Consider the following 144,179-nt stretch of genomic DNA (forward strand, 5'->3'; position numbering starts at 1 on the left):
CCTCCTCCCCGCCCGCCCCCCTCCGGCGAGTCCCTTTTTTTCTTTTTTTGCTAATTAACATATTTAGGCCCTGCTTGATAGCAAAATACTAAAAAACTAAATTATTGAAAACTATAGTTATTTTACCAATAGGTACAAAATACCATGGTTTTAATATAACAATGTTACTTGGAGTATTCACAATGCAAAGGACATGTTTGGTTAGGACACAAAATGTTGTAAAATTTACTAGCTAGCATTTGGCCGTGCATGCATTAGCTAGTTAACTATTGCTTTTTGTGGTGCAAACTCTATTTTTTATTCGTTTATCCAGCTAGGTAGCTGGTTAGCCCTTGCCATCAGCATGCATAGAACAACAACATGCACGAACAACTCCAGATTGTACGTTATGAAAAAGGCCATTCACAACACGGCTCTTCGTTTTCTCCTCAAAATTGTAAAGGTTTTGGGTTCAGTAATTAGTAGTCCTTAAGAGAGGCTCGCTACCTTGGTTGATCTATAAAGGATAGCTATGGATTGCATCGGATCCTTTCTATGACCAGACGACATGAGTTTGTTGAGTATATTTAGCAACGAACTCATTTCTTTAGCTTGATCTGTTTCAAAAATAGAGGTTCGGGGTTCTTTTTATTATGCAGAGAAATTACCGCAGTTTTATAAATACTCTAATTTTAATAACACAGTTTTTAAGTTAGTCAAACAGGCCGCAGTATATAAAACGTGGTATCTAAAGAAACAACAGTATTCATAAAATACTTAGAAAATACTTTGCAATCAAACGGGGCCTTAGTGGCATATATAGTTTAGTTGGTAGGTTAGCTAATTAGTAGTTTTAGTGGTAGTTTAGTTAGTTGGTAGAATTGGATAGTTAATTAGTAGATTTAGTAGGTAGTTTAGTGGTAGATTTTGTTTTGTTAATTAGTGGTAGCTAGATTCTTTTTTTTGCTGTTTAGTGCTATCTAGGTTTAGCGATAGGTTTAGTTAGCTTGGTTAGTTAGGTTAGTTAGTGAGTTAGCTTAATAGAAAGAATAGGAAGAAGAAGAAGAGGAGGAGGAGTAGAAGAGGAGAAGAGGAGGAGGAGAAGAATAAGAATAAGAATAAGAAGAAGAAGATGAAGAAGAAGAAGAGGAGGAGGAGAAGGCAAAAATAAGAAGGAGAAGAAGAAAAGAAGAAGAAAAGAAGACTAGAAGAAGAAGAAGAAGAGAAGAAAAATACCTTCTCCTCCTCCTTCTTCTCGTCCTTCTTCTCCTCCTCCTCCTTCTCCTTATTCTTGATTTCTTCTTCTTCTCCTCCTCCTCCTCTTTCTTCTCCTCTATCTTATTCTCCTGACCTTATTTTCCCCAACAATGACATAATTAGCCCATTTAGCTACAAAATGGCATAAAAACCTTGGTTAGCTCATGAATATTATATTCTTAACTTGTTTTCCTCTAAAATGACATAAGTAGAATATTTGTATTGGTCGGGTGGATTTACATGTGATACTTGTCTCGTCGCTGTGAGGTCTGCTGTGCGAAGACCTGCCCGTGCGTTGTACGAGTTCCGCCCCTGCATTCGTGGGTCGGTACAAATTTCATCTCCTCCCCGTCCCTTCATTTACTGTGGCTCGGTTTCCGGATGAAATTTTCTAGATTTAGGTAATTAAATTAATTTATCAGTATGCGTGACCAGTATGCGTCTCCCGTTCGAAAGGGCGACATCTATAAATATGCATGTATTTGCATATTTATAACCGTCATCCTTTCGAATTGTCCAACATTATCCATGGACAACCCGAGTATGTGTAGATTGGGTTTGTTTTCCCGTGTGCTGTGCTCTGGATCTGATGTGGAATTTCGTCAGTGCTTCCCTGTTGTTCTCCGGATGCACATCCTCTCTGTTTATTGCAGAGACGTGTATCAGGAGCACAGCGGGGAGGTGCTGCCGAAATTTTGCGTTGGATCCGGAGTGGAGCATGGGAAAACGAACCCAATCTACACATACTCGGGTGGGATTAGGATCTATCTTTACCTATTAGCGTGTAGGTTGCGTGGACATAATAAAAATGGCGAACCTGATTAACCGATGAATATAAATGCTAAATTATATATAAATATATTTCTTCTGTCTTTAGTAGCTACGCAATATGAGTGATCGTGCATGGATGTATACCGGTCACCCTAGTCAGAAAGAGATGACGAAAGAATGGTTTGTAAAAACAAAGGAATTTGTGAAAGCCGCATTCGCAAATGGCCAGGAAAGAAACTATTGCCCCTGTCCTGGATGCGACAACTATAAAAAGATGACAGAGGCTGTAATGATTAAACACCTGCAGAGAAGGGGTTTTAAGCCTAATTATACGGTGTGGACATTTCATGGTGAGTCTATACAACGCACAAGAGCTGAGGTGGTCCGTCGTCGCACGGACGAGCATGGTATCGGGATGGAAGACATGGTGCAAGACTTTGATGATGCTCGGGATTCGGAAGATGAGATGGAGGAATCTGCAAAGGCCTTTTATGAAATTTTGGAGTCTTCAAAACGTCCTCTCCATGAGCACACTGAGCTCTGTCAGCTGGATGCAATTGCACAAGTAATGCCTCTAATGGCTCAGTTCAACTTGGGAAGAGAATGCTACGACGCGATGATGACACTATTTGGACGCTTCCTACCCAAAGGCCATGTCATGCGTGCAAACCTGTACCAGTCGGACAAAATACTTCGTGTACTTAAGATGCCCTATGAGAAGACAGATGCATGTGAGAAAGGATGTGTCTTATTTAGGAAGGAGTATGCACACTTGGACTATTGTCCCAATTGCGAGTCTTGCAGGTTTCTTGTGGTAGACAACGGTATGAGTGAGAAGAGGCAGACCAAAATCGCAGTTAGTGTTCTTCGGTATATGCCAATCGTACCAAGACTTCAACGTCTTTTCATGGTCGAAGAGACAGCCAGACAGATGACATGGCACAAATTGGGCAAAAGAACCGAACTAGATGCGGATGGGAATAAGATGATGGTACACACATCGGATGGGGAAGCGTGGAAACATTTCGATGGATTGCATCACGATAAAGCGGCAGATCCAAGGAATCCTCGAGTCCGCGCCGCCACGGATTGTTTTAATCACTTCGGCATGACGGCAACCCAATACAGTTGTTCGCCTGTATTTGTCATTCCACTCAATCTCCCCCCCCCCCCCGGGCAGATTATGCAAAGAAAGAACATATTTCTGACATTGATAATTCCAGGGCCCAATTATCCGGGGAAGAATATGAATGTGTACCTGCAACCACTTAAGGATGAATTGGAAGAAGCTTGGGATAATGGGGTCAAGACATACGATGCCGCTAGAAAAGAAAACTTCAAAATGCATGTGTGGTACATGTACTCTATGCATGACTTGCCGGCGTATGCGCTATTCTCTAGATGGTGTGTACATGGAAGGTTCCCGCGCCCCCAATGCAAGGCAGCTCTTCAGTTTCATTGGTTGCAGGAGGGTCGGAAGTATTCTTGCTTTGACTTGCATAGACAGTTCCTGGATCCTGACCATCAGTTCAGAAAAGACAAGAAGAACTTTACCAAAGGTAAAGTTGTCAAAAACTTGGCACCACCTGCGTTCACAGGCCAACAGATCCTGGATCAGTTAAATGCCCTCGAGCCTGATCCGGAGCGTCCAGGGTATTTCAAGGGGTATAATTCAAAACATGCGTGGACTCACAAGCCATGCTTCTGGGATCTTCCTTACTTCAAAGACCTCCTTCTTCCACACAATATCGACATGATGCACACTGAAAAGAATATCGGAGAGGCTATTTTTGGTACATTGTTCGACATAGATGGGAAGACAAAGGATAATACTAAGGCTAGAGTCGATCAAGAGACACTATGTCATAGACCGTTACAAAACATGCAAGAAGGCAAAGGAAAGCAGAAGTGGTCGAAGCCAAAGGCCTGGTTCAATCTTGGAAGGCCAGCTATGAGGGAAATTATCTTGTGGGTCAAAATGCACTTGATGTTCCCCGATGGGTATGCAACGAATCTAAAGAGGGGAGCGAGTCTTGAAAAATTAAAAATATTTGGTCTCAAGAGTCATGATTGGCACATATGGCTAGAGCGGGTAATGCCGGTGATGTTACGTAGCTTTATTCCTGAGGATGAATGGCTAGTACTGGCGGAGCTGAGCTATTTCTTCCGTGTTCTTTGTGCGAAAGAATTGTCACCTGGCGTGGTAGAAGACATGGAGGAGTTTGCACCAGAGTTGTTGTGCAAGTTAGAGAAGATCTTTCCACCGGGCTTCTTTAATCCAATGCAGCATTTGATTTTACATCTACCGACCGAGGCAAGATTGGGTGGGCCCGTGCAGGATCGTTGGTGCTATGCAACTGAGAGGATGCAGAAGACCCTTCGAGCTAAATGTAAAAATAAGCATAGAACTAAAACATCGATGGCTAAGGCATTCATTACTAAGGAGGTGGCAAACTTTGTGACAGCACACTACGAAGCCAAAAATCATCATTTGCATAATCGGAAGCCTCGGCACAATGATGCAGACCCTAAAAAAGGTGGGTCCAACCTCAGCCTATTCAAAGGGAAGATCGCACCAGCCGGTGCTTCGAAACCAATAACGTTGGATGTCTAAGAATGGCGGAACATTTCGTTGTATATCTTCAACAACCTAACAGAAGTGCGGCAGTACATCGAGTGAGTTCTCGGCACATTTTCCCGTAACTTCTAATAAATTTGAATTGCTCTTATTCCAGGATATTTCAAACAGCCGTTACGTCGCCAAATTCTCGGATGGAGCGGTGATCGAAAATGATTCCGTCGAAGAGTATGAGCTTCTGTCAAAGACAGGAGGCGGCTATCCCGGTTTCATCTCTTGGTTCAAATAAACGGTAATAATCAATAATGGACCATTTCATTTCTTGGTCTCACTTGCGGCTAATGCAACTATCGTTTGTATTAAACTTGTAGGCTAATTCAGAGTCTATGGATGCCGAATTGAGACAAGTCGCTAATGGTTTTGACTATAAGGTCCGTTCATTTGAGAAATACAACATCAACGGGTATCTCTTTCGTACCTTTGGCAAAGACCTATCTATGCCCGACCGGAAATCTACAAATTGTGGTGTCTCTTCTATCGGCGAAGGTGTTATCGAGTATTATGGAAGAGTTGAAGCAATTTATGAACTTCAATTCTATGGTGAAAACCCACTGAACGTCGTAGTCTTCAAATGTTATTGGTTCCAGCCGAAGAAGACTAGAAGGACTCATGAACATATAGGACTAGTCAAAATCAATCCAAACACCCATTTAGATATTCCCGATGTCTATATTACGGCTCAACAGGCGACCCAAGTTTTCTATCTACCGTGGGCATGCCAAACGGATAAGAATCTGGAAGGTTGGTATGTTGTTTATGAAGTGCCGCCACATGTCAGACCACCTCTCCCAAATGAATAGGATTATGAACCTCACATTAACCCAGACACATATTATGGAGAAATCTTCCAAGAAACACGTATTTCCAAGAAACATTTCAAGAACCGCCGTGCTTCACCCAAGAACATGGAAGTAGACAGCGACAATGAATCCGACTACAACCCTGAGCCGGAACCAGAAGACCTAGAACTCGTAGAGGTTACTGATGCGGATGACCTGTCAATGCTTCAACGATTAAAGGAAGGCCTTACACAACTTCACGCCGTTGAACCCGACGAGCACGTCATTCACGAAGACATGCGTGATAGTGATGATGATGATGCATTTATTGATGATGATTATTAGTTTGTAAGATTCACAACTTAAATTATATATATTCTAATCTTTATTATTCATGTACATATTATTATTCATGTCAGTTATTCAATTTTTTTATGTTGTACTAATTTATTTTAATCTTTATCATGGCAGGTCACCAGGTGTGGAAAGATGGTGGGCGTTGGTCCAGATCGCTCGACGGGTTCTTCCCAGGCGCCCCGCACGAGGGGTGGTACTTCCCTTCCACCCCTATCTCTCCGTAGAGCCTTGGCAAACAGTCTGTCGACACCACCCGTGGGTTCTTCTTCATCAGCGGCATTTCCCACTGGGAGAGGTGCTGGTCGGGTAGGGAAGAAGGGGAAGGGTACAGGGAGAGGTGGTGGCCGCGGAAGATCCAAGAGGACTGTTGAGCCGTCCTCGCCACCACCACCAGCTCATTCACCCGAGCATACGACTACTATGGTCAACCCGTTTGCGGAGGAGGCTACGGGGACTCCGTTCCAGGAGCCTGGTGTTGACGGGCATTCGTCCCATGAGACTCCGGTCCAGGAGCAGCCTCGGGTCGAGGTGCATTTGGCCCACGAGACTATGGTTCCGGAGGCTTCGCCCGACGTGGAGAGGCCCGGATGGGAGACCTGGCCGGATCGGACCGAGTTGCCGGATTGGACCGAGGGTGTGGGTGGCTCAGGGGGCGGGGATGGCGGGGATGAGCTTACGGATAGCGAGGGCGATGTGCAGGTGGACGGGGCCACCGTGTACAAGCGTGGTAGTACACGTCTCCCGGTCATGCCGGCTACCCGCGAGCAGAGGCCGGTGATTAAACCTGAAGGAGATAGGTAAGTACATTTACTCTTTTTTTAGCTTTTGCCTTCAAGCTTGTTCAAATATCTAATGCGTTGACCTTATCATACTGCAGGGGATGGGTACACCCTCTTAGAGTCCGCAGGCCGAACTCCGTCCTTGGTGTGCTTTGCCGGACAAATTTCCCGCGGTTTGTCACGTTGCCTGGTGAGGGTCAGGATCCTACACTAGGATTTTCCTGGGAGCACTACCAGGCTGCGCAGGCCCTGCCGGAGGAGATTATAGATGGTGTCTTGTGCCACACGAGGGCCGAGATGGTGATCAGGAGCTTTTGGGTAAATTATCCTTTTACAGAATATAAAATTAACAATATAGCTAATTATTGTTCTAATCGGTGTTTTCACGTTTGATTGCAGACCTTCTATAGGTGTGAGGATGGATATGAGGAGGAGGAGGCCAGGGTTCTCGAGGCCGAGTGTAGGCGGTTACTACAGAACTTATGCCATGAGGCTCGGCCGCAGGCTATTCGAGATTACTACGCCATGCGTAGTATTAAGAAGCAGAAGAAGGATTGCCGAGGAAAGTTTCTGAAGAAGGAGCAATACATGAAGGTAATTACCTGTTCTTAAGTCCTTCTACGTAGTTTTCTTGATTTCATTCATAGGCGTAGTGCTCAAAACTCTCTAATAACTTACAGGTGCCCCCGAGATGGTGTGCGGATAAGATGGATTGTTGGGAGGCATTGGTTGATGAGTGGTGCAGAGGCAGCTAGCGAGCCGTCCACGAGAATGTGAAGGATCGGTGTAGCCAAATGGTTGGTGTGCCACACCATCAAGGCAGCGCCAACTTACTTCAGTTTGGACGAAACTGGGTATGTGATTTGCTTCATGATTCATGCAATTCATTCTTCATGCTAATATTTTGTTCCTCTCTTTTAGGCGCATCACAATAAGACGGAGATGCCACACTTTTACGACCTTTATGGCATGGCCCATACTGCCTCGTACAAGAAGGCGAAGGCATTCTCTGAGTCTGACCTGGATGATCCCAATAACTTCACCAACATATCATCCCACCAGAAGCTCGTGGCATACAGGGACGCGGGGAAGGCTACGAAAGGGGATGATTTAACCCTAGCCAGGAACCTTTGGATCCAGAGCTGGTGATGATATCTGGTGGCGGGAGGCCCCATTGCTCGATAGCCATTGGAGATGGGATAATACATTGTCCACTCACTCTCCCGGAAATCAAGGCACGCCAGTCGAGCAGCTGTCCTGAGATAATGCGTCGTCCACGGCCTGTCGATCTTGCCATCGAGGTTAGTTGTACGGGCTAAGAACAATTTCATCCATTTCATTATGTGTGTCACCATAGATCATTACTGTGGTTACGAGGAATGGTGTTTCAGGCTGCTCTTCAGAAAGAGAGATTGGCAAACCAGGCTGCTCTTGAGGCTGCTCTTGAGAAAGAGAGATTGGCAAGTCAGGATGCTCATGATGAGAGGGACCAGACCACGACACGATTGATTGAGGAGGAGAGGTCCCAGAATGAGGCGGGTCAACGGGCCCTGTATGAGATTTTTGTGGTAAGTTTTTTTCCACATTAGCCAAATCATGTGTGTAATGTCTGTTTCATTACTAACTAATACGACCCACTCTTCAGGGTCTGTGCGAGAAGAGCGGTCAAGTCCCTCCGCCGATGCCCGTCTTCTCTTCGGTTGGCATGGTGAGTTTCATTATAAACTAGTATTAATAATTGAGTGTCATCATGCTAACTGAGACATTGCAAAATATCTATTCTGCAGAATAATTCCCGAGCGGCATCGCACGACCCTTCTCCAGGTGTTTCTCCTCCTTGATGACCACTACGGTAAGTTTCTCTTCTCCTCTTTCATATTCTCCTTGCCTTAATTTCCCCAACAATGACATAATTAGCCCATTTAGCTCCAAAAAGAAATAGTTAGCTAATTTAGCTCCAAGAAGAGGAGAAGAAATAGGAAAAATGAAAAGAAAGAAGAAGAAGAAGAAGAAGAGAAGTAGTAGTAGTAGTACTAGGAGAAGGAGAAGGCCAAGGACCTTCTAGTCCTTCTCCTCCTTCTTGTGTATTTCTTCTTCTTCTCCTCCTCCTCCTCTTTCTTCTCCTCTTTCATATTCTCCTTGCCTTAATTTCCCCAACAATGACATAATTAGCCCATTTAGCTCCAAAATGCCATAATAAGCTCAAAATGGAATAAGAACGTTGGTTAGCTCATTAATATTATATACTTAGCTTGTTTTCCTCTAAAATGAGATAATTAGCCCATTTAGCTCCAAAAAGACATAGTTAGCTAATTTAGCTCAAGAAGAGGAGAAGAGGAGAAGAAATAGGAAAAATGAAAAGAAAGACGAAGAAGAAGAAGAGAAGAAGGAGAAGGAGGAGGAGGAGGAGGAGGAGGAGAAGGAGGAGAAGGCCAAGGACCTTCTAGTCCTTCTCCTCCTCCTCCTCCTTCTCATCCTTCTTCTTTATTTCTTCTTCTTCTCCTCCTCCTCCTCTTTCTTCTCCTATTTCATATTCTCCTTGCTTTAATTTCCCCAACAATGACATAATTAGCACATTTAGCTCCAAAATGCCATAATAACCTCAAAATGGCATAAGAACCTTGGTTAGCTCATTAATATTATATACTTAGCTTGTTTTCCTCTGAAATGGGATAATTAGCCCATTTAGCTCCAAAAAGACATAGTTAGCTAATTTAGCTCCAAGAAGAGGAGAAGAGGAGAAATGAAAAGGAAGAAAAAAAGAAGAAGAGAAAGAGAAGAGAAGGAGAAGGAGAAGAAGGAGGAAAAGAAGGAGAAGGAGGAGGAGGAGGAGGAGAAGGAGGAGAAGGCCAAGGCCCTTCTAGTCCTTCTCCTCCTTCTTCTTTGTTTCTTCTTCTTCTCCTCCTCCTCCTCTTTCTTCTCCTCTTTCATATTCTCCTTGCCTTAATTTCCCCAACAATGACATAATTAGCCCATTTAGCTCCAAAATGCCATAATAAGCTCAAAATGGCATAAGAACCTTGGTTAGCTCATTAATATTATATACTTAGCTTGTTTTCCTCTTAAAATGAGATAATTGGCCCATTTAGCTCCAAAAAGACATAGTTAGCTAATTTAGATCCAAGAAGAGGAGAAGAGGAGAAGAAATAGGAAAAATGAAAAGCAAGAAGAAGAAGAAGAAGAGAAGGAGGAGGAGGAGGAGGAGGAGAAGGAGGAGAAGGCCAAGGACCTTCTAGTCCTTCTCCTCCTCCTTCTCATCCTTCTTCTTTATTTCTTATTCTTCTCCTCCTCCTCCTCCTCTTTCTTCTCCTATTTCATATTATCCTTGCCTTAATTTCCCCCACAATGACATAATTAGCCCATTTAGCTCCAAAATGCCATAATAACCTCAAAATGGTATAAGAACCTTGGTTAGCTCATTAATATTATATACTTAGCTTGTTTTCCTCTAAAATGGTATAATTAGCCCATTTAGCTCCAAAAGACATAGTTAGCTAATTTAGCTCCAAGAAGAGGAGAAGAGGAGAAATGAAAAGGAAAAATGAAAAGAAAGAAGAAGAAGAAGAGAAGAAGAAGGACGAGGAGGAGGAGGAGGAGAAGGAGGAGGAGAAGGACAAGGACCTTCCAGTACTTCTCCTCCTCCTCCTCCTCCTCCTCCTTCTTCTTTAGTTATTCTTCTTCTCCTCCTCCTCCTCTTTCTTCTCCTCTTTCATATTCTCCTTGCCTTAATTTCCCCAACAATGATATAATTAGCCAATTTAGCTCCTAAAAGACATTATAAGCTCAAAATGGCATAAGAACCTTGGTTAGCTCATTAATATTATATACTTAGCTTGTTTTCCTCTATAATGACATAATTAGCCCATTTAGCTCCAAAAAGACATAGTTAGCTAATTTAGCTCCAAGAAGAAGAGAAGAGGAGAAATGAAAAGAAGGAAGAAGAAGAGAAGAAGAGAAGGAGAAGGAGAAGGAGAAGAAGAAGGAGGAGGAGAAGAAGAGAAGAAGAAGGAGAAGGAGGAGAAGAAGGAGAAGGAGCCCTCCTTCTTCTCCTTCTTCTTCTCTCCTCCTTCTTCTCCTCCTTCTTCTCCTTCTCCTTCTCTTCTTTTTTCTTCTTCTCCTCCTCCCTCTGCTTCTCCTTCCCCTTCCCCTCCTCCTCCTCCTCCTCCTTCTTGTTTTTCTTCTTCTTGTTCTCTTCTTCCTTCTTCTCTTTCTTCTTAAATTTAGCTTATTTTTCATATATATGTTGTTGTTCTTCTTCTTCTGACTTTCTTATTCCCATTTTGCAGATTGGATGTACTACATGCATGGAAGCTGGCATTGGAGTGCTTTAGTTTCCGTTTTTATTTGACTTGATGAACAATGTGGAACTATATGTATATGTATATATGGATTTACAATATATGTGCAACTATATGTATGTACATATGGATGAAACTTTGTATGTGTTGGTTCTTTTGATATATGGGATGTACGTTGATGAACAAATGGCATTGATGAGCTTTATATGTATATCATATATGTGTTGTGGCCTATTTATCATATATGTGCTATGAATTATATGTATATGTGCTGTGAAATAGAAAAAAATAAACAAAAATGTGACAATATAGGCTCTTTGCCATCTACCAGCTGATGGCAAAGGCCTTTGCCGTCAGCTGGCCAACGGCAAAGGTGCCACGTGGCGCCCAGCTGTGCAAGCTGGGCAGTAGCAGTTGGCCATATAGTATCTTTGCCGTCTGCTTCCAGGGGGGAATACGACAAAGAAGAGGGCACAGAGGAGGGGGGAGGGGTAGGCAGACGACAAAGAGTGGAGGGAGGGAGGAGGAGGAGGCAGACGGCAAAGAAGAGGGGGGAGGCAGACGATAAAGAAGAGGGGGGAGGCTGACGGCAAAGAAGAGGGGGAGGCAGATGGCAAAGCCTCCGTTAGCCCCTAGCGGAGGCAATGCCTGTCGGCTGCCGTCTCGATCACTTTGCCGATTGCTCCTACGAAAAGTTGATGGCAAAGCTCTTTGCCGTCCGCTTTGGGGAGACATACGGCAAAGAAGCTACGGTGCCGTCGTAGGCTGACGCAGATATTTTGCCGGCCGTGAGATTCTTTGCCATCTGTGATATTCTCTTTCCCGTTCGGGATTTACTCTTTGCCGTCTGTGATGGCAGCAACAAAGAAGCTAATTCCTATAGTGGTGTTGTTTTTGTGTAGAAATAAAAGTTCTCGGAATGAGCTAAAAATTTACGGAGAATTTTTCTGGAATTAATGAAAAATACCTGCGCAAAGATCCACCAGAGGAGGTGAGCCAGTAGGCCACAAGCCCAGGGGTCGCGGCCACCCCCCCTGGCCGCGCCGTGAGGGCTTGTGGGGCCCACGAGGCTCCACCGCCTCCAAACTCAGCTCTATATATTCCGTTTCGCGTGGAAAAAAATCAAGAAGAAGTATTCATCGCGTTTTACGATACGTAGGCGCCGCCACCTCGTGTTCTTCATCTCGAGAGCAGATCTGGAGTCCGTTCTAGGCTCCTTAGAGGGGAAATTGTCGCCATCATCATCAACAACTTTCCTCCATCGCCAATTCCATGACGTTCTTCACCGTTCGTGAGTAATCTCATCGTAGGCTTGCTGGACGGTGATGAGTTGGATGAGATCTATCATGTAATCGAGTTAGTTTTGAAGGGGATTGATCCCTAGTATCCACTATGTTCTGAGATTGATGGTGCTACTAATTTGCCTTGCTTAATGCTTGTCACTAGAGCCCGAGTGCCATGATTTCAAATCTGAACCTATTATGTTGTCGCCAATATATGTGTGTTTTAGATCCTATCTTGCAAGTTGTAGTCACCTACTATGTGTTATGACCCGGCAACCCCGGAGTGACAATAGCCGAAACCACTCCCGGAGATGACCATGGTATGAGGAGTTCATGTATTCACCAAGTGTTAATGCATTTGTCCGGTTCTTTATTAAAAGGAGAACCTTAATACCCGTAGTTTCCATTAGGACCCCGCTGCCACGGGAGGGATGGACAATAGATGTCTTGCAAGTTCTTTTCCCTAAGCACGTATGACTACATACGGAATACATGCCTACATTAGATTGACGAACGGGAGCTAGTTACATATCTCTCCGTGTTATAGCTGGTACATGATGAATCACATCCAGCATACTCATCCATCACCGATCCACTGCCTACGAGTCTTTTACTACTAGTCCTTGCTACGTTACTTTGCTGCTACTGTTGTCACTTTTGTTACTTTGACGCTACTGTTGTTACTGCTCCTGTTACTCTGTTGCTACTGTTGTCACTACTGCTGTTACTTGCTACTTTGCTGTTACTTGCTGTAACACTTTACGGACGCCATTGATACAACAAGTCAGGAATAGTCTATCGTCAACAGATTTTTTCTGGCACCGTTGCTATCATACCACTTTGCTACTGATACTTTGCTTGCAGACACTAATCTTTCAGGTGTGGTTGAACTGACAACTCAGCTGCTAATACATGAGAATATTCTTTCACTTCCCCTTGTGGAGAATCTATAAATTTGGGTTGAATACTCTACCCTCGAAAACTGCTGCGATCCCATACGCTTGTGGGTCATCAAGGCTATTTTCTGGTGCCGTTGCCAGGGAGGCATAGCTATATTCTCTGAGTCACTTGGGATTGACCTCTGCTGGTCACTATGAGGAATCAGAAAGATCCAAGAACTGAAATCTTGCCTTCCACTACGAGGACAGGGAAGGAGCTTCCATCTAGCTCTGCACTTGATTCACCTTTGGTTATGAGTAAGTTTGCGACATCGCCTCCTGCTAGAAATTTGATATGGCGCGTGTGCTCGATGATGCTACTTCTGCTGCCCATGATGCTTATGATGATGCTATGCTTGATACTATGCCTGATGATGCTATGCTTGATACTATGCCTGATGATGCTATGTTTGATACTATGCCTGATGATGTTATGCCTGATACTGCTTTGCCACTAGGTGCATTCCTTGATGCACAAATTGCTAGAGTTGCTGCTAGATGTGATGATACTTCTGAAACTGCTGATACTATTGAAGTAGAACCTGCTACTATGCTTGAATTGCCTGTTGTGCCCGAACGTTATGTTATGGAGGGAGAGATAGCTGAGGATTTTCTTGCGTGTAAGAATAGCTATGATGTTGAGAAACTACTACTCAAGTGGAAAGAAAAATCTCTGAACGCTAGGATGAAATACAACCCGAAGTTTGCTACTTCGCCTATCTTTGTGACCAATAAGGATTATGAATTCTGTGTTGACCCTGGTCGAATGTGATCCTTTTCATGGTTATGAGTCTGAAACGGTTGTAGCCCATCTTACCAAACTGCACGATATGGCTACCCTATTCACTAGTGAGGAAAAGATCCGCCACTACTATATCCTCAAGCTGTTTCCTTTCTCGCTAAAGGATGATGCTAAGACGTGGTTCACTTCTCTTGCTCCTGGTTGTTTGCGTAGCCCCCACGATATGGTGTACTACTTCTCTGAAAAATATTTCCCTGCCCATAAGACGCAAGATGCCTTGCAGGAAATATACAACTTTGCTCAAGCTAAGGAAGAGAGTCTCCCACAAGCTTGGGGGAGGCTCATCCAGCTACAGAATGCTTTGCCTGATCACCCTCTTAAGAAGAATGAAATACTTGATGTCTTCTATAATGGACTTACCGATGCTTCCAAAGACCACTTAGATAGTTGTGTCGGTTATGTTTTTAGGGAACGAACCGTAGAACAAGCTGAGATCCTATTGAATAACATCTTGTGCAATGAGAATGCTTGGACTATTCCCGAACCACGTCCTAAGCCAACTCTGAAGAAAAGAGGTATTCTATTCCTCAGTCCTAAAGATATGCAAGAAGCCAAGAAATCTATGCGAGATAAAGGCATTAAATCTGAAGATGTCAAAAATCTACCACCTATCGAAGAGATCCATGGTCTCGATAACCCGATATAGGTAGTAGAAGTAAATTCTCTGTGTAGGTTTGATGAGAGTGATATTCCTTTTGATAAACCTGCTAGCTTATGCGTGGATGAATTTGATAACTTTGTTGCCAAACAATAAAGTTTCAATGATTATGTTAGCAGACAATTGGAACAGAATGCTCGTATGCTTAGTCATTTAAGTGCTTGTGTGGACAGAAATGTCAATGATCTTAAGCTTCTGAGTAAACATGCCTCTATGGTTACTACTCAAGTAGAACAAGTACTTAAAGCTCAGAATGACTTGCTTAACGAGTTGAATGACAATTCTGTCAGAGTCGTTACTAGAGGCGGTAGAATGACCCAGGAACCTCTGTATCCTAAGGGTCATCCTAAGAGAATTGAAAAAGATTCTCAAGGAGTTAGCACTGATGCACCTAGTCATCCTAGAAAGAAGAAGAAAGATGATAGGAACCTGCACGCTAGCAACCCAGATGCTGCTACACCTGAGAGTCCAATCGATGCCTCTATCTCTGATGCTGAAACACAATCTGGTGATGAACATGAGCCTAATGATAATATCAATGGTGATGTTCATGATGATGCTCAATCTAGCAATGATAAGGATGTGGAGATTGAACCTGTTGATCTTGATAACTCACGGCCTAAGAATAAGAGATACGATAAGAATGACTTCACTTCTAGGAAGCATGGTAAAGAAAGGGAGCCATGGGTTCATAAACCTATGCCCTTTCCTCCCAAACCATCCAAGAAAAAGGATGATGAGGATTTTGAGCGCTTTGTTGAAATGATCAGACCTTTGTTTCTTCAAATGAGTTTGACATATATGCTCAAAATGCCTCCGTATGCTAAGTACATGAAGGATATTGTGACTAATAAGAGGAGGATACCTGAGGTTGAGATTTCCACCATGCTTTCTAACTACACCTTCAAGGGTGGAACTCCTAAGAAACTAGGTAATCCCGGTGTGCCCACTATACCTTGCTCCATTAAAGGAAACTACGTGAGAACTTCTTTATGCGACCTTGGAGCCGGTGTTAGTGTTATGCCTCTCTCTCTTTATCGTAGACTTGAACTGGATAAGTTGACACCCACTGAAATCTCTCTGCAAATGGCCGACAAATCAACTGCTTTCCCTATTGGCATTTGCGAGGATGTGCCTGTTGTGGTTGCTAACGTCACCATCTTAACAGACTTCGTTATCTTGGATATTCCTGAGGACGATGCCATGGCGGTCATCCTCGAAAGACCCTTTTTAAACACTACAGGGGCTGTTATAGATTGCACCAAAGGCAATGTCACTTTCCATGTCAAGGGTAATGAGCATACGGTGCAATTTCCGAAGAAACAATATCGAGTACATTGCATCAATGTTATTGAAAAAACTTCATCGATTCTTATTGGGAGCTTTGAATGCCCTATTCCTCGTGTTAAGATGAAGTATGATTTTCTTGTTGGGGAAATACATATCCCCATTAGGGTGACCTAGTGACTATTCAAAAATTCTCCGTTCTCTTTTGCGATTCGAAAAGGTTTGTCAAAGAGACTTGATCAATCTCACAGACGGATTTCTTTCGATGACCATGAGATGGATGAATCGAGGAGTCACAAACCTCTGTTCCAAGCTTTCACCTTCCGTTGCTTAGAAGAAAAATGATAGATTTAGTTTAGTTTTCCCTGTTTTTTGTGTTAGCGTCCGGTAGAAAAGTACCCCGAAAAGAAAAGTTCTCCGAACGTCCTGAAAATCAAGTATGATTTTTTCTGGAATTTTTAAACAATTATGAGACGAAGAGCTTGTCTGGGGGTTGTACCTGTGGGCCACAAGACCTGACGGCGCACGCACCCCCCATGGCCGCGCCACCCAGGCTTGTGGGGCCCACAGGCACCCCCTCCACTCATTCTTGCTCTCATCTGGTTCTCCTACCTCCAGAAAAATTCGTTTCGCAGCTCAAACCCGTGTTCTTCCTCCTCTTGCTGGGATTTCCATCTCTTTGCTCAAAGCACCGTTCTCCGAACTGTTTTGGGGAAATTACTCCTTGGTAAGTGACTCCTCCTTTGGTCCAATTAGTTTTTGCTCTAGTGCCTTATACTCCGCATATTTTTGCTGCCTTGGTGACCATGTTGTTGAGGTTTGCATGCTGATTTTAGCTAGTCCCAAGTAGTTTTGATGTGTAATCTGGCCTCTAGGCACTTGTTGGAGTTGTTGCTACTAGTTTAGTTGAGCCTTGTTCACTTTTCCTTTGGGTAACTGAAAATTTCAGAAAGGAAGATGTTCAGGAGAAACTTTCATGGTGGTTCCTCAATCAAGAGAGGTCCCCCTCTTGCGATTCGGGGGCCTGATCCTTACCAACCAAGGGACGCGCAGGTACAACCATGTGCAATGGCCTTCTGATGAATTTATGATTGAGGCAGGTTTCAAAGATGAGTTTGATGCACTTGTTCGCAATGTCGGACTCGAAGAATTCATCTCCGATAAATGTGAACAGTATGTTGCTCTCACTACCTCTTTTGTTCGTAGATTCAAATTTTCAGTTGGCCGTGACACATCGGTACTGTTTGATCTCTATGACAAATCATATACCATGGATTTAGAGGATTTTAATAGAATTTTCAAAATACCTATTTGGGTTAGCCTCAATGATCCTCCTAAATCTTCGGTTAGATATTTTTGCTTTGGTATTACTGTTGGAGAAACTAGAGACATTACGCAAGCTACCATGGGGAGTATTCATTTTCCTGCCTTGCATTACTTTGCCTTCTTCATAGGCAGATGCATTAATGGCAAGATTGAGCATTGTCACCTCTGCACACCCAACCTTAGTATCCTTAAGAGCGTAGTGACGGGTGACAAAAGTTTCAACATGGGAGCTATAATAGCAAGGAGGCTGAATAAGAATGCTAATGAAGGGGATTTCTTTGGTGGGATCTATGCCACTCGCATAGCAAATTTTCTTGGAGTACCCATCCGCGAAGGAGATCCCCCAGTCCGTACAACTTTCCTTGACCGCGTTGCTTTGACACGCTACCAGTTTCTTGAGAGGGATGATGAATCCCTCCTATACCATTTGATATTTAACTGGCAGCGTGTTTTCCATGTTACCCTTCTTGCTCCTGCCTTCTTTGACTTTCAGGTAAAACAGAGATATTACATAACCAGAGGAGAGGCAGAGGAGTATGAGGGGGAGGCAAAGTATGCTCGTCTCCGTGAGGCAGCTATTCAGGCATTGGTTGCAGCACTCCCGTATAACCCCCATTATGATTCTGGGTTTCGCAAGGACCATCCATGGGAGTAGACCAACTTAGGACAAAAGCCTAAGCTTGGGGGAGTACGTGTTCTCACAGACTTTACATTCTTGTTTATGCTTTCACTTTGTTCGTCGGTGTTCACAGTTTGCCATTGTATCATCCATGCAAGTTTATTTTATTTTTCTCATTTTCTTTTCGTGTGTTTGTCTAGTTTGAAAAAAACCAAAAAGATTTTCTTTTTCTTCTCTTGCTTGTTGGGAGCTTTCCCGTGTAAATAGTTTTCTTTTTCTTTGGGTCAAGGTAGAAAATATTGGTTACAATGTTTAGTGGCTCTTGCATGCATACCTGTTTAGCTTTCAAAGAGCCATATTACTTTGTCTTCTCCTTCGTGTTTGCCTGCAGATTCCAGCTTTAGTCCAATGCACGAGCACGCTTATTATTGTTCACATCATTTGGTCGTGCAAGTGAAAGGCAATAATGACGATATATGATGAAGTGACTGAGCCTGGAAAAGCTGGTATGAACTCGATCTATTTTGTTTTTGTAAATATGACTAGCTCATCATGCCTGATTTAGCTTTGTTGTGAGAGAAACATGTTTGCAATGACAACTTAGAGATCATAGTTTCTGATGCCATGCTTACTTAGCTAGGAGCTTATAATGGTTTGTCTTGGATACCCACATGAATGTTGAGATGACTATGATGTAGTATGATAGGATGGTATCCTCCTTTGAATGTTTCAATTGGCTTGACTTGGCACGTGTTTACGCATGTAGTTGAAACAAAATCAACATAGCATCTATCATGTTCATGTTCATGGTGATTTATGTCCAACCCATGCTTGCACTCATTGTTAGTTAATCTCAATGCATTTTGATGACTGTTGTCGCTCTCTAGTTGGTCGCTTCCCAGTCTTTTGCTAGCCTTCACTTGTACTAAGCGGGAATACTGCTTGTGCATCCACTCCCATAAACCCAAAGTTGTTCCATATGAGTCCACCATACCTACCTATGTGCGGTATCTACCTACCGTTCCAAGTAAATTTGCATGTGCCACTCTCTAAACCTTCAAGAAATAATCTGTTTTGCATGCCCGAACCGCTCATATGGTGACAGGGGGCTATTGGTACCTTCCATGCTAGGCGTGTTATCCTCGATATGTGTTTATTCACTATCATTCATGAGAAAGGGACCGGTAATTGGAATTCCCAGTTCCATGCTCAGATCGAAAAGATAATTGCAAACAGAACTCCCCCAGGATTGATGTTGGTATGGACGGTACCCGAGGATTCGGCTAGTCGTGGAGTGTGATTGATTGGTGGTGGGGGAGTCAAAACTTTACTTTTCTGTTTGGGAACCGCCGATAGCATGTGTAGCGTGGAAGATGTTGAGAAATCTTAGTCATTGTGTTGACAATGAAAGCATGCCACCCAAAATTATTATCTCTGTTTTCAAAGCTTGAGCTCTGGCACCTCTGCAAATCAATGCTTCCCTCTGCGAAGGGCCTGTCTATTTATGTTCCTGTTGAGTCATCCTCCTCTTATAAAAGCACCAATTAGAGAGCACCTCTATCATTTTTATGCTTTTATTTTAACTGTGTTGAGTATGACTGTGACTGGATCTTCATTGCCTTTGTTTAGTCAGGCCTTGGTCTTTGAAGGTGGTCTGCATTTATGTTTTGCGGTCTCAGAAAGAGCTAGCGAGATACCACCTGTTCATACTGCTTCATGTTGTTTTGATTGAAGTGTTGACATTTGAGGCTTATTATTACTTGCCCGCTAGTTGATTATGCCATTGATATGAGTTTACCATGAGACATAGATGTCATTTGCTTATGTGGTTTGCTTGTGATCTTGCTAAAATTCTGGTTATGAGTTAGACATAGTTGCAATAACAAGATGAAACATAGTTCGTCAAAGTTTTTCTTTCGTCTCTTTCAGTTTGTCAACTAAATTGCTTGAGGACAAGCGAGGCTTTAAGCTTGGGGGAGTTGATACGTCTTCGTCATATCTACTTTTCCGAACTCTTTTGCCCTTGTTTTGGACTCTAATTTGCATGATTTGAATGTAACTAACACAGACTAATGTTGTTTTCAGCAGAATTGCCATGGTGTTGTTTTTGTGCAGAAATAAAAGTTCTCGGAATGATCTGAAAATTTACGGAGAATTTTTCTGGAATTAATGAAAAATACCTGCGCAAAGATCTACCGGAGGAGGTGAGCCAGTGGGCCACAAGCCCAGGGGCCGCGACCACCCCCTTGGCCGCATCATGAGGGCTTGTGGTGCCCACGAGGCTACCCCGCCTCCAAACTCAGCTCTATATATTCCATTTTGCCCAGAAAAAATCAGGAAGAATGATTCATTAGGTTTTACGATACGGAGGCGCCGCCACCTCATGTTCTTCATCTGGAGGGCAGATATGGAGTCCGTTCTGGGCTCCGGAGAGGAGAAATCGTCACCATTGTCATCATCAACCTTCCTCCATCGCCAATTCCATGATGCTCTTCACCGTTCGTGAGTAATCTCATCGTAGGCTTGCTGGGCGGTGATGAGTTGCATGAGACCTATCATGTAATCGAGTTAGTTTTGACGGGGATTGATCCCTAGTATCCACTATGTTCTGAGATTGATGTTGCTACTACTTTGCCTTGCTTAATGCTTGTCACTAGGGCCCGAGTGCCATGATTTCAGATCTGAACCAATTATGTTGTCGCCAATATATGTGTCTTTTAGATCCTATCTTGCAAGTTGTAGTCACCTACTATGTGTTATGACCAGGCAACCCTGGAGTGACAATAGCCGGAACCACTCCCGGAGATGACCATAGTATGAGGAGTTCATGTATTCACCAAGTGTTAATGGGTTGGTCCGGTTCTTTATTAAAAGGAGAACCATAATATCCCCTAGTTTCCATTAGGACCGCGCTGCCACAGGAGGGATGGACAATAGATGTCATGCAAGTTATTTTCCCTAAGCACGTATGACTACATACGGAATACATGCCTACATTAGATTGACGAACCGGAGCTAGTTACATATTTCTTCGTGTTATAGCTGTTAAATGATGAATCACACCCGGCATACTCATCCATCACTGATCCACTGCCTACGAGTCTTTTACTACTGGTCCTTGCTATGTTACTTTGCTGCTATTGTTCTCACTTCTGTTACTTTGCCGCTACTGCTATTACTCCTGCTATTACTCTGTTGCTACTGATGTTACTCTGCTGTCACTACTGTTGTTCCTTGCTACTGCTGTCACTACTGATGTTACTTGCTACTTTGCTGTTACTTGCTGCAACACTTTACTAGCGCCATTGATACAACAAGTCAGGACTAGTCTGCCGTCAACAGATTCTTTTCTGGCACCGTTGCTATCATACCACTTTCCTACTGATGCTTTGATTGCAGACACTAATCTTTTAGGTGTGGTTGAACTGACAACTTAGCTACTAATACTTGAGAATATTATTTCGCTTCCCCTTGTGGCGAATCAATAAATTTGGGTTGAATACTCTACCCTCGAAAACTGCTGCGATCCCATACGCTTGTGGGTCATCAAGGGGTCCCCGTATCGTGATTCGGGAACCCAATCCCTACCAACAGAGGAACGCACAGGTACAACCATGTGAATGGCCTTCTGATGAATTCATGATTGATGCAGGTTTCAAAGACGAGTTTGATACACTTGTTCACAACGTTGGACTTGAAGAATTCATCTCCGATAAATGTGAACAGTATACTACTCTCACTGCCTCTTTTGTTCGTAGATTCAAATTTTCAGCTGGCCGTGACAGATCCGTACTGTTTGATCTCTATGACAAATCGTATACCATGGATTTACAGGATTTCAACACAATTTGCAAGATACCTGATTGGGGTAGTCTCAATGATCCTCCTAAATCTTCGGTTAGAGATTTTTTCTCTAGTATAACTCTCGGAGAAACTAGAGATATTACGCAGGCTACCATGGGGAGCATTCAGTTTCCTGCCTTGCATTACTTTGCCCTCTTCATAGGTAGATGCATTAACGGCAAGATTGAGCATTGTCACCTCTGCGCACCTGACCTTAGTATTCTTAAGAGCACAGTAACGGGTGATAGAAGTTTCGACATGGGAGCTATAATAGTGAGGAGGCTAAATAATAATGCTAATGAAGGGGATTTTTTTGGTGGGATCTATGCCACTCGCATAGCAAATTTTCTTGGAGTACCCATCCACGAAGGAGATCCCCCGCTCCAGACAGCTTTCCTTGATCGCGCCGCTATGACACGCTATCAGTTCCTTGAGAGGGATAATGAATCCCTCCTATACCGGTTAATATTTAACCAACCTCGTGTTTTCCATATTACCCTTCCTGCTCCTGCCTTCTTTGACTTTCAGGTAATACGGAGATATTACATAACCAGAGGAGAGGCAGAGGAGTATGAGAGGGAGGCAAAGGCTGCTCGCCTCCGTGAGGCAGCTATTCAGGCGGTAGCTGCAGCGCTCCCGTACAACCCCCATTATGATTTTGGTTATCGCCCAGACCATCCTATCACATTTGGGACTACTTTCATAGCATAAAACAACTACCAAGTCAAGCACCGTCGTGCTCTAGAGATATAAGTGAAGCACATAGAGCTAAAGTATCTAGCTTAAAACATATAAGTGAAGCACTATGAGCATTCTAGCAAAATCATGATGAGTGCATGTCTCTCTCTCTCAAAAAGGTGTGCAGCAAGGATGATCATGACATAATAAAAAGAAAGGACTCCTACGATACAAGACACTCCAAGCAAAACACATATCATGTGGTTAATAAAAATATAGCTCCAAGTAATGTTACCGATGGATTGAAGACGAAAGAGGGGATGCCTTCCCGGGGCATCCCCAAGCTTTGGCTTTTTGGTGTCCTTGAATTTGGCTTGGTATGCCTTGGCCATCCCCAAGCTTGAGCTCTTTCCACTCCTTATCTCTTTGTCCATGAGAACATCACCCAAAACTTGAAAACTTCACAACACAAAACTTAAACAAAAACTCGTGGTAACATTAGCACAAGAAAACAAACTACCACCTCTTTTGGTACTGTAGAAAACTTGAATTCTATCTATATTGGTGTTGGGCTAATGTATTCTCACTTTTCCATGGCTAGTACCCCCCGATACTAACCATAGTTTCATCAAAACATGCAACCAACTCAACAAAAACAGAATCTGTCAAAAACAGACCATTCTGTATCAATCTGTATACTTCTGGTACCTCCAAAAATCTGAAAAATTACGACTGCCTCGGCAAAAGGCATATCAACCAGCAGAAAAAAGAATCAACTCAAGAGCTCTTTCTTAATAAAAATGAAAAATCATTTCGTGAGCGAAAAGTTTTTGTCTTTTTCCAGCAGGATCAAACAACCATCACCCAGACTAGTCATAAAGGTTTTGCTTGGCTCAAACACAACAATAAACTCAAAAAACACAATAACAATAGAATTATGATGGTGTCGATGCAACAAAACAGAAAGAAAAAGATAAATTCATTGGGTTGCCTCCCAACAAGCGCTATTGTTTAACGCCCTTAGCTAGGCATAAAAGCAATAGAATCACATATCGTCGTCTTTGGTGCTCAAACCATAAGTAGCGTGATCACTTATCATCTTAAGGTTTTCATCTTTCTTTCTAGATGATTCACCACTATTTTTGGGAACAAAAACAGACTTGGTGACCTTATTGTGGGTAAAGTTTGGACTATTCTGCACAGCGGCAAAAGCGGAACCCAAGTTGGTTATAACGTCCTCTAGTTTTCCAATCCTATCGGAATCATGACCTAGCTTTTCGTTAACTATGGGTTCCTTCTCCTTTAAATTTTTCAAAACCATTCCCACCTTGGATCCGTACTGAGTGATTTGATTGTGGATCTTTTTATCCAAATTCTCAATCAGTTCTATCGTAGCAACTTTATTTTCAATGACGTCCAGCCTACGCATCACATGTTCCAGAGTTAAGGTAGTTCCATTAACCATGAGTGGGGGTGAGCCTACCAAATTTATTGTAGCTCCGTAAGAATCAACGGTATGGCTACCCAAGAAATTTCCACCTACGATGGTGTCAATAATATACCTATTCCAAGGAGAAACACCCACAGAAAAACTACGAAGCAGGACAGTAGTGGATTGCTTATGAGTAGATCTACTCTCAACATTGCAAATCCTATACCAAGCGTCCTTTAAGTTTTCTTCCTCAATTTGTTTGAAATTGAGAACTTCGCTCTCAGGAGTATCGTTCAAAGTGGTGGATCTAGCCATGAGGACAGGTAGACTATCCCACACAGACGAACAGAAAGCAACCGAGAGAAATGGGCAAACGAAAAAGGCAAATTGGTGAAGTGGGGGAGAGGCAACTGGCAAACAAAGTAAATCCAAGAGATGAGTTTGCGACACCTACTTGCATGATTTCTTGACTTGATCTTCCTCCCCGGCAACGGCGCCAAAAATTCTTCTTGCTACTTCTCAAACAACAGCGCCAGAAATTGACACGTTGATGGAGACTTGCTTGCGTTGGTTTTTCCCTTGAAGAGGAAAGCGTGATGCAACAAAGGAGCAGTAAGTATTTCCCTCAGTTTGAGAACCAAGGTATCAATCCAGTAGGAGAGTCTCGTCAAGTCCAGAGTACCTGCGCAAACACAAACGATCTTGCACCCAACGCTACAAAGGGGTTGTCAATCCATTCAAGATTGTTTGCAAAGTGAGATCTGAAGGCGGAAATTGCAACGAAGTAAAAAGTGTAAGGCTGAAAATATGGTGTGGAGTAGACCCAGGGGCCATAGTGTTCACTAGAGGCTTCTCTCAAAATAGCAAATATCACGGTGGGTGAACAAATTACTGTCGAGCAATTGATAGAACCGCGCAAAGTCATGACGATATCTAAGGCAATGATCATACATATAGGCATCACGTCCGAGACAAGTAGACCGATACTTTCTGCATCTACTACTATTAATCCACACATCGACCACTATCCAGCATGCATCTAGTGTATTGAGTTCATGACGAACAGAGTAACGCCTTAAGCAAGATGACATGATGTAGAGGGATAAACTCAAACCAATGATGAAAATCCCATCTTTTTACCCTTGATGGCAACAACATGATACGTGCCTCGCTACCCCTTCTGTCACTGGGTGAGGTCACTGCATGGTATAAACCCAAAACAGAGCACTTCTCCCATTGCAAGAATCATAGATATAGATGGCCAAATAAAACCCACAACTCGAAGAGAATTACAAGGATATGAAATCATGCATAAGAGAGATCAGAAGAAACTCAAATAAGATGCATAGATAATCTGATCATAAATCCACAATTCATTGGATCTCGACAAACACACCGCAAAAGAAGGTTACATCGGATAGGTCTCCATGAAGATCATGGAGAACTTCGTATTGAAGATCTAAGAGAGAGAAGAAGCCATCAAGTTACTAGCTATGGACCTGTAGGTCTATGGTGAACGACTCACGCATCATCGAAGAGGTCATGGTGTTGATGAAGAAGCCCTCCATATCCGAATCCCCCTCCGGCAGGGCACCAGAACGTGCCCCAGATGGGATCTTGCGGAGACAGAAGCTCGCGACGATGGAAAAGTACTTTCGATGATCTCCTGATTTTTTGTGGAATTTTTGGGGATATATAGGCGCAAAACCTAGGGAGCCCACAAGCCTGGTGGCGTGGCCCCCCTGGCCGTGCCGTGAGGGCTTGTGGGGTCCCTGGTGGCCCCCTGCCCTGATTCTCTGGCTCTCCGATCTTTTTCTGTTTCGGAAAAAATCTTTTTGGCAGTTTCATTCCGTTTGGACTCCGTTCAAAATCCTCCTCTGAAAGGGGTCAAAAACGTGGAAAAAACAGGAACTGGCACTTGGCACTATGTTAATAAGTTAGTCCCAAAAAATATATAAAATGCATGCAAAACATCCTAAGTTTGACAAGATAATAGCATGAAACCATAAAAAATTATAGATACGTTGGAGACGTATCAATGGCCTCCTGTTGGCCGCACCCGTGGTGAGTATGTTGCTAGCATGCCACAGCGCGTGCTCTGCATGGCGCCAGCATCGGATGCGCTCGCCCGAGCCGTCCCTCACTGTTTCCCCTTGTCCTTGGTGCCGATAGCCTCCTTGGCAAATACGTGGCATCTCTCGAAACCTCCGGGTCGCCGGAGAAGGCCGCCGTCGCTTCTGGCCAAGCTTGGCCACTGGCAGAATAGTGGGTTTTGGCCACTGTGGTCGTCCGCGAGTCATTAATGGCGCCAGACCCGTCCCGTCACTCCCCTGCCCTCCTCCATCACCTCACCTCCACGCCACGACGGCCAGCTCGTCGTCCTTGCTTCAATGGCAGGCCCGAGCCTTGCCGCTTCGGGAGATATCGGCAGCGCTCGCTGCTTGCCTATTTAATGTCGTGCACAACCTCTCCCGGCACTACAACTATGCTCCTCCACCTCCAATCGCCCTCCCAAGGAGCGAGCCAAGGCCGAGAGGCCCTCTGGCCTCCAGTCTCCCCGGAGCTCCGCCGCTTGTAGCCACTTCGTCGCCAACATCCCTACTCCACCCCGAGCACAATCAAGCTCACCCTCGAGCTCAGGGCATTCCCCTGGTGCTCCTAGACCCAGTGCCCAAGCCAATCATCACCGGAATCGTCTTTTCCGACGACCACCCGAACGCTGCCGCCGTCGGAGAGGAAGGGGACAACGCCGTCCGGCCATCTCCCGTCACGATGAAGGTACGTGTGTGTTCGTCTTATAGGGCCCGATTCATCCCCCTTAACTCCGAGCACTGTCGCAGTCTCTATCGTCAACGACCGTCGCAGGAGCACCGTCCCGCCTCGGTCACTTCTCTCTCCCTCTGTTTTTAAAAGGGTCAACCCCACCTAACAATGGCTCAGCCGCGCGCTCAAAGTTGTAAGTGGAGACGCCCCTCCACTTTACGCCTTCGACGTGGCCTCCTGTGGTTTTTTCTCTATTTAGTTAAATCCAATTTCAAAACAGGTTTGACCAGTAACTTTGACCACTTCTAACTTTTTATTTATAGGTCCAATTCAGTTGATTCTTTTTGCATTGAGTTTGTATTGAACTCTTTTAATTTATGACCAAAGTTGGTATTTTTCCAATATTCATAGAATTTGTGGTTAACAAAAATGCATTATGTGATATTTCCTCTTTGCAATTCAAAAATATTTTCAGATTGGAACTTTGGTGATTTTGAGGACCAGGAGTGTTTGAACAACTCCACAGAGCAAGGCATCCCATGATACCCATGCTATGTAGTATTTCCATAGCATTGCATACTTTCATAAATTATACCTATTTATTTGCTATAGGATAATTCATAGTAAATTATTTAAATACTTAGTTGCTCATTGTTATGAACCACTATATTTGAAATAAACCTAAGTTGATCTTGAGTCACCTGTTCAGGCTTAACCATGCAACCACATTTGCCGGTATGGGACGGCCATGACTTGGTCTGACCGCGTGCTCTTTCACCGGTACCTCCAAAGACGGAGGGTTATGCACGCGCGCTACCCTGATTAGGTAGGCGGTGATAACCCTGTGAGACCAGTTGAGTTGTTTGGTCCCGTCCCCATTTGGGACAGTTTAGTTTGGCCACGACGGTGGCAGGTGTCATGAGGATACATGGGCCACCCAGGGCAAGACCCCGGGGGAGGATGAATGTCGGTGGTACGATGGAAGAGTCACGGGTCAAACAGGTTTCGTTGGAGCAACATTGGTCCACCCGAATGAGATCACGAGGTGAGATGTTCCATGGTCTGGGTAAAGTGTGCAACGTCTGCAGAGCGAAAAATCTATTCGAATAGCCGTGTCCACGATATTGGACAGCCCATCCAGACCTCAGTAGATGGCCAACCATATCGATGTTAGTAAAGATAGAAGAACTCTTCGCATGATCGGAGATGCTCGATGAGTATTCCGGGTGTTGTGGGACAACCCAGATGAGAGTAAGTTCGTAACTAATATAGTTAGTAAGTTGCTTTAGTAATTAACATATTGATTGCCATGCTATTGTTTACTGCATTACTTGGTTGTCGTGAGCTTGCGAGTACATTCAAAGTACTCACCTGGCATGTCATGACAGATGCAGGAGAAACCGAGGACGGAGGTCTTGATGGTTGATACGACACTAACTAGGATGCGTCCACAGAAGTGTCCCTATGCATGGAGTTACCGCTATGTTCCCCTACGCCGTAGAAGTACTTAGTAGATTCGAGGCCCCGCTATGTTTCATAAATAATGTAGATACTTAAACCGCGTTTCTCAATGCTTCCCGCTTAGCGATTTACAAGGGTATGTGGATCTAATCTCTCCTCTCGTAGATGCTCAGCACCACTGATAGATCTTGTATGTGCATAGGAAACTTTTTGTTTCCCATGCAACGTTCCCCAACAGTGTCATCATGAGCTAAGTCTAGGCGTAGATGACACAAAGGAGTTTGTGGGAGTTGATATTCAGATTGCTTCCCTCCTTAGTCTTTTCTTGATTCAGCGGTATTGTGGGATGAAGCTGCCCGAACCAACCTTACTCGTCCACGTACGAGAGACCGGTTCCATCGACTAACATGCAACTTGTTGCATAAAAATTGGCCGACGGGTGACTACGTCTCCCGTTGTAGTTGAACCTGATTCGACAGAGGCGGTCCTTGTAGAAGGTTAAGTAACAACTTGCATATCACCGTTGTTGTTTTCGTAGGTAAGAAGCGTTCTTGCTAGATACCCATATGAGCTACGTAAAACATGCAACAAAAAATTAGAGGACATCTAACATGTTTTTGTAGGGTATGTTGTCATATGATATGGCCAAAGACATGATGATATATACTTTATGTACGAGATGATCATGTTGTAATAGTTAATATCGACTTGCATGTCAATGCTACAACAACCGACAGGAGCCATAGGGTTGTCTTTACTTATTGTATTACATGTGTGTCAATCATTAAGTGCTATATAATGCTTTACTTTATCGCTATACAGTAGCAATAGTAGTACAAGCATGGTTGGTGCAACGACCTTGATGGAAACACAATGATGGAGATCATGATGATGGAGATCATGGTGTTGTGCCACTGATGATGGAGATCATGTAGGTGCTTTGGAGATGGAGATCAAAAGCACAAGATCATGGCTATATCATGTCACTTATGATTTGAATGTGATGTTAATCCTTTTTATGCACCTTGTTTTGCTTAGGACGACGATAGCATTATAAGGTGATCCCTCACTAAAATTTCAAGATAAAATTGTGTTCTCCCTGAGTGTGCACCATTGCAAAATTCGTCATTTCGAGACACCACGTGATGATCGGGTGTGATAGACTCTACGTTCACATACAATGGGTGCAAGATAGTTTTGCACATGCGGAACACTCGTGTTGAACTTGACGAGCCTAGCATGTACATACATGGCCTCGGAACACAAGAGACTGAAAGGTCGAACATGATTCATATAGTAGATATGATCAACATGAAGATGTTCACCATTGAAACCACCTCATCTTATATATGGTCGGACTTGGGTTGGTGGATTTGGATCATGTTTCACTTGAATGACTAGAGGGATGTCAACTTGAGTGGGAGTTTTGTTTATTAATATGATTAACTAAACTCATTATCTTGAATAATAGTCTAAGTAATCTTTGCAAATTTATGTTGTAGATCAATGGTCACGTAGTAGCACCCGTGAATTTTAATGCATTCCTAGAGAAAGCCAAGTTGAAAGATGATGGGAGTAACTTTGTAGACTGGGCCCAAAATCTGAGGATTGCCCACAAGGTTTCCCAAAAGGCATATGTCCTTGATGCACCGCTTGGTGATTCACCTATCCTCCGAGCGGTTGAAGGAGTTATGAACGTCTGGTAGGTGCGGTCTGATACCTACTCAATAGTTGAATGTGCAAACTTGTATGCCTTAGAACCGGGACTTCAAAGCCGTTTTGAACAACATGGAGCATATGAGATGTTCCAGGATTTGAAGTTTATATTTGAGAAGAATGCCCGGATCGAGAGGCATGAGGCCTCCAATAAGTTATATGCTTGCAAGATGGAGGAGAACGGGTCTGTCAGTGAACCCATACTCAAAATGTCTGGGTATTCCAACTGTGTGGCTAAGTTGTAAATTGTTCTCCCGCCAGAGGGAATCACTGACAGAGTTCTTCAATCATGGCCACCTTGCTATAAAGGCTTTGTGTTGAACTATAACATGCAAGGGATGAATAAATCAATCGCCGAGCTGTTTGCGATGCTGAAAGTCGCTAAGTCAGAAATTCAGAAGGAGCATCAAGTGTTGATGGTCAAAAAAACCACTAGTTTCGAGAAAAATGGCAAGGGCGAGAAGCGTAACTCCAAGAAGAGTGGCAAAGCAGTTGCCCCTCCCTTGAAGAAACCCAAGGATGGACCCAAGCCATAAACTAGGTGCTTTCATTGCAAGGGGACTGGTCACTGGAAACGGATCTGCCCGGAGTACCTAGCCGACAAGAAGGAGGCAAACACCAAACAAGGTATATATGATATACATGTTACTGATATGTACTTCACTAACTCTCGTTCTAGTGCTTGGGTATTTGACACCGGTTCGGTTGCTCACATTTGCAACTCAAAGCAGGAACTACGGAATAGACGGATATTGGCGAATAACATAGTGACGATGCGCGTGGGAAATGGTTCCAAGGTTGATGTGATCGCCGTCGGCACGCTCTCACTTTAGTGATGAACCTGAATAATTGTTATTTAGTGCATGCATTGAGCATGAACATTATATCTGGATCTTGTTAACTGCGAGACGGTTACTCATTTAAATCAGAGAATAATGGTTGTTCTATTTATATGAGTAATATCTTTTATGGTCATGCACCCAATGTGAGGGGTTTATTCTTATTGAATCTCGATAGTGATAGCACACATGTTCATAAAATTGATGCCAAAAGATGTAAGGTTAATAATGATAGTGCCACTTTCTTGTGGCACTGTAGCTTAGGTCATATCATTGTAAGACGCATGAAGAAACACTACTAAAATTCATAAATTTTTCATCTGCCAGAGCTGACGGAAAAGGGTGCAATCACGGACGGCAAAGGCTTTGCCGTCGGTCAGCAGACGGCAAAGTAGACGGTAAAAAAAATCCGGTGAAGAGGTTCTTTGCCATCAGCTTTCCCAAAGCGGACGGCAAAGAATCTTTGCCATGAGTGGGCTGACGGCAAATTAACTGGGACGGCAAAGGGTGCAATGTCCCCGTTAAGTGTTAACGGCAGGCCGTCTGCCTTTGCCATCTGCCTCCCCTCCTTTGTCGTGCGTGGGCAGACGGCAAAGCGGGGAGAGAGAGGGGGCAGATTCCCCCCTTTGCCGTCAGCCTCCACCCCTTTGCCATGAGGGGGCAGACGGCAAAGAGGGGGGAGAGAGGGGGCAGATTCCCCCCTTTGCCGTCTGCCTCCCCCCCTTGGCCATGTGGGGGCAGACGGCAAAGAGGGGAACCAGCCCTTTTTTTATTTATTTTTTGTTATATCCAGCATTTTTAACAATAATCAGGATATATATATATATTTGACATAAATAAATTTCTTTCCGTACTCATAACCATATTAAAATAACCTCTTATATCCAGCTTTCAAGTTGCATCCACGTGCATACAAAGTTTCATATATTACACCAGTTTCATCCATGTGCATACATAGTTTCATATATTCATATACTACAATATTTCAATACAACCCATGTTATTGATATACTAGTTAGGGTCGTCGTCATCCTCCTCCTCCATGACATCATCAACATTTGCTTCTTCGATAGGGGAAATGTCATATTGCACTAACGGAGGCTCTCCCTCACCGCGTCGTCCAATATCTCCCCCACGCCACGTGCAGGTAATGGGGTAGGTGGGGTGGTGTTCATACCATGTTGAGGAGTTGCCGTTGTTGTGATACTGGGGGACTCGACACGATGGTGAGTCTTCTGCCAAGGCAAGAACCAGTTCTTGCATGCGCCAATCAGTTGAGGAGTCTCGTCATCACCGGCTGGAGCCGGAAGAGGCAAATCCTCGAAGCCCGCTTTGATACTGGCCACGCAAACTTTGAAGACACCATGGGGCATATTCTTTTTGTGGAGCATGCGGTCCTTCGGCTTGATATCGTACAGTAGGGTGCACGGGGTTTTGTCGGCCTGTGAAGACATGACTACGACGTCGGACATCCGAAAGGCAACTCAAACGAAAGACAATATAGGTATGCTTCTGACTAGTTTATGATGAGTAATTACCGTGATGACGTTGAGCTCAGCCAAAGACGAAGCCCCGCCGAGCATGCCAGAGATGGAGGGTGGGCTGCTATGAACTAGAGCGACACCACATACGGGAGCATTTGCGGTTGCATGAGCAGGTGCTGGTGGTGCAATGTTCGCCGAATTGCTCCCGACAAAGCTGAGTAGTAGAAACTCCTCTGACCTTGTTTCTGGATTCCTCCTCACATACTCAAAAACTGCCATAACCAATTGGCCCAAGGAAGCTGCCACAACTGCATTGACCTTATCATAGACTACCTTGGTCAACTCTTCTTTGGTCTGATTGACCGCCCGCGCGACCTTCTCGTCGATGGTCAGTTGAGTATGCTCTAGTCTCTTCCTTCTTTCCTCTGGCCTCTCATGGTAACATTTCTTCCATGAGGCGCCATCTCCGGCGCCGTGCACACGTCCACCCAACGGAGGTTTGTCCACCTGAACATTTATTAATTTGTTCAGGGCCCGGTTGAATGTGTTGTCCCACTTGGGCCTCGCCGACGACTGAGACGACTCGTCGCTTTCGGCTGCCTTTTGGTGCTGCTCTTTCTGCAGAAGGAATGTGGATGGTTTACAAATGTGACAAAACTGGTTGTCAAATTAATTAGAGGCTAATTAATATAATTAAGGTGGTAATACAACAATTACCAGTAGTCTCATGAACTCCCTCGTGTTCGGGTCCATGGAAAAGATCTTCTTGACGGGGTCCCACTTGTGCGTGGCCCTGATCAAGTCACGCTCCCGTGGTTCGGTGAACTCCGCGAAGGGGTCCGGAATTCCATGACTTTCACGTTCGGCGTCCTCCTTGGCCCATGTGCTCCTCTTCCCCTCGTAACCATGGCTTCCGAGGCGGTGGGCAGGCGTGTACCTGTCTTGGAGCCCCTTCATTTTCTCCGACTTTTGCCGGGATTCTTCTGTAGCGCAAGTCTCTTTGAATTTTTCAAAGTCGTCTTCCATTATTGACGGATTGTCAGCATGAATCTTGGACCACGTTCATTCTTCTGAATGGCTTTTTTCACCCGTACTTTCGAGGCGGCCAAGGCGTTGGTGAATGTCACCATTGCCTTGTTGTTTATCTTTGTCATGTTTTTGTCCTTCCACGGATATTCTACCTCTTCATCCCAGCCGGGGAATAGGAACCTGTTGTGCAACTTCGTTAGGAGCGTTTGCTCCATATGTGGTATCTTCTTCAACTTTTCGTCGTTGATGTTGGCGGTTTCCCTGAGGATGCATCCTAGCTGATTGTCGTAGCACTTGCGTGCTTTGTCCGGCTCCGTTGGCTCTAATTTCATGGGGTGCATCGCCGTGACCATGATTTGTCCGGTGCCAAGCTCATTTGGTTTTCTTGCCCTCTTCGTCTTCGTCCCTTGGGGCGGTGGGGGTGCCGGTGCCGGTGCCATTGTCGGTGGTGGTGTCAGCGTCGGTGTAGGGGTTGGTCTCACTACCATCGTGCGTCCCCGGCTTCGTCGTGGCTAGACATATTAATTTCCTACTAGTATTTAATTATAATAGTTTGATTCTAGTCCGAATAACACGAATAATAAAAAGGGACCTATTATAATAGTTCATGTCATTTATAAACAGAATTAACCTAAATAGTTCTAAAACAAAATGAACCTAAATAATTCTAAAAATAGGATTAAACTAAAAAATATAATTCCCTCTCCTTCCTCCTCTTCTTCCTCTCCTCCTCTTCTTCCTATCCTTCCTCTTCTACTTCTCCTCTTTTTCTTCTACTTCTCCTCTTCTTCTATTTTTCCTCTACTTCTCCTCTTCATTCCCATTTCCGGCAAATCCAGGGCACTCCATATGTCCTAGTTTCTAGCACTAGTCATGCCGAAATTCACGAAAAATTGGCATGACCTTTGCTAAAAAGTGGAAATATGGAGTGTTGAAATTTGCCGGAACAGAAATGAATCAACATTCCAGTAAAACATAGGACACTCGTATATAGCAACAATTTAGAACTGAATTAAGTACAGATCTCTGCATTGTCTGTATTTACACTTATGAACGCATCAAGAGCATCCAAAATCTGGAGCAAACAATGATTGAAAATTTCCAAAATCTGAATGCACGAAGAGCATCCAAAATCTAGAGAAAACAATGATTAAAAATTCAGCTAAGGAGATGGTGATGTATTTAACCTATCATGCATCTCAACCACAACAACAAATATACAACAGGTGCGCCAATATGTGATGTCGGCTGTGCGCTAATGTTTTTAACATAGCAAAAGCTAGGTAGCACTAAATCCACATGTCAAAATGCTACCAACACCATAGAAAAAAAATCACAGAACTCTAGGATTTTTCTTTGAATATTTAATAGAAAAACTTAAGCTAAGGACACAATCATCTACCATGCTTATGTACTAAATTCTCATTAACAAGTCTGAATCTCCAGTCTACAAGCATAACAAAATAGGCAATTGTATAAGCTACAAACATAATCATAAAACAATTTGTATAAATTACAACCATGAGCATCAACAAAATATACTCTATAAACTACAACTATAAGCATCAACAAATCTGATACGGTTTCATTTATCTACGATAAACTACCACATATGCCACGGTTGCCGTGGGCATAGTTGGGCGGTCGTGGGCATAGTTGGAGGCATAGGTGTGGTGCTAGGATGCGCGAGCGAGGCGGTAGTGAAGGGTCCGGTGGGAGGTGGGGAGGGCTTCGGTGGGGAGGGCTCTAGTGGGGAGGTGGGGAGGGCTCAGGGGGAGGTGAGGAGGACTCCGGTGGGGAGGTGAGGAGGGCTCCAGTGGGGAGGTGGAGAGGGCTTCGGTGGGCTAGGAGCGGGGGGCTTACCGGCCAGGGTGGGGAGGGCTCCGGTGGGCAGGGAGAGGGAGGGCTCCGGCGGGGAGTGGGGGGCTTACCGGGGTAGGGAGGGCTGCAACGGGCGTGGAGGGCTGCGGCAGCGGCTACGGCGGTGGGGGAGGGCACCGGCCCCGACGGCGGCGACAGGGGGGAGTGTAGTGCGCGTGGGAGAGGGGGAGAGGGAAGCAGTGGAGGGACAGGGGGAGTTAGGAGATTTTGGGACTGTTTAAAATAAAGTTAGCAGTAGCGCTTGATTAGTTCCAGCGCTACTTCTAAGTTAGCAGTAGCGCTGGTGCTAACCCTACGCTACTGCTAAATGACCTAGGTTATGTTGCACTGGCGCTAGTTTGGTTCGAGCGCAAGTGAAAACCTATGAGTAGCGCTGGTGCCAAACGAGCGCTACTGTTATCTTTAATTTCTTTATTGCTTTTTCTTTATTATTTATTTTAGTTATTTTTCTTTATAATTTTATTTTTATTACCTTTCTTTCCTTTTTATTATTTTCCTTTCCTTTTCCTTTTCTTTTTCTTTTGTCGTGCCTTCTCTATTATTGTTTTTTTGTTTTTGTTCCTCCGGCCGTAATTAGGTAGGGTGTGTGTGGGGGTGATAGGTAGAAGATAGAGAGAAGAAGGGTAAGAATGGTGGAGAAGTAACAATGGAGGAGGAAAGGAGGACAAAGGGGGAGGAAGGGGGAGAGGGTGTGTGTGTGGGTGTAAATGAAGTTGCCCTCGTTTAGCAGTAGCGCTGGTTCCAAGGACGCGCTACTAGTATTGCACTTAGTAGTAGCGCATTGTACAGTCGAGCGCTACTACTAAAGATACTGTCGGTGGCCTACTTGGGCCCCATTTAGCAGTAGCGCTGCTACCAAGGAAGCGCTACTAGCAGTAGAGCTTTTTACAGTCCAGCGCTACTACTACATATTCTGTGGCTGGCCTCGTTGGGCCCCGTTTAGCAGTAGCGCTGGAACGGCAGCCACCGCTACTACTACGGTACTTAGCAGTAGCGCGTTCACTTTCCAGCGCTGCTGCTAAGTAGCAGCAGCGCATGCTATTTTCCAGCGCTACTACTAGGCTCCTACCTATAAGATTTTTCCTACTAGTGCAAGGCTGATTTGTGTCTAAGCCCCTAAGCGTGGAGGGTGTCCTGACCCGGGGCAGGTTTTTCCATTAGGCGAAAATAGGTTTTCTACCAAGATGAGAGGGTAGTTCTTGCGAACTTGATGATGGTCCGGTTCATCTTGGCACCCGAGTGAAGATCTTGCCCTCGTTCATGACCGTTTTACCAAGGCTGGTTCGTGGCTAAGTCCCCGAGTGTGGAGGTTTTCCTCACCTGAGATAGTTTTTAGCTTAGGCAAAGGCTAGTTCGCGACTAAGCCCCCGAGTGTGGTGGTTGTCCTTATTATTAGGGGCAGGTTTTACCTTAGGCGAAAACAGGTTCACTGCTAAGGACGTTCTATTCATCTTAGTGGTCGATTGAAGAACTTGCTTCTATTCAGAACCGTTTTAACTTAGGCGAAGGCTGGTTCACGGCTAAGCCCGTGAGCATGGACGTCGTCCTCACTTGGTGCAGGTTTTTTCGTTAGGAGAAAATAGGTTCGCTACCAAGATGAGAGGGTACTCCTTGCGAACTTGATGATGGTCATGTCCATCTTGGTGCCTGAATGTAGATCGTGCCCTTGTTTGGGACCGTTTTAACTTAGGCGAAGGCTGGTTTGAGGCTAAGTCCCTACGTGTGGAGGCTGTCCTTACTTGGGGCATGTTTTACCTTAGGTGAAAATAGGTTCGCTGCTAAGGAATGATTGTTCTGTTCATTTTGGCGACCGAATGAAGAACTTTCTTCCATTCAGAATGGTATTAACTTAGGCGAAGGCTGGTTCGTGGATAAGCCCCTAAGCGTGGAGGTTGTCCTCACTCCGGGAAGGTTTTTCCCTTAGGAAAAGATCACACTACAACAAAATAGACGTGTAAAGGCATTTTCCTGTTGAGGCTTTTATCTACGTCTCATTATTCAAAATCACATGACGCATAGGAACGTTTTCTGAGGCGCAAAGGATGTCGTCCCTTGATTCCAATAAAAAATCCAGCTGGTTCCGAATATATTGTTCAACCCGGACGTGGGATATGGGCTAAGAGAATAACTACCGTGAAAGAAAACACGATCTCTGGCCTCTAAACCTAGCGCCACCATGCCACGCCTCCCCATCTGCCAAGATCCTGCTCCTCGTCCACCCCGGAGTAGCTATCGCAGGTCCCCCCACCCTACCCCCTTGCCCGCTGGCTCCCAGCAGCAGCCCTGGGGACGCCGGCTACCACACGGGGACCTAGACGCACACTGGCCGCCTCGACCTGTAGCTCTGGCACACGGTGCCCTATGGCTGGAAGGGAAGAAGACGGGTGGCGGGGTGGGCACTGAACTGGACATCGACAGCTCCTCCTACTGAGTCCTGACCCAGCCTCGCCCCTAATTTTGGCACTCCCTGTCCACCACTAGTCCACCACCATCATTAACAAGACAAATGACAAGAGACGTGGAACAAAATCGAGAGGAAGACGAAGGACTGTTTAGTTAGGCACTCGTTTGTTGGTATGTTCGATGTCAGTGCTCATCAGACTTTGATTCAGATCCATCTTTCTGTATGTTCTTGTTTTAATTGCGTGCCCATTGCATCAACGTTATCAGAGACATCTTAATTAAGCTTTTTGCTATCAGGTAGGTTGATCTCATGTCCGCTACTTTCGACCAGCAGCGACCTTGCGGGTAATTTGGACGCCATAAAGGATCTTAGCTCACAAGCCAGCCAATTCATCTATAAGTGAGTTGATCTACACCCGCAAAAAAAGTGAGTTGATCTACTTTTTTATTTTAGCTTTTCTATATCAATTCATTCCAAGTAAAAAAGTTAGAGCCGTTCCCTTGATGTGTACTTAATTGTGTTGGAGAATCTTTACATCACATTTATTTTAGGTTATCTCTATTAAGATAGGAGTATAGGACAACACTAATTTGTCATTCTTTTCAGAACTATCGTCTTTTTACTAACTAAACTACTAGTTCAATTTAAAGTTGATGCAAATTATTGGCACTCACATATGCATGTTCTTGATAAAAATCCTTTGAGAATATCCTGATAAAATAAGATGGTCAGTGTTCTTAACAAATATTAATTTTTCAAGCAGTTAATAATGTTCATGTATCAACTATCGAAGCGCATGCATTTTCCCCCATAACTGATAATAGCAACTTTGTGCCCGCGTTCTAATATTTTTTGGAATAAACATGCCTTGTACTAGAAGAGGGAGAGATCAACTCATTCATGTGATTTCCCATCCGCACAAATTTTTCTGATGTTGTCTTATAAAGCGCACCATGGATGGATATATTATAATTTTTAATATCTAATCATATGTGACTATGTAATTATGTGAAACATAATTTTCTGATGTTGTCTTATAAAGAGCACCTTCCACAATCATGCAAATTCAGCCCCCGCATGTTATTTGTTTACATATAGTACTTCATGTGGTATATAATTAGTAATTTAGTGATGTTTTGTTACAAATACACTTCATGTATTCTCACCTTAGCCAATCCATCAACAACATAATGATTTATATTCTTTTTACAGTATGTATATATATACTTCGTATGGTAACATGACAACTATTAGACTAAGTTGAACTTCTGGAGGGCACATTTACCAGATGTGGTACATAAATACCATTATCTATCATCTATTCTTATGGTTGTATTTCAACAAAGGATAACTTACTAGTAGAAGTTCCAATGATTTTTTTTGTATCTTATTTTGCTTTCTTTGCAGAACAACTTCCACGTGCGAATTCTAATGGTAGCCACCACAAGGATAAGCTACAACAGTAGAGAGCACAAGGAGCTATTCAGCACGAAGAAACTACAAATCATACAGATATATTTCAAGTAGTTTGGGACATATGTCAAAAAATTATACATGATGTGTACAATTGTGTATGTAAAATACTATTGCTCTTAGTAGCATAATGTTATTATTTTGTGCAATGCCATAATTGTTTTTCAATATTTTCTGATATGTAAATGAGAGTCAACCAGTTTCATATAAGAAAGTAATATTATTAAGTACAATTGATATACTCCTTCGATCCATATTACTTATTGCAGAACTAAATGTAGCACTAAATACGTCTAGATACATCCATTTCAACGACAAGTAATATAGACCGGAGGGAGTAAAAAAAATATAGCGAAAGAGAATATATGCAATTGCATGTAGCATTAATTTATCGATGAGTTTCTAGGGGAATAAGGACGCTCTTAGACGTCTCATATCTGTGTAGACATGCTTTGTAAGGACGATCTTAAAGCGTCTCATTTTCGTGTAGACACGCTTTCTGTTCGTCTCAATGGTGTTTGAAACGGTCCGTGAGGAGACGCTCCAAGGACGCTTTAATTAGCGACTCTAAAATCCGCTAGAGATGATTTATTGCACCTCTAACACCTACATTGAGCGCCTCTACATGCCTCTTTTTGTTGTAGTGAGATAGGTTCGCTACCAAGATGAGAAGGTAGTTCTTGTGAACTTGGTGATGGTCCTGTCCATATTGGTGCCCGAATGAAGACCGTGCCATCATTCGGGACCGTTTTTACTTAGGGGAAGGCTGGTTCGCGGCTAAGTCCTCGAGTGTGGAGGTTATCCTCACTCAGGGCAGGTTTCACATTAGGCGAAAATAGGTTCACAACTAATGATTTTCACCCACTGTGGGTGTGTTTCACCGGAGTGAGAGGTCTGAACATAGTTGAAGAAAGAAAGTACATTATTCATCTAACCATTCGAATTCATTATAGGAATGAAAAGACACGTTCTAAGTATAGAACTTGCGGAGCACGTCCGCATTCCAGGTTCTGGGCACTTCCACTTCATTCTCGAGGTTGTATAATTGATAATCTCTGTTGTGCAGGACTTTGGAGATGGCGTAGGGACCTTGCCACGGAGGTGCCAGCTTATAGGGTTTTTGTTGGTCCAGTCAAAGGACTAAGTCACCCTCGTCAAAAGCTCGGCCCGTGACTTGCTTGTCGTGGTAACCCCTTTGGTCTTCCTGGTATAGTATGGACTGAATGAGGGCTAGCTCTCTCTCCTCTTCCAAGAGATCCAAACTGTCTTGTCGTGCTTCTTCAGCTTCAACTTCATTGTACTACTCCACTCGGGGGGAGTTGTTACGTAAGTCACCCGGCAGAACCGCTTCAGATCCATACACCATGAAGAAAGGAGTACGCTTGGTTGAACGATTCAGAGTCTCCCGCATCCCCCACAAGATGGATGGTATTCTTCTACCCATGCGCACGCGGAGTACTTGAGATATGTCATCAGCCAGGGCTTCAGTCCCTCTAGTATCATGCCATTCGACTGCGGGTTAGCCAGGGAGGCATAATTAACCCGAGTGCCCTGAGAGTGACAGAACTCGCGGAACTCGTCCAAGTAAAAATTGGACCTGTTGTCGGTGATGATATCGTGAGGAACTCCCAGTCCGGAGATAATGTACCAAAATGAAGCTGATGGCAGTCGCTAAATCCAGGCTTTTGATGGGCTTCGCTTTGACCCACTTGGTGAACTTATCCACCACAACTAGCACGTGGGTGAATCCACTCATCCCAGTTTGTAAAGGGCCAACCATGTCAAGATCCCACACGGCGAATGGGCAGGTGGGCGAAATCATTTTCAGCATGGATGCAGGCTTGTGCGACTGATTTTTATAGAACTCGCATCCAACGCATAGTTCAACAAGGTCTCTTGTTTCCTCATTGGCTCAGTGCCAATAAAAACCCGCTTGGAAGGCCCTGGCCACCAGTGTCTGAGAGGACACGTGATGTCCACAGGTTCCCAAGTGAATCTCGTGCAAGATCTGCAGTCTTCCTCTAGGGAAATGCACTTTTGACTGACTCGTGTAACACTTTTTTTATAGTTTTTCTCCAAGGAATTCGAGAGCTTTAGACAGGTCAAATGATTTGGCAGGCTACCTCTTCGTATTTAGGGAATTCTTGCCAGAACAAGTAAGCGAGATAAGGCTGAGTCCATTCGAGCATGATGACCAACATCTCGTGGATCAGGTCGATGCTACTTCTTCAGCTTGCGTTGGTTTTCCCTTGAAGAGGAAAGGGTGATGCAACAAAGTAGATAAGTATTCCCTCAGTTTGTTGAGAACCAAAGTATCAATCCAGTAGGAGGAACAAGCAAGGCCCCAATCATAGTACCTACACAAACTATCAAATACTTGCACCCAACGTTAAAAAGGGGTTGTCAATCCCTTCAGAGTTATTTGCAAGGATGAGATCTGATAAAGGTAGATATAAAAGATTGCGGAAACAAAAGTAAATAAATTGCAGGAAGATATTTTTGGTATTTTTGGTTTATAGATCTGAAAGTATAATATGGAAAATAGACCCTGGGGCCATAGGTTTCACTAGAGGCTTCTCCCATGTAGGAAAATAATACGGTGGGTGAACAAATTACTGTCGAGCAATTGATAGAAAAGCGAATAATTATGACGATATCCAAGGCAATGATTATCCATATAGGCATCACGTGTTTGTCAAGTAGACCGAAACGATTCTAAATCTACTACTATTAATCCACACGTCAACCGACTCCTGCGTGCATGTAGAGTATTAAGTTCATGAAGAACAGAGTAATGCATTAAGTAAGATGACATGATGTAGAGGGATAAACTCAAGAAATATGATGAAAATCCCATCTTCTTATCCTCAATGGCAACAATAGAATACATGTCTTGCTACCCCTAGTTTGTCACTCGGTGAGGACACCGCAAGATTGAACCCAAAACTAAGCACTTCTCCCATTGCAAGAATTGCCAATCTACTTGGCAATCCAAACCAAAAACTCGAAGAGACTTGCTAAGATATGAAATCATGCATATAAGAATTCAGAAGAGACTCAAATAATATTCATGGATAATCTGAACATAAACTCACAATACATCGGATCTCGACAAACGCATCTAGCTACTAACTGGAATAGAATATGGTGGAGGTTAAAAAAAAGGAGAAGATAGTCTCACATCAACTAGACATATCAACGGGCTTTGAAGATGCCCATCAATAGATATCAATGTGAGTGAGTAGGGATTTTCATGCAACAAATGCACTAGAGGTATAAGTGTATGAAAGCTCATAAAGGAAAACTAAGTGGTTGTGCAAAAGATGTAAGTCCACTAGTTATTTGAAAGTGACAAAATAGGAGACTCTCTATGAAGAACAAGGTGCTATTATGAAGCACAAGTGTGGAAAAAAGATAGTAGCATTGTCCCTTCAATCTTTCTCTCATTTTTTTTGGTGGGCATCTGATACGTCCCAAACGTATCTATAGTTTCTGCTTGTTCCATGATCTTTTGGGTGACATTGTTATATGTTTTGCTACACTTTTATATCATTTTACACATATTTGGACTAACCTACTAACTCAGTGCACCCAGTGCCAGTTTCTGTCTGCTGATGTCTTTTTGCAGGGGCTTTTACCCAATTTTCTGAAGCCCGGAAAATCCCGCGAAAACTATATAAAAAATCAGCGTAACGGAAGCTTCCAGATCACCGAAGATGGGCCAGAGGGGGGCCAGGGGCCGTCCAGGCGACCTCGTGGCGCGGCCTACCCCCTGGCCATGCCCACAGGCCTCCTGGGTGGGTCCCATGCCCTCGGGTGCCCTCCTTCAGACTATATTTACCTCTCCGAGAGGAAACCCTTCCAGGATATTCAGAATCGTGAATTTCTCCAATGTTCTGCCGCCGCAGCGCTTCCGAGATCGGGAGCGTGAGGAGACCTCTTCCCGGCACCGTGTCGGAGGGAGGATTGACTTCGGGAGCTTCTCCACCACCATGGACGCTTCCCGGACCTATCGTGAGTAGTCCTGCTTGGACCATGAGTCCATGACCAATAGCTATGTGATGTCTTCTCTCCAATCTTGTGCGTCCATGAAGGATGACAATCAATAGATCAATTATGCTCCGACTTCCTAACATAGCGGTTCACCATACATGCATGCTACGGGAATCACTAACTTCAACACAAGTATCTCTAGATTCACAACACCCTACTAACATAGCTCTTAATATTACCGAATCCACGTCTCAAAACTAATTGAGAGGAATCAAGACTTCTCTTTCTATTCAATGCACATGAAGATGGAGGTTTTTGTATCCTCTTTGGGTACCTATCACCTTTGGGACTACTTTCATAGCATAATCCAACTACCAAGTCACGCACCGCCGTGCTCTAAAAGATATAAGTGAAGCACAAAGAGCAAAAGTACCTAGCTCAAAAGATATAAGTGAAGCCCTATGAGCATTCTAGCAAAATCAAGATGAGTGCATGTCTCTCTCTCAAAAAGGTGTGGAGAAAGGGTGATTGTGACACAACAAAAATAAAAGACTCCTACGATACAAGATGCTCCAAGAAAAACACATATCATGTGGTGAATAAAAATATAGGTCCAACTAATATTACCGATGGATTGGAGACGAAAGATGGGATGCCTTCCCGGGGCATCCCCAAGCTTAGGCTTTTTGGTGTCCTTAAATTTGGCTTGGGATTCCTTGGGCATCCCCAAGCTTGAGCTCTTTCCACTACTTATCTCTTTGACCATGAGAACATCACCCAAAACTTGAAAACTTCACAACACAAAACTTAAACATAAACTCGTGATAACATTAGCACAAGAAAACAAACTACCACCCCTTTTGGTACTGTAGAAACTTGAATTCTATCTATATTGGTGTTGGGCTACTGTATTCTCACTTTTCCATGGCTAGTACCCCACGATACTAACCATAGTTTCATCAAAACAAGCAACCAACTCAACAAAAACAGAATCTGTCAAAAACAGACCAGTCTGTAGCAATCTGTATACTTCGTAAACTTCTGGTACCTCAAATATTCTGAAACGTTACGACTGCCTGGGCAAAAGGCATATCAACCAGCAGCAAAAAGAATCAACTCAAAATCTCTTTCTGAATAAGAATGAAAATTTTCTCGTGAGCAAAAAGTTTCTGTCTTTTTCCAGCAGGATCACACAACCATTACCATGACTAGTCATAAAGGTTTTGCTTGGCTCAAACACAAAAAGAAACACAAAAAACACAATCAAAACAGAACTATGATGGTGTGGACACAACAAAACAGAAAGAAAAAGATAAATTCATTGGGTTGCCTCCCAACAAGCGCTATTGTTTAATGCCCTTAGCTAGGCATAAAAGCGATAGAATCACGTATCGTCGTCTTTGGTGCTCAAACCATAAGTGGCGTGATCACTTATCATCTTAAGGTTTTCATATTTCTTGCTAGATGATTCACCACTATTTTTGGGAACAAAAACAGACTTGGTGACCTTATTGTGGGCAAAATTTGGAGTATTCTACACAGCGGCAAAACTGGAACCCAAGTTAGTTATAACGTCCTCTAGTTTGCCAATCCTAGCGGAATCATGACCTAGCTTTTCGTTAACTGTGGGTTCCTTCTCATTTAAATTTTTCAAAACCATTCCCACCCTGGATCCATACTGAGTGATTTTATTGTGGATATTTTTATCCAAATTCTCAATAAGTTCTATCATAGCAACTTTATTTTCAATGACGTCCAGCCTACGCATCACATGTTCCTGAGTTAAGGTAGTTCCATTAACCATAAGTGGGGGTGAGCCTACCAAATTTCTTATAGCTTCGTAAGAATCAACGGTATGGCTACCCAAGAAATTTCCACCTACGATGGTGTCAAGAATATACCTATTCCAAGGAGAAACACCCACATAAAAACTGCGAAGCAGGACGGTAGTGGATTGCTTATGAGTAGATCTACTCTGAGCATTGCAAATCCTATACCAAGCATCCTTTAAGTTTTCTTCCTCAATTTATTTGAAATTGAGAACTTCTCTCTCGGGAGTATTGTTTGGAGTGGTGGTTCTACCCATGAGGACAGGTAGACTATCCCACACAGACGAACAGGAAGCGAGCGAGAAAAAAGGGCGAACGAAAAGGCAAGCGAAAAAGGCAAACGAAAAAGGCAAATTGGTGAAGTGGGGGAGAGGAAAACGAGAGGCAACTGGCAAACAAAGTAAATGCACGAGATGAGTTTGCGACACCTACTTGGATGAGTTCTTGACTTGATCCTCCCCATCCTTTTACCCTTCATGGGAACAACACGATGCGTGCCTCGCTACCCCTTCTGTCACAGTGAGGTCACCGCACAGTATGAACCCAAAACCAAGCACTTCTCCCATTGTAAGAATCATAGATCTAGTTGGCCAAACAAAACCCACAACTCGAAGAGAATTACAAGGATATGAAATCATGCATAAGAGAGATCAGAAGAAACTCAAATAAGATTCATAGATAATCTAATCATAAATCCCCAATTCATAGGATCTCGACAAACACCCCGCAAAGGAAGATTACATCGGATAGATCTCCATGAAGATCATGGAGAACTTTGTAGTGAAGATCCAAGAGATAGAAGAAGCCATCTAGTTACTAGCTATGGACCCGTAAGTCTCTGGTGAACTACTCACGCATCATCGGAGAGGTCATGGTGTTGATGAAGAAGCCCTCCGTATCCGAATCCCCCCTCCGGAAGGGCACCAGAACGTGCCCCAGATGATATCTTGCGGAGACAGAAGCTTGCGGCAACGGAAAAGTACTTTCGATGATCTCCTGATTTTTTATGGAATTTTAGGGAATATATAGGCGCAAAACCTAGGGCAAAGGAGCCTCAGGGAGCCCACAAGCCAGGGGCCGCGGGCCCCCCTGGCCGCGGCATGAGGGCTTGTGGGGTCCCTGGTGGCCCCCTGCCCTCATTCTCCGGCTTCCCGATCTTTTTCTGTTCTTGAAAAAATCTTTTTGCCAGTTTCATTCCGTTTGTACTTCATTCAAAATCCTCCTATGAAAGGGGTCAAAAACATGGAAAAAAACAGGAACTGGCTCTTGGCACTGAGTTAATAAGTTAGTCCCAAAAAAATATATAAAAGGCATGCAAAACATCCAAAGTTTGACAAGAGAATAGCATGAAACCATTAAAAATTATAGATACGTTGGAGACGTATCATGTAACCAAAGAGGTGCGAGAAGTATATACATCATCTCGTCATCATCAACTTTGGCAGCTTTTATTATTTTTATGGGCTTCGCTGGCTTCTTTTATTTTTTGTGAAGTCCGGAGAGTCATCCCAACTTGTGAGGGAATCATAGCTTCCATTACCCTTTTCTCAGACGGGACAATGCTCTAATAATGCAAATCATCACACTTTTATTTACTTACAACTCAAAGATTAGAACTCGATATCTAGAAGAAAATATGACTCTATAAGCAACATAGAAGTGATGGTGCGTGTCATAAAAAACGGGACGGTGGTGTTGCATGGCAATATATCTCGGAATGGCTATGAAAATGCCATAATAGGTAGATATGTGATGACCCACGAGTGTAGGGGATCTATCGTAGTCCTTTCGATAAGTAAGAGTGTCGAACCCAACGAGGAGCAAAAGGAACTGACAAGTGGTTTTCAGCAAGGTATTCTCTGCAAGCACAGAAATTATCGATAACAGATAGTTGTGTGATAAGATAATTCGTACCGATTAGCAAGTAACAATAGTAACAAAGGTGCAGCAAGATGTCCTAATCCCTTTTGTAGCAAGGGACAAGCCTGGGCGAACTCTTATATGAGGTAAAGCGCTCCCGAGGACACATGGGGATTTCTGTCAAGCTAGTTTTCATCATCTTCATATGATTCGCGTTCGCTACTTTGATAGTTTGATATGTGGGTGGACCGGTGCTTGGGTGCTGCCCTTACTTGGAAAACATCCCACTTATGATTAACCCCTCTCACAAGCATCCGCAACTATGAAAGAAGAATTAATACTAAGTCTAACCATAGCATTAAACTAGTGGATCCAAATCAGCCCGTTACGAAGCAACACATAAACTAGGGTTTAAGCTTCTGTCACTCTACCAACCCATCATCTACTTATTACTTCCCAATGCATTCCTCTAGGCCCAAATAATGGTGAAGTGTTATGTAGTCGACGTTCACATAACACCACTAGAGGAAAGATAACATACAACGCATCAAAATATCGAACGAATACCAAATTTACATGACTACTTATAGCAAGACTTATCCCATGTCCTCAGGAACAAAAGTGACTACTCAAAAAGCATAATTATATTCATGACCAGAGAGGTATTGAATATAATTAAGGATCTGAACATATAATCTTCCACCGAGTAATCCAACTAGCATCAACTACAAAGAGTAATTAACACTGGTAGCAACCTTGCAAGTACCAATCGGAGTCGCGAGACGGAGATTGGTTACAAGAGATGGACTAGGGTTTGGAGATGAGATGGTGCTGATGAAGATGTTGATGGAGATGAGTCCCCTCTGATGAGAGGAGTGTTAGTGATGACGATGGAGACGATTTCCCCCTCCGGGAGGGAAATTTCCCCGGCAGGACGGCCCTGTCGGAGCTCTAGATTTGTTCTGCTCAAGTTCTGCCTCCTGGCGGCGGTGCCTCTTCCCGAAAGCCTCCTCCTGATTTTTTTGGGAGGAAACCCTCCTTATAGAAAAATATGTGGCCTCCTGGTGGCTCCCCTTCGGTACTTTTTCCGCCCAGTATTTTTTATAAAATCCAAAATAATTCCTCGTTGATTTTCACGGCTTTTGGAGTTGCGCAGTATAGGTATCTCAAACTTGCTCCTTTTTCAGACCAGAATTCCAGCTGCCGGCATTCTCTCTCTTCATGTAAACCTTATAAAATAAGAGAGAAAAGGCATAAGTATTGTACCGTAAAGTGTAATAATAGCCCATAAAGCGATAAATATCAACATAAAAGCATGATGCAAAATGGACGTATCAACTCCCCCAAGCTTAGAACTCGCTTGTCCTCAAGCGGAAGGCGAGATCAATAAATATGCCCACAAGTTTAGACATAGAGGTGTCGACAAAACAAAATACGGACATGCAGGCATCATGATCATAATTAGAACAGCAATATCGTCATATAATATCTTATGCTAAAGTGACAATTCCTTCACAAAGTGAAGTATGGATCAAGAACCTTATTGAGAATTAACAACCAATAGCCTTTAATCATTGAACCAATTGCAATTTATCATAACATCGAAAAGCGTCAAATAAGAGCTTGTAAAGGAAATCCACATACTCAATCATCCTTTCGTCTTCTACAATTGCTAAAACTCACGTGGTACTCATGAGATCAAAGTTTCAGTTGAATATAGAGAAAGATAGGGGCTTATAGTTTCGCCTCCCAACTACTTACCTCAAGGGTAATGTCAACAATAATAATTCATGAGTACTTACTTCCAAGTTGACATATGAATATAGATCTTTCCTTAACACATGACGTTAGCCAAGATAAAGGCGAAATAAGTAATTGGTGTCGATCACCATGACTCTTTTAAGGATAAAAAGTAAAGGTACAAGATAGGCCCTTCGCAGAGGGAACCAGAGGTTGTCATGCGCTTTTGAGGTTCGCATGTGTGATCTCTTAGTGTGGAGGAACGTCACTTTATATTGCCTCCTGTGATAAAGAACTTTATTATGCAGTCTGTCGATTTTATGTCTTCCTCATCATAGGTTCGTACAAACTTATTTTCCACACACTAATACATCATACATATTTAGGGAGCATTTTTTTTATTGCTCGCACCGATGACAACTTCATTGAGGGATCTTATTCAATCCATAGGTAGGTATGGTGGACTCTCATGGCAAAACTGGGTTGAAGGTTTATGGATGCACAAGTAGTATCTCTACTTAGTGTGGAAATTCTGGCTGATATGAGGTGGAAGCAAGCGTCACGTGCTAAGGGATCTCTAGTCATATAACATTGTTTGGAACCAAGCAAACATAATTCATTATGTTGTCTTCCTTGTGCAACGTCTACTTCTAAGCATGTAATAGTTTAATGAGTGTTCACAATCATAGATGGTGCCCAAGATGATATATTTATATGTGAACCTCTCTTTCTTTATTACTTCCTATTAATTGCAACAATGACCAAGGTCTACGTTTGTCCACCCACAACAAGTTTCAATCAACATTATTTTTATAGATGAAGTCATCACTTCCCATAAGATCATTACATGATCTTTCATGCTTTTGTTCTTTTATTATTCTTTTCTTTAGATCATGGCATGAGGCAAGGCCCTTAACTAAAACACTCTTTATTATATGACTCACGAACCCGATTACATTGGGGGTGACACAAAGCAAAATTCAAGCCTAGATCATACTAAGAAGCTTATTCTACTAGAAAAAGATAAAATAAAAAAGGATCGAACTAAGAAAAAGGTAAAGGCAAAAGATGTGATGGTGATACGATACCGGGGCAACTCCCCCAATCTTGGCAGCAGCCAAGGGGAGTGCCCATACCCGTGCTTAATTGTCTTCCCTCGAAGGTGATGGTGGTGGAGTTGTTGCAATCTAGGGTTGATTCTCCGTCTTCCAAGGCATAGGTGCTCCATCATGGAAAGATGATCGAGTCTCCGGAATCCTCAAATCTGCAGCCAACCGTATTGATTTAAATCTATACTCATACTCCTAGTTTTGGTTGTGCAGGTCGTAGATCTGAGCTTGGAGGTGATCAATTCTGTCATAGAGCCTGGAGAGGTGCTTCCCGATGTTATTGTTATCGATCTTGTTCTTGTTGCTGAACTCCATGATCATCATGTGGTTGGCGTTGAGTCCGCATTCCACCATCCTTGGCACTTGAAGACTTGTTGCTTCATTGCTTCGAGCCTCGGCTCCATGCTTCCGGTCTTCTTGGGCCCCTCAACATCACGGATGTGCAGCACCCCCTCATGCATCTCAATAGATTGATGGTGTTGTAGCACTCCCGCGAGGTAGGGACTATTGACCTTCTCGAAGAACTTGTCCTTCGGAACTATTGGGGATGCTATAGCAATCTAGATCTATCTACACAGTAGCTTGAAACGAAAACAGAGGGTATTTGCGTGATACGAGGGTCAGACCTTTCGGGAGAATATATAATGAATGTTTCCCGACCAAAAGGAGTATTCCACCAGAAAACGGAGTCCGGGAGGCACACGAGGTGCCCACAAGACACCCAGGCTCGGCCAGGGGGGTAGGCCGGGCCTCGCAGGCTTGTCGCCTCCTCGTGCGCTTTCCGGACTACTTTAAATTTTTCTATTTTCCAAAAAATTCCAAAATGGAGAAAAATTGCTACTGCAAAAGTTTTGGAGTCGGTTTACTTACCGAATCACATACCTCTTCGTTTTTGGAGTATGAAACAGGCTGATAAATATCCCTTATGTACTCCTCCGGAGTTATGGTATTAATAATATTGCTTTCAACATTTATGGGAGTACCTGAGATATAATGTTTGATTCTTTGCCCATTTACAACTCTTGGAAAATTCCCTTCCATGTTGTTGATTTTGATGGCACTGGAATGATACACTTCTTTGACAATGTAAGGACCTTCCCATTTAGAGAGAAGCTTGCCTACAAAAAATCTTAAAAGAGAATTGTATAACAAGACATAATCATCTACATTGAAATCACATTTCTGTATCCTTTTATCATGCCACCTCTTAACTTTTTCTTTGAACAACTTGGCATTTTCATATGCCTGAGTTCTCCATTCATCAAGTGAGCTAATATCAAATAACCTCTTCTCACCAGCAAGTTTGAAATCAAAGTTGAGCTCTTTGATTGCCCAATAAGCCTTATGCTCTAGCTCAAGAGGTAAATGACATGCTTTACCGTAAACCATTTTGTACTGAGACATGCCCATGGGATTCTTATAAGCAGTTCTATAAGCCCACACTGCATCATCAAGCTTCTTCGACCAATTCTTTCTAGACCCATTAACAACCTTTTGTAGAATTAGTTTAATTTCTCTATTACTTAGCTCTACTTGACCACTGGACTGAGGATGATAGGGAGATGCAATTCTATGGTTGACATCATACTTAGCACGCGTTTTATGGAAAGCACCATGAATAAAATGTGAACCACCATCAGTCATTAAATATCTAGGGACTCCAAATCTAGGGAAAATAACTTCTTTAAGCATCCTAATAGAGGTGTTATGATCAGCACTACTAGTTGGGATAGCATCTACCCACTTAGTAACGTAATCAACATCAACTAGGATATGAGTATACCCGTTGGACTTTGGAAAAGGTCCCATATAATCAAAAACCCAACCATCAAGTGGTTCAATGACAAGTGAATAATTCATAGGCATTTCCTGACGTTTACTGATATTACCTATTCTTTGACATTCATCACAAGACAAGACAAACTTAAGGGCATCCTTGAAGAGGGTAGGCCAATAGAAACCGGATTGCAACACCTTGTGTGTGCAGTTCTATCTCCCGCATGATGTCCTCCGTAAGCCTCGGAGTGACACTTCTATAGGATCTGTCCCTGTTCATGCTTAGGTACACAACATCTAATAACACCATCTACTCCTTCTTTATAAAGGTGAGGATCATCCCAAAAGTAATGTCTCAAATCAAAATAAGAATTTCTTATTTTGCTGGTATGTGAAACTAGGTGGTATATATTTGGCAACAATATAATTCGCATAATCAGCATACCACGGTGTACTACTTGAAGCATTGATGACATTTAGTTGCTTATCAGGAAAGCTATCATCAATAGGTTGTGGGGCATCAAGAACATTATCCAACCTAGACAAGTTATCTGCTACGGGGTTCTCAGCACCCTTCCTATCAACAGCATGCAAATCAAATTCTTGTAGCAAGAGAACCCATCTGATACGTCTAGGTTTAGGATCTTTCTTTTCCATGAGATACTTAATTGCAGCATGATTAGTGTGAATAGTAACCTTGGAATCAACAATGTAGGATCTGAACTTTTCACATGCAAACACGACTGCTAAAAATTCCTTTCGAGTAGTAGCATAGTTTCTTTGGGCACTATCAAGAGTTTTACTAGCATAATGAATAACATTCAATTTCTTATCAACTCTTTGTCCTAGAACAGAACCAACAACATAATCACTAGCATCACACATAATTTCAAAAGGTAGGTTCCAATCAGGTGGTTGAACAATAGGTGCAGTTATCAAGGCCTTCTTAAGTATTTCAAATGCTTCCTCACAATCATCATAAAAAACAAATGAAATATCCTTTTGCAAGAGATTGGTGAGAGGCCTAGAAATCTTAGAGAAGTCTTTAATGAACCTTCTATAGAAACCAGCATGACCAAGGAAACTTCTTATACCTTTGATGTATGTAGGGCATGGCATTTTCTTGATCGCATCAACCATAGCCTTATCGACTTCAATACCTCTTTAAGAAATTTTATGTCCTAAGACGATGCCTTCATTAACCATAAAGTGGCACTTCTCCCAATTCAAGACAAGGTTGGTATCTTTACATCTCTGCAAAACTCGATCAAGGTTCCTGAGGCAATCATCAAAAGAAGACCCGTAATGGAGAAGTCATCCATGAAAACCTCAACAATCTTTTCACAAAAGTCAGGGAATATAGCCATCATACATCTTGGAAAGGTAGCAGGTGCATTACATAAGCCAAAAGGCATACGTGTGTAAGCAAAGGTACCGAAAGGGCAGGTAAAAGTGGTTTTCTCTTGATCAGATTGCGCAACAGGTATTTGGGAGAAACCAGAATAACCATCTAGAAAGCAGAAGTGTGTGTGTTTAGACAATCTTTCTAGCATTTGGACAATAAAAGGCAAAGAGTAATGATCTTTCCTAGTGGCTTTATTCAATTTCCTAAAATCAATTAGCATCCTATAGCTAGTAATAATTCTGTGTGGGATCAATTCATCTTTATCATTAGGAACAATGGTAATACCTCCCTTCTTAGGGACGCAATGCACCGGACTTCCAGGAGCTTTAGTATTTCTTTTCTTACTACTTCTTTCATCTTACGATTTAATCTCCATTGATGATCAGCAACTGGTTTGGAATCAGGATTGGTTTTAATTTTATGTTGGCATAGAGTGGGACTAATGCCCTTAAGATCATCAAGAGTATATCCAATAGCAACATGGTGCTTCCTCAGAGTTTTCAATAATTTCTTTTCTTCATGCTCTGAAAGGCTATCACTAATAATAACAAGATATATCTATTTTTCATGAAGATAAGCATACTTAAGAGTATCAGGTAACTGTTTGAGCTCAAACACAGGATCACCCTTTAGTAGGGGTGGATCTCCATGCAGTTCAACATGCAAATTATTCTTAAGGATAGGACGTTGTTCAAAGATAACTCTATCTATCTCATTCCTTTCATCCATATGCATATCATTTTCATGCTCAAGCAAGTATTGATCTAAAGGATCAGTAGGAGGTACAGCAATAGAAGCTAGGGCAATAATTTCATCATTACTAGAGAATTCTTTTTCATGAGCTTGTCTACCAAACTTGGAGAAATTGAATTCATGTGATACACCTTCAAATCAAACAGTGACAGTTTGCTTCTCACAGTCAATATGAACATTGACAGTATTGAGGAAAGGTATGCCAAATATAATGGGACAAAATCTATATTGTTTGGTAGCAAGAACGAGAAAATCAGTAGGATACTTAGTTTTACCACACAAGACTTCAACATCTCTAACAATTCCCAAAGGGCAGATAGTATCTCTATTGGCAAGCTGAATAGTAACATCAATAGGTTCCATCTCGACATGTGCAATATCGTCTTTAATTTCATCATATAATGATCGAGGTATTGCACTAACACTAGCACCCACGTCACATAAACCATGATAACAATGATCTCCTATCTTAACAGAAACAATAGGCATGCCAACAACACGCCTATGTTTGTCTCTAGTATGAGGTTTAGCAATTCTAGCAGCATCTTCACAGAAGTGAATATCATGCCCATCAACATTGTTGGACAGGATATCTTTGATAATACCAATGCTAGGTTCAACTCTAATTTGCGCAGTGGGTGTAGGTGTTGAAATGTAGCCCTTACGTATCACACTTGGAGCTTTAGCACGATCCTTTATTCTAACAGGGAAAGGTGGTTTCTCAATGTAAGCACTAGGAACAATAGGATCATTATAAGCAATGGCTTTCTCTTCAACTGGATTGGGTTTAACTATATTGACTTCTATGGGAGGATGATATTTAAACCACTTCTCTTTAGGGAGATCAATATGAGCAGCAAATGATTCACATAATGAAGCTACTATCTCAGAGTCAAGTCCATATTTAGCGCTAAAATCAGAAAAAGTATTTGTTTCAACGAATGATTTAACGCAATCGAACTTGAGATTCATACCTGACTCCTTTCCTTCATCAAACTCCCAATATTCAGAGTTGCATTTAATTCTTTCCAATAAATACCATTTGAAGTCAATATCTCTCTTCATAAAAGAACCAGTACAGGAAGTGTCAAGCATGGTGCGATTATCATGAGAAAGTCGAGCATAAAAGTTCTGAATAATAATTTCTCTCGAGAGCTCATGGTTGGGGCATGAATATAACATTGACTTAAGCCTCCCCAAGCTTGAGCGATACTTTCTCTACACGAGGCAAAAAATTATAAATATAATTTCGATCCCGATGTACTAGATGCATAGGATAAAACTTTTGATGAAATTCCAATTTCAATCGGTTGTAGTTCCATGATCCAGCATCATCACATAGCCTATACCATGTCAATCCTTTATCCCTCAAAGATAAGGGAAATACATTCTTCTTGATCTCATCCTCGGGCAAACCTACAAGCTTAAATAAACCACAAACTTCATCTACATAGATTAGATGCAAGTCAGGATGTGATGTTCCATCTCGTGAAAAAGGATTAGCCAACATTTTCTCTAGCATACCCGAAGGAATTTCATAACAAATATTTTCAGTAGGTGTAGTAGGTTGAGGAGAAACTCCTTTTGCTTCCGTTCGAGGTGAAGATACCCCGAACAAGCTCCTCAAGGGATTAGTTTCCATAGTGACAAGTGACAATAAATTTCAGCACACTATATAAATGTTTCCTTACCAAATTCCACTTACCAAAGGCGCTTCACTCCCCGGCAACGGCGCCAGAAAAGAGTCTTGATGACCCACAAGTATAGGGGCTCTATTGTAGTCCATTTGATAAGTAAGAGTGTCGAACCCAACGAGGAGCCGAAGGAACTGACAAGTGGTTTTCAGCAAGGTATTCTCTACAAGCACTGAAATTATCGGTAATAGATAGTTGTGCGGTAGCAAGTAACAATAGTAACAAAGGTGCAGAAAGATGGACCAATCCCTTTTGTAGCAAGGGACAAGCCTGGACGAACTCTTATATGAGGTAAAACGCTCCTGAGGACACATGGGGATTTCTGTCAAGCTAGTTTTCATCATGTTCATATGATTCACGTTCGCTACTTTGATAGTTTCATATGTGGGTGGACCGGTGCTTGGATGCTTCTCTTACTTGGACAAACATCCCACTTATGATAAACCCCTCTCACAAGCATCCGCAACTACGAAAGAAGAATTAAGACTAACTCTAACCATAGCATTAAACTAGTGGATCCAAATCAGCCCCTTACGAAGCAACGCATAAACTAGGGTTTAAGCTTCTGTCACTCTAGCAACCCATCATGTACTTATTACTTCCCAATGCATTACTCTAGGCCCAAATAATGGTGAAGTGTTATGTAATCGAAGTTCACATAACACCACTAGAGGAAAGACAACATACAACGCATCAAAATATCGAACGAATACCAAATTCAGATGACTACTTATAGCAAGACTTATCCCATGTACTCAGGAACAAAAGTGACTACTCACAAAGCATAATTATGTTCATGACCAGAGAGGTATTGAATAGAATTAAGGATCTGAACATATAATCTTCCACCAAGTAATCCAACTAGCATCAACTACAAAGAGTAATTAACACTACTAGCAACCTTACAAGTACCAATCGGAGTCGCGAGACGGAGATTGGTTACAAGAGATGGACTAGGGTTTGGAGATGAGATGGTGCTGATGTAGATCTTGATGAAGATGAGTCCCCTCCGATGAGAGGAGTTTTGGTGATGACGATGACGACGATTTCCCCCTCCGGGAGGGAGGTTTCCCTCACAGGATGGCCTTGCCGGAGCTCTAGATTGGTTCTGCTCAAGTTCCGCCTCATGGCGGCGGCGCCTCTTCCCGAAAGCCTCCTCCTGATTTTTTTTGGGATGAAACCCTCCTTATAGCAAAAGATGGGAGCCGGAGGGGCAACAGGGGGCCCACAATCCACCCAGGCCCGGCCAGGGGGGAAGGTCGGGCCTCGCAGGCTTGTGGACTCCTGGTGGCTCCCCTCCGGTACTTCTTCCGCCCAGTATTTTTTATAAAATCCAAAATAATTCCTCGTTGATTTTCAAGGCTTTTGGAGTTGTGCAGAATTATCTCAAACTTGCTCCTTTTTCAGACCTGAATTCCAGCTGCCGGCATTCTCCCTCTTCATGTAAACCTTATAAAATAAGAGAGAAAAGTCATAAGTATTGTACCGTAAAGTGTAATAACAGCCCATAAAAGCATGATGCAAAATGGGCGTATCAATATGGTGGCTGTTTTGAGAAAAATATATGGTGGCTGTTTTGAGGAAGGTGGGTTTAATGTACCGGCAAAAGTTGCGCGCTACTAGAGAGGCTAGCAAAGGTGGAAGTGTGAGAGTGCGTATAATCGATGGACTCAACATTAGTAATAAATAACTCACATACTTATTGAAAAATCCTATTAGTTATCGAAGAAAAGTATTACATGCATGCTCCTAGGGGAAGGGTTGGTAGGAGTTAACCATCGCGCGATCCCGACCTCCACACAAAGGTTGACAATCATTAAATAAATCATGCACCGACTTCATCACATAACGGTTCACCATACGTTCATGCTACATGAATAACAAGCTTTAACACCAGTATTTCTTCCAATTCTCAATTACTTACTAGCATGACTCTCATATTAACATCTTCATATCTCAAAACTATATGCAAGGAATCAAACTTCTCATCATCTTCAATGCACTTAATATGAAAAGTTTTTATTATATCCCTCTTGGATGCCCATTATATTGTGACTAAATTCATTAGCTAAATCAATTACCATGCTGTTTAAATAACTATAAAAATAATATAAGTGAGGTATGAGAGTTTAATAATTTCTATGAAATAAAACACCGCCGTGCTCTAAAAGATATAGGTGAAGCAGTAGAGCAACATTGCCTAGCTCAAAAGATATAAGTGAAGCACATAGAGTATTCTAATAAATTCACGATTCAGCATGTTTATCTCAAAATATGTGTGCATCAAGGATGATTGTGGCAAACTGAAAAGTAAAGACTCATATCATACAATAAGCTCCAAGCAAAACACATAACATGTGGTGAATAAAAATATAGCCTCATGTAAATTTAGCGATGGATTGAAGACGAAAGAGGGGATGCCTTCCGAGGCATCCCCAAGCTTAGGCTCTTTGGTATCCTTGAATATGGCTTGGGGTGCCTTGGGCATCCCCAAGCTTAGGCTCATGCCACTCCTTATTCCATAGTCCATCAAATCTTTACCCAAAACTTGAAAACTTCACAACAGAAAACTCAACAGAAAACTCATGAGATCTGTTAGTATAAGAAAATAAATCAACACTTTAGGTATTGTTGTGAACTCAGTATTTATTTATATTGGTGTAATATTTACTGTATTACAACTTCTCCATGGTTCATACCCCCCCCCCGGATACAACCCATAGATTCATCAAAATAAGCAAACAACACAAAGAAAACAGAATCTGTCAAAAATAGAACAGTCTGTAGTAATCTATTTACTTTGAATACTTATATAACTCCAAATATTCTGAGAAATTAGGAAAATATGGGAGATTTGTAAATAAATCTTGTATAAGAAAATTCAGATCAAAATCACATTCCAGTGAATATACAAAATTCCTGGACTGAGAGCTAAAGTTTATGTTTTTCAACAAAATCAACTTGCAAACACCGTAGACCATCCCAAAGGTCTTACTAGGATCAAACACTAACTAAAACTAGAAAACACAATTATTACACAGGTAATAATGTGTGCAGCACTCAAGAACAGAAGAAAAAACAAAATCATAAAGATAAAATTGGGTTGCCTCCCAATAAGCGCTATTGTTTAACGCCCCTAGCTAGGCATAATGCAATAGATCTAGGTATTGTCATCTTTATTATGCAATCCATAAGTAGCTCTCATAATAGATTCATAAGGTAATATTATTTTTTCTTTCTAGGAAAGTGCTCCATGCCTTTCCTTAATGGAAATTGGAATCTAATATTACCTTCTTTCATATCAATAATTGCACCAATCGGTCTAAGGAAAGGTTTACCAAGAATAATAGGACATGTAGGATTGCAATCTATATCAAGAACAATGAAATCTACGGGAAAATAATTCCTATTTGCAACAATAAGAACATAATTAATCCTTCCCATAGGTTTCTTAATTGTAGAATCCGCTAGATGCAAATTTAAAGAGAAATCATCAAATTCACGGAATCCTAGCACATCACATAAAGTTTTTGGGATCGTAGAAACGCTAGCACCCAAATTACAAAAAGCATGGCACTCATAAATATTTAATTTTAATCTTAGTAGTAGGTTCCCACTCATCATAAATCTTTCTAGGTATAGAAACTTTCAACTCAAGTTTTTCTTCAAAAGATTTCCTCATAGCATCCACAATATATTTGGTAAAAGCTTTATTTTGACTATAAGCATGCAAATAATTCAACATGGATTGCAACATGGAAACACCAATCAAAGATCAACTATCATAATTAAAGTCCTTGCAATTCGAAAGAGTGGCTCATTGTTATTTAAAGTTTTGACCTCTTCAATCCCACTTTTATCAATGAGATCTATAAACTCCGAATCAGTGGGACGCCTTTTAACTAAAGTTGACTCATCTCCAGTCCCATATTTTTCAAGATTTATACTAGTAAACAACGATTCAATAGGTGTCACATCAATCACTTTAACATCTTCATCATTATTATCACAAGAAAACACCTTTCAAGCCATTCACGCTTAGCACGTATTCTAGCGGTTCTTTCCTTACACTCATTAATAGAAATTCTCATAGCTTTTAAAGACTCAATAATATCATGCTTTGGTGAATAGATCTATTTTTTAAAGAATCAATCTCAAGAGAAATTCTATCAACGTTCCTAGCCAAATCATCAATCTTGAGCAATTTTTCTTCAATCATAGCATTGAAACCTTTTTGAGAGCTAACGAATTATTTAATATTATTCTCAAGATCACATGGCATCTTATTATAATTTTCATAATAATTGTTGTAGGAGTTAGCACAATTGCTAGAGTAATTACTAGGAAACGACCTAGGATTGAAATTATCTCTATAAGCATTATAGCCAAAATTGTTCCTACCAACAAAATTCAGATCCATAGATCTATTATATTATTAAAATGATAGAAAACGAACGATGGAGATTTAATATTATAAAGTTATGAAAAATGACCGGCAATGATCTGTTGACCTCAACTTGACAAGACAGCAGCGTATAGGCAAAAGCAGATGCATAATCAGTTAATTAAAAGAGCTCATATTCCATACGGCTACCTATTCAATCGGCTTTGACCTCAATTTGGCAAGGTAGTAGGAGCGTATAAGCAATAGGTAATGATCTGTTGACCTCAACTTGACAAGACAGCAGCGTATAGGCAAAAGGAGACGCATATAATTAGTTAATTAAAAGAGCCCGTAGTCCGTACGACTACCTATTCAGTCGGCTTTGACCTCAATTTGGTAAGGCTACAGGAGCGTATAAGCAAAAGGTTACCCATAATCAGCTAAAAAGTCCATAGTTCATACGACTACCATTTTTGTGCACATAATCCATATGGCTACCTATTCTATCGATAGGGCGAACATATAGGCAAAAGGAGTCCACAAACATTAGTACTTGAGTCGTGTTTTTTCCATCACCGCAGCACTTCGTTTTTGAGGGGTACCACGGTTGTACGTACGAACATAACATTTGAGTGCATGTCTTCATTTTATTACCGGAATAAAGAACTTAAGTTTCACTCCTTTGCATGAGTTCCTGTGCACACATAAGTCAAGGCATGATGTAGCTTATACGTGCATGTGTTTGGATTATGACAAGAAACTTGGCGGGAGTAAATCGATGTAATTAGCCTAGGAAAGCAAGAATATTGCTTAGAAATATCATGGTTGACCTCTGTTAAAAAAATCGTCCAACGTGCAAATCAACAGGTCAGACTGCATAGACGTGAAATAGGCGGCAATATATTTACATGTAAAATATATATTTATTATTTTTCTTTTTCATGGCACGACATTCTTCAAACATACCAAATACTAACTTAAGCACACAGACACACTCACACCACTATTCACATACTCACACAACGTCTATAAAGAAAACTTAAAAGAAGGGAAAAGGTAGGTAATATATTGGTTCGGACAAGAAACCATATAAATTTTATACTCTCTCTGTTTCAAAATATCTAATGTTCTAGATTTGTCCTAGATGAAACTTAAGTTTGACCGAGTATGTAAAATAATACCCACTAGTAGAAAATAGGGCTTTCGTCCGAGTTCAATTTACACATTTGTCCCGGTTCCATTACGAATTGGGACTAATGTTAGCATTAGTCACGGTTCAAACGGCAAGGGCTCCGGTCGGGCATCACTCCCGGTTCAAATGGGACCTTTAGTCCAGGTTCGTGTCTCGAACCGGGACTAAAGGGTAGACCTTTAGTCCCGGTTCGAGACACGAATCGGGACTAAAGGGTTTGGACGCTTTAGTCCCGGTTCGTGTCTCGAACCGGGACTAAAGGGTAGACCTTTAGTCCGTGTTCGAGACACGAACCTGGACTAAAGGGGTTCTAAATTTCTGTTTTTTAAATTTGTTTTTTATTTGTAGTTTCTGTTTTAAATTGCTTATATCTTTTAGGATATTTGATGTTTTTGAGTGATTCTTTTTTGCATTAGATTCAAAATTTTGTCTAGTTTTTGTTTGTGTCATTAGTTTTCAAATTTAAATGATTTAAATTTGAATTTGTTCAAATTTTCTTCAAACCCAGATTGTGAATAACTTGAGTTTAGAAATATTTTTTTATTTATTTCTTTTTGCTCCTAGTCATGTGTTAGATTGCTCTCACAGTAAGATTTATTTGGTTATTTTTAGAAAAAATTAAATTAGGATTTTAATTAAAACAATATTTTTTTGCTTATATAGTTGTTTTAGTCATTTAATTGTTTTTTTATTATTTTTAGTTAGTTCTTTCCATAGATTTTAACATGTTGTAGTATGGTGCATATTGTATGCACAAAAAGTGTGGAGTTGAAATAATTTTAAAAATTGCCTTTCTAACAGACGAGTTTTCGTCCGAAACCTTGATACTTCTAAGGAGATGATCCATTTTGTACACGAAGTGCATCCAGTTTTTGCCGCAACCCTCTCAACTTTTTAGCAGATGCTATGTGGGTGAAATGATGATACCATGCCAACTTTCAACCTATTCAGAGTTCATTTGTAGTGCTTTTCAATTTCTGGGCCATTTAGCTATGACTATACACGCTCTAGAACATCTAAGCTACACGACAATGCCCTAGAATGAGGAACGATGCTAAGGATCATGACTGCCGAGTCTAATATGAACAAGGGCTTTCACCTAGTACCTTGATATAGAGCTCCGCATCCATCCACATCAGCTACCTAGCGCCCTTCGCACCTGTAAAATCCACCATAGGATGACAAGCGAGAGATTTAGCATGCCATGACAGCAAGCCCAGGAGTCACAGGCCCACAAAAAATTCATGAGCTATTGTGTGTGCAAAAGAAAAGAGAAAACCAAAAGGCAAGAAGGAAATAGATCAATTAATCCTGGCATATGCGATTGAGATAGAACTATGCTTAGCATGCGCTCCTCTACTCCATGAAAGACAATGGAGATTTCACACGTCACAAAACAATTGGCTCTCAAAGCTAGACTAAACAAGGATAGAGAATTACCGCTCGGCCACAAGCGATAGGCTATCTCAAAATCTATCAAAAAGTCAAGGTTAGCCGGCTGATTAAACCATTTATATAAGTATCCTTTTGTGGCAACTTATATATTAATTAAAAAACAGAGATTGATAATATGATGTATTTCTGACAGATTTTTATATAATTCAAACCACACTGCATCATTCCAGAAATATATAGTATAAGGATGACAAAGGAAGGAAAAAGTAATAATGATAAACTTGCATTTTACGCAAGCTACCTTTTTTATATGGAGAGGAATAATATTCCTAATTGAAGTCATGAAACAAACTGATACGGTTTCTCAAAAAAATAAAAGGTCCGCACACAGGGACAGTGCATGTGCCATGAAAATAAAAAGTACACAAATATTTATAAAATAAAGCACCACAGCGAACATGTATTGTAGTTCCTTTGGGAGATACATCCACATAACAAGAAAACAAGGGTTTAGTAGTTTTGGATAAATGCATTTGATTATTTTTATATTTCATAGTAATGTCAAATTGGTAATTTTTCTTTATATTTTGGATAAAAGATAAACATAAATTGAATAGAAAAACAGAAAAATGGCAGCTAAGAAAATAATCCAATCAGAATCGATGTAGATGGGCATGACATGTACGGTGCACAATGTTATCATTTATGTTCTCGCATTCCAATGCCAACAACTTCATATACACAATAAAACAACAAGAAACTATTCCATCATGACCCCGAAAAAAGTATTTCCTCATGATATATATATTGACTAAATAATTTTATTTTGAAACATAAATCTAGGAAAATCTTCATGTAGATTGGTAAGTAAACTAAAACCATTATCGTGCACACAACTAACTTACTCAAAATGATGAGAAATTATGAAACATGAGTTTCTACAATGTGTATTTGTTTACAATATTTCCTATACTTTTATAGGTATTTCAAAACATAGTACATACATAAAAAATCTAGCCGCGCAAATGCACGGGTCATCCAGCTAGTTCATTATTATTGCCAATCAAAGAAGTCAAAGGAATATCACTGGACGAAAAATTCATTTTCCATTTTTCAAGTGCCCAAAATGAACTTTTTTTTGTAAAGGACCTACCATATACTTGTTGCCAAATTGGACCAACTCAATTTTCCAAAATACTAGGTCATAGTTAATGAACAATTCACCAAATAGCTGGGTGTCAAAACCTTTTATCCACCTCTCATGAAAAAGACAAATTTCCGCCGATTTAGGTGGAAGTGGGTCGAGCTTGAACTACAAGTGTCTCATAATTTTCTCGTGATTTTTTCCAAAAAATCATTTCTAGGTACACAACTATCAATTTCATCACAGAAGCACCAAAAGTTTCACAAGTTCCACCCCTAGATAAGTACGGTCATACCGACAAACTTGACCGCATTTCAAAATGGGCATGAAAAATTGAAAACAAAATCACAAAATTGGAAAACCTCAGCGCACTCTCATTGTATGTGTCCAAGTTATCAAGTAAAGTAATAAACTTGTAATACGACAACTATTTTTAAAAAGTGTTCTCATAAATGTGCTATCATGTCTCAAGATCCATGGTTTCAAGGCAAATGACCACTATTATGGCAACATTCATGACATAGTTTGTTCAACTGATATAATATTGTGCACAAGAGTGCATATTGGAAAGACAAACAATGCAGCTCAAGGGAGTTTTCATTTTCTTTGGACGAAAAAATAAGTTTCCATTTTTCAGGTGCCCAAAATGATTTTTTTTGTGAAGTACCTACCATATACTTGTTGCCAAATTGGACCAACTCAATTTTCTAAAATACTAGGTCGTAGTTAATGAGCAATTCATCAAATGGTTGGGTATCAAAACCTTTTATCCACCTCTCATGAAAACGACAAGTTTTCGCGATTTAGCTTGAAGTGGGTCAAGCTTGAACTACAAGTGTCTCATATTTGCTCATGATTTTTCCAAAACTCATTTTTAGGTACACATGTATCTATTTTATCATAGAAGCACCAGAATTTTCACAAGATTCCACTCCTAGATAAGTACGGTTATACCGACAAACGGGACCGCATTTCAAAATGGGCATGAAAAAGTCAAAAAAATTCAAAAAATTGGAAAACCTTCTCATTGTGTCATTGTAAGTGACCAAGTTATCAAGTAAAATAATAAACTTCTAATACGAGAATTATTTTTAAAAAGTGTTCTTAGAAATGAGCTATCATGTGTGAAGATCCATGGTTTCAAGGCAAATGACCACTATTATGGCAACATTCATGACATAGTTTGTTCAAATGATAAAATATTGTGCACAAGGGTACATATTGGAATGATAAACACTCTAGCTCAAGGGAGTTTTCATTTTCTTTGGACGAAAAATTCATTTTCCATTTTGCAAGTGCCCAAAATAATTTTTTTGGGAAGGACCTAAAATATACTTGTTGCCAAATTGGAGCAACTCAATTTATAAAATACTAGGTCATAGTTAATGAACAATTCACCAAATGGTTGGGTGTCAAAACCTTTTATCCACCTCTCATGAAAAAGACAAATTTCCGCCGATTTAGGTGGAAGTGGGTCAAGTTTGAACTACAAGTGTCTCATAATTTTCTCATGATTTTTTCCAAAAAAAATCATTTCTAGGTACACAAGTATCTATTTCATCACAGAAGCACCAAAAGTTTCACAAGATTCCACCCCTAGATAAGTACGGTCATACCGACAAACTTGACAACATTGGAAAATTCATTTTCCATTTTTTAAGTGCCCAAAATGAATTTTTTTGCGAACGACCTACGATATACTTGTTGCCAATTTGGACCAACTCAATTTTCTAAAATACTAGGTCATAGTTAATGAACAATTCATCGAATGGTTGGGTGTCAAAACCTTCTATCCACCTCTCATGAAAAAGACAAATTTCCGCCGATTTAGGTGGAAGTGGGTCAAGCTTGAACTACAAGTGTCTCATAATTTCCTCATTTCTAGGTACACAAGTATCTATTTCATCACAGAAGCACCAAAAATTTCACAAGTTTCCACCCCTAGATAAGTACGGTCATACCGACAAACTTGACCGCATTTAGAAATGGAAAACCTTCGCGTAGTGTCATTGTATGTGTCCAAGTTATCAAGTAAAGTAATAAACTTGTAATACGACAATTATTTTAAAAAAGTGTTCTGATAAATGTGATATCATGTCTCAAGATCCATTGTTTCAAGGCAAATGAGGACTATTATGGCAACATTCATGACATAGTTTGCTCAAATGATATAATACTGTGCACAAGGGTGCATATTGGAAAGAAAAACAATGTAGCTCAAGGGAGTTTTCATTTTCTTTGGACGAAAAATTCATTTTCCATTTTTCAAGTGCCCAAAATGAATTTTTTTGTGAAGTACCTACCATATACTTGTTGGCAAATTGGACCAACTCAATTTTCTAAAATACTAGGTCATAGTTAATGAACAATTCACCAAATGGTTCGGTGTCAAAACCTTTTATCCACCTCTCATTAAAAAGACAAGTTTTCGCCGATTTAGCTCGAAATGGGTCAAGCTAGAACTAGAAGTGTCTCATAGTTTGCTCAAGATGTTTTCCAAAACTAATTTTTAGGTACACATGTATCTATTTCATCATAGAAGCACCAAAATTTTCACAAGATTCCACTCCTAGAGAAGTACGATTATACCGACAAACTTGACCGCATTTCGAAATGTGCATGAAAAATTCAAAAACATCAAAAAATTGGAAAACCCTCACATTGTGTCATTGTATGTGACCAAATTATCAAGTGAAATAATAAACTTCTAATACGGGAATTATTTTTAAAAACTGTTCTTAGAAATGAGCTATCATGTGTGAAGATCCATGGTTTCAAGGCAAATGACCACTATTATGGCAACATTCATGACATAGTTTGTTCAAATGATATAATATTGTGCACAAGGGTACATATTGAAATGATAAACACTGTAGCTCAAGGGAGTTTTCATTTTCTTTGGACGAAAAATTCATTTTCCACTTTTCAAGTGCCCAAAATGAATTTTTTGTGAAGGACCTACCATATACTTGTTGCTAAATAGGACCAACTGATTTTTCTGAACTACTTGTTCATAGTTAATGAATAACTCACCAAATGGTTGGGTGTCAAAACCTTTTATCCACCTCTCATGAAAAAGACAAATTTCCGCTGATTTAGGTGGAAGTGAGTCAAGCTTGAACTACAAGTGTCTCATAGTTTGCTCATGATTTTTTCGAAAAATAAATTTTAGGTACAAAGGTATCTATTTCATCATAGAAGCACCAAAAGATTCACAAGATTCCACCCCTAGTTAAGTAAGGTCATACTGACAAACTTGACCGCATTTTGAAATGGGCATGAAAAATTCAAAACAAATCAAAAAATTGGAAAACCTTCGCATTGTTTCATTGCAAGTGACCAAGTTATCAAGTAAAGTAATAAACTTCTAATACGAGAATTATTTTTAAAAAGTGTTCTTAGAAATGAGCTATCATGTTTGAATATCCATGGTTTCAAGGCAACTGACTACTATTATGGCAACATTCATGGCATAGTTTGTTCAAATGATATAATATTGTGCACAAGGGTTCATATTGGAATGACAAACAATGTAACTCAAGGGAGTTTTCATTTCCTTTTCGATGAAACATTCATTTTCCATTTTTCAAGTGCCCAAAATGAATTTTTTTGTGAAGGACCTAAAATATACTAGTTGCCAAATTGTACCAACTCAATTTTCTAAAATAGTAGGTCATACTTAATGAACAATTCACCATGTGGTTGGGTGTCAAAACCTTCTATCCAGCTCTCATGAAAAAGACCAATTTCCGTTGATTTAGGTGGAAGTGGGTCAAGCTTGAACTACAAGTGTCTCATAATTTGCTAATTTCTAGGTACACAAGTATCTATTTCATCACAGAAGCACCAAAAGTTTCACAAGAATCCACCCATAGAGAAGTACGCTCATACCGACGAACTTGACCGCATTTCGAAATGGGTATGAAAAGTTCAAAAACAAAAAATCAAAGAATTGGAAAACTTTCGCGTAGTGTCATTGTATGTGTCCAAGTTATCAAGTAAAGTAATAAACTTGTAATACGAAAATTATTTTAAAAAAGTTTTCTCATAAATGTGTTATCATATCTCAAGATCCATGGTTTCAAGGCTAATGATGACTATCATGGCAACATTCATGACATAATTTGTTCAAATGATATAATCTTGTGCACAAGGGTGCATATTGGAATGATAAACACTCTAGCTCAAGGGAGTTTTCATTTTCTTTGGACGAAAAATTCATTTTCCATTTTAAAAGTGCCCAAAATAATTTTTTTGGGAAGGACCTAAAATATACTTGTTGCCAAATTGGAGCAACTCAATTTATAAAATACTAGGTCATAGTTAATGAACAATTCACCAAATGGTTGGGTGTCAAAACCTTTTATCCACCTCTCATGAAAAAGACAAATTTCCGCCGATTTAGGTGGAAGTGGGTCAAGTTTGAACTACAAGTGTCTCATAATTTTCTCATGATTTTTTCCAAAAAAAATCATTTCTAGGTACACAAGTATCTATTTCATCAGAGAAGCACCAAAAGTTTCACAAGATTCCACCCCTAGATAAGTACGGTCATACCGACAAACTTGACAACATTGGAAAATTCATTTTCCATTTTTTAAGTGCCCAAAATGAATTTTTTTTGCGAACGACCTACGATATACTTGTTGCCAATTTGGACCAACTCAATTTTCTAAAATACTAGGTCATAGTTAATGAACAATTCATCGAATGGTTGGGTGTCAAAACCTTCTATCCACCTCTCATGAAAAAGACAAATTTCCGCCGATTTAGGTGGAAGTGGGTCAAGCTTGAACTACAAGTGTCTCATAATTTCCTCATTTCTAGGTACACAAGTATCTATTTCATCACAGAAGCACCAAAAATTTCACAAGTTTCCACCCCTAGATAAGTACGGTCATACCGACAAACTTGACCGCATTTAGAAACGGAAAACCTTCGCGTAGTGTCATTGTATGTGTCCAAGTTATCAAGTAAAGTAATAAACTTGTAATACGACAATTATTTTAAAAAAGTGTGCTGATAAATGTGATATCATGTCTCAAGATCCATTGTTTCAAGGCAAATGAGGACTATTATGGCAACATTCATGACATAGTTTGCTCAAATGATATAATACTGTGCACAAGGGTGCATATTGGAAAGAAAAACAATGTAGCTCAAGGGAGTTTTCATTTTCTTTGGACGAAAAATTCATTTTCCATTTTTCAAGTGCCCAAAATGATTTTTTTTGTGAAGTACCTACCATATACTTGTTGGCAAATTGGACCAACTCAATTTTCTAAAATACTAGGTCATAGTTAATGAACAATTCACCAAATGGTTCGGTGTCAAAACCTTTTATCCACCTCTCATTAAAAAGACAAGTTTTCGCCGATTTAGCTCGAAATGGGTCAAGCTAGAACTAGAAGTGTCTCATAGTTTGCTCAAGATGTTTTCCAAAACTAATTTTTAGGTACACATGTATCTATTTCATCATAGAAGCACCAAAATTTTCACAAGATTCCACTCCTAGAGAAGTACGATTATACCGACAAACTTGACCGCATTTCGAAATGTGCATGAAAAATTCAAAAACATTAAAAAATTGGAAAACCCTCACATTGCGTCATTGTATGTGACCAAATTATCAAGTGAAATAATAAACTTCTAATACGGGAATTATTTTTAAAAACTGTTCTTAGAAATGAGCTATCATGTGTGAAGATCCATGGTTTCAAGGCAAATGACCACTATTATGGCAACATTCATGACATAGTTTGTTCAAATGATATAATATTGTGCACAAGGGTACATATTGAAATGATAAACACTGTAGCTCAAGGGAGTTTTCATTTTCTTTGGACGAAAAATTCATTTTCCACTTTTCAAGTGCCCAAAATGAATTTTTTGTGAAGGACCTACCATATACTTGTTGCTAAATAGGACCAACTGATTTTTCTGAACTACTTGTTCATAGTTAATGAATAACTCACCAAATGGTTGGGTGTCAAAACCTTTTATCCACCTCTCATGAAAAAGACAAATTTCCGCTGATTTAGGTGGAAGTGGGTCAAGCTTGAACTACAAGTGTCTCATAGTTTGCTCATGATTTTTTCGAAAAATAAATTTTAGGTACAAAGGTATCTATTTCATCATAGAAGCACCAAAAGATTCACAAGATTCCACCCCTAGTTAAGTAAGGTCATACTGACAAACTTGACCGCATTTTGAAATGGGCATGAAAAATTCAAAACAAATCAAAAAATTGGAAAACCTTCGCATTGTTTCATTGCAAGTGACCAAGTTATCAAGTAAAGTAATAAACTTCTAATACGAGAATTATTTTTAAAAAGTGTTCTTAGAAATGAGCTATCATGTTTGAATATCCATGGTTTCAAGGCAACTGACTACTATTATGGCAACATTCATGGCATAGTTTGTTCAAATGATATAATATTGTGCACAAGGGTTCATATTGGAATGACAAACAATGTAACTCAAGGGAGTTTTCATTTCCTTTTCGATGAAACATTCATTTTCCATTTTTCAAGTGCCCAAAATGGATTTTTTTGTGAAGGACCTAAAATATACTAGTTGCCAAATTGTACCAACTCAATTTTCTAAAATAGTAGGTCATACTTAATGAACAATTCACCATGTGGTTGGGTGTCAAAACCTTCTATCCAGCTCTCATGAAAAAGACCAATTTCCGTTGATTTAGGTGGAAGTGGGTCAAGCTTGAACTACAAGTGTCTCATAATTTGCTAATTTCTAGGTACACAAGTATCTATTTCATCACAGAAGCACCAAAAGTTTCACAAGAATCCACCCATAGAGAAGTACGATCATACCGACAAACTTGACAGCATTTCGAAATGGGTATGAAAAGTTCAAAAACAAAAAATCAAAGAATTGGAAAACTTTCGCGTAGTGTCATTGTATGTGTCCAAGTTATCAAGTAAAGTAATAAACTTGTAATACGAAAATTATTTTAAAAAAGTTTTCTCATAAATGTGTTATCATATCTCAAGATCCATGGTTTCAAGGCAAATGATGACTATCATGGCAACATTCATGACATAATTTGTTCAAATGATATAATCTTGTGCACAAGGGTGCATATTGGAATGATAAACACTCTAGCTCAAGGGAGTTTTCATTTTCTTTGGACGAAAAATTCATTTTCCATTTTACAAGTGCCCAAAATAATTTTTTTGGGAAGGACCTAAAATATACTTGTTGCCAAATTGGAGCAACTCAATTTATAAAATACTAGGTCATAGTTAATGAACAATTCACCAAATGGTTGGGTGTCAAAACCTTTTATCCACCTCTCATGAAAAAGACAAATTTCCGCCGATTTAGGTGGAAGTGGGTCAAGTTTGAACTACAAGTGTCTCATAATTTTCTCATGATTTTTTCCAAAAAAAATCATTTCTAGGTACACAAGTATCTATTTCATCAGAGAAGCACCAAAAGTTTCACAAGATTCCACCCCTAGATAAGTACGGTCATACCGACAAACTTGACAACATTGGAAAATTCATTTTCCATTTTTTAAGTGCCCAAAATGAATTTTTTTTGCGAACGACCTACGATATACTTGTTGCCAATTTGGACCAACTCAATTTTCTAAAATACTAGGTCATAGTTAATGAACAATTCATCGAATGGTTGGGTGTCAAAACCTTCTATCCACCTCTCATGAAAAAGACAAATTTCCGCCGATTTAGGTGGAAGTGGGTCAAGCTTGAACTACAAGTGTCTCATAATTTCCTCATTTCTAGGTACACAAGTATCTATTTCATCACAGAAGCACCAAAAATTTCACAAGTTTCCACCCCTAGATAAGTACGGTCATACCGACAAACTTGACCTCATTTAGAAACGGAAAACCTTCGCGTAGTGTCATTGTATGTGTCCAAGTTATCAAGTAAAGTAATAAACTTGTAATACGACAATTATTTTAAAAAAGTGTGCTGATAAATGTGATATCATGTCTCAAGATCCATTGTTTCAAGGCAAATGAGGACTATTATGGCAACATTCATGACATAGTTTGCTCAAATGATATAATACTGTGCACAAGGGTGCATATTGGAAAGAAAAACAATGTAGCTCAAGGGAGTTTTCATTTTCTTTGGACGAAAAATTCATTTTCCATTTTTCAAGTGCCCAAAATGATTTTTTTTGTGAAGTACCTACCATATACTTGTTGGCAAATTGGACCAACTCAATTTTCTAAAATACTAGGTCATAGTTAATGAACAATTCACCAAATGGTTCGGTGTCAAAACCTTTTATCCACCTCTCATTAAAAAGACAAGTTTTCGCCGATTTAGCTCGAAATGGGTCAAGCTAGAACTAGAAGTGTCTCATAGTTTGCTCAAGATGTTTTCCAAAACTAATTTTTAGGTACACATGTATCTATTTCATCATAGAAGCACCAAAATTTTCACAAGATTCCACTCCTAGAGAAGTACGATTATACCGACAAACTTGACCGCATTTCGAAATGTGCATGAAAAATTCAAAAACATTAAAAAATTGGAAAACCCTCACATTGCGTCATTGTATGTGACCAAATTATCAAGTGAAATAATAAACTTCTAATACGGGAATTATTTTTAAAAACTGTTCTTAGAAATGAGCTATCATGTGTGAAGATCCATGGTTTCAAGGCAAATGACCACTATTATGGCAACATTCATGACATAGTTTGTTCAAATGATATAATATTGTGCACAAGGGTACATATTGAAATGATAAACACTGTAGCTCAAGGGAGTTTTCATTTTCTTTGGACGAAAAATTCATTTTCCACTTTTCAAGTGCCCAAAATGAATTTTTTGTGAAGGACCTACCATATACTTGTTGCTAAATAGGACCAACTGATTTTTCTGAACTACTTGTTCATAGTTAATGAATAACTCACCAAATGGTTGGGTGTCAAAACCTTTTATCCACCTCTCATGAAAAAGACAAATTTCCGCTGATTTAGGTGGAAGTGGGTCAAGCTTGAACTACAAGTGTCTCATAGTTTGCTCATGATTTTTTCGAAAAATAAATTTTAGGTACAAAGGTATCTATTTCATCATAGAAGCACCAAAAGATTCACAAGATTCCACCCCTAGTTAAGTAAGGTCATACTGACAAACTTGACCGCATTTTGAAATGGGCATGAAAAATTCAAAACAAATCAAAAAATTGGAAAACCTTCGCATTGTTTCATTGCAAGTGACCAAGTTATCAAGTAAAGTAATAAACTTCTAATACGAGAATTATTTTTAAAAAGTGTTCTTAGAAATGAGCTATCATGTTTGAATATCCATGGTTTCAAGGCAACTGACTACTATTATGGCAACATTCATGGCATAGTTTGTTCAAATGATATAATATTGTGCACAAGGGTTCATATTGGAATGACAAACAATGTAACTCAAGGGAGTTTTCATTTCCTTTTCGATGAAACATTCATTTTCCATTTTTCAAGTGCCCAAAATGGATTTTTTTGTGAAGGACCTAAAATATACTAGTTGCCAAATTGTACCAACTCAATTTTCTAAAATAGTAGGTCATACTTAATGAACAATTCACCATGTGGTTGGGTGTCAAAACCTTCTATCCAGCTCTCATGAAAAAGACCAATTTCCGTTGATTTAGGTGGAAGTGGGTCAAGCTTGAACTACAAGTGTCTCATAATTTGCTAATTTCTAGGTACACAAGTATCTATTTCATCACAGAAGCACCAAAAGTTTCACAAGAATCCACCCATAGAGAAGTACGATCATACCGACAAACTTGACAGCATTTCGAAATGGGTATGAAAAGTTCAAAAACAAAAAATCAAAGAATTGGAAAACTTTCGCGTAGTGTCATTGTATGTGTCCAAGTTATCAAGTAAAGTAATAAACTTGTAATACGAAAATTATTTTAAAAAAGTTTTCTCATAAATGTGTTATCATATCTCAAGATCCATGGTTTCAAGGCAAATGATGACTATCATGGCAACATTCATGACATAATTTGTTCAAATGATATAATCTTGTGCACAAGGGTGCATATTGGAATGATAAACACTCTAGCTCAAGGGAGTTTTCATTTTCTTTGGACGAAAAATTCATTTTCCATTTTGCAAGTGCCCAAAATAATTTTTTTGGGAAGGACCTAAAATATACTTGTTGCCAAATTGGAGCAACTCAATTTATAAAATACTAGGTCATAGTTAATGAACAATTCACCAAATGGTTGGGTGTCAAAACCTTTTATCCACCTCTCATGAAAAAGACAAATTTCCGCCGATTTAGGTGGAAGTGGGTCAAGTTTGAACTACAAGTGTCTCATAATTTTCTCATGATTTTTTCCAAAAAAAATCATTTCTAGGTACACAAGTATCTATTTCATCAGAGAAGCACCAAAAGTTTCACAAGATTCCACCCCTAGATAAGTACGGTCATACCGACAAACTTGACAACATTGGAAAATTCATTTTCCATTTTTTAAGTGCCCAAAATGAATTTTTTTTGCGAACGACCTACGATATACTTGTTGCCAATTTGGACCAACTCAATTTTCTAAAATACTAGGTCATAGTTAATGAACAATTCATCGAATGGTTGGGTGTCAAAACCTTCTATCCACCTCTCATGAAAAAGACAAATTTCCGCCGATTTAGGTGGAAGTGGGTCAAGCTTGAACTACAAGTGTCTCATAATTTCCTCATTTCTAGGTACACAAGTATCTATTTCATCACAGAAGCACCAAAAATTTCACAAGTTTCCACCCCTAGATAAGTACGGTCATACCGACAAACTTGACCTCATTTAGAAACGGAAAACCTTCGCGTAGTGTCATTGTATGTGTCCAAGTTATCAAGTAAAGTAATAAACTTGTAATACGACAATTATTTTAAAAAAGTGTGCTGATAAATGTGATATCATGTCTCAAGATCCATTGTTTCAAGGCAAATGAGGACTATTATGGCAACATTCATGACATAGTTTGCTCAAATGATATAATACTGTGCACAAGGGTGCATATTGGAAAGAAAAACAATGTAGCTCAAGGGAGTTTTCATTTTCTTTGGACGAAAAATTCATTTTCCATTTTTCAAGTGCCCAAAATGAATTTTTTTGTGAAGTACCTACCATATACTTGTTGGCAAATTGGACCAACTCAATTTTCTAAAATACTAGGTCATAGTTAATGAACAATTCACCAAATGGTTCGGTGTCAAAACCTTTTATCCACCTCTCATTAAAAAGACAAGTTTTCGCCGATTTAGCTCGAAATGGGTCAAGCTAGAACTAGAAGTGTCTCATAGTTTGCTCAAGATGTTTTCCAAAACTAATTTTTAGGTACACATGTATCTATTTCATCATAGAAGCACCAAAATTTTCACAAGATTCCACTCCTAGAGAAGTACGATTATACCGACAAACTTGACCGCATTTCGAAATGTGCATGAAAAATTCAAAAACATTAAAAAATTGGAAAACCCTCACATTGCGTCATTGTATGTGACCAAATTATCAAGTGAAATAATAAACTTCTAATACGGGAATTATTTTTAAAAACTGTTCTTAGAAATGAGCTATCATGTGTGAAGATCCATGGTTTCAAGGCAAATGACCACTATTATGGCAACATTCATGACATAGTTTGTTCAAATGATATAATATTGTGCACAAGGGTACATATTGAAATGATAAACACTGTAGCTCAAGGGAGTTTTCATTTTCTTTGGACGAAAAATTCATTTTCCACTTTTCAAGTGCCCAAAATGAATTTTTTGTGAAGGACCTACCATATACTTGTTGCTAAATAGGACCAACTGATTTTTCTGAACTACTTGTTCATAGTTAATGAATAACTCACCAAATGGTTGGGTGTCAAAACCTTTTATCCACCTCTCATGAAAAAGACAAATTTCCGCTGATTTAGGTGGAAGTGGGTCAAGCTTGAACTACAAGTGTCTCATAGTTTGCTCATGATTTTTTCGAAAAATAAATTTTAGGTACAAAGGTATCTATTTCATCATAGAAGCACCAAAAGATTCACAAGATTCCACCCCTAGTTAAGTAAGGTCATACTGACAAACTTGACCGCATTTTGAAATGGGCATGAAAAATTCAAAACAAATCAAAAAATTGGAAAACCTTCGCATTGTTTCATTGCAAGTGACCAAGTTATCAAGTAAAGTAATAAACTTCTAATACGAGAATTATTTTTAAAAAGTGTTCTTAGAAATGAGCTATCATGTTTGAATATCCATGGTTTCAAGGCAACTGACTACTATTATGGCAACATTCATGGCATAGTTTGTTCAAATGATATAATATTGTGCACAAGGGTTCATATTGGAATGACAAACAATGTAACTCAAGGGAGTTTTCATTTCCTTTTCGATGAAACATTCATTTTCCATTTTTCAAGTGCCCAAAATGGATTTTTTTGTGAAGGACCTAAAATATACTAGTTGCCAAATTGTACCAACTCAATTTTCTAAAATAGTAGGTCATACTTAATGAACAATTCACCATGTGGTTGGGTGTCAAAACCTTCTATCCAGCTCTCATGAAAAAGACCAATTTCCGTTGATTTAGGTGGAAGTGGGTCAAGCTTGAACTACAAGTGTCTCATAATTTGCTAATTTCTAGGTACACAAGTATCTATTTCATCACAGAAGCACCAAAAGTTTCACAAGAATCCACCCATAGAGAAGTACGATCATACCGACAAACTTGACAGCATTTCGAAATGGGTATGAAAAGTTCAAAAACAAAAAATCAAAGAATTGGAAAACTTTCGCGTAGTGTCATTGTATGTGTCCAAGTTATCAAGTAAAGTAATAAACTTGTAATACGAAAATTATTTTAAAAAAGTTTTCTCATAAATGTGTTATCATATCTCAAGATCCATGGTTTCAAGGCAAATGATGACTATCATGGCAACATTCATGACATAATTTGTTCAAATGATATAATCTTGTGCACAAGGGTGCATATTGGAATGATAAACACTCTAGCTCAAGGGAGTTTTCATTTTCTTTGGACGAAAAATTCATTTTCCATTTTGCAAGTGCCCAAAATAATTTTTTTGGGAAGGACCTAAAATATACTTGTTGCCAAATTGGAGCAACTCAATTTATAAAATACTAGGTCATAGTTAATGAACAATTCACCAAATGGTTGGGTGTCAAAACCTTTTATCCACCTCTCATGAAAAAGACAAATTTCCGCCGATTTAGGTGGAAGTGGGTCAAGTTTGAACTACAAGTGTCTCATAATTTTCTCATGATTTTTTCCAAAAAAAATCATTTCTAGGTACACAAGTATCTATTTCATCAGAGAAGCACCAAAAGTTTCACAAGATTCCACCCCTAGATAAGTACGGTCATACCGACAAACTTGACAACATTGGAAAATTCATTTTCCATTTTTTAAGTGCCCAAAATGAATTTTTTTTGCGAACGACCTACGATATACTTGTTGCCAATTTGGACCAACTCAATTTTCTAAAATACTAGGTCATAGTTAATGAACAATTCATCGAATGGTTGGGTGTCAAAACCTTCTATCCACCTCTCATGAAAAAGACAAATTTCCGCCGATTTAGGTGGAAGTGGGTCAAGCTTGAACTACAAGTGTCTCATAATTTCCTCATTTCTAGGTACACAAGTATCTATTTCATCACAGAAGCACCAAAAATTTCACAAGTTTCCACCCCTAGATAAGTACGGTCATACCGACAAACTTGACCGCATTTAGAAACGGAAAACCTTCGCGTAGTGTCATTGTATGTGTCCAAGTTATCAAGTAAAGTAATAAACTTGTAATACGACAATTATTTTAAAAAAGTGTGCTGATAAATGTGATATCATGTCTCAAGATCCATTGTTTCAAGGCAAATGAGGACTATTATGGCAACATTCATGACATAGTTTGCTCAAATGATATAATACTGTGCACAAGGGTGCATATTGGAAAGAAAAACAATGTAGCTCAAGGGAGTTTTCATTTTCTTTGGACGAAAAATTCATTTTCCATTTTTCAAGTGCCCAAAATGAATTTTTTTGTGAAGTACCTACCATATACTTGTTGGCAAATTGGACCAACTCAATTTTCTAAAATACTAGGTCATAGTTAATGAACAATTCACCAAATGGTTCGGTGTCAAAACCTTTTATCCACCTCTCATTAAAAAGACAAGTTTTCGCCGATTTAGCTCGAAATGGGTCAAGCTAGAACTAGAAGTGTCTCATAGTTTGCTCAAGATGTTTTCCAAAACTAATTTTTAGGTACACATGTATCTATTTCATCATAGAAGCACCAAAATTTTCACAAGATTCCACTCCTAGAGAAGTACGATTATACCGACAAACTTGACCGCATTTCGAAATGTGCATGAAAAATTCAAAAACATCAAAAAATTGGAAAACCCTCACATTGTGTCATTGTATGTGACCAAATTATCAAGTGAAATAATAAACTTCTAATACGGGAATTATTTTTAAAAACTGTTCTTAGAAATGAGCTATCATGTGTGAAGATCCATGGTTTCAAGGCAAATGACCACTATTATGGCAACATTCATGACATAGTTTGTTCAAATGATATAATATTGTGCACAAGGGTACATATTGAAATGATAAACACTGTAGCTCAAGGGATTTTTCATTTTCTTTGGACGAAAAATTCATTTTCCACTTTTCAAGTGCCCAAAATGAATTTTTTGTGAAGGACCTACCATATACTTGTTGCTAAATAGGACCAACTGATTTTTCTGAACTACTTGTTCATAGTTAATGAATAACTCACCAAATGGTTGGGTGTCAAAACCTTTTATCCACCTCTCATGAAAAAGACAAATTTCCGCCGATTTAGGTGGAAGTGGGTCAAGTTTGAACTACAAGTGTCTCATAATTTTCTCATGATTTTTTCCAAAAAAAATCATTTCTAGGTACACAAGTATCTATTTCATCAGAGAAGCACCAAAAGTTTCACAAGATTCCACCCCTAGATAAGTACGGTCATACCGACAAACTTGACAACATTGGAAAATTCATTTTCCATTTTTTAAGTGCCCAAAATGAATTTTTTTTGCGAACGACCTACGATATACTTGTTGCCAATTTGGACCAACTCAATTTTCTAAAATACTAGGTCATAGTTAATGAACAATTCATCGAATGGTTGGGTGTCAAAACCTTCTATCCACCTCTCATGAAAAAGACAAATTTCCGCCGATTTAGGTGGAAGTGGGTCAAGCTTGAACTACAAGTGTCTCATAATTTCCTCATTTCTAGGTACACAAGTATCTATTTCATCACAGAAGCACCAAAAATTTCACAAGTTTCCACCCCTAGATAAGTACGGTCATACCGACAAACTTGACCGCATTTAGAAACGGAAAACCTTCGCGTAGTGTCATTGTATGTGTCCAAGTTATCAAGTAAAGTAATAAACTTGTAATACGACAATTATTTTAAAAAAGTGTGCTGATAAATGTGATATCATGTCTCAAGATCCATTGTTTCAAGGCAAATGAGGACTATTATGGCAACATTCATGACATAGTTTGCTCAAATGATATAATACTGTGCACAAGGGTGCATATTGGAAAGAAAAACAATGTAGCTCAAGGGAGTTTTCATTTTCTTTGGACGAAAAATTCATTTTCCATTTTTCAAGTGCCCAAAATGAATTTTTTTGTGAAGTACCTACCATATACTTGTTGGCAAATTGGACCAACTCAATTTTCTAAAATACTAGGTCATAGTTAATGAACAATTCACCAAATGGTTCGGTGTCAAAACCTTTTATCCACCTCTCATTAAAAAGACAAGTTTTCGCCGATTTAGCTCGAAATGGGTCAAGCTAGAACTAGAAGTGTCTCATAGTTTGCTCAAGATGTTTTCCAAAACTAATTTTTAGGTACACATGTATCTATTTCATCATAGAAGCACCAAAATTTTCACAAGATTCCACTCCTAGAGAAGTACGATTATACCGACAAACTTGACCGCATTTCGAAATGTGCATGAAAAATTCAAAAACATCAAAAAATTGGAAAACCCTCACATTGTGTCATTGTATGTGACCAAATTATCAAGTGAAATAATAAACTTCTAATACGGGAATTATTTTTAAAAACTGTTCTTAGAAATGAGCTATCATGTGTGAAGATCCATGGTTTCAAGGCAAATGACCACTATTATGGCAACATTCATGACATAGTTTGTTCAAATGATATAATATTGTGCACAAGGGTACATATTGAAATGATAAACACTGTAGCTCAAGGGATTTTTCATTTTCTTTGGACGAAAAATTCATTTTCCACTTTTCAAGTGCCCAAAATGAATTTTTTGTGAAGGACCTACCATATACTTGTTGCTAAATAGGACCAACTGATTTTTCTGAACTACTTGTTCATAGTTAATGAATAACTCACCAAATGGTTGGGTGTCAAAACCTTTTATCCACCTCTCATGAAAAAGACAAATTTCCGCCGATTTAGGTGGAAGTGGGTCAAGTTTGAACTACAAGTGTCTCATAATTTTCTCATGATTTTTTCCAAAAAAAATCATTTCTAGGTACACAAGTATCTATTTCATCAGAGAAGCACCAAAAGTTTCACAAGATTCCACCCCTAGATAAGTACGGTCATACCGACAAACTTGACAACATTGGAAAATTCATTTTCCATTTTTTAAGTGCCCAAAATGAATTTTTTTTGCGAACGACCTACGATATACTTGTTGCCAATTTGGACCAACTCAATTTTCTAAAATACTAGGTCATAGTTAATGAACAATTCATCGAATGGTTGGGTGTCAAAACCTTCTATCCACCTCTCATGAAAAAGACAAATTTCCGCCGATTTAGGTGGAAGTGGGTCAAGCTTGAACTACAAGTGTCTCATAATTTCCTCATTTCTAGGTACACAAGTATCTATTTCATCACAGAAGCACCAAAAATTTCACAAGTTTCCACCCCTAGATAAGTACGGTCATACCGACAAACTTGACCGCATTTAGAAACGGAAAACCTTCGCGTAGTGTCATTGTATGTGTCCAAGTTATCAAGTAAAGTAATAAACTTGTAATACGACAATTATTTTAAAAAAGTGTGCTGATAAATGTGATATCATGTCTCAAGATCCATTGTTTCAAGGCAAATGAGGACTATTATGGCAACATTCATGACATAGTTTGCTCAAATGATATAATACTGTGCACAAGGGTGCATATTGGAAAGAAAAACAATGTAGCTCAAGGGAGTTTTCATTTTCTTTGGACGAAAAATTCATTTTCCATTTTTCAAGTGCCCAAAATGAATTTTTTTGTGAAGTACCTACCATATACTTGTTGGCAAATTGGACCAACTCAATTTTCTAAAATACTAGGTCATAGTTAATGAACAATTCACCAAATGGTTCGGTGTCAAAACCTTTTATCCACCTCTCATTAAAAAGACAAGTTTTCGCCGATTTAGCTCGAAATGGGTCAAGCTAGAACTAGAAGTGTCTCATAGTTTGCTCAAGATGTTTTCCAAAACTAATTTTTAGGTACACATGTATCTATTTCATCATAGAAGCACCAAAATTTTCACAAGATTCCACTCCTAGAGAAGTACGATTATACCGACAAACTTGACCGCATTTCGAAATGTGCATGAAAAATTCAAAAACATCAAAAAATTGGAAAACCCTCACATTGTGTCATTGTATGTGACCAAATTATCAAGTGAAATAATAAACTTCTAATACGGGAATTATTTTTAAAAACTGTTCTTAGAAATGAGCTATCATGTGTGAAGATCCATGGTTTCAAGGCAAATGACCACTATTATGGCAACATTCATGACATAGTTTGTTCAAATGATATAATATTGTGCACAAGGGTACATATTGAAATGATAAACACTGTAGCTCAAGGGATTTTTCATTTTCTTTGGACGAAAAATTCATTTTCCACTTTTCAAGTGCCCAAAATGAATTTTTTGTGAAGGACCTACCATATACTTGTTGCTAAATAGGACCAACTGATTTTTCTGAACTACTTGTTCATAGTTAATGAATAACTCACCAAATGGTTGGGTGTCAAAACCTTTTATCCACCTCTCATGAAAAAGACAAATTTCCGCCGATTTAGGTGGAAGTGGGTCAAGTTTGAACTACAAGTGTCTCATAATTTTCTCATGATTTTTTCCAAAAAAAATCATTTCTAGGTACACAAGTATCTATTTCATCAGAGAAGCACCAAAAGTTTCACAAGATTCCACCCCTAGATAAGTACGGTCATACCGACAAACTTGACAACATTGGAAAATTCATTTTCCATTTTTTAAGTGCCCAAAATGAATTTTTTTTGCGAACGACCTACGATATACTTGTTGCCAATTTGGACCAACTCAATTTTCTAAAATACTAGGTCATAGTTAATGAACAATTCATCGAATGGTTGGGTGTCAAAACCTTCTATCCACCTCTCATGAAAAAGACAAATTTCCGCCGATTTAGGTGGAAGTGGGTCAAGCTTGAACTACAAGTGTCTCATAATTTCCTCATTTCTAGGTACACAAGTATCTATTTCATCACAGAAGCACCAAAAATTTCACAAGTTTCCACCCCTAGATAAGTACGGTCATACCGACAAACTTGACCGCATTTAGAAACGGAAAACCTTCGCGTAGTGTCATTGTATGTGTCCAAGTTATCAAGTAAAGTAATAAACTTGTAATACGACAATTATTTTAAAAAAGTGTGCTGATAAATGTGATATCATGTCTCAAGATCCATTGTTTCAAGGCAAATGAGGACTATTATGGCAACATTCATGACATAGTTTGCTCAAATGATATAATACTGTGCACAAGGGTGCATATTGGAAAGAAAAACAATGTAGCTCAAGGGAGTTTTCATTTTCTTTGGACGAAAAATTCATTTTCCATTTTTCAAGTGCCCAAAATGAATTTTTTTGTGAAGTACCTACCATATACTTGTTGGCAAATTGGACCAACTCAATTTTCTAAAATACTAGGTCATAGTTAATGAACAATTCACCAAATGGTTCGGTGTCAAAACCTTTTATCCACCTCTCATTAAAAAGACAAGTTTTCGCCGATTTAGCTCGAAATGGGTCAAGCTAGAACTAGAAGTGTCTCATAGTTTGCTCAAGATGTTTTCCAAAACTAATTTTTAGGTACACATGTATCTATTTCATCATAGAAGCACCAAAATTTTCACAAGATTCCACTCCTAGAGAAGTACGATTATACCGACAAACTTGACCGCATTTCGAAATGTGCATGAAAAATTCAAAAACATTAAAAAATTGGAAAACCCTCACATTGCGTCATTGTATGTGACCAAATTATCAAGTGAAATAATAAACTTCTAATACGGGAATTATTTTTAAAAACTGTTCTTAGAAATGAGCTATCATGTGTGAAGATCCATGGTTTCAAGGCAAATGACCACTATTATGGCAACATTCATGACATAGTTTGTTTAAATGATATAATATTGTGCACAAGGGTACATATTGAAATGATAAACACTGTAGCTCAAGGGAGTTTTCATTTTCTTTGGACGAAAAATTCATTTTCCACTTTTCAAGTGCCCAAAATGAATTTTTTGTGAAGGACCTACCATATACTTGTTGCTAAATAGGACCAACTGATTTTTCTGAACTACTTGTTCATAGTTAATGAATAACTCACCAAATGGTTGGGTGTCAAAACCTTTTATCCACCTCTCATGAAAAAGACAAATTTCCGCTGATTTAGGTGGAAGTGGGTCAAGCTTGAACTACAAGTGTCTCATAGTTTGCTCATGATTTTTTCGAAAAATAAATTTTAGGTACAAAGGTATCTATTTCATCATAGAAGCACCAAAAGATTCACAAGATTCCACCCCTAGTTAAGTAAGGTCATACTGACAAACTTGACCGCATTTTGAAATGGGCATGAAAAATTCAAAACAAATCAAAAAATTGGAAAACCTTCGCATTGTTTCATTGCAAGTGACCAAGTTATCAAGTAAAGTAATAAACTTCTAATACGAGAATTATTTTTAAAAAGTGTTTTTAGAAATGAGCTATCATGTTTGAATATCCATGGTTTCAAGGCAACTGACTACTATTATGGCAACATTCATGGCATAGTTTGTTCAAATGATATAATATTGTGCACAAGGGTTCATATTGGAATGACAAACAATGTAACTCAAGGGAGTTTTCATTTCCTTTTCGATGAAACATTCATTTTCCATTTTTCAAGTGCCCAAAATGAATTTTTTTGTGAAGGACCTAAAATATACTAGTTGCCAAATTGTACCAACTCAATTTTCTAAAATAGTAGGTCATACTTAATGAACAATTCACCATGTGGTTGGGTGTCAAAACCTTCTATCCAGCTCTCATGAAAAAGACCAATTTCCGTTGATTTAGGTGGAAGTGGGTCAAGCTTGAACTACAAGTGTCTCATAATTTGCTAATTTCTAGGTACACAAGTATCTATTTCATCACAGAAGCACCAAAAGTTTCACAAGAATCCACCCATAGAGAAGTACGCTCATACCGACAAACTTGACCGCATTTCGAAATGGGTATGAAAAGTTCAAAAACAAAAAATCAAAGAATTGGAAAACTTTCGCGTAGTGTCATTGTATGTGTCCAAGTTATCAAGTAAAGTAATAAACTTGTAATACGAAAATTATTTTAAAAAAGTTTTCTCATAAATGTGTTATCATATCTCAAGATCCATGGTTTCAAGGCAAATGATGACTATCATGGCAACATTCATGACATAATTTGTTCAAATGATATAATCTTGTGCACAAGGGTGCATATTGGAATGATAAACACTCTAGCTCAAGGGAGTTTTCATTTTCTTTGGACGAAAAATTCATTTTCCATTTTGCAAGTGCCCAAAATAATTTTTTTGGGAAGGACCTAAAATATACTTGTTGCCAAATTGGAGCAACTCAATTTATAAAATACTAGGTCATAGTTAATGAACAATTCACCAAATGGTTGGGTGTCAAAACCTTTTATCCACCTCTCATGAAAAAGACAAATTTCCGCCGATTTAGGTGGAAGTGGGTCAAGTTTGAACTACAAGTGTCTCATAATTTTCTCATGATTTTTTCCAAAAAAAATCATTTCTAGGTACACAAGTATCTATTTCATCAGAGAAGCACCAAAAGTTTCACAAGATTCCACCCCTAGATAAGTACGGTCATACCGACATACTTGACAACATTGGAAAATTCATTTTCCATTTTTTAAGTGCCCAAAATGAATTTTTTTTGCGAACGACCTACGATATACTTGTTGCCAATTTGGACCAACTCAATTTTCTAAAATACTAGGTCATAGTTAATGAACAATTCATCGAATGGTTGGGTGTCAAAACCTTCTATCCACCTCTCATGAAAAAGACAAATTTCCGCCGATTTAGGTGGAAGTGGGTCAAGCTTGAACTACAAGTGTCTCATAATTTCCTCATTTCTAGGTACACAAGTATCTATTTCATCACAGAAGCACCAAAAATTTCACAAGTTTCCACCCCTAGATAAGTACGGTCATACCGACAAACTTGACCGCATTTAGAAACGGAAAACCTTCGCGTAGTGTCATTGTATGTGTCCAAGTTATCAAGTAAAGTAATAAACTTGTAATACGACAATTATTTTAAAAAAGTGTGCTGATAAATGTGATATCATGTCTCAAGATCCATTGTTTCAAGGCAAATGAGGACTATTATGGCAACATTCATGACATAGTTTGCTCAAATGATATAATACTGTGCACAAGGGTGCATATTGGAAAGAAAAACAATGTAGCTCAAGGGAGTTTTCATTTTCTTTGGACGAAAAATTCATTTTCCATTTTTCAAGTGCCCAAAATGAATTTTTTTGTGAAGTACCTACCATATACTTGTTGGCAAATTGGACCAACTCAATTTTCTAAAATACTAGGTCATAGTTAATGAACAATTCACCAAATGGTTCGGTGTCAAAACCTTTTATCCACCTCTCATTAAAAAGACAAGTTTTCGCCGATTTAGCTCGAAATGGGTCAAGCTAGAACTAGAAGTGTCTCATAGTTTGCTCAAGATGTTTTCCAAAACTAATTTTTAGGTACACATGTATCTATTTCATCATAGAAGCACCAAAATTTTCACAAGATTCCACTCCTAGAGAAGTACGATTATACCGACAAACTTGACCGCATTTCGAAATGTGCATGAAAAATTCAAAAACATCAAAAAATTGGAAAACCCTCACATTGTGTCATTGTATGTGACCAAATTATCAAGTGAAATAATAAACTTCTAATACGGGAATTATTTTTAAAAACTGTTCTTAGAAATGAGCTATCATGTGTGAAGATCCATGGTTTCAAGGCAAATGACCACTATTATGGCAACATTCATGACATAGTTTGTTCAAATGATATAATATTGTGCACAAGGGTACATATTGAAATGATAAACACTGTAGCTCAAGGGAGTTTTCATTTTCTTTGGACGAAAAATTCATTTTCCACTTTTCAAGTGCCCAAAATGAATTTTTTGTGAAGGACCTACCATATACTTGTTGCTAAATTGGACCAACTGATTTTTCTGAACTACTTGTTCATAGTTAATGAATAACTCACCAAATGGTTGGGTGTCAAAACCTTTTATCCACCTCTAATGAAAAAGACAAATTTCCGCTGATTTAGGTGGAAGTGGGTCAAGCTTGAACTACAAGTGTCTCATAGTTTGCTCATGATTTTTTCGAAAAATAAATTTTAGGTACAAAGGTATCTATTTCATCATAGAAGCACCAAAAGATTCACAAGATTCCACCCCTAGTTAAGTAAGGTCATACTGACAAACTTGACCGCATTTTGAAATGGGCATGAAAAATTCAAAACAAATCAAAAAATTGGAAAACCTTCGCATTGTTTCATTGCAAGTGACCAAGTTATCAAGTAAAGTAATAAACTTCTAATACGAGAATTATTTTTAAAAAGTGTTCTTAGAAATGAGCTATCATGTTTGAATATCCATGGTTTCAAGGCAACTGACTACTATTATGGCAACATTCATGGCATAGTTTGTTCAAATGATATAATATTGTGCACAAGGGTTCATATTGGAATGACAAACAATGTAACTCAAGGGAGTTTTCATTTCCTTTTCGATGAAAAATTCATTTTCCATTTTTCAAGTGCCCAAAATGAATTTTTTTGTGAAGGACCTAAAATATACTAGTTGACAAATTGTACCAACTCAATTTTCTAAAATAGTAGGTCATAGTTAATGAACAATTCACCATGTGGTTGGGTGTCAAAACCTTCTATCCAGCTCTCATGAAAAAGACCAATTTCCGTCGATTTAGGTGGAACTGGGTCAGGCTTGAAATAGAAGTGTCTCATAATTTGCTAATTTCTAGGTACACAAGTATCTATTTCATCACAGAAGCACCAAAAGTTTCACAAGAATCCACCCATAGATAAGTACGCTCATACCGACAAACTTGACCGCATTTCGAAATGGGCATGAAAAGTTCAAAAACAAAAAATCAAAGAATTGGAAAACTTTCGCGTAGTGTCATTGTATGTGTCCAAGTTATCAAGTAAAGTAATAAACTTGTAATACGAAAATTATTTTAAAAAAGTTTTCTCATAAATGTGTTATCATATCTCAAGATCCATGGTTTCAAGGCAAATGATGACTATCATGGCAACATTCATGACATAATTTGTTCAAATGATATAATATTGTGCACAAGGCAAACAATGTAGCTCAAGGGAGTTTTCATTTTCTTTGGACGAAAAATTAATTTTCCATTTTTCAAGTGCCCAAAATGATTTTTTTTGTGAAGTACATACCATATACTTGTGGCCAAATTGGACCAACTCAATTTTCAAAACTACTAGGTCATAGTTAATGAACAATTCACCAAATGGTTGGGTGTCAAAACTTCTATCCACCTCTCATGAAAAAGACAAGTTTCCGTCGATTTAGCTCGAAGTGGGTCAAGCTTGAACTACAAGTGTCTCATAGTTTGCTCATGATTTTTTCCAAAACTCATTTTTAGGTACACAGGTATCTATTTCATCATAGAACCACCAAAATTTTCACAATATTCCACCCCTAGATAAGTACGGTTCTACCAACAAACTTGACCGCATTTTGAAATGGGCCTGGAAAATTAAAAAAAACAAAAAATTGGAAAACATGCGCATTGTGTCATTATAAGTGACCAAGTAACATAGTAAAATAATAAACTTCTAATACGGGAAGTATTTTTAAAAAGAGTTCTTAGAAATGATCTATCATATGTGAAGATCCATGGTTTCAAGGTAAATGACCACTATTATGGCAACATTCATGACATAGTTTGTTCAAATGATATAATATTATGCACAAGGGTGCATATTGGAATGACAAACAGTGTAGATCAAGGGAGTTTTCATTTTCTTGGGACGAAAAATTCATTTTCCATTTTTCAAGTGCCAAAAAATGATTTTTTTGTGTGAAGGACCTACCATATACTTGTTGCCAAATTGTACCAACTCAATTTTCTAAAATACTAGGTCATAAATAATAAACAATTCACCAAATGGTTGGGCGTCAAAACCTTTTATTCACCTCTCGTGAAAAAGACAAATTTCCGCCGATTTAGGTGGAAGTAGGTCGAGCTTGAACTACAAGCATCTCATAGTTTGCTCATGATTTTTTCCAAAAATCTTTTTTAGATACACATGTATCTATTTCATCATAGAAGCACCAAAAGTTTCACAAGATTCCACCCCTAGATAAGTATGTTCATACCGACAAACTTGACCGCATTTCGAAATGGGCATGAAAAATTCAAAAAAAACAAAAAATTGGAAAACCTTCGCATTGTGTCATTGTAAGTGACCAAGTTATCAAGTAAAATAATAAACTTACAATACGTGAATTATTTTTAAAAATTGTTCTTAGAAATGAGCTATCATGTGTGAAGATCCATGGTTTCAAGGCAAATGACCACTATTATGGCAACATTCATGACATAGTTTGTTCAAATGATATAATATTGTGCACAAGGGTGCATATTGGAATGACAAAGAGTGTAGCTCAAGGGAGTGTTCATTTTCTTTGGACGAAAAATTCATTTTCCATTTTTCAAGTGCCCAAAAAGATTTTTTTGTTAAGGAACTACCATATACTTGTCCCAAATTGGACCAACTCAATTTTCTAAAATACTAGTTCATAGTTAATGAACAATTCACCAAATTGTTGGGTGTCAAAACCTTTTATCCACCTCTCATGAAAGAGACAAATTTCTGCCGATTTAGGTGGAAGTGGGTCAAGCTTGAACTACCACTGTTTCATGGTTTGCTCATGATTTTTTCCAAAAATAATTTTTAGGTACACCGGTATCTATTTCATCATAGAAACACCAAAAGTTTCACAAGATTCCACCCCTAGATAAGTATGGGCTTGAAAAATTCAAAAAAAAATAAAAAAATGGAAAACCTTCACAATGTGTAATTTTAAGTGACCAAGTTATCAAGTAAAATAATAAACTTCTAATACGGCAATTATTTTTCAAAAGTATTCTTAGAAATGAGCTATCATGTGTGAAGATCCATGATTTCAAGGCAAATGACCACTATTATGGCAAAATTCATGACATAGTTTGTTCAAATGATACAATATTGTTCACAAGGGTGCTTATTGGAATGACAAACAATGTAGCTCAAGAGTGTTTTCATTTTCTTTAGACAAAAAATCATTTTCCATTTTTGAAGTGCCCAAAATGATTTGTTTTCAGAAGGAGATACCATATACTTGTTGCCAAATTGGACCAACTCATTTTTCTACAATACTATCTCATAGTTTATGAACAATTCAATGAATGGTTGGGTGTCAAAAGCTTTTATCCACCTCTCATGAAAAGACAAATTTCTGCCGGTTTAGAGGGAAGTGGGTCAAGCTTGAACTACAAGTCTCATAGTTTGCTCATGATTTTTTCCAAAACAAATCCGGTACATAAGTATCTATTTCATAATAGAAGTACCAAAAGTTTCACAAGATTCCATCAATACATATGTACGGTCATACCAACAAACTTGACCGCTTTTCAAAATGGGCATGAAAAATAAAATAAAAATCGAAAAATTAGAAATCCTTCGCGTTGTGTCATTGTATGTGACCAAGTTATCAACTAAAATAATAAACTGTCGGGACCCCGATCCTAAGCCATAGGAATCCAGCCTATAACACATTGCATCTCTTTGCGGTCTCACGCATGGTTATCCCCACGGCTGCAGCCTTACCTTAGTCGGGACCGTTTGCGCCTTTTGACTCGCGTATGCAATTTTGTTGCTAGCAATCCAATGACAAAGAACCGAGATCGACATGTCTAGTCATAAACCAAAGCGGCAGTTCCGCACAGGGACAGGCATACATGACACAGCAAACAGGTGTCGGTCATCAACGAATGTAGACAAGTCGTAGCAAGCTACAAGGACTCCATTACATCGCGTGACATTTCCCAAAGGGACAGACACAACAGCTAAGAAGGACACATGCCGGTCAACCAATGTGCCCGGAGCAGTAGCAAACTACCATGGCTCGATGGAATCGCAAAGGGGCATTTCCCTGTAAGGAGTGCTACTAAAGCCTACGGCTAGGTATTCGAACCCCATACATATCAAGTACAACACACGTACGCATGGCATACCGATATGTATAGATACATCGATGGCATCACAACATAACCATAAACATACAAACTTTATTTAGAAGGCTCGGAAGAGCCACACACATAATATTACAAGGTAGGGGTCTCATGACCCATCATCACAAGTCATACACACAATTCTTACAAGCCAGCGGAAGATTTAAAACTGTCTGGGTACAGACAGATGGAAAGATAAAGGCACATGGCCTGGCTATCTACAGATCCATCCTAGGGCCAGATCATAGCTGGGATACCAGCTACTCGTCATCGTCGATGTCTAGGTAGAACCCTCCATTAGGGTCATTAACAACCTCTGCAACAATTTATTAAGCAAACGTGAGTACAAAAGTACTCAGCAAGACTTTAGGATAAACTATCTACTCATGCAATGTATCAATAAGGAATTGTGGGGTTTCATGCAGAAAGCCAGCATTTGACTCATGGCTAGACAACTTGCATTTTTAAATAGTTTTGACAACTTTGATTTCTCGCACACGAGTCCACTAACACCACAACAATACTCCATCGTGGAATCATTCCATCTCCATACGGAAATGCCGTCCACGACACTCACGCTTATCTTGACAATTTTATGAGTAGCCATTATAGTTATCTATGAACAACATATGTTTCCAAGTAGTCCATATCCATGGACACGGCTATTCGAATAGATCATAACCCTGCAGGGGTGTACTTCTTCACACACGCTCTCGCCACTTATCGCCATGTGCACGTCATGCACCTCAGCAACCTTCAAGCGGAAGCCAAGCGAGGGAGTCGACCACGACCGTTAACCACGCTAATACTTAGTCCAGGTCTATCACCTATCTGAGGGTAACCCGCACGGAAGTCCGGCCGAGGTTTCCGCCACGGCCCCAAACGATGTGCACAGGGTTCCCAAGCCCACCATCCGGGTGCCACTTGGTACACCGTGCCACTGCCTACCGCATCATAGCCCACCTTTAAGGTCAGCGCTACACACGGCCTCCAGCATGATAATAAACACCAGAAACTACTCACAACTCCTGGACCGAGTACTAAGCGATTAATAAGTCGAGAGGGTCAATTAAGTATCCCAACGTGTGGTAGTATCTAGTCTTGGATTACATACACGGAACTCAGTTCCTGAGGACGGTTCCAATGAAACAACCCGCCATGTACTCCTACATAGCCTTTCACTGGTACCTTTACCAAATCAGGTTCAACCACAGGACCTTTACTTACTGAACACATTCTCACAATTCTTTTCATCACCCAGATGACAGACCATACACAACTCTAAGCATAGCATGCATAGCAAGATAAGGCACATCATGGCTCAAGCATCTACAAGGTATGTTAGGTTGCAAGGTTCAGCTATTTACTATGACAAGGACAGGTGATGCAAAAGAAGTGGGTTCAACTAACGTGGTAAAAGCAGTGAAAGCATTTGCCTTAATGCAAGAAATAAGAGCAGGAGCGAGAACATGGGATTTATCGGGATGATCAAAATGGTTGCTTGCCTTGTTGCTCAGCAGAGGGACAATATCCGTCAGTCGGATATTCAGTGGAATCCGGAGGAGCGGGGCCTACCGGTAAAACAACATCAATCAATAACAATCATATGCAACAAGATGATGCATGAGCATGGCATGAAAATTAAAGGTGGTAGCCTAATGTAGCTACCATTTCTTAAGTTGAAGTTGATTTGAATCAAGATTCAAATATCACTTCAAACAAGGTATTTTCAAATACCCTTTTAATTGATTCGACCTGATGCTCAGGTAATCTTGTTCTAGCATGCATGATGATTGTATGTTGGCCTGCTAGTTGTGCTTGATCATGGTTTGGTCATAATATTTGAAGTGGAATTCAAATGGATTTCAAATTCCAACTCCAAATTATTTAATAAGGTTATCCTATTCATCATTTTATTTGTTTGGTGATGTTCAATATTTTCAAACATGTTTGAAAATATCAAAATCCGATTCCTTGGATTTTTCTGATCCTTTTTCATATATAAATTATTTTCATTGGAGTTACAGATTATTTTCTATGATTTTTAGAAGTTTTGGGCATTTTCTGGAATTCTTTTAAATCAGAAAATTTCTTTATTGCGTCATAACCATGTCAACACTGCGTCAGCAGGTCAGCCGACCTAGTCAGGTCAAACCTGACAGGTGAGGGCCACTCGTCAGCGACACAGGAGATAATCCCGCGTTGACCATCCCCTATGTGGGGTTGACCCACTGCTAGGGCCCACTGTCAGTGACTAATTAGTGCTAACTAATAGGGATTAGGCCGGCCACTTCGTCCCTAGCCGGAGACTGACCGGCGGCGACCAGATCCGCGGCAGATCTTCGCCGGAGATGCAACAAGGCTTGCTGTGGGGCTCGGAATCGAGTGCCGAGGGCACTGGGATGATTCCCAGGCTCGGCCTCATCCCCTACGGGCATCAGGAGGGGCTGAGGGTGGCCGGAGCATGCCGGCGACGAGCCGAGGCGGCTGCCGAAGCTCGGGCTCATCGGTCTCATGGCTAGAGTGCAGGAGAACAAGGGGAAACAGGGGGGAAATGCTCGCGAGCTCACGGTGGAGACGATGGGAGGCTCAGACGGCTCGGGGAGGGGCTGTAGCCGGCGATCCAACGTCGATTTGCCGGCGGCCGGAGGTGGAAGACGACGGCAATGGGGCGTTGCAGAGCTCGGGGAGGATGATTCTGTTGGCGTGCACATCGAGCTCGATGAGGCGGAGAAGATGGAGCACTCGGAGAGGGTTCCCTGTGGCCAGAGAGCTCGGTCTCCTCGAGCTCAAGCTCCTAACAATGGCGGCAGGAGGAGAGGGGATGAAAACCGAGAGGGGGGAAGAATGGAGAGCGGGGGAGGATAGGAACGCGTTCGGGGAAGTCATCCCCGTTGTCGCGCTATCCTCGGGGCACCGGGGAGTGCCACAGCGAAGCAGGAGGTGGAGGGGGCCGCCGTTGTCGATCTCTCCTCTGCTAGAACGCAGAGGAAGAAGACGACCCTGTCCCTGTGGGCTGGGCCTCTACAGGTGAGCGTAGGATAGGCTTTTTCTTTTTTTTCTGTTTTTGTTTTTTTGTTTTACTTGCTGATATTGATTGCTATTTATTTTAGCTTCAGAAAGAAATTCAAAAATTAGTTTGAATAGCCCTGAGTGTTAGTTGGAATATTCCCAACTACTCCTAAAGTTTGCAACATTTTTGAAAACTTGAAAGTTTTTGAATTCAAACTTAAGTTTGAATTGAGGGGATTTCTGAATTAAAATAAATGCCAAGGGTACTTTGAAAATAGTTTTCTCCCGCGATAATTTGTTTTCAATATTTATCAGAAATATTGAACTTTTAAGAAGGCCATTTTGGGTTCATTGATTTTGGCAAGATTTGAATTTCCTTTGAATAAGAAGTGGCTAGGTTTTTTTTGGTATGAGTTTCACCACTTCCTTTGATTTTGTTTCAACTTCTTGGATGCGATGGAAGAAGACATGAGCACAAATACTAAACCCTATTTAGGGATCCATGGATGTGACATAAACTTGTAATACGGCAATTATTTTGAAAAAGTGCTCTCACAAATGAGCTATCATGTGTGAAGATCCATGGTTTTCAAGGCACTATTATGGCAAGTTTCATGACATAGTTTGTTCAAATGATATAATATTATGCACAATGGTGTATATCGGAAGTAAAAACAATGTAGCTCAAAGGAGTTTTCATTTTCTTTGGACAAAAATATGATTTTCCATTTTTCAAGTGCACAAAATGAATATTTTTGTGAAGGGCCTACCATATACTTGTTGCCAAATTAGACCAACTCAATTTTCTAAAATACTAGGTCTTAGTTAATGAATAATTCACCAAATGGTTGGGTGTCAAAACCTTTTATCCACCTCTCATTAAACAGACAAATTTCCGTCGATTTAGGTGAAAGTGTGTCAAGCTTGAACTACAAGTGTCTCATAGTTTGCTCATGATTTTTTACAAAAATCATTTTTAGGTGCACACGTATCTATTTCATCATAGAAGCACAAAAAGTTTCACAAGATTCCACCCCTAGATAAGTACGGTCGTACCGACAAACTTGACCACATTTCCAAATGGGCATAGTGTCATTTTAACTGACCAAGTTATCAAGTAAAATAATAAACTTCTAATTCGGAAAATTATTTTAAAAAGTGTTCTTAGATATGAGTTATCATGTCTGAAGATCCATGGTTTCAAGGAAAATGGCCACTATTATGGCAACATTCATGACATAGTTTGTTCAAATGATATAATATTGTGCACAAGGGGTGCTTATTGGAATAACAAACAATGTAGCTCAAGGGAGCTTTCATTTTCTTTGGACAAAAAATTCATTTTCCATTTTTCAAGTGCCCAAAATGATTTTTTTGCGAAGGACCTACCATATACTGGTTGCCAAATTGGACCAACTCAATGTTCTTAAATACTAGGTCATATTGAATGTCCAATTGATCAAAAAGGTTGGGTGTGAAAACTTTTGATCCTCCTCTTGTGAAAAAGACAAAATCCCACCCATTAATTTGGAAACTGATCAAATTTGAATTGTAGTTGCCTTATAGTTTGCTCATGATTTTTTCAAAAAATTATTTATAGGTACATAAATATCTATTTCAACATAGAAGCACCAAAATTTTCACAAGATTCCACCGCTCGATAAGAATGGTCATGCTGACAAACTTAATCTTATCTTTAAATGGGCATGAAAAATAATAAAAAAAATAAAAAATTGGAAAACCTTCGCATTGTGTCATTGTATGTGACCAAGTTATCAAGAAAAATAATAAAATTGTAATACGACCATTATTTTTAAAAAGTGTTTTTAGAAATGAGCTATCGTGTATGGAGATCCACGGGTTTGGAGGAAATGGAATAAATTTGTTTCCTACTTTTGAATTTCTACTTTTGGATTGTGTCATGATTTAAACTATAGCTACCACATACTTTGCTCTTTATTTTTCCCAAAAAATTATTTCTTAGCTTTCTACTTTTGGATTGACATTTTTTTCATTGTAATTAACATTTTTGTGAAGTACTAAACATTTTCTAAAATGGTACTATTGTTTTACACTATGTTAACATTTTTTCGAAACAATTTTTTTATAATTTCATCATGAAATCTAAAATTTTGAAATATATGCATTTAATTTAAAAGATAGATAAAAAGAACAAAATTGGGTGAATACATGTTTTTTAGAATTATGAGGACATCCCACCTTTATTTCTGGATGGGCCAAGGTCCACTCGCATACGACAATTTTAAAAGAAAAAACGAAGGTGGTCTCGTCCAACCGAGGCCCAAGCCCATCGGGCATGATAAGTAAAGTAGCTCTCACGTGATATCGTACCACGAATCCCTTGGTGGCCTGGTGGTATTGCTCTTTGCGCGACAACAAGGGGTCGTGTCTTCGAGGCCTGTTGCCTGCGGGTAGCTATTTTTGTTGCTTTTAACGCCAATTTGAAGCTCATGTGTTGCAGGTCCCAAATGAGGTACTACATTAGTTTGTGTGATGGGTCCCACATGTCATTGGTACTATGTTTATTGGTCCTGGATGTAAGTGGTAGGCCCCAAATGTTAGTCCAGTCAACAAGTTAATATGTGGGTAGTTAAACCAACTGGTAGAAGTGAATTTCTTCGGGAAGAGAAACCAAGACAAGAAGAATCGTTAGAATTACGTAACCAAACATTTCCCCCTTAACTCTACCTCTTAATTCTTGGGACGAGAATTTTTTTAGTGGTGGAGAATTGCGACACCCGGTAGTTAAGATACAATAACCGCACACTAACTCTGCCTCGCCATCAAGTTTAACTAAACTAAATTTATACATGTTAAAAATCAAAGGCAAATTTCAAATCTAAATTAAAGTCAAATTATTATTTCTTCAAACATAAAATCAAAAGTATTCATAATGTTGCAACTAATCCATAATTAATTATGATGGTGAACCAACATTTTATAATTTTCTTTTAATGCCCTGATATTACTGAAACCAAGGCCAAACAATAATTTAAATGCCCTTTTTAAATTATGAAAAGTCCACTAACCTTTTTTAATAAATCCCAAACTTTTGTGGCACTTCTAAAATGGCCATGTAATTAAAGGACCAAGTGTCATATATTACAAGGTCATTTGCATTAAAGGTTCCTAGGCAAAACATAAACGAAATAAATAAAACAATGATAGGAAAAGGGGGGGAACCTCTCTAAACCCCGTGGGCAGCCCAGCCACCCCCTCTCCCACCTCACCGGCTACTCCCTCCCACCTGGCCAAGCACCCCACTTCCCCCACATCTGGTCTATATAAGGGCGGAATCCCCTAACCTAAATCCCTTTCCTCCCTCTCCCTGTTTCCCTCACCCCCATGGCGGCTGATCCCTCCCCCCACTCGACTGGTCGAGCCGGCCATCCCAGGGAGTCGCCGGCCCTCGTTGCCACCGCCGCCGACCGTCGCCACGCTGGCCCCACCTCCCGCCGCCCGTTGTCACCATGGTCACCACTTCGCCCTGTGGCCGCCCCGGGTCACTCTCGTCGGCGCCAAACATCACTATTGCCGCTCTACCACCAGCTCACGGCCACCTCGTATCTGCACTACCAGATCTTCCCCAGGCCGCTGCTCCCACTACAAACGCTAGTGAGCCATCAGGCTCCACCCCCTCTCCTCTCCCCTCACTTTGGCCCCCCTTTCTCTGGCCCCTCCAACCTCCACGCCTCTAGGGTGTGCTCTGGCCGGCCCGCGCCTCTAGCTGCCTCCCCCACCTTGCCTCGCCCTGGCTCGCCCGCATCACCGCGCCCCTGGGAGCCCGCTGCTCAACACCGCGCCCCCCTCGCCCCTGCTGTCCTCCCCCCCCCCCTCGGTCGCCGCATGCCCTGAACACCCCTCAGCGCGGCGCCTTGGACATGGCCGATGGCTCCCCTGTGAGCCGTGCATGCACAGCCCCCTCCTGCCTCCGATTGGTTTAGTGGGTGATTAGGCCCCCACTAACCCCCTCCCTCCTTGTGACGCTGACAACGGGGGCCCAATGCCCCTAAACAAAAGAACAAAAAAGAGGAATAAAAATATAATAATAATTTTAAATAAATAAACAATCAAATTAATTAATTACTTAATTAATTAGTTAATTTTATTTAATTAAAACATGCTGATTTGTTTAGTTAATTAGAGAATGATAGCTGCGTCCAACCCCCTTAATTAAATCTACTTTAATGCTAATTAAACCTAATTAAAATGCATCTATGACACGAGGGGCCCACTGGTCAAATTGACCAATAAACCTCAATCAAGTAATGAAAATTTAAAATTTAATAAAAATAATCCATAATCCGAATGAAAATTTACATGAAAGTTGATGAGAAAAACGAGACGAACCCGAATAAGTTGTTCGTTCGTCTACCACGTGTCTCTATCATAGCGAACATGGAAAATTTCCATCTGTTTCGCTTGTCCAGTAGTAGGTAGAGACCTGGGAAATATCCTCAAATATTTTTCCAATTCTTCTATAACGACTAAAACTGCGTTAGTGCATGCCTAGCCTTGCATATTTCCATGCCATGCATCATGTTGCATCTGTGCTTTATATTTATTATTTCTTCCCCCTCTTCTCTCCCGTAGACGCTGAAGCTGACGCTGCTGCAGGGTACGACCACCCTCCTGATGACCAGCCGTTTGCCGCAGAGCAACAAGGAAAACAACCCCCGTTGATCATTCCTATATCTCCTAGTGTTTCTCCCTCATGCTTGCATTAGAATTTTGCTACTGTTGTAGATAGCTCCTATTCTGATGCATAGCATGTTTTTGATGAAACTACTACTTTTCTCTACCAAACTTTAAACGGTTTAGTATAGGTGGAGCAGTGATCCCTTTTTCCCCCTTATTCCAGTTGTCCCCACTTTATCGTCAAGTCTCGATCATCTAATCGACGAGCCAAGACCCGTTAGAGCATTCACACCCCCCTTAGTTGTACGGCACTACATAGCTACTATCGAGTACAGAGGGTGACACCTCGATACATACTTGTGATGTTAGTTATGTAGTGTGGTTAACCGGCGGTGGTTCTCGGAGGGTGATTCTTCCTTCGCCATCTCCGATAGCGACACTGTCGTACAACCCATCAAGCATACTCCATCGAGGGTAATTCCTCCTTGGCTACCTTGACGATTACATCATTCCGAATCCATGGAGGGTGATACCTCGGATCCCCTTGATGTTATAGCCACACAGTAACTTGACCTTGTTTCTTTTAACATTGATGAATGGTGTGTTGCGTGTGGATTCACGCGTGAATGTGACGATGAGTTAATTAGAATGCTAATGAGATTTGGGTATTTGATCTGTGTTGGTCGGAGACCTTTTTGCACTAACCTTCATGTGGGAGAAGTTATGGTGTGACAGCCCAATGCCGACGTTCCAGAAGATTCCCCTTTTCTTTCCGTTTTCGTCGTGTGTCTATTTTCTTTTGTTGCATCATCATCGCCTCATGTGCATCATCAGCATTGCATCGGCATCTCCGTTGCCGCCAGTTTTCAAACTTACATCCGTTAGTAGTTGTCGGTTCTCGTCGTTGTCCGTCCTGAGTCCGACCGCACTCGCACGCGCCCGCGGCATCGTTCGAATCTTGTTTTAAAAGTGTGCGTAAAACTTTCTCTGATTCAGGTGAGATTTGACGTGCGGTGTTATTTTAATATAGGTAGGCCGCCTGTCGAATTTCATCGAGATCAGAGACCGTCTGGTACCCAAACGGTCGACAATAGAGGCACCGTCTTGGGTTATTCGTCGGACGTTTGTCGGTGTTTTAAAATTCATTGCCGCGCCGCCCGTTCCCCCTCTCGTTCCGGATATCCCCTCTACACGGCCTCGTAACCGTTCCCGCGTTCGGAATTAGTCGAATCCGAACGTGCGGTTGAAACCGGGGCGGAATTTCGCTAAACCTAGCCCCCCCATTTGTCTATAAATAGCCCCCGGGTAATTTTAGACGGCAACCCTACCCATGCCTCGTTTTACGTGCCACCTACCCCGAAACCATAGCTCTCTCCCCCGCAGCCTCTCTCCCCACCAGCCTCGCGGGCCTACCGAGCCCATCCGAGGCCCGCCCGGGCCCGAGCTGCACCGCCCATGGTCTGCCTCCCCGTGCTCCCCCGTGCCCGCGCCGCCCGAGGCTCTCCCTGCCCGAGCAGGCCCTTGCTGCGCCGTTCCCTTCCCTGCCTCCACGCTGCAAGACCCCGCCGCCTGCAGCTCCTCATCGCCGTTCCCCGCCGCACATCGCCCGGGTGAGCCTCGGGCTCTCCTTCCTAAGAGCTCCCGAGCTCGAGCGCCTCCAGCTCCTTGCCCCGCCGCCGGATGTGATCCCTGCTCGCCCCGCCACCGTCCGGCCCGGATCCGGCGAGATCCGGCCGGATCTGCCGCCTTCGCCGCTCGGAACTCCTCACCGTCCTTAGACGGAGTCGGGCCTGCAGCAGCCGCCGCCAGCACCTTCCTGGCCGAGGGGACGAAGCCCCGTGGCCAGCGCCACCTACCGCCTCGGCTGGCCCCAGAGCTGACCAGTCCAGGCGCCCCCGCGGAGCGGCCCAGCAGCAACTGTCGCGTGGCCCAGGAGCCTCCCGCGGCCCAGCGCCTCACCTCCCCTCGGCCGAGTCCTCCTCCCACGCCGGCCCATGGCGACAGGGTAAGAGCAACCCTATTCTTCGCCTGAGCAGGTTTTAAGTGCATTTGTCCACGCCCTGTTTTGGGATAGTAGCAAATTCGGCCCGATAGTAATTTTTTTAGGGTCTTCGAATTAGTTAAATTTCAAGGAAAATAGGCTTATGAAAAATGCACGTAACTTTTAAACCGTTTGTCGGATCGCGACGTATTAAATATATTTTTCATGTAGTTTTGCGCGTAGAATCTGTTTATAAAACTTGCATAATTATTTGACGTTGTTTGACGTGTCGTATGCATAGGTTAGCGTGCTGTTTCTATAGGTTTCGTCTCGTAATAATTTTCCGCGCGTGTTCGAATTGCTCGGATGCCGTAGTATAAATGCCCATGTTTTAGGAACCTATTTTCCATGTATTTTAGAGCGGTCACTCGTATTTTTGCGTGTAGGGTTTGCCGCTAGTTTATTTTCCCGTGTATAGGTCTTTATCTCGCATTTTTGTGTGGCATTATTTTTGTTGTGCAACCCGACATATTTTATATGTTTTCGGGGTAGAAAAATCCATGGGATTTTTTTGTGCAATTAGTTTTAGCATTAGAGCAAGTTAGTTTCCGCGATATTCTGCCGTGACGCCCTTTTGTTTAATTCATAGGATTTATTCCGTGCTTCGTTTGAAGGAGTTGTCAACTAGAGAGTTGTTCTTGGATGTTTACTCTAGCCCCTGGTACTTTTGGTTGCAACAGAAATGCATGTTTAGGTGTGGTTTGATTGCCCTCAAGTTGCTAGAACTAGTGCTGATTTGGAGGAGCTGAAATATTTCTAAGCCTGGAATCTGTTATATTTTGTTGTTGTCTTGTCTTGCCTGTATCTTCTGATCTGTAGCTCTTTTGAGGTTGGTCCAATGGAGTAAGTTGTAGTACTTGTGTTTCTCTAGCATGCTATGAATTTTCAGGCCATTTGGAGCCGTGTAGCTATAGGTTTTGCTGCTGTCAATATTGCTTCCGATCGAAGACTGCACTTTCATGGGGTGTAATTTTCACTAAGTCTGAAATAGTGTGTGGGATGCCATTTTGTGACTTCTTTTCCTAGTGTTCCTTGCTGCCATGCTAGTTTTTGTTAGTTGTTTGTAGTAGTGCTTCTTGCCCTCTTCCGTGTCATGCCTTGCTTGAGTTTATCGGAGTAGTGTAGCCCGTAGTTGTGGGGTGTAGAAGATGCTATGTGGCTGATTTTGGCACATTGTAGTGATTTCTTGTTTTGCTCGTAGTTGTTGAACCGTAGCTCCGATTTGATCGTGTCCTATATGAAACTTGCTTAGAATCTCGTGTAGTTTCATTTTCCCTTGCTGGTTGTATGTTTCGAAGTGCTCGTGACTGTCGTTGCACACTTATTGCATTCATGCCATCATATCTTGTGGTGCTTGTAACTTTTGTTCCGTAGCTCCGTTGGAGATGTTCTTTATGTGTAGATTTCTTGTAATGACGCGTAGAATCACGTGAACCTATTTGTTTTTCTGTTTAACAACTAATTAAATGTGCTAGTTAAGATCTGGACAGAATTGCAAATTAACATGTGAGGTCGTTTCGGAGGTGCTATATGACATTTCCGACCTCATTTAAAATGCCTAGATAGGTAGTTTAATTACGCTTCGCCTCTTGCCATGTTTAACCACATTTAATATTGTCATGTATCTAATCGGGATAGGACTAAATAAATAAACCTGGAGTTTCGTCAATATGCAACTCGTTGCATATTGAACTTCACTTAATGTGTAGTGTTTGATTGTGTGAATTGTCATGCCGTGACTTGCATGTACTCATCTGCTCATGCATCATATGTGTTGTGCATCGTGTGGTGAATATCGTGTGTTGATGCTTGTTTCCGGTTTACCCCGTCTCGATAGAGTTCTGCAAGTGTGTCGGATTGTGAGGACCCGTTCGACTACGTCGGTTCGTCTGCTTCACGGAGGCATTCTTCTTCCAAGCGGGATCTCAGGAAAGATGACCATTTCCCTAGATACCATTACTATCATTGCCATGCTAGTTTTATCGCTTCTATCGGTTATGTCTCTTTGCCTACCACATGTTAAATATCATCCTCTCAACAATGCCATGAAAACCTTCAACCTGTTCAACCTAGCAAACCACTGATTGGCTATGTTACCGCTTGCTTAACCCTGTGTTAGCGTTGCTAGTTGTAGGTGCAGTTGCTTCCATGTGAAAGCATGGGTTCCTTGTTATATCACCCTGTTAATGCTCTTTAATTTAATGCACCTATATACTTGGTAAAAGGTGGAAGGCTCGGCCTTTCTAGCCTGGTGTTTTGTTCCACCTTTACCCCCTTAGTTTCGGCTACCGATGTTATGTTCCATAAACGAGCGCTCCTAACACGATCGGGGTTGTTATGGGGACCCCCTTGATAATTCGTTTTAGATTAAAGCTGGTCTGGCAAGGCCCAACATTGGTACTACATTTGCCCAACATAATAATTCTGTTAAATTGAAATGCATAGGGAGTTAGCGCTACCCGAGGAGTAATTCTACATAATACAGGGAGGGCCAGTGTTGATGGTGCTGGTCCAAAATAGAGCACCGTGTGGGGCCACCGCGAGGAAACTCGAGGCTTGGCACTCGTATGCTTCTCTTATCCGTCGTGTCCTGAGAACGAGATACACGGCTCCTATCTGGATCGTCGACACGCCGGGCGGCCTTGCTGGATTAGTTTTACCTTTGACGAGATATCTTGTGCATCGGGATTCCGATGATGCTTTGGGTAATCTCAGAGTTGAGGTTTTCCACTAGGGAATCCAACGAGATCGTGAGCTTCGTGATTGAGGATTTCTATGCGGCTTGTGGTAATTTGTGATGGACTAGTTGGAGCACCCGTGCAGGAGTTAAATCTTTTCAGAAAGCCGTGCTCGCGGTTATGTGGCAACGTGGAAACTTTGTTTAACACTGGTTCTATATAACTTAAAGTTAACTTAATTAAAATATGCCAACTGTGTGCGTAACCGTGACTGTCTCTCTCGTGAGTTCCTTCTCCGATCGAGGACACGGTGGGGTTATGTCTAACGTAGGTAGGTGTTCAGGATCATTCATTTGATCATCAGTATACACGTCCTTCATGCGTAGATCTTCCCCCTCTTATTTCTTGTACTCGTTAGTTTAGCCACCAAATATATGCTTAGCCGCTGCTGCAACCTCACCACTTAACCATACCTCACCCATTAAACTTTGCTAGTCTTGATACCTTTGGAAATGAGATTGTTGAGTCCCCTGTGGCTCACAGATTACTACAACACCAGTTGCAGGTACAGGTAAAGGTTACTTGACGCGAGCGCGTTGATTGTTCATTTGGAGTTTCTTCTTCTTCTTCCTCTTCATTGATCTAGGATGGGTTCCAGGCCGACAGCCTGGGATAGCAAGGATGGACGTCCTTCTTCTTTTATCGTTTGTTTTGGTCCGTAGTCGGACCCTGCTCTTTTTCATGATGAATATGTATTGTACTGATGTGACTCTGATGTAGCTTGTGGCGAGTGTAAGCCAATTCTATATATATATCTCTTCTTTTCAGTACATGTACTTGTAACGATATCTATTCTTGCGACACAACGAGATGCGCTTCTATCCCTGACGAGGTCACATCTTGGGCGTGACATATGGGTACTCAACGTCATGGTATCAGCTGAAGCTCTTCAGATGTCAGCAATGGAGCGGCGCGCGCCCAAGTGGTCCGCGTAAGCATTGTCTTGTATAAGAGGTGCCAGGACTGACGTTGGTCGCCGTCGTATCGTGCAGGAGTGCAAAGGGTGATGGGCCCATGACCCCTGCGTGCTTAGGATTTAGAGCGGCGGGCTGGCCTCTTTGTTGAGCCTAGGTAGGGCTGAGACGTGTGTATATTCCAAGGCTGGGCATGACCCAGGAAAGTGTGCCCGACCATAGTTTATCAAGCGTGTTGGGTACTGTGGTGCACCCCTGTAGGGATGAAAATTAACTATTCGAATAGATGTGCCCATGGTTACAGGACGACTTGGAGTTGTGTCTCGATCTTATACAACTAGAATTGTTACTTAAGTAGAATATTTGCTCCGCAATTGCTTCCTTGCAGGGTGTCGAGGAAGAATCATTGGTTGTGACCTCATATTAACATTGCTGAAACAATATGACTATAAATGTGTTACTGGCTCTACTCTCATCTATTGCGGCAAAACGCTGAAGATGCTAGTCTTCGATTGGACTAGTCTTCTCTCCCTATTTGTGCTTTGCTGTAGTCAGTCCACATATAACCCCTTCCATTGATACTGATGCATAACTTAGCATAGTTCTGATGTCAGTCTCGCGAGTACTTTGGATGAGTACTCACTGTTGCTTTGCTCCCCCTTTTCCCCTTAATTCGATTGTTAAGACGAGATGTTGGAGTCCAGGAGATGGCGTACCTCGCCGACTACTCCTACCCCAATGGTTCCTATTACTATGTGAAGACCGTTGATGACCAGGAGTAGTTTAGGAGGTTCCCAAGTAGGAGGCCTCGCCTCGTTCGATCGTTTTATCTTTCGTGCTATCCTTTTATAAGGCTTTGCCATGTTTCAAGTTTGTACTCACATATTTATTGCATCCGCTGACACGTGTGTTTATCGAGCTTCTCTATTCTGGCCCGCGAGGCCCCTGGCTTGTAATATGAATCTTGTATGTTTTTATTTGTGTTTAGAGTTGTGTTGTGATATCTTCCCGTGAGTCCTTGAGCTAAGTCGTACACATTTGCGTGAATGATTAGCATCTGATCAAATCGAGGGCGTCGCATGACTGTTTGGACCTGAGCAAGTGAGCACAATCCACACCCTTCTTGTACCCTTCGAGCTCGACTGCAAGGAATTGCCCGTTCGCGATCCTAGAGCCCTGATGTAGGCATTCTTCGGCAATCTTCTAATTGTCGGTTAGTGTACTCACGCCTTTCATCCTTCGCATCTTAAGTTTAAGATACACGTAACATGGACGGTCCTTGAAACGCACGTAGGCAGGCCTACCTAGGATGGCGTGATAGGCGCTTCAGAATTCAACCACCTCAAAGGATAGTCTTCCCTTCTTGTACTTCTTCTCACCACCGAATATGACATTCAGGATGATGTGACTGAGTGATTCGGCCTTCTTCTCGGGGATGACCCTGTGGAACTGCATGTTACTCTTGCTCAACTCGGACAAAGGAATGTCCATGGCCTTGAGCGTGTTGACGTAAATGATGTTGAAGCCGTTGCTGCTGTGCATGAGGATCTTCTACAGTCGGACCCCATTGACAACTGGATCGACAACCAATGCCTGCCTCTGAGGGGTGGCGCGGTTGACCGGGTGGTCTGACTGGTCGAGCATGACGGGCGTCTTTGCCCAATCGAGGTAATTCGTGACACCCGGGGCTGCCATGTTTACCTCTCGATTGATGACTTTACAATCAGCCCTTACTCTCAACGTCAGTGAAAATCATGAGGACTTTCTCGATGTTTGGGTACCCAAGGGTAGTATCCTGATCGTCCTCATCTCTTTTATCCCCGGAGTGTTCTCCGCCCATCTCCTGTCAGACTAGGCAACAGTCATGATCCATGTGCTCTCGATGATTTCCACTTCCGCATCCTTCCTAGCATGGAATGGACACGGATGCTCCATAAGGTGGCTCCTGGACTCAGCCTTCTTTTTTCCTGCCCAATCTTTCTTCTTCTGCTGGTTCGGGTTTCTTTGGCTTTGCCTCGGGACAGCAACTACGTCGACTTTGCCCGATGGGTCACCCTTTTGCTTCTGTCTTTTCCCGGCAATGCCCCACTAAGGGGCTTCGCTGGTTTGGCCTTTGCCGCTGCGGAGGCAGACTTCTTCTTCGCCATTCACGTACCGATTGGCAATTTCCATTTCCCTACTGAGGGACAGATTCCCCGATCGGCCAAACTTGACGATGAGCTCCCGGTACCGAGTGTCCGCTTTGAAAGCGCAAACGGTCTGATGCTCGGTGATGTTCTCCACCATGTTGTGCAACGTGGTCCACTGTTGGATGTACTCTCTGAGGGTTTCGTTGCTCTTCTGTACACAATGATGCATCTCTGTTAAGCCACCTCGGCTCTTGTAGGTGTCCTCGAATATTTTGACAAACACTTGGGCCAGATCTCCCTAGCTGTGGATACTGCTGGAGGGAAGTTGATTGAGTCATGCCCTTGCCGATCCCTCTAGCATGAGGGACATATGTTTCATCGCGACGAAGTCGTCGCCACCACCCATCTGGATGGCCACTCGATAATCTTCGAGCCACGTTTCTCGCTTGGGCTCACCGTTGAACTTGCCGGTCCCAATGGCCAAACGGTAATTGGAGGGGATCTCTGCTTCACGAATGTGTCTACCATGTTCTGTCTGGTTATGGACCTCACGTTGAACTGAGGGGCCCGGTCGCTGTCGCCCCGTAACCCCTGTGCCGATTGGGGCTTGGACTGCAGTTATGGGGTCAGTGTTTGAGTGAACCACTCCTCGGAGGAGGCGTTCTGCTACGAACCCGATGATCGTGTCGCTGATCCCCATGCGGGACTCTCGGAAGAGGAAGAGACCTTTGACATCTTCCGGGCGCATGCAGGTTGTGAGCCAACTGCACCGTGTCCACCTGGGCGGACCTTCTATGGATACGATACTGCAATTGCGACACTACGAAGTTTTGCTGCATGGGAGTCTTCAGCAGAGCCTGGATCTTTTGAATGCCTTCCCCGGCCACAGACTTACTCGGCTGACTGGAATCAGCGATCTGAGTTGCTATGGCCAGGTTCCGCAGAGGTGTTCGCATCACCTCAATGTGGCATGGGCGGTTGTTCAGAAATAACTGTCGGCGATTGTGATTGGAGGTGGGCTAATCCCTCGCGGCTCGAGTGTCTAGTGACTGTTGGAGCCTCTCGAGACATTCGCGCTCAGCCAGAGTGGCCTGATGTATGTTTTCATACTATATCTCCTCTGGGGCGTTCCCGATGATGGGCGTCTGAAGATCTTGTTTGCTCCTCCGCCAAAGTTCCTCCCGCTGCTGCTCCTTGAACGGCTACGGGACGTGATGACTGTCGTAGCCATGACGACCCTCTCCATCATCGCGCTCGAGAGAATTCTCCGAAGTGAATCCAGGGGCACCTCCCCTGGTCGTGTCGGGCATCAAGACCTTCGCAGTATCTCCACTATTTTCGCAGTCAGAATTGCCGAGTGACTCGGTGCTCGACGACGGGAAGAGATTGATGGTGGGGTCATCTGAATTGAGCATAGCCACATGTCCTGAAGTGGCCTGGTGGACCACCGCATGTTTGATCCATGACTGCAGTCGTGAGTGGCCTGAGCGCTTGCGACGGACTGCGGCGGGACATGGGGGCACCGAGTGGTACGGCAACGATGGCTGCCAGATCAGGACCCCGTGCACAACTGCGCTGAAATGCGACGTAAGTCGAGCAGGAAGGGCGTTGATGTCCAGCGGCATGTCCTGCAGCCATGCTAGGTCGTCAACATCAAAGCTCAAGGGGCCTAAGAGGATCTCTCCGCCGAGTGTCATCATGATGAAGAAAAAGGTAAAACTCCAACCGCGTCGGATTTGCTAAACACGCAGCCCCACGGTGGGTGCCAACTATCGTGGGAATGATCCTCACAATAATACCGTAGGTAAGAATGAGAGGTGGAGCCTAGCTAGGGTGCGGTGGATACACTCGGATGTACGAGTTCGGGCCCCACTCGGTATTGGTAACAACCCTACATCTCAAGCCCTGAGGCTGATGTTTGCATATGGGATATGTGATAATACAAGATGTTGAACCCTTGGCCAGGAGCTCGAGGATGGCTTATATAGAATGCGCCACGACCGGCCGAGCCTCATTACAAGGGCAACTTAACGCTAATAACTACAGAAGTTACTAGTAATGGCATCTCCAACTCCAGTGTTACTAGTAACACACGTCTTCACTACACTTCATGTGATAGTTTAAGTCTGTAGCCGTTGCAGTCCCTTCGTTCCCTAGACCTTTCTGTAATCCGAGTGTCAGGGCGCATCCGACTAACACGAGGTGATCCAAGTGACCTTGCCCGAGTGAGTTCATGACTACACCAGTGGCTTTTTGGATGCTGATGTCAATGTAGGGTCTTAGGTACGCTTAGGGATGTAGGTCCGTAGAACTGCCCCTAATATACAACTCATCAGTGTGTACATGTGGCAGAAAAGGGCGGGACGCGCGGCAGCTCGCCATCACTACACACGAGGGCCGAGCGTGGGGGCAGCGAGGCGAGGGGTTATTGGTAGCATTGCTGGTGGGCTTGGGGCTATGGACGTGGGGTTGGGCATGCATGGCAGGAGGCGAGGCTGCATGCAGGGGTGGTGTATGTTGCATGAAGGCTAGGTCCAAGACAAAATCAAGTGCAACAATTGGATCAGCAGGATGCTCTTGGGAGGAGCTGAATGGAAATACGGTCTCGTCGAGGACCACGTGACGTGATAGAATGACTCATCAAGTGGAAATATTAAGGCCACGGTAGCCTTTGTGTTTGCTTGGGTAGCCTAAGAAAACACAAGCAATGGATCATGGGGAGAGTTTATTTGTGGCCATACTAGACTCATTGGGATAAAATAGGCAACCGAAGACAAGGAGTGCGGCATAGTTGGGTGGAGTGTCATGGAGGCGTATGTAGGGTACCGCAAAGCCAATGGATTGGGAGGGGCTTATGTTGATGAGATATGTGGTTGTGGCGAGGGCTTCGGCCCAATAAGACACTACTAGGGAAAACCTTATACATAGAACATTAGCAGTAGCACTGGATAAAAGAGGGCGCTACTGCTACATATCAGTAGAGCGTGTCTATTATAGTTGCTACTGCTAAAATACTTAGCAGTAGCGCTGTTTTAGGAAACACGCTACTACTAATATTGCCCAACCATTACCCACAGGCCAAATTTAGTAGTAGCACGCCCCAGATACCGGCGCTACTGCTAAATGAATTGTAGTAGCGTGCGCCAGATATCGGCACTGCTGCTAAAAAATAGTAGCAGCGTGTTTGCTCGACCTGCGCTACTGCTAAGTGGGGATGCACTTATCGTCTTCGTCGCCCCCGCACGCCCCTCTCTCTCACTCTATCCCTCGCCACACTCTGCGCCGCCACCGCTACCCCCACACTCCCTCCCTCTCCACTCTGCGTTGTCGCCCCGCCCCTCACTCCCTCCCTCTCCCCCTCCTCACTCTCCCCGTCTCCACTTTGCGCCGTCGCCCGCCCCTCGCTCCCTACCTTTCCCCCTCCTCGCTCTCTCCTCTTCACCCTACGCCTCCGCCACTGCAGGTCCTCCCCTGTGACCTCGCCCTCGGCCCCGACCCCTTCCTCGACCCTGATGACCTTAACCCCGGCCCCGACCCCGACACTGACCTTGACCCCTACCCCAACCCCGACACTGACCCAAGCCTGTGGTGAGACATCCCCACGCCTAGAGTTCTTGCTAGGATTCTTGTTAGGGTTCTTGCTAGAATTCTTGCAAGGATTCTTGCTAGAGACTAGCTAACGCAAATTATATATATTGTGTTTCATTATTGTATATTTGGTGTCATACTTGCATGTTGAGAAAAATAGGTAGTGGGCACTAGCTAAATTTAAGTGAAATGATTGTTGTACAAATGATAACTAGAAAGTAAAACATTAAACAATAAGAATTCAACGCCGACGATGCCCGGCCCGCATCCTCATCGTTGAGTGATTGGCGAGAGCCTGCTTGATAGCCGCCAAGTCCGGGAATGGGCTCCACCGGGCTAGCACTAGGAGGTGCTATCTTCCGGGGCATGCACCTTGGTGAGGAATCCGGGTCTCGCTGTCGACCCGGAGCTTCTTTGGTGGCGGTCGCGTGGGCCACTTTCGGTGTCGAGGGAGCCCGCCCCCACGGAGGTGGTATGTCGCCGTGTCAGGGAGGAGGACGAGTACGTCCGTCGCTACATGGCTGCATTGGATGCCATGTTCTTCAATATCTGGCAGGTTCTTCAGGGATATCACCCGAGGTATGATCCGGTGATGGTTCCTTATCTTTGGGTTGCCACCGCATGCGTCGTGAGACATGAACTGGATTTGTATTAGTGATATTATATGATAATATTCAAGATGTATTAGTGATAATATCGGTTATCTATCGGTTTCTCGTTGCTCCTTGTATGACTTTCATGTGTGTTCTTGATCGAGGAATCCCTACTATTGTCGTGGGGGGTGTTATCTCATTCTTCTCTTCTTCCGATATATACCTTGGTATAATGCGCAAGGAGAGGAGAGAAGAAGCGCCCATCACCGGCGGTCGAACTATTAGTGTGAGAAAGTGTCCACCAACATATGTACACCATGAGATATGAGAGTTATTTAAGGAAAGCCTCGGCTAACCGAAAGATAAACGATATTTAATTAGGTCTATTTGGACACGTGTGTATGTTATTAACAGAGTAAGATGATGATGACATTTGTGTAGATTTTATTGAAGTGTCAAACACTAGGAGATTCAAATTGGAAGTGGTCATGTTATATGCAAATTCCTCAATAGTGTTTTCTTATATTTATCTACTGTTGTAGTTGCTCATGTATACATGTTCTTAAGTGGTCATGTTATATGAAACATTGAAGTGGTTCGATTGTGCCCAAGTGGCCTTTTATTGTTTCCAGGGAATGAAGCCGAGTGGCCTATCTTTTGCCGGAATATTGATTCATTTTTTTGCAGGAAATTTCAGGTGCTCGATTTGTCCACTTTTTAGCAAAGGTCGTGCCGAAATTTTCCATGAATTTCGGCATGACTTGTGCTACAAAGTAGGACATATCGAGTGCTAGGGATTTTCCACACCGGGAATGAATCAACGTTCCTGCAAAACATATGCCTTTTCTTACGTCATTATTCATTTTATTAGGTATAGAATTAATTGACTAGATTTAATCATAGGAAACATGGCTAGCAACAGTGAAGGACAGGGTTCTGGTGATTGCAACGCCTACGAGGCGACACACTCTTATTTGAACCTTCTCACTGAGCTATTGTTGTTGGAGGGACCACGTGTCACATCCGAGACTGAGACCGACATCGAGACTGGCGCTAAGACCAGAACCGGCACGAGACTGGCGACGAGACCCAAACTGGCACCAAGACTCGCGAAGCCGGTATAGATCCGAAACCCAAGTGGATACGATGCACAAACAAGCTAATCACTACTAGACTGATAGTCACGGAGGTGGACTCCGACAATTTTGAGCTAAAATTGCCTGAGAAAGCGCGCGTGTGCGACGGCAATCAAATAGGCCGCATCCTACGAGCAACCGCCACCATCAATGATGAGAAACTAAAGAAGATACCAGATATGGAGCACTCTCTTCTAAGAAAGGCGCACGAGGTATTCTTGTTCCCGGGCCGGGATGAAAAAATTATACTGATCCAGATAAATACCCCACAATGAAGAATATAAACAAACACACCATGGGAAAGTTTAGCGGCGTTTTGTCCGCCTAGAAAGTAAGGGTGAAAACAAGGATCATCGACAAAAAGGAACACTACTCCGAGATTGTAAAGGATAATCCAACAATTACGGAAGAGCAGTTTGAAATATTCAAGGCGGCTTGCGGTTCCGAAGCTGCCAAAGAAAAGTCGGAGTACATGGAGGGGCTTCAAGAGAGGAACATGGGTTGCCACCACCTCGGAAGTCATGGTTACACGGGGAAGAGGTCCATATGGGCCAAGGAGGACGCGTAACGCAAAAGTCTGGTCATCCTAGACCCCTTGGCGGAGTTCACCGTCCCGCGGGAGCGTGACATCATAAGGGCCCGGTACCGTTGGGACCGAGTCAACATGGTTTTCGATACATATGCGGTCAGGAAGGAGTTCATGAGACTGGTGGTAATTATTGATTTACCACCTAATTTTACTTCTCAGCAATTCGAATTCACTTTTAGTCACATTTGTAAATGGTCCACATTCCTTTTGCAGAAAGAACATCACAGGATTGCGGCCGAAAGAGACTTTAAGGCATTGGCGAGGCCCAAGTGGGACACCCCATTCAACCGGGCCTTGAACATATCGAAAGGACTCCCGATCGACATTCAGCCGTCGTATGGACGCGTGCACGGCGCCGAAGACGGAGCCACATGGAAGAAGTACTACCGTGAAACCACAGAGGAGAGAAAGGAAAGATGGAGGTTAAATGAAGAAAACATCAACAAGAAGGTTGTGATTGCGGTTGATAAGAAATCAGCTCACACAGTCAAAGCAACGGTAGTTGCCGCAAAAGAGGAGATTGCGGCTTCGTATAGTGTCTTGGTTCCGGCCATCGTCAGTTGGACCAAGGAAAATCCAAATAAGGATGCATCATACTTTCCCCTTTACAACTTCTTGGGTAGCACCTCGACTAGCATTGCACCAGCACCTGCTACTGCACCGGCTCCCGCACTTGCTCCTGCACCGGCTCCTGCACCTGCTCCTGCATCGGCTCCCGTAGCTCCTCATAGCAGCCCATACTCCGTCTTGGACGTGCTTAGCGGTGCTTCGTCTTTGGTTGAGCTCGACGCCCTCATGGTACCTATCACACCGGCCCTCTTCAATATATGTATAATCTCCCATTTCCATTGCCTTTTGGATGTATTACAACGCAAACATGTCTTTGCAGGCCGACGTAACCCCGTGCACCATATTGTACACCATCAGCGGCCAGAAGGTGGACGTCTGGAAGGCACCGATATTGAAGCCGAAGGAACAATTGTTCCACAGTCGGCCGATCCTCATGACGTCTTCAAGGTTTCCGTCGCAAGTGTTGAACCGGGCCATGAGAATTTGGCTCAGCCTTAGCAAGGTATGAACAGCAACACCCCACTGATGACCCACAAGTATAGGGGATCAATCGGAGTCCTTTCGATAAGTAAGAGTGTCGAACCCAACAAGGAGCAGAAGGATCTGACAAGTGGTTTTCAGCAAGGAAATATTTGCAAGCACTGAAATTATCGGTAACAAGTGATTGTGTGGTGAGATGATTCGTAGTGAGCAACAAGTAACAAAAGTAGCAAAGGTGCAGCAAAGTGGCCCAATCCCTTTTGCAGCAAGGGACAAGCCTGGACAAAGTCTTATAGGAGGAAAAACGCTCTCGAGGACACATGGGAATTTCTGTCATGCTAGTTTTCATCATGTTCATATGATTCGCGCTTGTTACTTTGATAGTTTGATATGTGGGTGGACCGGCGCTTGGGTACTGCCCTTACTTGGACAAGCATCCCACTTATGATTAACCCCTCTCGCAAGCATCCGCAACTATGAAAGAAGAATTAAGACAAAGTCTAACCATAGCATTAAACTAGTGGATCCAAATCAGCCCCTTACGAAGCAACGCATAAACTAGGGTTTAAGATTCTGTCACTCTAGCAACCCATCATCTACTTACTACTTCCCAATTCCTTCCTCTAGGCCCAAATAATGGTGAAGTGTTATGTAGTCGACGTTCACATAACACCACTAGAGGAAAAATAACATACAACATATCAAATTACCGAACGAATACCAAATTCACATGACTACTATTAGCATGACTTATCCCATGTCCTCGGGAACAAAAGTAACTACTCACAAAGCATAATCATATTCATGACCAGAGAGGTAATGAGTAGCATCAAGGATCTGAACATAAACTCTTCCACCAAGTAATCTAACTAGCATCAACTAAAAGAGTAATCAACACTACTAGCAACCTTACAAGTACCAATCGGAGTCGCGAGACGGAGATTGGTTACAAGTGATGAACTAGGGTTTGGAGATGAGATGGTGCTGATGAAGATGTTGATGGTGACGAGTCCCCTGCTATGAGAGCAGTGTTGGTGATGACAATGGCGATGATTTTCCCCTCCGGAAGGGAAGTTTCCCCGGGAGGATCGTCCTACCGGAGCTCTAGATTGGTTCTGTTCAAGTTCCGTCTCGTGGCGGTAGCGAATCCACGAAAAAGCTCCTCCATGATTTTTTCCTGGACGAAACCCTTCATATAGCAAAAGAGGGGGGCAAGTGGGCTTGTAGGGTGCCCACAAGCCCTCATGGCGCGGCCTGGGGGGGTGGCCGCGCCGTGCAAGCTTGTGGCCACCTACACGCCCCCCTCTGGCACTTCTTCGGCCCAGTATTTTTGATAAATCGGGAAAAAAATCCTCGTTCATTTTTACGACGTTTGGAGTTCCGCAGAATAGGTATCTCAACTTTGCTCCAGTTTCAGGCCAGAATTCTAGTTGCTGGCATTCTCCCTCTTCATGTAAACCTTTCAAAATAAGAGAGAAAAGGCATAAGAATAGTACCGTGAAGTGAAATAACAGCCCAAGAAGCGATAAATATCAACATGAAAACATGAGGCAAAATGGACGTATCAACTCCCCCAAGCTTAGACCTCGCTTGCCCTCAAGAGAAAGCCTAGCTTAATAAATATGTCCACATGTTTAGGGAGAGAGGTGTCGACAAAACAAGATACAAACATGCATGCATCATGGTCATGATTAGAACAGCAATACCAACATATAATCTCTCATGCTAAAGTGATAATTCCTTCACAAAGTAAATCATGGATCAAGAACATTACCGAGAAGTAACCCGATAGCCTTTAGTCATTGAAGCAATTGCAATTTATCACAACATCAGAAAGAGTCAAATAAGAGCTTGTAAATGAAATCCACATACTCAATCATTCTTTCGTTCTCTACAATTGCTACAACTCACGTGGTACTCATGAGATCAAAGTTTCAGCTGGACACAAAGAAAGATAGGGGCTTATAGTTTTGCCTCCCAACTGCTTACCTCAAGGGTAATGTCAACAATAATAATTCATGAATACTTACCTCCAAGTTGACATATGAATATAGATCTTTCCCAATCATATGACGTTAGCAAAGATAAAGGCGAAATAAGGAATTGGTGAAGATCACCATGACTCTTTCAAGGGCAAAAAGAAAGGTACAAGATAGGCAGTTCGCAGAGGGAAGCAGAGGTTGGCATGCGCTTTTGAGTTTGGATGCGTGTCCTCTTAGTGCAGAGGAACGTCACTTTATATTGCCTCCTGTGATAAAGAACTTTATTATGCAGTATGTCGCTTTTATGTCTTCCTCATCACAGGTTTGTATAAAGCTTATTTTCCACACACTAATAGATCATACATATTAGAGAGCAATTTTTATTGCTTGCACCGATGACAACTTACTTGATCGATCTTATTCAATCCATAGGTAGGTATGGTGGACTCACATGGAAAAACTGGGTTGATGGTTTATGGATGCACAAATAGTATCTCTACTTAGTGCGGGAGGTTTGGCTAATATGAGGTGGAAGCAATCGTCACATGCTAAGGGATCTCTAATCATATAACATTATTCAGAGCAAAGCAAACACAATTCATTATGTTGTCTTCCTTGTCCAACATCTACTTCTAGGCATGTAATAGTTTAGTGAGTGTTCACAATCATAGATTGTGTCAGAGAAGATATATTTATATGTGAACCTCTCCTTCTTTATCACTTCCTATTAATTGCAACCATGACCAAGGTCTACGTTTGTCTACCCTCAACAAGTTTCAATCATCATCCCTTTTTATATGTGATATTTCATGCTTTTGTTCTATTCTCACTCTTTTGATCATGGCAACACGCAAAGCCCTTCAACTAAGACACTCTTTATTATATGGCTCACGAGCTCGAATACATCGGGGGTGACACAAAGCAAAACTCAAGACTAAAACACTAAGACTTTTAATCTACTAGAGAAAGAGAAAATTGAAAAGGAAAACTAAAACAAAGTTAAAGGCAAAAGATGTGATGGTGATACGATACCGGGGCAAATCCACCAAGCTTGGAAAAATCCAAGGGGATTGCCTATACCCATGTTTAGTTGTCTTCCTTTGGTGGTGATGGTGGAGGAGTTGTTGCAATCTTTGACTCCAAGAGGGCCATTAATCTTTGATTTATACCTTGGAGATTTGCGATATGTTTTTCCAGCAAAACAACTTCACGACTGAGACAAGTATTGCGAGCACGAGTTGTTTCACAAAACCTCAAGAGTGCAATCAAAGATGGAGACAGTAGGTGGAGGTAGCGTTGGAGGAAATCCACTTCTTCAACTTCTTCCTTGTTGAGCATAGATTGCACTTCGTCCCATGCCTGATCCTTCTCCTTAGCTTTGCCCTTGGTTTCTTTAGGTAGCCTTTCCTTAGCCTTCATGACCTCCATCCTTTTCAGATCAGCATGAACTTCTCCATAGATTTGACAGAGGTTGTTCTCCCCTACATATTCCTGGGTCGACATCTTGACCTAGATCTACGGTAGAAAACAGGCTCCAAAGGAAAAACATAGGAAATCTATGTGATGCAGGGGTCAGACCAAACGGGAGTATATATAATGATTTTTCCAGACCAAAAGGAGTACCCCGCATGAAAACGGAGTCCGAGAGGCGCACGAGGTGGCCACAAGCCCTCACGGCGCGGCCGTGCAGGCTTGTCGCCTCCTTGCGCACTTTCCGGACTACTTCCAATTTTTATATTTTTTTCAAATATTCCAAAACGGAGAAAAATTCCTACTGGAAAAGTTTTGGACTCTATTTTCTTACCGAATCACATACCTCTTCGCTTTTGGAGTCTGAAACAAGCTGATAAATATCTCTTAGGTATTCTTCCGGAGTTATGGTATTGATGATATTGCTTTCAACATTTATGGGAGTACCTGAGATATAATGCTAGATTCTTTGCCCATTTACCACTCTCGGACAATTACCTTCCGTGTTGTTGATCTTGATAGCACCGGAACGATATACTTCCTCAACAACATAGGGACCTTCCCATTTAGAGAGAAGCTTGCCTGCAAAGAATCTTAAACGAGAGTTATATAGCAAGACATAATCACCTACATTGAACTCACGCTTTTGTATCCTCTTATCATGCCACCTCTTAACCTTCTCTTTCAACAGCTTGGCATTCTCATATACCTGAGTTCTCCACTCATCAAGCGAGCTAATATCAAATAACCTCTTTACACCAGCAAGTTTGAAGTCAAAGTTGAGCTCTTTGATTGCCCAATAAGCTTTATGCTCTAGGTCAAGAGGTAAGTGACATGATTTCCCATACACCATTTTGTATGGAGACATACCCATGGGACTCTTATAGGCAGTTCTATAAGCCCATAGTGCATCATCGAGCTTCTTAGACCAATTCTTTCTAGACCTGTTGACAATCTTTTGCAGAATCACTTTAATCTCTCTATTACTTAGCTCTACTTGACCACTGGACTAAGGGTGACAGGGAGACGCAATTCTATGGTTGACATCGTACTTAGCAAGCATTTTACGGAAAGCACCATGAATGAAGTGTGAACCACCATCGGTCATTAGATATCTAGGGACTCCAAATCTAGGGAAGATAACTTCTTTCAGCATCTTGATAGAGGTGTTGTGATCAGCACTACTAGTGGGGATAGCTTCTATCCACTTAGTGACGTAATCAATAGCAACTAAGATGTGAGTATACCCATTGGATTTTGGAAAAGGTCCCATATAATCAAAGCCCCAAACATCAAATGGTTCAATGACAAGTGAATAGTTCATAGGCATTTCCTGACGTTTGCTAATATTACCTACTCTTTGACATTCGTCACAAGACAAGACAAACTTACGGACATCCATGAAGAGCGTGGGCCAATAGAAACCAGATTGCAATACCTTGTGTGCAGTTCTATCTCCCACATGGTGTCCTCCGTAGGCCTCAGAGTGACACTTCTGTAGGTTCTGTCCCTATTCATGTTTGGGTACACAACGTCTAATAACACCATCCACTCCTTCCTTACAAAGGTGAGGATCATCCCAAAAGTAATGTCTCAAGTCAAAGAAGAATTTCTTCTTTTGTTGGTACGTGAATCTAGGTGGTATGTATTTGGCAACGATATAGTTTGCATAATCAGCATACCACGGTGCACTACGTGAAGCATTGATGACATTCAATTGCTCACCGGGAAAGCTATCATCAATAGGTTGTGGGTCATCAAGAACGTTCTCCAACCTAGACAAGTTATCTGCTACTGGGTTATTGATACGTCCATTTTGCATCATGCTTTCATGTTGATATTTATTGCTTTTTGGGCTGTTATATTACTTGTGGTACCATATTTATGCCTTTTCTCTCTTATTTTGCAAGGATTATTTAAAGAGGGAGAATTCAGGCAACTGGAATTCTGGACTAGAAAAAGGAGCAAATCCTAGTCCACTATTCTGCACATCTCCAAATGCCCTGAAAATTTACGTGGATTTTTTCTGGAATATATTAAAAATACTGGGTGAAAAAACTACCGGAGTGGGGTCACCAGGGCCCCACAAGCTTGCCCACTGCCACCACCCCCCTGGTGGCGCAGGGCAGGCTTGTGGGCTGCCTAAAGCCCACTAGCCCTCCTCTATTGCTACATCAAGCGTCCTGACCTGGAAAAAATCATAAGGGAGCTTTTTCGTGGTTTCGCCGCCGCCACGAGGCGGAACTTGAGCAGATCCAATCTAGGGCTCTGGCAGGACGATCCTGCCGGGGAAATTTCCCTTCCGGAGGTGGGAATCGCCGCCATCGTCATCACCAACACTCCTCTTGTCGGAGGGGAGGCATCTTCATTAACATCTTCATCATCACCATCTCCTCTCCAATCCCTAGTTCATCTCTTGTAATCAATCTTCGTCTCGCGACTCCGATTGGTACTTGTAAGGTTGCTAGTAGTGTTGATTACTCTTTGTAGTTGATGCTAGTTGGATTACTTGGTGGAAGAGTTTATGTTCAGATCCTTGATGCTATTCATTACACCTATGGTCATGATTACGATTATGTCTTGTGAGTAGTTACTTTTGTTCCTGAGGACATGGGATAAGTCATGCTGATAATAGTCATGTGAATTTGATATTCGTTCGGTATTTTGATATGATGTATGTTGTTTATCCTCTAGTGATGTTATGTGAACGTCGACTACAGAACACTTCACCATATTTGGGCCTCGAGGAAGGCATTGGGAAGTAGTAAGTAGATGATGGGTTGCTGGAGTGACAGAAGCTTAAACCCGAGTCTATGTGTTGCTTCATGATGGGCTGATTTGGATCCACTAGTTTAATGCTATGGTTAGAATTTGTCTTAATTCTACTTTTGTAGTTGCGGATGCTTGCCAGAGAGGTTAATCATAAGTGGGATGCTTGTACAAGTAAGGTCAGTACCCAAGCGCCGGTCCACCCACATAACAAACTATCAAAGTAACAAACGCGAATCATATGAACATGATGAAAAAAGCATGACAGAAATTCCCGTGTGTCCTCGGGAGCGTTTTTCCTCCTATAAGACTTTGTTCAGGCTTGTCCCTTGCCGCAAAAGGGATTGGTCCACTTGCTGCACCGTTGCTACTACTTGTTACTTGTTACTCTTTGCTTGCTATGTTTCACCTCGCTACACAATCACCTGTTACCGCTACTTTCAGTGCTTGCAGTTATTACCTTGCTGAAATCCGTTTATCAGAGCCTTCTGCTCCTCATTGGGTTCGACACTCTTACCTATAGAAAGGACTATGATTGATCCCCTATACTTGTGGGTCATCAAGACTCTTTTCTGGCGCCGTTGCCGGGGAGTGAAGCACCTTTGGTAAGTGGAAATTGGTACTGAAACATTTTTATGCTGTGCTGCAATTTACTATCACTTGTCACTATGGAAACTCTTCCTTTGAGTAGTTTGTTCGGGTTATCTTCACCATGAACAGATGCACGAGGAGTTGCTCCTGAACCTGAGGTACCTACTGAAAATATCTTTTATGAAATTCCTTTGGGTATGCTTGAGAAACTGCTGGCTAATCCTTTTACAGGAGATGGATCTTCACATCCAGACTTTCATCTAATTTATGTAGATGAAGTTTGTGGTTTATTTAAGCTTGCAGGTTTGCCCAAGGATGAGTTAAAGAAGAAAGTCTTTTATGTGGCATGGATAAGGCATTGACATGGTATAGGCTATGTGATGATGCTGGATCATGGGGCTACAATCGGTTGAAATTGGAATTTCATCAAAAGTTCTATCCTATGCATTTAGTAAATCGTGATCGGAACTTTATTTATAACTTTTGGCCTCGTGACAGGGAAAGCATAGCTCAATCTTGGGGGAGGCTTAAATCAATGCTATATTCATGCCCCAATCATGAGCTATCGAGAGAAATCATCACTCAAAACTTTTATGCTCGGCTTTCTCATGAAGATCGTACCATGCTTGACACTTCTTGTGCTGGTTCTTTTATGAAGAAGGATGTTGATCACAAGTGGAATTTATTAGAGAGAATCAAACGCAACTCTAAAGATTGGGAGCTGGAGGAAGGTAAGGAGTCAGGTATGAATTTCCAGGTTGATTGCGTTAAATCTTTTGTTGAGACAAACACTTCTAGAGATTTTAGCGCTAAGTATGGACTTGACTCTGAGACAGTAGCTTCTCTATGTGAATCTTTTGCTGCTCATGTTGATCTTCCCAAAGAGATGTGGTTTAAATATCATCCTCATGTAGAAAGCAACATAGCCAAAACCAATCTAGTTGAGGAGAAAATCATAGCTTTTAGTGATCATGTTGTTCCTTGTGCTTACACTGAGAAACCACCATACCCTGCTAGAATGAAGGATTATTCTAAAGCTCCAACTGTGATACGTAGGGGCTACATTAGACCACTTGCACCCCCTGAGGAGATTAGAGTTGAACCAAGTGTTGTTATTATCAAAGATCTCTTAGCCGAAGACATAGATGGGCATGTTATCAAATTCTGTGAGGACTCCGCTAGACTTGCTAAACCTCAGGCGAAAGACAAGCATGGACCTGTAGTTGGCCTGCCCGTTGTTTCTGTTAAGATAGGAGATCACTGTTACCATGGTTTATGTGATATGGGAGCTAGTGTTAGTGCAATACCCCATTCTCTCTATGATGAAATCAAAGATGAGATTGCACCTGCTAAGATAGAACCCATTGATGTCACTATCACGCTAGCTAATAGAGACACTATCTGCCCTATGGGAATTGTGAGAGACGTAGAAGTCCTGTGTGGTAAGACGAAGTATCCTACTGATTTCCTCGTCCTTGGTACTGCACAAGATAGCTTTTGTCCCATCATATTTAGTAGACCCTTTCTCAACACAGTCAATGCTCACATTGATTGCATTAAGCAGACTATCACAGTAAGTTTCGAGGGTGTGTCTCATGAATTTAACTTCTCCAAGTTTGGAAGACAACCCCATGAAAGAGAGTCGTCTGGTAGAGATGGAATCATTGCTCTTGCCTCTATTGCCGTACCTCCTACGGATCCTTTAGAGCAATATCTGCTTGAGCATGAAAACGATATGCATATGGAGGAGAGAGATGAGATAGATAGATTTGTCTTAGAACAACATCCTATTCTCAAGAATAATCTACCTGTTGAACTGCTTTGGGATCCTCCCCCAGCAAAGTGTGATCCTGTGTTCGAGCTTAAACAGTTGCCTGATACTCTTAAGTATGCCTATCTTGATGAGAAGGAGATATATCCTGTCATTATTAGTGCTCTCCTCTAAGAGCGTGAAGAGAAGAAGTTACTAAAAACTCTGAGGAAGCACCGCGCTGCTATTGGATATACTCTTGATGATCTTAAGGGTATTTGTCCTACTCTATGTCAGCACAAGATTAAAACCGATCCTGACTTTAAACCAGTTGGTGATCATCAAAGGAGATTAAATCCTAAGATGAAAGAGGTCGTTAGAAAAGAAATATTAAAGCTTCCGGAAGCAGGAATCATTTATCCTGTTGCTCATAGTGATTGGGTAAGTCCAGTACATTGCGTACCTAAGAAGGGAGGTATCACCGTCGTTCCTAATGATAAGGATGAACTAACCCCACAAAGGATTATTACCGGCTATAGAATGGTGATAGACTTCCGGAAACTGAACAAGGAAAGCAGGAAAGATCATTATCCTTTGCCGTTCATCGACCAAATGCTAGAAAGGCTATCAAAGCACACACACTTCTGCTTTCTAGACGGTTATTCAGGTTTCTCGCAAATACCTGTTGCACAATCTGATCAAGAGAAAACCACTTTCACCTGCCCTTTCGGTACCTTTGCCTATAGACGTATGCCTTTTGGCTTATGTAATGCACCTGCCACCTTCCAAAGATGTACGATGGCTATATTCTCTGACTTTTGTGAAAAGATTGTCGAGGTTTTCATGGATGACTTCTCTGTTTACGGGTCTTCCTTTGATGATTGCCTCAGCAACCTTGATCGAGTCCTACAGAGATGCGAAGAAAGCAACCTCGTCTTGAATTGGGAGAAGTGCCACTTTATGGTTAATGAAGGTATCGTCTTAGGACACAAAATCTCTGAAAGAGTCATTGAAGTTGATAAGGCTAAGGTTGATGCAATTGAGAAAATGCCTTTCCCCACAGAAATCAGAGGTATACGAAGTTTCCTAGGTCATGCTCGTTTCTATAGAAGGTTTATTAAAGACTTCTCTAAGATTTCTAGGCCTCTTACCAACCTCTTGCAGAAGGATGTTCCTTTTGTTTTTTATGAGGATTGTGAGGAAGCTTTCGAAATACTTAAGAAGGCTTTGATAACCGCACCTATTGTTCAACCACCTGACTGGAACTTGCCCTTTGAAATCATGTGTGAGGCTAGTGATTACACTCTTGGTGATGTTCTAGGACAAAGAGTTGACAAGAAGTTGAATGTCATTCACTACGCTAGTAAAACTCTAGACAGTGCCCAAAGAAACTATGCCACTACGGAGAAGGAATTTTTTGCAGTCGTGTTTGCATGTGAAAAGTTCAGATCTTACATAGTTGACTCCAAAGTCACTATTCACTCTGATCATGCTGCTATTAAGTACCTTATGCATAAGAAGGACGCTAAGCCTAGGCTGATTAGAACCCGGTTCTCATGCTACAGGAATTTGATTTGCACATCATTGACCGAAAGGGTGCTGATAACCCTATAGCAGATAACTCGTCTAGGCTAGAGAATGTCCTTGATGACCCACTACCAATTGATGACAACTTTCTTGATGAGCAATTAAATGTCATCCGCACTTCACTTAGTGCACCGTGGTATGCCGATTATGCAAACTATATCGTAGCCAAATACATACCACCCAGTTTCACCTATCAACAAAAGTGGAAATTCTTCGTTGATTTGAGACACTACTTTTGGGATGATCCTCACCTTTATAAGGAAGGAGTAGATGGTGTTATTAGACGTTGTGTGCCTGGACATGAACAGGGACAGATCCTGCAGAAGTGTCATTCCAAAGCCTACGGAGGACACCATGCTGGAGATAGAACTGCCCATAAGGTATTGCAATCAGGTTTCTATTGGCCCACTCTCTTCAAGGATGCTCGTAAGTTTGTCCTGTCTTGTGATGAATGCCAAAGGATAGGGAATATCAGTAAGAGTCAAGAGATTCCTATGAACTATTCACTTGTCATTGAACCATTTGATGTCTGGGCTTTGATTATATGGGACCCTTCCCGAGTTCCAATGGGTACACTCACATCTTAGTTGGTGTGGATTACGTTACTAAGTGGGTAGAAGCTATCCCCACTAAAAATGTTGATCACCACACCTCTATTAAGATGCTTAAAGAAGTCATATTCCCAAGATTTGGAGTCCCTAGATACTTGATGACTGATGGCGGTTCACACTTCATTCATGGTGTTTTCCGCAAGATGCTAGCTAAGTATGATGTCAACCATAGAGTTGCATCTCCTTATCATCCTCAGTCTAGTGGTCAAGTGGAGTTGAGTAATAGGGAGATCAAGTTGGTCCTACAAAAGACCGTCAATAGATCTCGAAAGAACTAGTCAAGCAAGCCTGACGATACACTATGGGCTTATAGGACTGATTATAAGAATCCCATGGGCATGTCACCGTATAAAATGGTTTAAGGTAAGGCCTGTCATTTACCTCTTGAGCTGGAACACAAAGCTTATTGGGCAATCAAAGAGCTCAACTTTGATTTCAAACTTGCCGGTGAGAAGCGGTTGTTTGATATCAGCTCGTTGGATGAACGGAGAGCCCAGGCATATGAGAATGCCAGGTCGTTCAAAGAAAAGGTTAAGAGATGGCACGACAAACGAAAACAGAAACGAGAGTTCAATGTAGGTGATTATGTCTTGCTATACAATTCTCATTTGAGATTCGTTGCAGGCAAGCTTCTCTCTAAATGGGAAGTTCCCTATGTTGTCGAGGAAGTATATCGTTCCGGTGCCATCAAAATCAGTAACACGGAAGGAAATTTTCCTAGAGTGGTAAATGGGCAAAGAATCAAGCATTACATCTCTGGTACTCTCATAAATGTTCACACCAATATCATCAATGTCATAACTCCAGAGGAGTACATAAGGGATGTTTATCAGCCTGTTTCAGACCTTGAAAACGAGGATGTATCTGTTTCGGCAAGAAATTGGACTCCGATACTTTTCCAATAGGAAATTTCCTCAGTTTTGGAATATTTGGAAAATTAGAAAAATAAAAAGCAGTCCGGAGAGCAAACGAGGAAGCCACAAGGGCCCACTCCGCCACCACCCACCCTGGTGGCGGTGGGAAAGCTTATGGGCACCTCGTGTGCCTCCCGAACTCTGTTTTCTTGCGGAGGACTCCTTCTGGCCTAGAAAAAATGAATATTTAGTTGCCCGAAGGTTTTGATCTCCATATCGTGTAGTTTTCCTCTGTTTTTGTTTCAAGCTTGTTTCTGCCGCAGATCTAGGTCAAGATGTCTTCTCAAGATTCAGAGGGAGAGAGCTATGTGGCTGACTACCTTGCTAACCCCAAGGTCTATGGGGACTTGGAACCTTATGGCTGGACCACTGATGAGGAAGAGGACTATGAGCCCAAAGGGAAGGAGCAAACGAGTTCTGATGAAGAGGAGGCTCCTCTACCTCAACCTACCAACACCCATGTGGAGTTCAAGAAGTCAAGCCTCCCTGACCATAGGAAGAAGCCTAAGACCTTGTTTATCCCTTCTCGTTTCTTGCAGGAGAGTAAGCAGGAGCTTTGCCATAGAGTTTTGAAGCTTGAGGAGGAAAATTACGATCTAAGGGAGCATAACTTTTTTCTCAAGTGGAAATTAGACAAGCTCAAGGCGACAACAACACCACCATCACCACCAAAGGAAGACAACTAAGCATTGGTATGGGCAATCCCCTTGGCTTCTGCCAAGCTTGCGGGAGTTGCCCTGGTATCGTATCACCTTTATATCTTTTGCTTTTACCTTTGTTGTAGTTCTTTCCTTTTTAGTTTTTATTTCTTCTTTTAGAGGAATAAGTCTTTAGTTTTTAGTTTGAGTCTTTTTTCTTTTGTCTCTCCCCCGATGTATTCGAGCTTACGAGCTATATAGTAAAGAGTGTCATAGTCAAGGGCTTTGCTTTGTGCCATGATCAAAAGTATGAAAAGAACGATAGCATGAAAGATCATGAGACGATCTTATGGAAAGTGATAACTTCACATATGACAAGTATGATGATTGAAACTTATTGAGAATAAATTAACATATACCTCAGTCGTTGTTGCAATTAATAAGAGGTAATAAGGAAAGAGAGGTTCACATATAAATATATCATCTTAGACACTTTAACAATTGTGAGCACTCACCAAACTATTACATGCCTAGGAGTAGATGTTGGACAAGGAAGACAACATAATGAATTGTGTTTGCTTGGTTCCAAACAATGTTATATGATTAGAGATCCCTTAGCATGTGACGATTGCTTCCACCTCATATTAGCCAAAACTCCCGCACCAAGTAGAGATACTACTTGTGCATCCATAAACCTCCAACCCAGTTTTGCCATGAGAGTCCACCATACCTACCTATGGATTGAATAAGATCCTTCAAGTAAGTTGTCATCGGTGCAAGCAATAAAAATTGCTTAGTGTGTGGAAAATAAGCTTTGTACAAACCTCTGGTGAGGCCAATTCCCCTTTTGCCTTTGTCTTGGCTACCGTCACATGCTTGGGAAAGATCTATATTCATATATCAACTTGGAGTTCAGTACTCATGCTTTATTATTGTTGACTTTACCCTTGAGGTAAACTGTTGGGAGGCAAAACTATAAGCCCCTATCTTCCTCTATGTTCAGCTGAAACTTTGACACCATGAGTACCACGTGAGTTGTAACAATTGTGTAAAACAAAAGAGATGAATGAGTATGTGGGTTTGCCTTACAAGCTCTTCTTTGACTCTTTCTGATGTTGTGATAAATTGCAATTGCTTCACTGACTATGGACTATTGTTGGTTACTTCTTGGTAAGGTTTTTGCTTCATGCTTTGCTTTGTGAAGGAATTGTTACTTCCCATAAGAATCTTTATGATATATTGCTGTCCTATGTGTGATCATGATGCCCTCATGTCCGTATTATGTTTTATCGACACCTTCGTCCCCAAACATGTGGGCATGTTTATGGAACTAGGTTTTCGCTTGAGGACAAGCGAGGTCTAAGCTTGGGGGAGGTGATACGTCCATTTTGCATCATGCTTTCATGTTGATATTTATTGCTTTTTGGGCTGTTATATTACTTGTGGTACCATATTTATGCCTTTTCTCTCTTACTTTGCAAGGATTATTAAAAGAGGGAGAATTCAGGCAGCTGGAATTGTGGACTAGAAAAGGAGCAAATCCTAGTCCACTATTCTGCACGTCTCCAAATTCCCTGAAAATTTACGTGGATTTTTTCTATAATATATTAAAAATACTGGGCGAAAGAACTAACGGAGGGGGGCCACTAGCGCCCCACAAGCTTGCCCGCCGCCACCACCCCCCTGGTGGCGCAGGGCAGGCTTGTGGGCTGCCTGGAGGCCCACTAGCCCCCCTCTTTTTCTATATGAAGTGTACTGACCTGGAAAAAATCATAAGGGAGCTTTTTCATGGTTTCGCCGCTGCCACGAGGCGGAACTTGAGCAGATCCAATCTAGGGCTCCGGCAGAACGATCCTGCCGGGGAAATTTCCCTCCCGGAAGGGGGGAATCGTCGCCATCGTCATCACCAACACTCCTCTCATCGGAGGGGAGGCATCTTCATCAACATCTTCATCAGCACCATCTCCTCTCCAATCCCTAGTTCATCTCTTGTAATCAATCTTCGTCTCGCGACTCCGATTGGTACTTGTAAGGTTGCTAGTAGTGTTGATTACTCTTTGTAGTTGATGCTAGTTGGATTACTTGGTGGAAGAGTTTATGTTCAGATCCTTGATGCTATTCATTACCCCTCTGGTCATGATTATGATTATGTTCTGTGAGTAGTTACTTTTGTTCCTGAGGACATGGGATAACTCATGCTGATAATAGTCATGTGAATTTGATATTCGTTCGGTATTTTGATATGATGTATGTTGTTTTTCCTCTAGTGGTGTTATGTGAACATCGACTACATAACACTTCACCATATTTGGGCCTGGAGGAAGGCATTGGGAAGTAGTAAGTAGATGATGGGTTGCTGGAGTGATAGAAGCTTAAACCCCAGTCTATGCGTTGCTTCGTGAGGGGCTGATTTGGATCCACTAGTTTAATGCTATGGTTAGAATTTTTCTTAATTCTTCTTTTGTAGTTGTGGATGCTTGCGAGAGAGGTTAATCATAAATGGGATGATTGTCCAAGTAAGGGCAGTACCCAAGCGCCGGTCCACCCACATATCAAACTATCAAAGTAATGAACACGAATCATATGAACATGATGAAACTAGCATGACAGAAATTCCCGTGTGTCCTCGGGAGTGTTTTTCCTCCTATAAGACTTTGTTCAAGCTTGTCCCTTGCTGCAAAAGGGATTGGGCCACTTGCTGCATCGTTGCTACTACTTGTTACTTGTTACTCTTTGCTTGCTACGTTTCACCTCGCTAGACAATCACCTGTTACCGCTACTTTCAGTGCTTGCAGTTATTACCTTGCTGAAATCCGTTTATCAGAGCCTTCTGCTCCTCGTCGGGTTCGACACTCTTACTTATCGAAAGGACTACGATTTATCCCCTATACTTGTGGGTCATCAGTTATCAACACCCTTTCTGTCGACAACATGCAAATCAAATTCTTGTAGCAAGAGAACCCATCTGATAAGCCTAGGTTTAGCGTCCTTCTTCTCCATGAGGTACTTAATAGCAGCGTGATCAGTGTGAATAGTGAATTTGGAATCAACTATGTAAGACCTGAACTTTTCACATGCAAACACGACTGCTAAAAATTCCTTCTCCGTAGTAGCATAGTTTCTCTAGGCACTGTCTAGAGTTTTACTAGCGTAGTGAATAACATTTAACTTCTTATCGACTCTTTGCCCTAGAACAGCACCAACAGCATAATAACTAGCATCACACATGATTTCAAAAGGCAAGTTCCAATCAGATGGTTGAACAATAGGTGCAGTAATCAAAGCCCACTTAAGTATTTCGAAGGCTTCCTCACAATCATCGTCAAAAATAAAAGGAATATCCTTTTGCAAGAGATTGGTAAGAGGCCTAGAAATCTTAGAGAAGTCTTTAATGAACCTACTATAGAAACCAGCATGACCAAGGAAACTTATTATACCTTTGATATCTCTGGGGTATGGCATTTTCTCGATTCCATCAACCTTAGCCTGATCGACTTCAATACCTCTTTCAGAAATTTTATGTCCTAAGACGATGCCTTCATTAACCACAAAGTGGCACTTCTCCCAATTCAAGACAAGATTGGTGTATTTACATATCTGCAAGACTCGATCAAGGTTGCCGAGGCAATCATCAAAGGAAGACCCATAAACGGAGAAGTCATCCATGAAAACCTCAACAATATTTTCACAAAAGTCAGAGAGTATAGCCATCATACATCTTTGAAAGGTGGCAGGTGCATTACATAAGCCAAAAGGCATACGTCTATAAGCAATGGTACCAAAAGGACAGGTGAAAGTGGTTTTCTCCTGATCAGATTGTGCAACTGGTATTTGGGAGAAACCAGAATATCCGTCTAGAAAGCAGAAGTGTTTGTGTTTGGACAGCCTTTGTAGCATTTGGTCCATAAAAGGCAAAGGGTAATGATCTTTCCTAGTGGCTTTATTCAGTTTCCTAAAATCGATCGCCATCCAATAGCCAGGAATAATCCTCTGTGGGATCAATTCATCCTTATCATTAGGGACAACGGTAATGCCTCCCTTCTTAGGGACGCAATGCATCGAACTTACCCAATCACTATCTCCAGGATAGATGATACCTGCTTCCAGGATCTTTAGTATTTCTTTTCTGACTGCCTCTTTCGTCTTTGGATTTAATCTCCTTTGATGATCAGCAACTGGTTTGAAATCAGGATCAGTTTTAATCTTGTGCTGGCATAGGGTAGGACTAATGCCCCTAAGATCATCAAGAGTATATCCAATAGTAGCATGGTGCTTTCTCAGAGTTTTTAGTAACTTCTTTTCTTCATGCTCTGAGAGGCTAGCACTAATTATAACAGGATATATCTCTTTTTCATCAAGATAGGCATACTTAAGAGTATCAGGCAACTGTTTAAGCTCGAACACAGGATCAACCTTTGGTGGGGGTGGATCCCCAAGCAGTTCAACAGGCAAGTTATTCTTAAGGTTAGGATATTGTTATAAGAAAACTCTATCTATCTCATCCCTTTCATCCATATGCATATCATTTTCATGCTCAAGCAAGTATTGCTCTAAGGGATCAGTAGGAGGCACGGCAATAGAGGCTAAGGCAATAGTTTTATCCCTACTAGGCAACTCCTTTTCATGAGGTTGTCTACCAAACTTAGAGAAATTGAACTCATGTGACACACCTTCAAAGCCAACAGTGACACTTTGCTTCTCACAATCAATCTGAGCATTGAAGGTATTGAGAAAAGGTATACCAAATATGATGGGACAGAAGCTATCTTGTGCGGTCGCAAGAACGAGAAAATCAGTAGGATACTTCATTATACCACACAAGACTTCAACATCCCTAACAATTCCCACAGGGCAGATAGTATCTCATTTGGCAAGCTGAATAGTGACATCAACAGGCTCTATCTCAACAGGTGCAATCTCATCTTTGATTTCATCATATAAGGATTGAGGTATTGCACTATGTAACATCCCAATTTTCCTAATTGGGAATGTTTTACTTTGTAGCTAAGCATCTATGCATATTGATTGAAATAAAGTTGGCATTTGAATTCTTTCGACTTTGTTTTTGCATTTCTATTTTTTTCCTCACACGAGAAATGCCGGGAAAATAATCTCTTGCACGCAAGAGAGAGAGCGGAGGAAAATGACCCTCCAAAGTGCGGGGCATTTCTGAAATATTTGGAGCCAAGAAATCCGAACTTTTATCGTGAGAATATTTGCAAAAAGAAATAAAGTATTTAGGGGATTTTTCTGAAAAAAACATTTTTTAAAAGTTTTTATTTTTGCTTTGGAAAAATGTTAATCGAGTAGAGGATATTTTTTTGGTATATAATACCCTATATTAAATATTTTATTTGTTTCCTTTTTATTCCTTTTTAATTTCTGTTTCGGAAAAAGACTAAAATTAGGAAAGGTTTTTTTAAAAGAAAACCGTAGCGGCGCTTTATAGCAGTGGGCCGAATCCCACAAGACCCGGGATCCGATTCCCTTTCGGATCGGGTGGCCGCACCCCCAGTGCCCCCTCCCTCTCACTGCCAGCGGGCCCCCCCTGGCAGACCTCTCCCCACCTCGGTCACCTCCCTCCTCCCCTTACCAAAAATCGAGCCCGAGCCTCCCAGTTCGCCGGGATCCACCCGGGATCCCCCTGTCCTTTCCCTCCCCGAGCTCCTCTCCGCCTATATAAACTACCCTCGGCCGCCGCACCCCGTTCCCCACTTCGCCCCCCCCCCCCCCCCCCCGCCGTTCCGCCGCCCCAGCCCCCTGCTGCACCTCGCCGGCGAGCAACCGAGCTCGGCCAGCCTTCAGCCGCTACCCTGCACCACCCCGAGCCCCCCCTCGCCTCGCCGCCGTCGCCACTGGACGCGGGGCCTTCACCGCCGCCTCCCCAAGCCTTCGACCGCCGTCGGGACGCACCGGAGCCACCTCCACCACCTTCGGCCGCCGTCAAGACCTCGCCGGAGTCACCCCCGCCGGTGAGCACCCCCATCTCCATCCACCACCATTAGATCAAAACCGACGCGCTAGATTAGTTCCTAGATACCCCTTCGGTTTTTTAACAAAACCGCTCGGTTTTTATTCACTTAACTATTAGCCGAAGCGGGTTCTTGTTAGGCTTCGGCCGTTTGCTCCTAACACCAGCAACACACACCCCCGCAGCCATTCACAGAGCGCCACGTGTACCCCCCCCCCCCCCCTGTCTGTTAGCAATTATTTTCTTGTTCTGTTTAGTTCCAAAAACAGCAAAGTTTCAGTTTTGTTTTGACCATAGGTTTTGATCCCGAAGTCCAATGATGTTGATTCTTGTTCCCGTAGATCCCAATTTTTCTGTAGTTTTTAAAAACATATAATTTGTCTATGTTTGAAATTTTCAAATCTATATTAGATCAGATTTAGTTTAAACCTTGTTTTGCCTATTCCAGGAGTTGAAAAAATGATTTTTAGTTGATTCTTTTTGCTACTGCTTCCTAGTGATTATATCTTACCGTGGTAGAAGTTTCAAATTTTTTTAAATTTTTTACTTGGGTTTTTAACAGAAACAAGTTTCTGTCTTAGTGACATGTATTGAATACTTTCACTTAGGTCATAGCAAATCTTTACTTGTGATGTTATTTTTACTTGTTGCTTGATTGTAGTGATTATGGTGTGTATTTGTTTGTATCGGTAGATCACCTGGAGTGCAAAGCTTGTTACTTAGAAGCACTCGATCAAGATAACTATCATCAAGGCAAGTCATTTTGATCATTCTATTTCCTATGTTTTCGATGCATGGTAGTTCCACCTTTCTTTGCCCAATTGCATGCTGCCTAGGTACTTGGAAATTTTAGTATAGGTTGTAGTATCATGTGGTAGGCACACAACAACCCCGATACTTGGCCCCGGGACGACAAAGTTCTTATTGCTATGCTTGAGTAGACGGGTTTTCGGTTGAGTGCATAACATGAGTGATGCGAGGATTGATCAAATAATCAAGACCGGTTAAGACAAGATTTTCAAGACCTTGGATGCAATGCAACTCTGGGTGAAGGACGGTTGATCGGCTCCCTGGAGAAACCAGTGGATGGCCCGGGATGCTGGAGACGGCCATGACATCCTGCGGAATGCTTCACCCAGGCTCGAAGAGACGGACGGAGACTTCAAGACTCAAGGCTTACCTGCACAGCCACAAGTCATTATGGGCTCTGGCTTGGTTGGACAACGCGGCGACTCTGGACAGGCGGTGCTAGCACATGTAGAAGAACGGTAGGAAATCGATGGGCACCGACAGGGATTCAGAGGGACCCTTTGAAAGACCATGTTTTGATCATCCGGTCTTCAAACACTCTGAAGTGTGAGGACATACACGGAGGCGATCAAATCTTGTGGGGAACATGTGCAAAACTCTGCAGAGTGCCCAACCTAATCGATTAGCCGTGTCCACGGTAATGGACAACTTGAGCCGAAGTCATTGAAATTCCCCTGAACTCTCGACACAACTTAATAATGATGTGGGTGTTAACAACTATTCGGGTACGAGAATCGGTTGGCGGAACCATCTCGTTAACAACAATTAATGTAGTAATATTTTGCTTCCAGCCCCTCTTGTTCTAGGATAAAATTGGCTTTATGCAAAACTTATAGCCCCACCTGCCAAATATGCATGTAGAGATAGTTGATTATTATTTTTACCCCTCTCTTCGATGACTTGCGAGCATATTCCATATGCTGACCTACACGGCTGCAACGTATCATGTCGCAGAGTACTTTTCCGACCAGGAGTGAGGCTACGATCTACGCTCAGCGACATGCCCTGGAGTCGGATGGACTCGTCTACCTGATGCTTCCGCTAGTCTTCGTTACATATCTCATGAGATGGCCTTCAGCCACTTTATTGTAATCCTTTATTGTAATAAAGTACTCATTTTGAGATTTCGATTAATAGAGCTGTGTGATTGAACTCTTGAATATATACATTATGTACTGAGTGTGTACCAGCATGATCTTGGGATGGTACGGAAACACCAGAGACTTGACTCGTCTTGAGTCGGGTCGCTACAGAAATGGTATTCAGAGCACACGCTGACCATAGGACATAACCTCTAGGAATGGAAAAGCCTTAGGAAGAAAACTATTTTCTTCTGTCTATAAATCCTCTATTTTCTCTTCTGATCATTTCTGACTTCTCTCCGATTTTCCAATGTTTTAGATGGCCACCTTCATCCCTGTTAAGTTCACGGAGTTTTTCCATGCCGACGCCACTATGCCTTTCGGAAAGGAGCTGGTACAGATCACCAAGGACTTGAGGATTGCTCTGCCGACTATCACAGGGAAGCCGACTTCGTCTTACCCGGAGGATTCACGCTACAGGATCGAGGTGCACGTTCCCGGAAGGACATTCCAGCCGCGCACAGAGCCGGTGGATTTCAAGTTCATCGCACCCAACTGGATTCTCGGAAGGGACATGGCGGTCCATTGTGCACTCGAACATATCAAGGAAGAGTACAAAGGCTGCCCTATTTCACCAGACCTATTCACGGTATCCCGGAGAAGCGAAGACGGAGAAATCATCTCAAGCAAGACCAAGGACGCTCTCCTGTCTTATGCCCAGACCTTGGAGAAGCACAGCGGGACTCTGGAGCATCGTGTGATCAAGGACGCCAGGAAGATCAAGCAACTGTCGCTCCGCGAACTCGAACTCGAAGAAGCAGCCCGGGAAGCCCACTATGAGCACGAACTGGAGGTGAAGGACTTTCTGGAGAGGATCGAGAAGCTGAAGACTCGAGTTGCATACCTGGAGGAGGAACTGGACATGGGCGAGAACCTTCATCCTGAAGGCGACGTAGCCCCCTTGATCAACAATGACGAGGACTATGATGAAAGCTCCACCGAAGGACCCATCACCATGCTTTTCTGAGGAGGACACTTAGACTAGACCACCAAATTTATTTTATCGTTAAACGTTTAGGCCGATGTTTAGGATTGTCGATTTTTGTATCCTCGTGTGAACCTTTGTGATGGTATTGAATAAAATGTGTGGTGTGATACTTGTTTGTTGCATTTCATATGGGTAGTGTAATTACTCTTAGACCATTGTTCTATGCTAATCTCACCCCTCTACAAACATCAGATGCCTCCGAGACGCGCCCCTGAGTCCAACTTTCCGCCGGAACTCACCCAGTTGATCCAGCAACAGAACACCCTGATGTAGCTGATCATCCAGAACCAGGACAATAACAACAACCATCATCCACCCCAGGCCGACAATCTCACCCGTTTCCTGAGGTTGAACCCTCCGACTTTCTCCAGCAGCATTGAGCCCATTGTGGCAGATGATTGGCTCCGCAAGATGGAGCGGGAACTTATCACTACTGGTTGTACTGAAGCTGAGAAGGTGCGCTTTGCCGCGCATCAACTTGAAGGCTCTGCAGCTGCATGGTGGGAGAATTACACCACCACATACCCCATTGCTGGAGTCACTTGGGAGCAGTTCAAGCAAGCCTTCCGTACCGCACATGTCTCAGCTGGTGCAATGAGTCTGAAGAAGCGTGAGTTTTGCAACTTACGCCAGGGGAATCGCTTTGTAGCTCAGTATGTCGATGAATTTAGCATGCTCGCCCGTTATGCACCTGGAGATGTGGCCGATGATGCGGCCAAGCAGGAAAAGTTCTTGGAAGGACTCAATGATGAGCTGAGAATTCAGCTGATTGTAGCCACCTTCAACAACTATCAGGAGCTGGTGGATAAGGCCCTCATCTTGGAGGGGAAACACCAACAGATGGAGAACCGCAAGCGGAAGTATGGGATTGGAAAGTTCAACTCCGGCATTCAGCAGAAGCCTCGCTACACCCCCTATTCAGGGAATACCAGGACTGGATCCGGTAAGTTTGGAGGACACGTCCAACATAACCACCCAGTGCACAACCATGGAGGCCACAACCATGGAGGAAATGGGAACCACCGCAACAACATCAACTTCAAGAATGGCGGTACTGGCACTCAGCAGCACTCAGCTCCAGCTCAGAAGGATCTGAATCACATCACCTGCTTCAAGTGTCAGAAGACGGGACACTATGCCACTGAATGTCCCCAGACCAAGCAGGGAAATGGAAACGGCAACGGGAACTCTGCAGCAAAGAAGCCCAATCCTTTTCCTCGAGCTCAGGTGAATCACATTGATGTTGAAGAGGTCTATGATCACCCCGATACTGTGGTTGGTAAGTTTTTGCTAAATTCATGTCCAGTATTGGTACTTTTTGATTCTAGCGCAACACATTCATTCATATCAAGGGTAGTTGTGGAAAAGTATAGTTTTCCAACTAGAACCCTCAGCCAGCCTATTAAGATCAGTTCCCCAGGAGGCATGATGACAACCGGGATAGGATGCCATGCTTTGAGTCTCAACATCGGGAACCATAATTTTCCCACCGACCTCATCGTATTAGAGTCCCAGGGATTGGATGTAATCCTAGGCATGGATTGGTTGGCCAAGTATGAAGGGAATATTGATTGTGCCCTTAAGTCTATTTTGCTCACCACCCCCGAGCAGAAGCGGATTAAGTACGTGTCTCAGCGCCCGACATGGAGTAAGCGAGTAAACTCTCTCACGGGAGTAGTCCAGGAAGAAGTACCGATTGTACAGGAGTACCCAGATGTATTTCCGGAGGAATTGCCGGGCATGCCACCTAATAGAGAGATTGAGTTCTTGATTGAGCTATTACCCGGAACAGCCCCGATATCCAAGAGACCCTATCGGATGCCCGCAAATGACTTGGTAGAAATCAAGAAGCAAATTAAAGAGTTGTTGGACAACGGGTATATTCGCCCAAGTTCTTCACCTTGGGGAGCCCCAGTGCTCTTGGTTGAAAAGAAGGATAAGTCCTTGAGAATGGTTGTCGATTATCGTGCATTGAACGAGGTGACCATCAAGAACAAGTACCCCTTGCCGATGATCAATGATCTGTTTGATCAGTTAGTTGGAGCTCGCATATTCTCAAAGATCGATCCTCGATCCGGGTATCATCAGTTGAAGATTCGTGAACAGGATATACCCAAGACAGCCTTCACCACTCGGTACGGCTTGTATGAGTACACGGTCATGTCATTTGGACTGACTAATGCTCCGGCATATTTTATGAATCTGATGAACAAGGTATTTATGGAATACTTGGACAAGTTTGTCATGGTGTTCATCGATGACATACTGATATTCTCCAAGAACGAAGAGGAACACAAGGAACATCTGGGTCTAGTTCTGGAGAAGCTTCGAGAGCATAAGCTATATGCTAAGTTTAGCAAATGTGAGTTTTGGTTGAAGGAACTCGGATTCCTCGGACACGTCATCTCAGGAGAAGGAATAGCAGTGGACCATGCCAAGGTCGCAGCAGTCATCGAATGGGTAGCACCCACTTCAGTAAAGGAGACCCGCAGTTTCCTCGGACTTGCCGGATATTAGTGGAGGTTCATTGAGAATTTCTCAAAGATCGCCAAGCCCGTGACAGAGTTGATGAAGAAGGAGTCCAAGTATGTTTGGACTGAGGAATGTGAAATCAGTTTTCAAGAGTTGAAGAAACGTCTGGTTACAGCCCCAGTGCTCATATTGCCGAACATTCGGAAGGATTTCCAGGTTTACTGTGACGCTTCTCGTCAAGGACTCGGAGGAGTGCTCATGCAAGAAGGAAAAGTTGTAGCCTATGCATCTAGACAGCTCAGACCTCATGAGTTGAATTATGCCACGCATGACTTGGAACTAGCAGCCGTAGTGCACGCTCTCAAGACCTGGAGACATTTCCTGATCGGAAATAGTTGTGATGTTTACACTGATCACAAGAGCCTGAAATATATCTTCACGCAGAAGGAGTTGAACCTCAGACAGAGGCGATGGCTAGAGTTGATCAAGGACTATGACATGAGATTGCATTATCACCCAGGCAAGGCAAATGTTGTAGCCGATGCGTTGAGCCGCAAGAGTTATGTGAACACACTCATAGCAGGAGGATTACCCCAGGAGTTAGTCGATGACCTCCGAGAGCTCAAATTGGAAATAGTTCCAAGAGGATTTGTTGCCACACTAGAAATTCAGTCCACTTTGACAGAAAAGATCCGCGAGGCACAGAAATCGGACAAGGAGATAGCTGAGATAAAGCAGAAAATAACAGACGGGAAGGCTAAAGGTTTTCGTGAGGATGAACACGGAACTTTATGGTTTGAGGATCGCATCTATGTGCCCAATGATCCCGAACTCAGGAAGTTGATACTTCAGGAGGCCCATGATTCCCCGTACTCGATACACCCCGGCAACACCAAGATGTATATGGATCTGAAAGAAAGTTTCTGGTGCACAGGAATGAAGAAAGACATTGCCGAGTTCGTAGCAATATGTGATTTTTGTCAGCGAGTAAAAGCCGAGCATCAGAAGCCAGCAGGTTTTCTCCAACCTCTGCCGATACCCGAGTGGAAATGGGAAAAGCTTGGTATGGACTTCATCACAGGATTACCCAGGACCCGTTCTGGATATGATTCTATTTGGGTTGTGGTCGATCGTTTGACCAAGGTAGCTCACTTCATCCCTGTGAAGACTACTTACACGAGTGCCAAGCTGGCCAAGATATATATGACGAGGATCGTATGTCTGCACGGAGTACCGAAGAGCATTGTGTCAGATAGAGGGACTCAGTTCACATCCAAATTTTGGCACCAACTACATGAAACCTTGGGAACGAGATTGCAGTTCAGTACAGCTTTTCACCCACAGACTGATGAACAGACCGAGAGAGTCAATCAGATTCTGGAGGACATGTTGAGAGCTTGCGCACTAGACTATGGGTCTAGTTGGGATGACAATTTACCTTATGCCGAGTTCCCATACAACAACAGCTACCAGACCAGTCTGAAGATGGCCCCTTTCGAAGCTCTATACGGAAGGAGGTGCAGAACACCGTTGATGTGGGATGGAGTTGGAGACCGACAACTTTTTGGTCCCGACTTTATCCAAGATTCTAAAGAGAAGGTCAAGCTAATTCGTGACTGACTCAAGATAGCTCAGTCCAGGCAGAAGAGTTATGCTGACAGCAAACGCAAGGAAGTGACGTATGAAGTGGGAGACCAAGCATATCTTCGGGTGTCTCCACTTCGAGGAATCAAGAGATTTGGTGTGAAAGGAAAGTTAGCACCCCGATTCATTGGCCCCTACAAAATTCTTGAGCGTAGAGGCGAAATTGCATATAAACTGGAACTGCCGGAAGGATTGTCCGGAGTTCATGATGTCTTCCATGTTTCCCAGTTGAATAAATACCACGCTGAGATGGCCGATGTTCCGTTGAGAGATACAGTGCCCCTAGAGGCCATACAGCTTGACAGTGATCTGACGTATGAGGAGAAACCCGTCAGGATTCTCGAGACTGCCAAGAGAGTTACCCGCAGCAAGATCATCAAGTTCTGCAAGGTGTTGTGGAGCCATCACACCGAGGAAGAAGCCACCTGGGAACGAGAAGAGGATCTTCGTCGAGACCACCCGCACCTATTTTCTAGCCAACCCGAATCTCGAGGGCGAGATTCATCTTAAGGTGGGTAGGTTTGTAACATCCCAATTTTCCTAATTGGGAATGTTTTACTTTGTAGCTAAGCATCTATGCATATTGATTGAAATAAAGTTGGCATTTGAATTCTTTCGACTTTGTTTTTGCATTTCTATTTTTTTCCTCACACGAGAAATGCCGGGAAAATAATCTCTTGCACGCAAGAGAGAGAGCGGAGGAAAATGACCCTCCAAAGTGCGGGGCATTTCTGAAATATTTGGAGCCAAGAAATCCGAAGTTTTATCGTGAGAATATTTGCAAAAAGAAATAAAGTATTTAGGGGATTTTTCTGAAAAAAACATTTTTTAAAAGTTTTTATTTTCGCTTTGGAAAAATGTTAATCGAGTAGAGGATATTTTTTTGGTACATAATACCCTATATTAAATATTTTATTTGTTTCCTTTTTATTCCTTTTTAATTTCTGTTTCGGAAAAAGACTAAAATTAGGAAAGGTTGTTTTAAAAGGAAACCGCAGCGGCGCTTTATAGCAGTGGGCTGAATCCCACAAGACCCGGGATCCGATTCCCTTTGGGATCGGGTGGCCGCACCCCCCAGCGCCCCCTCCCTCTCACTGCCAGTGGGCCCCCCTGGCCGACCTCTCCCCACCTCGATCACCTCCCTCCTCCCCTTACCAAAAATCGAGCCCGAGCCCGAGCCTCCCAGTTCGCCGGGATCCACCCGGGATCCCCCTGTCCTTTCCCTCCCCGAGCTCCACTCCGCCTATATAAACTATCCTCGGCCGGCGCACCCCGTTCCCCACTTCGCCCCCCCCCCCCCCGCCATTCCGCCGCCCCAGCCCCCTGCTGCACCTCGCCGGCGAGCAACCGAGCTCGGCTAGCCTTCGGGCGCTACCCTGCACCACCCCGAGGCTCCCCCCTCGCCTCGCCGCCGCCGCCACTGGACGCGGGGCCTTCACCGCCGCCTCCCCAAGCCTTCGGCCGCTGTCGGGACGCACCGGAGCCACCTCCACCACCTTCGGCCGCCGTCAAGACCTCGCCGGAGTCATCCCCGCCGGTGAGCACCCCCATCTCCCTCCACCACCATTAGATCAAAACCGACGCGCTAGATTAGTTCCTAGATACCCCTTCGGTTTTCTAACAAAACCGCTCGGTTTTTATTCACTTAACTATTAGCCGAAGCGGGTTCTTGTTAGGCTTCGTCCGTTTGCTCCTAACACCAGCAACACACACCCCCGCAGCCATTCACAGAGCGCCACGTGTACCCCCCTGTCTGTTAGCAATTATTTTCTTTTTCTATTTAGTTCCAAAAACAGCAAAGTTTCAGTTTTGTTTTGACCATAGCTTTTGATCCCGAAGTCCAATGATGTTGATTCTTGTTCCAGTAGATCCCAATTGTTATTTAGTTTTTAAAAACATATAATTTGCCTATGTTTGAAATTTTAGAATATAAATTAGATCAGATTTAGTTTAAACCTTGTTTTACCTATTCCAGGAGTTTAAGAAATGATTTTTAGTTGATTATTTTTGCTACTGCTTCCTAGTGATTATATCTTACTCTGGTAGAAATTTAAAAAAAATTAAATATTTTTACTTGGGGTTTTAACAGAAACAAGTTTCTGCCTTAGTGACGTGTATTGAATTCTTTCACTTAGGTCATAGCAAATCTTTACTTGTGATGTTATTTTTACTTGTTGCTTGATTGTAGTGCTTATGGTGGGTATTTGTTTGTATCGGTAGATCACCCGGAGTGCAAAGCTTGTTACTTAGAAGCGCTCGATCAAGACAACAATCATCAAGGCAAGTCATTTTGATCATTCTATTTCCTATGTTTTCGATGCATGGTAGTTCCACCTTTCTTTGCCCAATTGCATGCTGCCTAGGTACTTGGAAATTTTAGTATAGGTTGTAGTATCATGTGGTAGGCACACAACAACCCCGATACTTGGCCCCGGGACGACAAATTTCTTATTTCTATGCTTGAGTAGACGGGTTTTCGGTTGAGTGCATAACACGAGTGATGCGAGGATTGATTAAATAATCAAGACCGGTTAAGACAAGATTTTCAAGACCTTGGATGCAATGCAACTCTGGGTGAAGGACGGTTGATCGGCTCCCTGGAGAAACCAGTGGATGGCCCGGGATGCTGGAGACGGCCATGACATCCTGCGGAAAGCTTCAGCCAGGCTCGAAGAGACGGACGAGCCTTCAAGACTCAAGGCTTACCTGCACAGCCACAAGTCATTATGGGCTCTGGCTTGGTTGGACAACGCGGCGACTCTGGACAGGCGGTGCTAGCAGATGTAGAAGAACGGTAGGAAATGGATGGGCACCGACAGGGATTCAGAGGGACCCGTTGAAAGACCATGTTTTGATCATCCGGTCTTCAAACACTCTGAAGTGCGAGGACATACATGGAGGCGATCAAATCTTGTGGGGAACGTGTGCAAAACTCTGCAGAGTGCCCAACCTAATCGATTAGCCATGTCCACGGTCATGGACAACTTGAGCCGAAGGCATTGAAATTCCCCTGAACTCTCGACACAACTTAATAATGATGTGGGTGTTAACAACTATTCGGGTACGAGAATCGGTTGGCGGAACCATCTCGTTAACAACAATTAATGTAGTAATATTTTGCTTCCAGCCCCTCTTGTTGTAGGATAAAACTGGCTTTATGCAAAACTTATAGCCCCACCTACCAAATATGCATGTAGAGATAGTTGATTATTATTTTTACCCCTCTCTTTGATGACTTGCCAGCATATTCCATATGTTGACCTACACGGCTGCAACGTATCATGTTGCAGAGTACTTTTCCGACCAGGAGTGAGGCTACGATCTACGCTCAGCGACATGCCCTGGAGTCGGATGGACTCGTCTACCTGATGCTTCCGCTAGTCTTCGTTAGATATCTCATGAGATGGCCTTCAGCCACTTTATTGTAATCCTTTATTGTAATAAAGTACTCATTTTGAGATTTCGATTAATAAAGCTGTGTGATTGAACTCTTGAATATATACATTATGTACTGAGTGTGTACCAGCATGATCTTGGGATGGTACGGAAACACCAGAGACTTGACTCGTCTTGAGTCGGGTCGCTACACACTAACACTAGCACCCACGTAACATAAACCATGATAAGAATGATCTCCTATCTTAACAGAAACAATAGGCATGGCAAGAACAGGCCTATGTTTGTCTCTAACGTGAGGTTTAGCAATTCTAGCAGCATCTTCACAGAAGTGAATATTATGTCCTTCAACTTCTTCAGATAGAAGGTCTATGATAATATCAATGCTAGGTTCAACTCTAATTTGCTCAGGGGGTGTAGGTGTTCTAATGTAGCCTCTACGTATCATAGTTGAAGCTTTAGTATGATCATTCATCCTAACAGGGAAAGGTAGTTTCTCAATGTAAGCACTGCGAACAACAGGATCATTATAGGCAATGACTTTCTCTTCAACTGGAGTGGGTTTAACTACATTGACTTCTAAAGGAGGATGATATTTAAACCACTTCTCTTTGGGGAGATCAATATGAGCAGCAAAGGATTCACACAATGAAGCTACTATCCCAGACTCAAGTCCATACTTAGCGCTAAAGTCACTAAAGGTCTTTGTCTCAACAAAGGAGTTAACACAATCAAACGTGAAATTCATACCTGACTCCTTACCTTCTTCAAGCTCCCAATCTTCAGAGTTGCGTTTAATTCTCACCAATAAATTCCATTTGAAGTCAATATCTCTATTCATAAAAGAACCGGTACAAGAAGTGTCAAGCATGGTGCGATCATCATGCTTGTGTTCTGTTCGAGGTGAAGATACCCCGAACAAGCCCCTCAAAGGATTAGTATCCATAGTGACAAGTGACAACAAATTTCAGCACACTATATGAATGTTTCCTTACCAAGTTCCACTTACCAAAGGCGCTTCACTCCCCGGCAACAACGCCAGAAAAGAGTCTTGATTACCAACAAGTATAGGGGATCAATCGTAGTCCTTTCGATAAGTAAGAGTGTCGAACCCAACGAGGAGCAGAAGGATCTGACAAGTGGTTTTCATCAAGGAAATATCTGCAAGCACTGAAGTTATCGGTAACAAGTGATTGTGTGGTGAGATGATTCGTAGCGAGCAACGAGTAACAAAAGTAGCAACGGTGCAGCAAAGTGGCCCAATCCCTTTTGCAGCAAGGGACAAGCCTGGACAAAGTCTTATAGGAGGAAAAACGCTCCCGAGGACACACGGGAATTTCTGTCATGCTAGTTTTCATCATGTTCATATGATTCGCGTTCGTTACTTTGATAGTTTCATATGTGGGTGGACCAGCGCTTGGGTACTGCCCTTACTTGGACAAGCATCCCACTTATGATTAACCCCTCTCGCAAGCATCCGCAACTACGAAAGAAGAATTAAGACAAAGTCTAACCATAGCATTAAACTAGTGGATCCAAATCAGCCCCTTACGAAGCAACGCATAAACCAGGGTTTAAGATTCTGTCACTCTAGCAACCCATCATCTACTTACTACTTCCCAATGCCTTCCTCTAGGCCCAAATAATGGTGAAGTGTTATGTAGTCGACGTTCACATAACACCACTAGAGGAAAAACAACATACAACATATCAAATTACCGAACGAATACCAAATTCACATGACTACTATTAGCATGACTTATCCCATGTCCTCAGGAACAAAAGTAACTACTCACAAAGCATAATCATATTCATGACCAGAGAGGTAATGAGTAGCATCATGGATCTGAACATAAACTCTTCCACTAAGTAATCCAACTAGCATCAACTACAAAGAGTAATCAACACTACTAGCAACCTTACAGGTACCAATAAGTGTCGCGAGACGGAGATTGGTTACAAGTGATGAACTAGGGTTTGGAGATAAGATGGTGCTGATGAATATGTTGATGGTGACGAGTCCCCTCCGGTGAGGGGAGTGTTGGTGATGACGATGGTGACGATTTCCCCCTACGGGAGGGAAGTTTCCCCGACAGGATCGTCCTGCGAGAGCTCTAGATTGGTTCTGCTCAAGTTCCGCCTCGTGGCGACGGTGAATCCACGAAAAAGCTCATCCTTGATTTTTTTTCCTGGTCGAAACCCTTCATATAGCAAAAGAGGGGGGCAAGTGGGTCTGGAGTGGGCCTGCAAGTCCGCCTCGTTGATTTTTACGGCGTTTGGAGTTGTGCAGAATAGGTATCTCAACTTTGCTCCACTTTCAGGCCAGAATTCCAGTTGCCGGCATTCTCCCTCTTCTTGTAAACCTTGCAAAATAAGAGAGAAAAGGCATAAGAATAGTACCGTGAAGTGAAATAACAGCCCAAGAAGCGATAAATATCAACATGAAAACATGATGCAAAATGGACGTATCACCCACCTACCCTATTAGCATCGTCTGTTGTGTCGGGTGAGAAAGAGGCTCCATTAGTGGCTAATGATGTCACCACCGTCGAAGAAGCAATGCATGATGCCATCAACGAGGATGACGATGACCCTCTACAATATCTCAATATGAGTGCCTCTGACGATGGAGGGTTGATGGCTCAGCAGTATGAGTACTCATGGTTTGAGCGTGATGGGTTGGTGCCTGAATTGTCGGAAGATGAACGCATTATAGGATCACTTCCAGTAGCCAAGTAGCATATGAAGAGATCGTGGAAAGGAAACAAAGCTGCTTCTATGATCCAGTCGCCTTAGCAGCCTCGGGTTCAAGACTTGCCCGGTGCAGTTTCATATCCCCGGTGTTATGATCCTACCTAAGGCAGCGGTAGAGGCCATATACAGCAATCTAAGGACACTTCATGATGATGTGTTGCCGAGACAGAAAAGCCTCATCGCCTCAAAAATTCCAGGATACCCGCTCTACGTGGTTAGCGTGCCGCGGCATAGGTTGTACGTTGACACATTCCCCGCAAAAAAGTTCTTCCTTCGATTCGATTACATCTTTGACATGTTCCACTTGAAAAAGCTGGATTTTATGTTTTTCCGCCCCTTTTGCCTTGCACATGAACCACATCATCAGAATTGAGCAGATACCTTATATTTGTGTCGCTGCCCGTACTTCATATGCGAGGGCTTCTTGGCAGTCTTCCCAAAGCACCGTGAATACGCGAGTAACTACATCGCCAGTTTC

Source organism: Hordeum vulgare, chromosome 2H (genome assembly GCF_904849725.1).
Source record: "Hordeum vulgare subsp. vulgare chromosome 2H, MorexV3_pseudomolecules_assembly, whole genome shotgun sequence".
NCBI classification, from domain to species: Eukaryota; Viridiplantae; Streptophyta; class Magnoliopsida; order Poales; family Poaceae; genus Hordeum; species Hordeum vulgare.